Raw genomic sequence first — 144,179 nt, forward strand, 5'->3', positions numbered from 1 at the left:
TAGCAGCCTGTTAATGTCAGAGTTGATTTCCTCCACGTTCTCTGTGACCCAGAAAAGAGCACCACCCTGCCACTTTGCCAGGAACCTTCCTCGGTTTAGTGTTTCTCAACAAACGGCAAATATGCTTCAAAACCAATAAACCTACCCCTGATATTTATTAGGCTGTTATTCAAGTATTCCTTCCCCACCCGGCCAAATGGAGATGCACATGCACGCATACATACACACATGCGAGCAGCCCCACACCTTTCGTCAGCTGCAGACACATTAGTAATTCTAATGAGGAGCAGAAGATTAAAGAGTCGCGTTGTCCTGGGTGTTACAGTACACGTCTAGCTTCACTGTGAGGACCAGGGGTCAAGAAGAGGAGCACTGAGGGAGGAAATTGAGAACATTTCTTGATTAAAGGCCTCTGGAACATCTAACCTTTGACTGCACGCAGACTCTGCAGTGCTCTGACGGCATATGGGTGCTTTCAGCTTGTTAGTTACCTCCAAAAGCACCTGGAAATAAAAGAGAGGAAGGGGAATATTCAGGGAGTCACGTTGCTTGCCCAGACATCTGGGGACAAACTGGTAAATGCAGCAGCCAGCTTGGCATACACAGTTATTGTTTGGCTCATGTAACCTTACTGAAGGACACTGCCATGTAAAGACCATTTTGTTTTTGTATGGAAATAACAGTTGACATTGCACTCTCTTCTACGCTTCCTTGTTGATATACTGTTGTCTCCTTTTAGAAATTTGTAATTTTTGATGGTGGAGGAAATCAGAAATATCCTGAAGAGTACATCAACTGAATCAAAACACTGAATTTAAGTCTAGAAGTCAGTCCTGCTTGAAGCTATACAAGGTGTCAGAAACGAACAATTTCCACCGAAAACAAGTTTACGGGGCGCATCTCCACCTCTTCCTGTCATTCAGTCAAGCCAGTGTTTCCTGACAGCCCCTCACTCCCACCAAGTAGTTCGCCCATCAATCCTCTCTCAGCTCAGTCATCAATCTCCCCTAGAAAATCTTGTTGTTTCTTCCAGTTGTTTCCTCGGCTGCCGGTGTGTTTGCTGAAACCCCGCAACAGCTCCCCCTTTTCCTGCTGACTTGGTTGGAGGCTAATAAAACTGTCTTGGTCAGTCATAAGACACCCCGAGAGAGAGAGAGAAAAAGGGTGGGGTTGGGGGGGTGGGGTGGGGTAGCAGGGTCACAGCCCAGAACAGGCTCAGTACTGTAGGACTTGACTGGCTCAGCCGAGGGGAGGGTCTCGCTCCTGGACCTCCAAACCTGGAGGATGATAAATGGCATTTAAAGGAGACAGTAAAACACAACTATTGCATCAAGTCATCAGTTAAAGTTAATTACAAAATATATGGGGGTTTGATTGAATGGGTCTCTGGGGAGTGATCAGGCAGAGAAGCTGCAGGCGAGCCATTGAAAGTCGTCCGATGAGCGGCAGTGACTCATGCACATTCCTTGAAGTGGGACCTGGTCTGTGTAAAGGACTTCAGTGAGCGGAGATGATTCATCCCAGGCCGACATAAAAGCAAAAGCCATGAACGAATATAGGTAACTAGCATATCTGAGTCTTGATGTTTAACCTGGAAACAACCAGACAATCAGTTGTCATGTTGTAAGAGGGAACTGAGCTCCAGTAACACTACACTTCACAGATACATCTTATATAACTATTTTAAATGCATCTGTACCTCTTGCATCTAACAAGCCTGTTCTCTTTAATTTTTCATGTTGCTTCTAAATTGTCATGGTTGCTGCTACAAGATGTACTTGTATGCGTCAGTCACTTTTATTCTGTTCAGCTATCAGAAGCTTGCAGACGTTTTCATCAACGCAAAGTGGAAAGGTTGATAGACACCTTTTCGAATACCATAACTGCAGTTTGAAGCACATATTTGCATAAATATATTTGCATATTTTGACTAACATATTATGTGTTGACTGCTAACGCAAAACTCTTGTCTACATAATGTGCACTGCTGGACATGTTCTACCCATTGACTGTAAATACTATGGACAAACCCATTGTGACGTCACCCATTGGATTCTGAACATCGAAAATGAAGCCTGAAATGGGTGGAGCCCGCGGTGACCATGTTGGATGAGCTTTACTCTACACTACCTGTTAGCTCAGGCTAACGCTGGCCACTCAGAGCGGGAAATCCCTTAATTATGCAGAATTTTAAACCTTAATAAATAATAAACAAATGAAAATTCACCTCCCGTGCAGTTGTCATGAATACTGAAATAAACGATTGAGACCAAAACTGTTTATTGTACCAGGCTGTAAACATGTTTAATATTGCTGTGAAGTTGGCCTTTTTAACATGGGGTCTATAGGGATTTGCTCCCACAGCCTCAAGTGGCCACTTGATGAACTGCAGTTTTTTGCACTTCGACGTGGGCTTCATCGTTCCTACCTGGAGGTTGCCATTTGGTTCTACCAGACTTTCAGTGTCCTCTTCTACGCTGGACATTGCTGGACAGCAAACGAGATGTTTGAGGCTGGTGGATGTTTCAGGAGCAGTGTTTCTGTGGGAGAGATTAACTCCTTTGGAGTTTGTAGACCTTTTACATGCTCACAAACCCACATTACACAATAAAATATGATGGGAAACACCCAAAATGCATAATATAGCATCTTGGACTGTAAATCTTAAAGCACTGATTCAATGCACATGTTCGTTCTTTTGGAAGATAATTAAAAATGCAAGTGACTCTAGATGCAATATAAATGTCATCAAACTAGATCACATGAGTCTTTGAACAGTAAACCCATGGCAAACCATGAAAATGAAAAGAGAAACATGCTGAGAATGGCATAGAGGTTAGTATGCTAACCATGCATGCTTTATGTATGTGCTCACGTCTGTGTTTGTGTGTAGGTGTGTGAATGTATGTTTAGGGGGATCTGTTACGCTTCAGACAGAGGGCTTTGTTACTGCTTCTGAGTGTTGGGGTGCAGCCGTGCATGCAATCAGTCTGTGTTTCTTTATAATTCTCAATACATCTGTTTTTTTGCCTCCTATAACTCAGCGCCAAGTCGCCAACACAGTCGCACACGCACGCACAGATGCAAAGAAACATACACACACAGAAACTTTTGCACTCTTTTCTGAGGCAAATGATTTAAACCAGTTCCTCATTCAACTTGCAGACGCCATGTGTTTCTTATGTTGCCCTGACAGTCCCTTTTCACGAGGTCTTCATGTTTTATTTCAGAGTAAAAGGGACAGAAAGTCTAATCTCTGTGTATCATGTTAAAAAGTACAAATCACATTGAGGGGAAACGCTAGAAAAGAGAAGAATCAATGGTGTTGGGGGTGGAGGGGGGCGGGGGCATGGTGGTGCTGGTGTATAAATCTTCATGGGGTTTGCAGGGAAGGAAACTCTTATGCTGAGGAACAAGAAGCACATGTAGCGAGCAAGCTACCAGGAAATTGGTATAGTCTTGTATGATTTTATAGGGATCTTGGGCATGCCCTTCACATTAATTAGGATGTGGAGTGCAGAGGTATTTTTTACAGGAAACTAAGTATGGAACCCCTGCTGTCTGCCCGAGGGCTACAGCTCCTGAGTGAAAAAAAAACAAAAAAAAAACTAGAGGACTCTGTAACCAAAGTAAAGCAGGATAATGCAGGTCATATACACACAAACATGCTGACACACACCGAGAGGCTTGAACACACATACGCAGATATGCACGCGTGAGCAGAGCATTGCTCATCGAGGGCAAATTAATGAGGTTACAGTGGCCAATCAAACGCATTCGTCACCAAAAGAAGTTTTATTTTTGCACAGATGCTGTCAAAGAAGATAACCCTAACCCTCCAGATACCGTAATATGGATTTAGTTAGCTTTTATTTTTGCAGTAATTTTCTATTTGGGGTTAAGTCAATGTAAATTTTAACTGCAAAGTGAAATGCCTCAATTCTTAGCTTAGACCTGCAATCATGTTTCAAAGCACTTCTCTATTCTTAGTCTAGTGTGTGTGTGTGTGTGTGTGTGTGTGTGTGTGTGTTGACTGCCCATTTACTCCCTCTGCCCACCCAGGTAGCTCTTCAAAAGTACACAGCAGTAACTTCATCCTCAGTCCACTCAAACATGGCACCACTGAAGCGCCTGCGTTCCTTCGCCACTCCAGACTGAGAGCAGAGGGAACACAAAAACATGTCATCGAAGTGAATTATCAGCGTCGCATGAGCATAAAGTATGTGTTTCGACGCTCCAGAAATCTTTCTATGTTTTTATGAGAGTAACCTAGTTACCCTGTGGTGGCCTCAGACTAAATTCTTATCAAAATGAGTTAGGGCATTTGGATTTCATTATGAGACGTGTTTCAACCAGAGAGAGAGAAAAAATAAAAACTCTGCAGGCAATTAGATAATTAGGTAGTCCTACATAAAATCAGAAACACTTTGCAGTAAACAAATCATCTCCTCCTTTATTTATCTCCAATAAATAAAGCCAAGCGATTTGATTGGCCCAGCAGATCTTTGCATGGGTATAATCAGTTCCCAACGAAGTGACTGCTTCCAGACTATACCCTATACACTCTCATTGAATCTCATGGAATTTTTTGTTGATGAGTCATACGTCACACGTCTGAAATAAAATGTGGCAATAATTTTCTTCGCAGTTAAAATCATTCAACCAAATACACAAGTACAGTTCATTTTCTTTGGGAAAATGAACAAATTGCACATTCGAAACTACGCTGTATTCAGGATGAGGTGCGCACACTTTAAATCAACCAAGGCTTAATTATCAAAAGGTAGAACTTTCACTTTTTTGAAGCAAACGTTATTTCCACTCGCCCCTGATAAATATCACTTTGTTTAACTTTTCCATATTCTCTATTTATTCTCTACCAAGACTGAAAGAGTTCAATGCGCTGCAACATAGAAAACACAAACAGTAGTGTTTCTAGGGAACCTCAAGAAGTCTGAAAATTTTTCTTTTGATGCCATGAGTCAGCAAATTAGTCATTAAACAAAAGGCCAGAGGAATCAGGAACAAAAAGTAATTCACGTTTCAGCCCATTTTCAACACCACTGACGAGTAGCAAAAGGTCAACAACTACAAAAGTCCAAAGCTATGAACAAGCTGCCAAGCCAGGCCCGTCACATTCTGGGGTCTTTGCCATTGTTGTTTGTGTTACTTATTGTTGAGAGTGTTGGCATTGCGTTGTATTCTGCAGTATTTGTGGTGAACGTGTTGCCAAACTGATGAAAACGCTTCCTTTGTTTTTTTGTGCTTTGCCTTATTTGCACGAGATCACCGAAGTTGCACCATTTCTTCCTCTGCCTCCATAAATCTCTTTAATTTCAAGAGTCGTCGCTTGAAAATGATTGAAAACTGTTTATTTCTGCACCGGGAACAGTCTGGGGGTCAAAATAACATAGATAAAATATTACTTGCGCGGCTACAATGGTTGGGACCCATCACCAGTAACCATTGAGGAGTCAAAAGATCAGTTTTCTTGTGACCGGTCGCACTCCCACAGACAGACACACACACGCAGACTTGCGGTAGATCTGGGGTTGCAGAGGAGGAAGACCCATCGGAGAGTGTAGCACAGTGTCAGGACAAGCTGTGTCTAAACGTCTCGATGTATGTTTACACAATCTAATGCACAAGTTCAAAGGTGAAGGGGAAAAGGGCTTTTAATGTTTCCGGGTTTATTTATTCAGCCTAGTGTCTGGCTAAGAACTAACTCCCACCCACGCCTCTCCTCTCCGCCTCCTTCCCTCATCCACCACACAAACCCTCACTTCAGGCCCTCCTTCCAAGGGCTCGCGGCTAAAAATGACACCGCAGGGCCTAGACTACGATTGGTGGGCCTCGTGTAATTGTCTCTACGAGAACAGATCACAAGGTTTAGTGATGAGTTGTTTCGTTTTGAGAGAAGTGACTTCTGAATGACGTGCCGAAGCCCGTGCATCTGTATTGCATGTGTGTAGATTGTGAGTGGATGTTCAGCATAGAGCTAACGCACACACGCACCCATGTACACATGCAATAAAAATTGCTTCAGTTAAGCAGCCACGGTATGCCAAGCTTTAACTGTTGTTCCTGTGAGCAGAGTCAATCATAAACAGTCGAGCCATTTTATTTGGCCAACTCGCTTTTAGTGGATAGCGTTGGCACTCTGGCCACGGGCTCATAAAATTGACATGTCTGTAAATTCATGCATTTATTGACACAAATTAATAGATGCAATTCCTTTCTCCTCTATTTCTTTCGGCGCTTTGCTTCGACCAGCTGGGCCATTTTTGGATGAAGCTCCCAGTCTAAGGGAAATGCTTTTTTCTTTCTTTTCTTTTCTTTTTTTTTTCTATGTAGTTTTTTTTCTCCTTCTTCTTCTTTGTTTCAAAATCTTTTAGTAGAATCCTGCAGCCAGACTAAACACACAACAGAAAAGTTTACTGTGCACAGATGCACTGAAGTTCAGTCTGAGTCCAGGAACCGAAGCCAGAGAGTCATGGCTGACTGTATATTAATGGCTATCAGGGGGGATCTCGTCTTCAGACAAGGACAAACCATTACATTACGCAGCGGAGAGTATATTTTTTTGAGGGGGCAGTTTGAAACTCAGCGCTGGTCCGTCCTGTGTGGAGTCTGTGCGTGTGTGTTTGAGTGGGTTACCCGCAAGCGATCCACTTTCTTCTCACAGTCCAAGGAGCTCAGGTGCACAGGAAACTGAGAAGTTATTGTCTGTTTTCCAGAACTCTGCTCATTGAATCTTCAATTTAAGCAGAAATAAGCAGGTAAAAAATACAAATACGGTCCAAAAAGGAACATAAAATTGTATCACAGTAAAAAAGCCTTCCACAATCCTTTGCCTTATCATATATCCTAACCCTAACCCTAACCCTAACCTTATCATACACCCCTCATCCTGTATACCTCAAAAACCCTAACCCTTTCTCCGCCCCACCATTTAAAACATTTATTAATATAGTTAGCACATTTAATTTCAGTTTCCTGTTTGTAAAAATGAATTTTTAAGCAAATAATACACTTCAGTCTGCTACAAAAAATTATATAATAGGTCTGTCTGGGTTCTCAGAGACCCCTGATTCCAATAGATTTTTACATGCTCATGTGTAGTATTGGTTTTGACAGTATTTTTATGCAAGAGTTTGTTTCAACTGTTTCAAATAACACGCTACACATTTCTTTGCCTTCTTGGCGAACAAAGTAAATGACATTGCCATGCTCTTTTCCCACTCAGGGCTCATACTACACACAGGATTTGAATGAGGTCAGAGGAAAAAAAGAAATCTCTGAGTCATCATTTTTAAGATTTTCACCCATAAACAATGAGCAAATAAAGAAAACACCAACAAAATCAAAAGGACATTTTAAGAGTGATTGTTTGGCTTACTCAGCCATATGAAGTTACACCAACTGGACTGACCTTGCTCTGAATCTGCTTTCTGATCCAACCCGTGATCCCACCCAGCAACAGGAAGCCCTGTACATTACTGGTTAAACGCGCCATGAATTATGGGCTAAGGTTTTACCCCGGAAGAAAGTCCTTTCATGTCGCAAATTGCAGTGAAAGAAGGAATGGCTCTCCTGTGGCTTTAGCTGATGAGTTATGTTGTTAGATGTACTGAAATGATACATTTACGCGGCAAATTAAACCGGAGCAAACAGACAGCAGGCTTGAGAACGAGCTAACTCTGCTTTCTCATTTTTCTCAGTTCTCAGGTCCTCGCTGCTCCCCACGCTCAACAAGATGTGCCAGTCAGTCACAGGACAGGACGCCCTGCCGGGCTCCGGAGATCGTTGCCTCTATGGGACAGATGAGGAGCAGGCTCTCTTTTTTTTTTTTACCGATCAGCCTGGCTGGAAATCAGGAATGCCCTCCTTCCTCCACCTCCTCATCCTCTGCCACTACCTCCTCCTACTCCTCCTCATCCTCCCTCCTTTCCCTAATGGCTCATACCAAACTCACCGGGAGATCTGTGACCACACCGTCCTCAGACCATGAGAAGACTGCCGCCACCAGCTTCCCCAAAGGTGGAGGATTACGAGTGCAAATGCTTTGCATCTGTGCGCCTTCTATCTGTGCATGCCACAGTGCTGCTTCTACGCAATGTAATGGGTGTAATGGAGTCAAAGTTTCCTTCTCGGGGCTTGCACGTCTTTGCCTTGAAAACAGAAAGAGACAATAGACCAATAAATATTAGTCATATTTAACATCACTTCTGAAGCTTTTATTCATGACCCACTGATGAACTGGAGTCGTTTAAATGCCTGTGTAAGCAAGGGAATGGCACTCACAACATCAAAACGCATCCGTCAGTGCCCACGCTTGTCGTGACCTTTTTATTTTAAAATCACAAGAAGATGTTTCACTACTGTTCTGGTATTTTTATCATTTTATTTTTTTACGAGGACATATTTTTTTCCCCCCCCGCTCCCTTTCCGTTGTGTTTCTTTGCCTCAGTTTGTTCTCTTTACTGCCCCTTTCCCTGGAGTTCAGCTGGAAGTGCTCTGTTTTCTCCACAAGAATTTTATGACTCTCCAACACAGTGTTGAGACACAAAACACTTAAGCAGCTCTGGAAAAGACGGCGGGACGGGACTGACAAACAGGGACACAAAGCCTTGGAGGAGCGGGGAGGAGAGAGATGGATGCAGGCAGGAAGAGAGTGTGTATTTGCATGTGCGTGCGTGTCCAACATTATCCAGCAACTCAGTGTGATGACCAAGCATTTCTTTGTTTGTTTTTTTTGTTTTTTTCTTTTCTCAAGTTATTTTTTAATCTCGCGGGAAGGGTGTTCGGCTTCCAAAGGGCATACGCCATCGAGTGTACCTGTTTTGCCCAGTAACGCTCCAGCCTGACGACGATGAGCCAGAGCTCGCACGCTTAACGGTTCACAGCAACTCTATGGCGTCTGTTCAATGTCTTTCTGAGGGTGGATGTGCATTTTTAGGGCCAATAAGTGCACAAGTGACAGGGGTGGACGGAACAGTTCGCCTCAGATTAATCAGATTCGGTGCAATAACCCTGCAATCCTAGAAGTCTGAGGAGAATTCAGACTTTCATTTCCAACCCCTCTGAAGTAGACAAAGAGGTAATTTGGGAAAGCATCTGGATCCGGTGGCAAAGCAGGCCAAGCAGCAGTGTACGTTCCTATTCCCAAAACCCCCTCTCCACCCGGCGCCCCCTTTCCCCTTCCAACCACCACCCTCGTCTGTTTATCATAGGATCTCCAACACACAATCAAACATGAAAGGATGAGTGCTCGCAAGAGCCTTTCTAGATTTTGTGGAAATGTGACATCTCTGGAAACATTTAGCCTGTCATAGCTGCCGCTGCTCTTCAAAGAGTGCCGAGAGGAATAGATTAATGTTGCTTCTGTAACAAACCTTCTTCCTGTCTGTTCCCCTTTCCTACTAAACACGCTGGCTCCCCATATCTACTGTAATCATACACAGAGATTACCGACTGCATAATCATAAATCAGCGAATCATTTTGATATGTGCGCTCGTGCGTCGAGATGAAAAGGAATTTGTACTTGATTTTTATATGGCAAAATGTTTGCTTCTGTATCCCATTATGTAATCTAGATTTCAACCAAGCTATGTGGCATATAGATTGGTTGAAATATGCCTTTGAGTCGCGGCGACCAAATGGGAAAGGCATGTGAACACATAGCTTAAGGTTGTATGTAATAATACCAAAGGGAGGTATAATTTCTGTTACGCTACGCTACGTTTTCAGCTTCAGGAGAGGTCAGTAGGAATTACTGAATGTATGTGAATGCGTCGCCGCGGGGGTTTTAAATGGGATATGTCAACATACGAAATTAGTGTATTGAATGTTGAATATGAGAGCAAATATATACGTTGATGCCTATTTTAAAGTTATTGAAGCGGGTGAACATATAAAAATCTTCAAAACATTTTTAGGTTACCCTTGTGTATGCTGCCCATTGTGGTTCTGGTTGTGCTTGTGTGAAAGAGTAATTAAAACCTGTCAAATTGAAAAATTTAATCCTGCTCCATTTTTATCTCGTGGAATTAAAACAGCTGGTTTAGTTTCTACTTTATTGACCGTTTGCAGCCTTTAATTCCTCTAATATTCTTCTATCATGATTGTTTTCTTTCCTTCTGAGACAATTGATAGTTTGCTTCATTCTTGCAGTTATTCTGTAAATCCTCACATAGGAGCTAATTAAAAGATATAAATGGGCACAGGTACAGTACTTGCAAACTGATTTGTAAACTGCAGAAACTAGTGAAATAGAAATGAGAGGAATAAAAACCCTCAGTGTGTTTGTGAGAGAGAGTTCACGCTTCCACTTCGAGGGACATTACACTCGCCTCCAACTACTACTTTTCCAACATGTGTGCATCCTAAGCCTGTTCCTTACGCAAAGTCTACGTTTTGGAAATGTGTCACAGTGATTTACCTCGTGAGTTTTAAGATGAGCCACACACGCTTAAGTGTCCTGGAGATAGACAATGAAAACCCACCAGCTCCAGAGCAGCCTTCCATAGCTGCTCCTGACCTTTGACCCCTCTGTGAAGAAGGTCAGATAAAACAAGACTTATAGTTACTCTGACATTTTCTGGTATTCTGAGTTAGTCCAATGTAACAATGGTAGATTAGTAGTTGACCGTACTCAAACCCAGCATACGTAATACTTTTTAATTAAAAGAGATACCTTATGTGAGTCAAGATAGACCTACACTACAGGTGAAAACTTTTAGAACACTCCAATATTTCTTTCTTTTTTTATTTATTGAAATGTAGCAGTTTAATGTCTCATTTTACTAAAGAAAGAACAGACCAAATAAACAACTGAAGTAAAAAAAAAAAAAAATCAATTAATATAAAACCCCAAATTTATTATAATATATATATAATGTATATACATTCTTTCTTTCTGAAATGGAAATCAAATATTTTTCAGAGAATTCTTCCCAGTTTTGTTGCAGAAGGTCCCAGAAATGTGTTTCACTCTTCTGGGGTTAAAGGGGCTAAAGTCTAGAGACTAGGCCGCCCACTCCATGATTTCAAGCTTTCTATCTTGTTTTTATCCTGAGGTAGTTCTGGAACAGCTTGGACTAAAGTTTTGGGTCATTATCTTGCTGTAGGATGAAGCCCTGACCAACTATACCAGAGGGTACTGCTCGCTGTTCTAAAACTTTTGACCGGGAGTGTATAGAGAATAACTCTCACCCTAATATGAGGAGAACCACTGTCAAAAAGAGCAGAGAAAACATCCAAAATATAATTCATGCACATGCTCCAAAGACTGATTTTTAATAACATAAGTAAATAGCTGAAACATGCAGGAGCCAGATGGGCAGGGGCGCTGCCAGGAAATTTGGGCCCCACGTAAAAAAGTCACATTGGGCCCCGCTCCCTCATTATAAAGGCGGAAGGGTCGGTCCGTGTACCGTTCGTTAATTTGAATTTCAATTCAGACCAGAAATATCAAGACTTTTTTAATGTTTTTTTGTTTTGTTTGTTTTTTCATGTAGAAAACACTAACACTTCTTCAGTACTCAGCACCAGAGTACCATGAAGTACAATGAGGCCGTTTCAATATAGGCAGTTGAATATTAGAAATAGAGGTTGAAGTTTGACATTGACGGTTTTTCCATTTTATTCATTTTCCAACTGCAATTCAAATGAATGAATGGTGCACGGACCCTAACTAGCCTGTAGCTATTTAGCTTATTTCAATATAACACAGAGGGCACACACCTTTCTTACAGAAGATCTGTATCACATGTTGGCACCCATTTCTTGTCTCTCCTTTTGTTCTTTTCTTAAACCTGGGGCAGTATTGTGACAGATGTAGCTACTATGGACAGGTGCCTGTGCAACCCATGCTAAGGCAGGAACAAACCATTTCATGCAGAATCATGGGGGAGATTGGTCAATATTATTTATCTCATGATTAGCGGACATTTGACTTTTCCTGCCAAAAAGAGCACTCATTTTACTGCTATATTTTATTATTCTGTTACAAATGATATTTTTATGATGATGGTTTAATAATTTTCTCTCTTTTTTTTTATCTATTTACCCTTGGAATTGTCTTAATGTTTCCCCCTATATGGCACCACTGCAGATGGATGATAGATTTCAAATTGTGCATATCGACTTTGGATCAAATTCCAAATTGTAGCCATTTAATAGCAATATGTTTGCCTAAAATATGTTGCCGAGGTCCTTTTATATGTTTTATTATCAAACAAGCTAACTCTGAATGTTGATGGCTCCCAATAGTGACGAAGGAGGAAGAACTGGAAGCCACATTTAATAACCAGAGACACTGCGAGGCCTTTCAAAATGACGGCAAAGAGCCAAGAGCATTATTTCATTTAATATACTTGGAAGTTTTGGTTTCTGACATGCATACACGAGTAAATTGCAAGTCCAAGTCGCCGCAAAGGAGCTCTTCTCCACCGGAGCCTTTTCAGGGCGCTTTATGAGCAAGAGACGAAGACAGAAATACAGGGACAGAGATGGTCAGACAGAGGGAAAGGAATGCTGTTTACTCATTGCACTCATCCATAAGAGGGCTCCCCCTCAGCAGTGAGTCGGCCGGACATTGCCTTGGGTTCAGGACCACATCCAGCGAACGCCCGCCCTCTCCTCCCCCCTAAAATCCTCGACCCTAAACCGCCACCACTTTACCAACACAAAAAGATGCGGCACGGCACTTTCCTTTTCAACCTTGCATGCAACTCACCCCCCTCACTCCTCACCCTCCTCCCGCCAGCCACACCACCCAATACACACTCACTCACACACACACACACACACCCCTGGCCTCCCCTTTTCCCACCTTTGTATCAGCTGAAAGGCATATGGTTACTGCCATCCGATTCCCCCCTTGGCTGAAAGTGCCTTTCACTTTACCGCAGTTCACAAAGAGGTCAGACTACGGCAAACAGAAATATTGTGTGAGAGAGCTCCCTTTTTTTTTTTTTTTTGTTGCCTGAGCTAAGAGATGTGAGAGACACAAGAATAGCAGGGGGAGAGAGAGAGTCTCTGATAAAGTTACATCTGGTCAAACAAACCTCACTCCATTCCTCATGCCAGAGCGGCAGAATTTATGTTGTAGTGAATAAAGAGTGGTATTTGAGAGAACTGACAGAAACTAACCTCAGACATGGTCAGCCATACATCATTCATTCATCTCCACATCCACGCACCACGTTCCTCGGGCCAGGTCGGATTTCCTGGTGGTGCTCGAACAGCTGCGGCTTGAAACGTGCAACAATGGGATTTTCAGTGGAGTCAAATTGAGATAAATCCAGGAATGAGTAGAGAAGGGTGCCCCGCGTGAGGTGACGCTCACAATGAGAAAATCAATCACCTGGCGGGCAGGTGGGGTTGATAGGAACGACGTGTTAGAAATATCACAGTGGCCGGTGTGTGTGTAACACGATGAGGCAAGTGTTTCGGTCACAAACCCCCGTGTCCTCTGGGCTATCTAGTCTCTCCGGCTCTCTTTGTGCTGCTCTAGTAAATGATTAATAATGAGTGTTCCTCTGCTGACCTTGTTTGTTAAGAGACTTGTACCTGATAATTTTCCACAGTTTGCGCACAAAAAAAGGAAAATCATTTCTCCCGGAGCCACTTCTCCCGTTTCAGAACATCTCCCCGCGTCGGTTGAACGACTCATAAAACGAGGCGAGCTCTTTGAACCGTCGCAATCTCTACCCCAGTGTCCCCATTGTTAACCTTAATAATTGTAGCCATGAGTTGCGGGGTAAATTTTCAATCGCAGCCCTGTCATTAGGCTGCCTATAGAGGCACCAATTTATGGCCAATATTTTTCTTGGCATTAAATTGCCTGAGATTTGATTTCTAAATGGGAACTCAGGGGGAACCACACCAAAACAGCCTCTGGAAAGAAACCACACAGCCAAAGAGTCTTCAGCACATCAAACACTTCACTGGAAGCTAAAAGAGATTAATTCTGAAAAGCTGACTGGTGTTTACTTTGCCCTTTATGATGGTTCCTTTTAGTAGGATAACATTTGGTGAGAAAGTGTCAGACTCGGTTTTACTCGAGGCCTGCTGCTTTCCCGCAGACCAGGGACTCTTTGAGGAGGTCTTCCCCTAGCTACCTCCCTCCCGCCCCCCCCCTTCCCGCTTGGGGAACAGACTGACGACCGGCCTGGAAGTGTGCCTTGTTCCACGGGGCCATCAAACATTTATTCATCTCTTAAGCGCTTGCCAATAGCCTCACTCCCAGACCTGGGCACTGCAACCCGCTGGGCATCACAGCTATGACGGCCATATAAAAGATAATGCAGTGGATTTATATAATTTCTGTTCCAGCGTGTGTGTGTGTGTGTGTGTGTGGAAACACAAGCCAAAATGCAAGTGTGTGTATGCGTGTGTGTGCTTATGTATTAGGGAATGCGGTGGTGAGGGTTTTTTTTTTACCCCTGAATGGAAGACTGTCTTGCACCATAAATCTGTCCCTCATTGGGAAGACAAAATGAAAATGGCCCCGTCATAAAACATCTGTAATGGCTCCATCTACCACCAACACATAATGGGGCAATTACCAAGAAGGGGGCTGGGACAGCATGAAGCCTTTAGGTCTCTTTGGTACACCACACAATGCTTTGGTGTATGTGTTTGTGTCTCATGTGCATATGTCTGCGCGTATGCATATGTTTTTGCTTCATTTTAGCTTGGAAACCGCCATGCCAAGACCTTAAATTAGGCACAGAGCAAAAAAAAAAAGAAAAAAAAAGTGCACTTTTGCCTGCTCGTTGACCCCGCATATTGTTCCCCGAGACGACATTCTGCCCATTCAGTGCAGTGACAGACAGGCACATCTAATCTGAGATTGCATTATTGATGCCTGATCTTTTGCGCGGCCCGGCTCGGGCCCTGTGTCTTCCACACCTCGTAATCAAGCATAATTGAGGTTAACTGTACGGCACGACTGAAACGCTAGACAGGTAAGCCGCAGCCTCTCATGATTAATGTAGTGTGTTAGTGTTCTGGGCTCTGACCTTTTGAGATAGGCCAGGCACCATTTTTAAGTGAAAGCTCTGCCTCTGCCAAGTTGTGGAGTTGTCCATCAAGTCCTCCTGCCCCCCCGCCACCTCCCCTTTCCAAAGTCAGATCCTTGTCTTGCTGCCTCATTGCCCCTGACCCATGTTTGTTTGCCTACATGTCTCGTTTTACAATGCAGAACCGAAAACTCTCTCTCTCACTTTTTTTTTTTTTTCACCACGTGGGGACCCTTTTTTAAATTAGGGTATGTCTTATGTAGAGGAGTGAAAAAGTTAATGGACGCTGATAGAGCGTGAATCAGGACAGGAACGAACTGTGACCCCAGACTCTGGGATTGTTCCTCATATTCAAGCCTGAAGTTATTCTGTTTAATTCTTGTCTCCTTACTTGATGAACACGTACTCTAATTGCCCCAGTGTCCAGAGCGGTGAACGCTATTGTCCAGCCCCCACCACCCCCCCATCAGTCAGTGACCCTCCCTCTGCTCTCCACAAGCCTGTGCGGATGTAAATTGGCAGCCAGGTCACGTCCTTGCCTCGTTCCCTAACATGAGCATTGTCAGAGATAACTGTGCAAATTTACTTTTGACTTGACCTCATTCAGACCCTCGCCCAAGCACACAGAGACGCTCTCATGGCCTCGCGGGGAAAACAAAAAGATGGTGGACTGCGAGCATACAAGAAGACAATCTTCCTTTATGCGGAGATTTGCAGGAGAATCTGAAGGTGTACTTGTTAATCAGGGATGGAGAGGACCCGGGTCACCATCTGTAACATAGACCAGGGGCAGTAAATGGATGAGGAGGGGTGAAAGGGCACCCTCAGACATTCCTTTAGAAAATAAACAGAACAAAAACGGGCTTCTCCGGACAGGTATTCCAAGCAGATCTATCAACTTCAGCGTTTGCTGTTTTCTCAGCCTCTAAATGCCTTCAATGTTGCATCTGCAGACTTTCCCAGGTCTGAAAACATAAATTACTTTTTTTTTTTCTGGCACAAACACCGTTTCTACCGCAGTTGAAAGAAGTTACTTTGGCCTCGTCCTCATATTTCAAAAGCCCAGTTGGGAGTGAGTTTAATGCAATTAGCAGGTTATCTGCGGTGAAGTGGAGGTGTCCGCTGTCTTCCTTTTACCGTATGGTCCAACAGGAGGGAGGGACGGCTTTCTGTTGTACCACAGAGGAAGTGGGAGTGGCAAAGACACCCCAGTCTTTTGTTACACTGGGCCTCCTTTGTCCGCAGTTTATTACCTGTCCCTGCTTCTGCAGCATCTGCCAAGTTCAGCAAGAAGTATTTCTGAAGCACCACCAAGCCAATTTACAAAGCACATTTTTTTTTTTGTTTTTCTAAAATGACCACCAGGAACAAAAACAGGGGGGGAAAAAATAAGAAACACGTGACCTCTGGCTTTGAGGCACAAGCAAGTGTATTTAATGTTTGGGGCCGACCCTGCCTTTGTGCTGAAGCCAGTGGTTCAGTGAAAGGCAGCGGTATAGGGGTCACTTCAGGCATCTGCTGCGCCTCTCATCTGCCCATCTGTGAACGCCGCTGCCCTTCTGTCCTCTCACATCCAGGAACACACCCCGTCTGCATAATGTTGCGTGCAAATGCGCACTTATCGCAGACTTGCAAGTCTGTAAGAGTGTTTATATTCTGCATCTGTTTAACAGCATGAGAGGCAGCACCTTGTGCAGCCTTGGCTGGAGAAAGGTGTCAGGCTTTATTACGGGGGGAACTGAGGTATCCGAAAACCGTAACGGCGGGAAGTGGAAGAAACCAGACGAGGAGGGACTCCTCTAGAGGCAGAAAGAAAAACTCAGTGAGGAGAGAAACAGTCACTGAAGAATAAATAACGTGGTTCTTGCTGGGTTTTATCAGTAGCAGTTTAGAAGGCAGGCGTTGGCAGCTTCTTTTTTTGCTCCACTTTCCACGCTCACACCGCGTCCAGTCGACAAATCAACGCAAAAGACCTAAAGTCTCGCAGTAAATTTGCTAATGCGCCTCAGTGCCCGTTTAGCAGAATTTCTGCTTGCCTAGAGTTCCCCGCTGTCTGCGGGATCATCGTGATTTACGCCCTTCCTGTCACTGGTGAGGACATCGCTGATAACAGAGCCGTTAAGTATGAGGAACATTTATGTCTCCGTACGAGCCAAGACGTTTTCTCAAAACTTGGAGGCGCTCCCGGGATTTTCACTTGGAGCAACACCTTGTAGATCTTCACTCATGCGGCCTTCTCCAAAGAGGAGCCTCCACACACAGATGTGGGGTGTCAAGACTATTTGTGTTATACATTCTCCACATTTCTGATGAAAAGGACCCCTCTCTTGGCCAATTTCGGTTTGCTTAGACTAATATATTAAGACCAAGTTTCAAATAAACACAACTCTCTCTCTGTCTTTTTTTTTTTTTTTGCTCTCTCTGCCCCAGTGTGGATGGACGGACAATAAGGCGGCTGTGATGAAAAACTTTATAGGAACATTTAACTTAAGAGTGAGGGATTGAAGCGGGTAAACAAAGCATTCCTTTCCCTTTCATCACCATTTAACTGTTCCCTTAACATTCAGTCTCACCTCCAGGCCAGTGCCCACCAGACCGAGGAACTTGTCAAATAAATATAAATCAAAAGGTAAAGGTTTATTCCGCAAGTTAACATGCGGTTGCTTAGAAATTTAGACTTTAGATCAAGCAGCCTAACGGCATTTCTAATCTTGAATCAGCTGCAAAGCCTTCGTTTCTGGCCCTGAAAAGATTCACGTGGGGGTGGGTGGGGGCAGTGTCTCTCAGGGTGCGCTTGTGAGCGGCGGGGATAGCATGGCTCGCAGCAGCACCCGGCGACGGCGCTCCAGACTCATGGCCTGGAGGGCCATTCGGTTATACTCAGGGGAACGGTCGTTGTGTCAGTCATTTGCAGCGACCGCTAAAGAGTGCACTTAGCATCCTCTGTTTCCCCCTAGCAAACATGTGGGAAGTGACATGATACTGTACAAGAGCCTGGACAACATATAACATTTCAAAGCAATTTCCTAATTGTTTCCAGGCCAAGGTCGACAGCTTATATGGAAGCAATCCCTTCTCTCAGACTTTCTTTCTCTTTTTTTGTTGTTGTTGTTGTTTCCATCCACAGATTGGGAAACATTAAAGTGTTAAGTAAACTTGACCCAGGCAGGGCTAATTCATTGGGAAATAGCTGCGGTTTGTGCATTCAGTGCCATATCAGTAACAGACAGAAAGACAGACAGCGCATTTCCTTCTGCCCGGATGGTCACCATATGCTGATACGGTTTCTGCGGTGCAGTCCTGAGACATCCAGTCACTGAATAATCACATTTGTTGTCTATGATGAGAGCGTGTATACAAAGGGTGAGAGTAGATGTGACCTGAAGGCAAAAGGTATATGTGGTCCAGATGCACTGTTCACGTTTCGGGGGGGGGGGATGAAAAATGTAAGCTCAAACAGACTGTATATCTACATGAAACTGTCTCAAATGCTTTCTTACTCTTCAATGTGACTCCTTTTGAGGTTCTTAGGCCGTGATTAAACTACTGAATCACTCGGTAAGAGGAAAATATTATGATTGCATCAGGTTTTTACAATCAGTGACAGGATAATTTCTCTCAATTTAAGTAATCTGCTGATAAGAACTGAAAACAACTGCTAGGCCTTGTGTTTTTGCTGAAAAAGAAATGTCCTTAATGGATCTTTTGGGGTTTTTTTTGCAAGGGATCTGTTAAAATAACATTAATTTGATGAAATGAAGGGGAAAAAAAAACAACAACATAGAAAAAACGATGGTGTTAATCATCAGAAGTGCCAGACTGTTGGGCTTTGTTTTGAATTTTATTTGTACAGTAATGGTGTGGAATATTATCCAGTAATATATGTATATAAATGATCTTATATATCATTGTAAAAGCTCTTTACACTCTAACTGAATGCACCTCAAAACTCAGATCCTATGCAATGATGAGGTAGACATTAATAATGGTATTTTCCGCCCTCTGCAAAATATCGAATACACCTTAAATTACTCTTATCAACGTAAGAAATATATGATTATCATGAAACTCTGTACATCACAAATAATAAAATAATTATAGAATAGAAATTATACCGATTTGAGTGCATTTTGTATATTTACAGAGAAATGCCGTTTGCTCATCTCTTCATTCGTTGCACTTTGTATAGTTTTCGACTGTACAAATATTTACAGCTCCAAAACAAAAACAAAAAGGAAACTGAACAGCAGTGCATTCAAAGCTAATGTGCATTTAAATATCGTCTCGTTTGAGAGTCCTTTTTCGTTTTTTTTCTTTTCTTTTTTAATATTTTCGTCATCGGAGAAGACAAACTCTCGCTGACCACATGTCCTTGGCGCAGTCAGTTGTGTGGAAGTGCATTTCGTAAAGATGCAGACTTTTGAGCAAAAAAGTTCGCCTCACTTATGTGTGCTTTCTCTCTCTCTCTCGCCACTCTCTCTATTAATATAATTGTTTCTACAACAGGGCCCCGGTTTAGGCAAAAGTCTGATTTTGTGTCCTTTCTGTTCGCAAATGGTCATGATCCGAGCGTCTCTCAGCTGGTCTCCATAAGGCAAAAAAAAAAAAAAAAAAAAAAAAAAAAAAAATCTCTTGAAGGCATGACCGCCGTAATCTTATCTCCTCCCCTTGGACCAGTCGGTGTTTGGTAGATTAAACCTCAGGCCCATTTATTATTATCATTACTTAGATACAGGCACTTGCTCGGGCCTGTAATGACTCCAGAGTGGCAATCGCTGCCTGGATGCATAGACCCAAAAGTTCAGCCCGGTAGCAGAGCTGCAGCGACGCGCTGCTGACAGGCAAAGGCCGCTGTCTTCTGGTCTCGGCGCGAACAGGTGCGCAGTCGGACTCAAAGGTTTCCCATCTCTCCTTCAGTCAGAGCGCACATGGCACCGTGTGAGCCAAACGGAGACGTCTCATTCTCTGGGAAACGAAAGCATGTTTGCTGAGTGATAACTTGCTGCATGGATGACAATTAATGTGCTTAACACTTTAAGGTAGAGAGCGTAAGGTAATGTGACTGTACTGAGTCTGAATAAATAGAAGCCGCCGCCTCGTGTGTGCATCCCTTTTGAATAAAGACAAGGCGCGTCAAGCGCCAAAAGCATTTCAGACCCGTGGGGACTTTATGTCTCCAACGTGGGACCCATGAAGCCTTCTCTTAAAACGTGTCTGTCCTTTAAAGTTATTAGTGAACAATGGCCGCTACCTGCACCCACACTGCTCCACCACCATGTCCTCGTACTGTTTGTACACCACGTTGTTGCCCGAGTCTATGTACAGGATGCTGATGGGGCTGAGTTTGGTGGGGACGCAGCAGCTGGGCGGGGTGCTGTTGGGGTCCATGGAGTTCATGAGCGTCTGTATGATGGCGTGGTTGGTCGGCTCTAGGTGCGACCTCAGGGGGAAGTCGCACACCCCCTCGCAGTGGTACGCCTCGTAATCCAGGGGCGCGATGATCCAATCGTCCCAGCCCAGTTCTTTGAAATTCACGTGTAGCGCCTTTTTGCTGCATCGGGACTTGGATTTCTTTCCGTGCCTCTTCCCGTGCCGGTTGCTCAGCGCCGTCCTCCTCCGCCGCCGGGGCCCTTCTCCCTTGACCCCCTTCGGAGGCGACGTCCCCTCCTCCTCTGTCAGCCTCACCACGGCCTCCACCTCCTTCTCGCCCACCGACCTCCGCGACTTGATCTTCTCCTTCATCTCGTTGAACAGGTTCTCCCTCTTCTTGGAGCGGGTGTAGGCAACCAGGATGGCCTTCTCCTGCTGGGACCGGCCGCTCCTGTCCAGCCCCAGCTGCCTCAGGTCAACCTCGGTGTCTGATTTGCCGAGAGTGACCCTGAGCTGGAAGCAGAGCTGGTTCCCCTGCTGATAGTAATGCTGCTGCTGCTGATGGTGATGATGGGGATGTTGATAATGATGCTGGTGCGCCTTAAACATTTCCCACACGTTCAAAACCTCCCAGCCGGCTTTGGTGGAGTCCAACAGGTCCAGAGACCTGGAGTCCAGCAGCCTGTCTGAGCGGCAGGGGTAGAGCTGGATGTCGTAGAGGCCCGTCGTCTGCAGGGAAGTCTGCAAATCCCCGGGCGCTCTCCTAAAGATCCTTAATTCCGCCCCGACCAGCTCCTCTTTTTCTGAAAGGGTTGAGACATCAAACAGATACTTTTGTCTTCGCAGAGGAGAGTGCAAAAGATCGTCTGCAAGGATAAAAGAAGAAAATAATTGCAGTCAGATTCACTTAGGGTGTACAGTGTTCAGAGAGAGAGGGAGGGAGAGGGGGAGGGAGGGGGGCTGACATTCTCCCACAGAGGCCTTCTCTCTCTTTCTTGTTTTTTCAAATGTCCATCCTGAACATGCTTCAAATAAACCATAACTGACAAGTTACCTCAGTTGAGAGAAGAATGACCGTGATTATATTACTCGAAATAACACATATTATTACTATTATTTCTCCCAAATTAGAATTCTAGTCGCGCTTTTTGCACCTTTATAATCCTAAATGAGGTTAAAGTTTACTAAGTCAAGTTAAGGTTTCCTCTATACACTTAATTTAATTCCTTACCAATGTGTAGGAGACAAGCGTCATGATCTCTTCTCGCTTATTTTGTCCACTTGATATCAGAGCTATACTCAACAAACTTAATTTTTCTAACAATCCAACACGATCTGTCTATATTTGAATTCGACCCAGGTTTGAATCAAACCCAATGTGCCTCTCTCTTTTTTTAATTAAAAATAGCTACCCTTTCATTTCATGTGCTGACAGATTGATTCTTCATTTCTATTTAGAGCTGAAGAAAACTTATCTTTTCCCCCGAAAACTTTAAGAAAAGGAAAGAAAAAATAATAAATAAAAATAAATAATAAATAAACAAACAAGCAGACGAGTAATGCGACGGGCCCTGGGTGCTGCCAGACACAACGGACCGTAGGCGACACACTGTACACTCAACTGAACAATACACAATTAATGCATTATTCCCTGGTGGAGACCCAGGAGGCCTGCAAATATTTCACCAATGCAGAGCAACGAGGGTGGAAGACAACACTGAGACACACGATAAAGGGCTTGAATACGTATTAAATATTAAATATCTGCTTTTAAATACGTGGAGTATTAATTTAAATGCATACACAACTGTGTTAAATTGTAGTTTGGATTGGAGTAAAACATGTCAGATTAAGTTGCACTATACCCCAGTAGAAATAGTTTAATGTTTTTTTCTGTGTGTGTAATTTCCGCTATAAAATACATTTATTTATAGATTAAAAACAGGAATTTTGTATCTATGGATGAAATAATTATCTAATTTCCGGTGTTTTTTTATTATTATTATTTTTTATTATTTCAATATTTGTTCCCAAAACTAACGTCAGTTTGAGTAAAGGATAAAACTTTTATCTAAAAGATTTAATTTAAATTCAAACTAAATTTAACAGAGGGATAGTCTATAACGGATGGAGTATTTTTACGTCTGTCTAAAGAAATCTAGACCTGAAAATTGAATTAATGATTCATGATATGCGATCCTTAATTTTATTTTTTCCCCCCCTTGTTGTTTGTCGTGATTTCTGTCTGTACGCGTTTCTTAATTAAAGTGACACGGCTCCATCTAAACACCACTGTGATATAATTTGTTAAAGTTGCTCCAAAGAGATATTTGAATCTGGCTGTCAGTTTCCCCTCTGTGAACCCTGCCGAGTCGAACAGTAAAAGTAGATTGAAACCTTGTGCTCCTTTCGGTGACTTTGTACGTCTGGTTTGCATTAGTTGTTTTTTTTTCCTCTTCTTTTTTTCTTTTTTTTATAAGACCTCAAACAAATCGAATACAAGTCCGGCAAATAATTAACAGTTCTCAATTCCCATCTTCCTCATTAAAGCACTTCCCCTCTTATATTTCATCTCACCCTGCCAACGACAACATTCCCCTTAAAAGCGCGCCTGCACGGACTGACTGACGGACGGACTGACTGAACAGGCTGTTGGAAATACTGAGAGTTATTTGCGGTGACAGTTTTTAAAAAAATGGACAATTTTCTTAATTTCATTATTATGTAAAAAGCCAATTTTTCCCATTACGGGTAAGATGCTTGACGGTGGATAATTGGGGGAGAATGCGGTGGATTTTATTGCTTGCTCAAAGCCTGCATCCTGTGCACTTTTGTTTGACTTTGATGGTTGTATTTGAACAAATGCAAAACATGTTTTTGTCATCTATGCCTCTGTTTGGAGACACAGAAAGAGAGTGAGCGAGTGAGTGAGTGAGTGAGAGAGGGAGAGAGGGAGAGAGAGAGAGTAGGAGAGAGAGAGAGAGAGGCCGTGCTCCACCATCTGCGCCTTAATGAGTTACCCCAAGTGCCAAAACTAATTTTCAGATTCGGATTATTCTTTTGTGATCTTGCCTTTTTCTGACCTCCAGGAAACACCCCGCCTGGTTTATAAGCAACTTTCATTTACCTACATAAGTGTGGAAGCACAAGAAGCCGTAAATCTTGTGGGTGCAGGCGGTAAAATTTGTTTCTGCGTGCACGATTAATGCGTAAAAAAAAAAAAAAAAAAAAGGCGAAAAGGGGATATTTTACGCGTCAAAAGTTCTCCCGTGGGTAGGCTATATCTTTCTTGGTCGAGGCGATTTAAATAACGACAATTCCCAGCTGAGGTTCATTGTGCAGGTTAATGCAATGCAACACTTTGGGGATGCTGGGAGGAATCCGAGAAGTAACCAAAGGCACTTGAGCTGAAAGAACGGGAAGAAAAATAATTTTCCGTAATTAAAGTGGCGGTCGCAAAGGGAGGTTCCGCAGTAAGAGAAAAAAAAAAAGAAAAAAGAGAGCCACTTCACAGCGGAGGAAGTGCTCTTTCATTTTTTTTCCTCTCTCGTCGTTTTTTGGTGATGTGCCCATCGTGGCCGAGCTAGGTCATTATGGGAGAATAGACAGTGTTTGATATGTTATGACATGAACACTCAATTAGATCACCGAGTTCAAATACTCCAGTCAGCCGTTCGATGCCAAGCATCTCTCAGAGGGTCCAGCTCGGGGTCAGAGCCAGTGACACATCACATCAAAATCACAGGAGAGAGTGAGGCGTTTTTCCTATCAAATCAGCTCACACTGAAAGAAATGGCCACATGGACGAGCCATTTAACTTCAGATTCACTCTTGTGACGTTGTTGTGAATGTGCTCAGCCGCTTGACTGTATAGAAAAACTGAAAAAATAAAAAAAAAATAAAAAAAATAAATAATTTGGAGTGTTAAGTTCGAGTAAAAACAAATAAAAAAAAGCTTCGAATTTTGAAACAAATCCATCTACCTGTTTTTATAATTTCATTGAAATTATGTGGGGGAAAAAGTGGATTTCCACGTGAATAATTTCAGCTGGTCCTCGCCGACTCTGGACTTTAAAAGTTCATCACCATAATGGACATTTTTTACAGCGTCCGAGAGCCGAGGCTCGGAGCGTTTCAGGCAGGATGGAACGCAAACAAAGATAGCTTTTATTTCTCTCTCAAAGATTAACTAGACTTATGTCCCCTTGTGTGTCTTGGATGTGTTTGTGTTTATCAGATTGTGTTTGTTCTCGTAGGCCGGTCAAATCACTTGGTTACACATGTTAACTGACCCAAACACCTGCTTCTCACACCGACCCGCTCTGCCCTTGGCCCCCAGCTCCCTTTGTCAGCACAAGTTGGCCAAACCGGTAACCATAATGGAGACAGATTGAACGTTTTAACAAGAGCCGCGTTTTTACCGATTTGACTCTATTTGTTAAAAGCCAACGAGCACTTGAGGGTGTTTGCAGATTCATGTAAAAATAAAACGAAAATGAAACAACCAACAAGTGTTTAAACTGGAAAATAGTATCCCCTGTATTCACGTGGAGGCTTGGGGGTAGAACAGTTTTTTTTTTTCTGCTGCAGTCTGCACTGACATTGATTTACAGCCTTCATTTAGAAAGCGCCTCAATTAGTGTTTTACTGTCGTGTTACCCTGAGGTTAATTTAAGAGTAATATAACTTAATCCTCGGAAAAAGTTACATGCTTTGGCAACTGAGCGCCAATCGGATCCGAAATTTACCACAAAGCGTAGCACTTTGCGAGGAACAACAAATAAAACTTCAGCTTCCAAATCTTTACTTTGATTCAAGGCTTATTTCTTATGATTTTACGAGATTTTATGGGCGTAAAGTGAGCGCCCGAAAACTCCCCCTGCTTACTTTAAAGCGTGCGTAAAAGTTGTAGTGGTTGGCCGTTTTGCCGTTTTTACGCGTTACTGTCGTTTTGACCATATTTTAGTTCTAACCGGAGAATATTAGAGCGGTCCGATGTAAAAAGCCAGAGCCTCGGAATTAGGCAAACACTGAGCTGACGGAGTTGGCAGTGGATTGTAACCAACCTGTTCCTCTGTCCACAAAACTTGTTATGGTGTTGGCAGATTTAGAAGAGCGGAAAAAGCTGGCGTTTAGTCCGAGCTTCTCTGCAGCCGAGTATGTCCTGTATATAGACAGCATGTATTCGTGCGGAACAATGGCGTCCTTTGGGTCTTCTTTGTGATGTCCCACAATAGGATGCGAAGACGCGAGGATGTCTTTTAAGAATTTGGATGACCTTTGTCCGTTCTGATGAGAGATCCTGGCTCCCCTGTTCCTCCTTGGCGCCGAGGGAGAGATGATAGCAGCAGACTGGAAACACGGTATATTCCCAAGTAAAACAAGGAGGAGGCCCAGATATATCGTAACGACTCGAGATGCGTCCATGGCTGGAAGGGTCACCGGGAGATGTTGAGACACTCTTTTCGTCCCACCTCGCTCAATAAAGTTGGATTTGGGGTGCCGCCGGAGCCGGAGATGGCGTGCGCTTCAGGGTCGGAGAGCTGCAACTTTTGCGCTCTCCGGTCGCACCAGAAGAAGTGCGTTTCTCGCTCTGGACTCCACACAAGAGCGGAGGCTGTTGGGCCGAGAGGAACACGCCCACATGGCGGCTCAGTGCAGGGCTTCCCAAACAATTTCATGTCACAGACTTTCAAACAGACGCGCACTAGAGCCAAAAGACTGCCGGAGGGTACAGAGAAAGCAATCAGTGTTGGAAACTTTATTGTCGGTTTTACAACGCAAAGCATAAGTGTTTTGAGATTCTATGTTTTACTTATTAATAGTACTATTATTATTAGAATTACTGCACGATAAAAACCTTACTTAGGGTCTTTTGTGAATCACATTACATAGAAATTAATTTCGTGTGCATTTCCCTCTATCGTCTATTGTAAACTACCGGTTTAAACTGAAAGCTTCTTTTCAGAAGGATAATGTCTCTGTCATTGACACATTTGCGAAATTGGTCCAAACTGGTTTCAGAAACATTACAACAGAGGGGTAGTTCTTCTTATCACAACGTCTTTGACAGCTTGAAAGCATCCAAGGACGATCACATAAAATTAGATTAGATTAGATTTTACGCACAGATGGGTCGAAGACGCACAGCGTGACCATAAAGTTGTGAAATTTTAAAGAGGAGACAGGAATCTGCCTAAAACGATTAATATTTAGAACTATAGAAGTGAGTACTATGATAGTGAATGAGGACAAAATACTGTCAAAAATAATAATAAAAAATGATAGTTATTAAGAGGTAAATCTATAATGTTTGAATGTATTAACAAGTTAGACTAACTTCAGTCTTAAGAGACGGGGGCGTCACTGAATATCTTGAGTCCTCAAGTCACTTGGGTTTAAATGTAACTTGGAGTGAGGACGGCGTCTGAATGTGGAGTCAGTCAGAGGCCCCTGAAGAGTAATGATAGACTCTAGCGGCCTCTAGTGGTCACTTTGTTCTAATACAAGAGAGGAAACGAATATCTCCCGCAACCGCATAAAGAATCCAGCACAGAAGAAAGCTTAACACTAACACATAAAGTGTGTGTTCTTACAAGGCAACTCAAAGAAAACTGTGATTTTTGTATAGAAATAACCTTGTAGGCCTTCATTAATACAAAAGTCGAGAGGTGACCATTTTATGTTTGTAAGTGCAGTGACCTGCTGTCAGATTCAAGGGGAGCGTTAGTTAGCAATAAAAAAAATTTGTTTAATACTAAATGGTAATTTTTTATTATTATTATTAAAATTCTCATGGTGTGTGTTTTCCTATGCACTGCGGTGTTAAACTGCTCATTTCACATAAAATGAATAGCAAAGTAAGCTTTGTGAGCTTTATGTGTGTCTGCATTGTTGTGTTTTGCATGTTCACTCATTTCTCATTTGTCTTATGTTTCCTAGGATCAGCCTTCACATGTACAACTCTCTGGGACTGAAGGTAACCTGAATGAGAGTCCGCCATGACAAATTTTCCCACCCGATACATTCTTCTGTCCTTATGCACCGTGGTGTTAAAGGGTGGTCTTGTTTCATAAACACAATTTGACTCTTACTTCTTGATGAGCAATGAATGCAACAACTAGTGCGAAGGTTCTCAGTCATCCAGATCATCGTGTGTTGCAAAAAACAACAGCAAAACAATGCTGAAAACTAGATCAACTGGACTTGTAGAGTTTCAGTGAAGATGTTTCGCCACTTGTAGCTTCCTCAGTTCTAAGACACCGGAAGGGATTTGTAATTTGTGGGCATTGCCATTAACACAATCTCATTAAAGTTTGCAAAAATAAAAAATTCAGCCCTTTGAATTCAGAGTCACAATCTGTCAAATAAATGATCAACTATGGTCCAGTGTGGTCACATACATTTCAGCTTTTGTCATTATCTGGAAACCTGGAGCCTAAACCTGCTGTATTTCTGTTCTTGCCTGGTCTCTCTGGATCATGACATCCCAGTACAATGCACGTTGCGCTGATCTTGGTGGAAATCTGCCTTCAGAATTCTGTGGCACACAAGGAAAATTGTGTCCTCCAGCTATATAACACTGAGCGAGAGGCAGTGTTCACACTCAGGAGGTTGGCTAACACAGAGAGGCCATTATTACTCACCTGCAGAGCTACAGTCAATAGAATCACAGGTTAACTTAACCCAAATGTCAGATTGATCTGACTACTATTATGAAGATCTTTAAAAGCATCCAGTGTGAACACATTTCCAGGGTATACATACACTTACTCACTGATTCATTTGAGTTTAACACCATCCCATTCATACACTTACAATTAGCCAGCTGCACTGTTGGTTACCACAGCTGTATAGCTAACAATATAATCAAATCAGGACATGAACAGGCTCTATGAAATCCAGTATTTTCTATTTGTTTTCTTGATTGCTGTGTGCAAAGTCACAAGGACATAAAGTTCTCCAAATACGATGTATGGTTGTGTCCTTCAACCATCAGTAATGTTAGCATTTAATCATGCTTTCTGTCAGATTGGCCTTGAGAATCAGGTCTGTGCGGACAAATATTCAGATGGACAGACTGGACAGAAAGCAAGAAAACTTGTGCAACACTTTAAAAGAGGATTTTAATCACGGTACATAGGCTTACCTCAGTATCTGGTTGTAGTATCTGGTTGTTCCAGCAGAGGGCCTCAGTGAAACAAGTCAGGCTGCTGCTCTGGGGTCACATGATGGCATATTTTCAGTGTCCACGGACTTTCATCAGAATCCCCTTTAAGACACCCAGTTGAAGACAACACACGTTATTTAGACAACATGGGATAAGTACACGAAGCTTTCACGAAGCTTTAAGGCACAATTTCAACGTTAAGGAACTCAGAAGTCTGTCTGGTTTATTCGTGGTTGCTAATCGGGGATAGATATTTGGCTTTTTTTCCCCTTTTTTTTCCAGTTTTTGTTGTTGTGGTTGCAGTTCTTGTTGTTTTTGTGTGCTTGGAATCTGCAAATGTCATTTGCACGAGTGACATTTAAAGCTCGAGTACTGAATTCGCCTCAGCCCCGATTTCAGCACCATGGAGAGCCATCTGATTCTGAGAGCTGTTCAATAGACTCTGTTTTCCTTCATGCAAATCACTGTACACGCGGACCTGTGTTATGCCAGTCCTACATGTTACGGATTTTAGCTGTCATGGTCACAGTGTGAGCTCTGACATGGCCGCGTCAAAATGTGATACTTCAGATATTACAGTAAAACTGGTGGACGAATTGTGTCGCAATCCGTTTAAATATTTCTAAATAGAAACACAGAAATGCACCTGAACGAGTCTAAGATTTATAAATGGCTTCCTCGGATGATGAAACACGACACCACATCACTTACATTTGCTGTCAGTACAACATATAGTTGAATTATTTTCCTATATGTGTGTTGAGGGGCTTCGGCGGTTAAGTAACGCCCCGCGCGTTATGCAACACCCCCCGGGGATGGCAGGCTCACTGTGCGCGCACCGTCAGGTCTCGCTTCTCGTCCAATCGAGTGTGTCATCAGTCTGCACTCGGCTCTCCTCCACCCGACATCCACGGAGCAGATCGGAGACTGGCACCGCCAACAGAGGAACGAGCCCTTTGTGCTTCACCGCCTGACGCGCGTCCTTCTGACAAAAATCATCACCACCACCACCACCATCATCAAGCTTCCAGGCAGGTGTTTGTGCAACAATCTGATTTATACAAAATATCCATATTACTGTTCATTCAATCGCGGGGGTTGGGAGCATAGGCGGGTTGTTTACAAGTTGTTTACAGGCGATTTTATTATTTATCTATGTAGAAATCATCTGCGCAAATGCGCAGGGCGCTGCTGGGGGAACTCAGGCAAGATTGGGGTTGAGAGTTGGATGTTTACGTCGCCACACTTCGCATGTTTTTATTCTGAAGGCACGAAAACAGTCTGTATGGGGGCGTCAAATGGAGATGGGGAATAGATACAACGCAGTGAAAATGTATATTAAGCTGTTCTGATATAGTGATAGTGTGAGGAGTTGCCGTTTTTGTCTAAGGGACAGCAGATCATAAGTCTCTGTATAGTCAAGGAACATGGCTTTAAAGTGTGATGTGGAAAACAAAGGGAGGCATGTAAACATGTGGCAGGGTGTATGGGTTCCCTCACTGGGGCAGTAGTTCTGAGAGATGGCTCAAATAGCTGAGGTTCTTTCAAATTTAAGCCAAAGAGAACCAAATGATCACCACAGTAAGGAATATACGGTGAATTTGGTATTGGCTACAGAAAGCTTGAGGGTGAAAGTGAAAGAGAGCCCTCGGATTATGACATCATGCAATGATGACGCAGTCTGCTGACCTTAAAGATGCTGTTCTGAAGTATAATCTTTCAGTTTTTCCCAGAATAGGTGATAACACAGGCTGGCACACCCTCCACACCTGGATGACGTGTGAGTCTGTGTCTGTCACCTATTCTGAAATTCCCCTGTCTGTGATTTAGAAGTTCATCAGCATTCGCCTTCTGTGGAATTAAACATCTGAACATCTATTAATGATCACATCATCAGTGTAAATGTAAGGGCTGCGTCATGGGGCCCGTGTCCATGATCAGCATTAGAAAGCACATACTCTGGGATGGATTAAGGGAATTATTATCGACGCCCACTTCATGCTGTTTTAAAAAGCAGACCATCTGGATGAGGGACACTGAGCTTGAGTAGAGGCTTAGAGTCTTGTTTACCAGGGTCCCAATGACAGCCTTCGTTTCCTAGTGTTACAAACTAGATCAGTGCCCTGCTCACTAGTTTATGTTTGGATAAATATTTTTGGAGAGATTATGGATCATGTGTGGAGGCATTAGGCAGGGTTGTTTGTTGCTTACGAAAGCCAAAAATCCTGTGTTTGCAACTTCGATCGGGATTAGCCTCTTACTCAGCAGGTGGCCAATCAAATTTGTCTGGAGTCAAGTAGAGAGCCAAATGTATCATTCTGCCTTGCAGATCTTACACAGGGTTTCAGGTTGCGAGCTGATATTTCTGATCAGCATATTCCTTCCAGGCACCAGAACAAACAACGGGAGACGACTCCGCAACAGAATGATTTGGCTTCAGGATGACACGCAGTCTATTAATTCACAACCGTGGTGCTGAAGGAGCCCGGGGGGTAATGATGCTAATATTGTCCATTTAGAAGCAGCTGCAGCTGTGTACGTAGGGCTGGAGTCGATAGGAATGTCATTACCTTTGTAGATATTTAGTCACATTCCATGTATTTGACTTGCATGGAAATCTGTCTTGCAGGTACTGAGAGATTTCCCTCGAATCTGCAAATCTCAACATGACAAATCACTATTTAAAAACCGAGTTTCACAGCAGTTCGGGCAATTTCTGTTGAGATAGTTGAGTCAGTAGCGACTGCCAGCACTGCCCTCCCTAGAGTCACAAGGCTGGCAGGGCTAAAAGCCTAAGCATCCCTCTCTCCTCTCAACCACACCCCGTTTGATGGAATAATCACTTATCTCATCTGCTCAGCTCTTATTTCATTCCATCCACACCATTTACCTTAACCCTGTTTTCCTCACCCATAGTTTGTTTTCTTTGTTTTATAAAATGCTCTGTTTCACAAGTGCCTAGCAGTGGACTGGAATTATACAAAGCAAGGCAGTAGCATTTGGTTTTGCGTATGACTCTCCCTTAACAAAACATGTTCTCAAGGACTGGCTGTTCATTCAGTCTGGGGGAAAAAAAACAAAAGCTGAATGGTAACACCCACGCATCACCTTGGAACATTCTCGATAGGTTTCTCAGAGGGAAAGGATGAGCGGCAGAAGCCCACACTCCGTACAGATTTATTCATAATTGGTTCCATCCAGCTCGAGTCCTTCTTGCATATTTTTCGTCTTTCACCCCCGGTTGCTATGACTGTTGCTAGGGCACGGCTGTGGCTGCTCGGCCTTGCCTGGTGCCTTTAATCTGATTCTGCCATGCTGGCGTGCCAGGCTGCACGCCGCCAGCACGATGATAGCGTGGATGCCCGAAAACAAAAATGAAACTGTAGGAGAGGGGGCACGTCTAATTTTGGGTCAGATAAACGGAGGGTGGAGTCTGAATCCCACGACTCTCTGATCTATTTTAGCAATGCTCCTTGGGCCTTGGTGGTTTGAAAAGGAGGATTTGAAAGTCTGGGGTCCTCATAAATGGATATGAGTCTTAATATTAGGTCAGCAAGTGGTGATATTAGTCTTTTATTTAATGAAAGACTGTTTGGGGAACATGATCAAGGCAGGACTGACAAGACAACAATCTAGATTAAAAAAAAAGAAAGAAAAAAGGTACAGTCAGGATGTGGGAATGGAAGACAGGTTCGGATTCACTGATGCAAGAGCAGCACGGAGGCCTTGGGGTCAGTTACGTCATCTGTAATGCGAAAATAGAAAAAAAAGAACATGTACCCTCTTATGCAATTGACCCCCTTAGGAGAAGACGCTGAGAGGCAATCAACAGGCAAGAGGAAGTGAAGTGACTGCATGCATTTTATTCAAGCATGATAGAAGATCTGTATTATTTATTTAGCTCGAGAAGCATCAATAAAAAATGTTTCTTTCTTGTTTAAGTGTTCCAGTGCAAAAAAGTTCAGTGTCAGGATCATGTTTTTGTTCATAGCTGTACCTACAGCCTCTCAAATCTGCACACTGTACAAATCACAGGTAGTTCTATCACTTAGTTTCAGATTCAAATAACACGATATCTACTTAGTGCGGTAGTTGTCATGATCCCCAGAAGTTGAATCCTAATATTATTATCCCGTGACTTTTCCCTTAGTTACATAAATCTTGACACATATTACGTAGATTGCCGTGAGGACATGGTACAGATAATGAACGAGCCTTGAGGATCAATTTTACTAATCACCTGGATTTTTCTTGTAGTGCCACCACCGCCAGTTTACTATCATACAGACATTTATAGTTCCCAGATGATGCATCATAATACTTTGGTGACTTTTCTCCAACACCGCCAAGTATTTTCCTAATTTAAAAATGTCCATTCCTTGCATTAATTCAGGTTCCCAGGAAGATAATTTGTGAAAAACTTAATCTTCTGGCACTTCATCTAGCCCTATCAAAATTTGTATTTATAGGCAGTAGCTTACCTGTAATCAGCCCTGTCTGCCTTCATCGTTGCCTTACAAATACCAGAATGTGAGCATGGAAAATAGATTTTAAACATATACCTGCTTACATCAGTGCACTAGTGTTACCTCTGTGAGTATGTAAGCATAGGACTGCTAGGACTGAGCTCCACTGTGACCTTGCTGCCAGCATAGCTATAGACTCTCTTTCTATGTAATTTCTCCCTCTTTATTTGCTCTTTAATTTGGTTTGGATTGACATAAATCTGCTTATTTTTAGCATTCTTTCTACTATTATTATTATTATTTTTTTGAGGTCATAAATTCAGTCATTGCCAGCTGCGTGCGTCATGTGCCATCTGTACCAGGCAGGATGTGTGTGTGAGTGTGTGTGAGTGTGTGTGAGTGTGCGTTGTGTGGTATTTAGTGACGCAGCATGAGTTCAGACGGAGTGCTCTTGTCTGTAAACGGTTTCATGTTCAAATGCTCAAAAAACAACAACAAAAACACATGGTTCAGAGGATAAAAAAACTCAACTGTTTGTTTGTTTTTTTTGTCTTATTTTCCACTGATTAGGGCAGAACGTTGTGTGAAGCACAATGGGACCGTTCCAAGAATATGAGGTGAGTCTTAAAATTGGTGCTGGGCACATTTTGGAATGTTGATTTAGATTTTCTTTTGCAACAATATGGCAAAGACAAAAATGGGTCATGTCAATGTTTCATGAATTATAGATTAAAAGAAAGTTTAGGTATATTTTACAGCACTGCATCCCTGCCCCCCTGCTGTGACAAACACTGCTCTGTACAGGAAAAGAAATCACCGGAGAAAGGAAGCCCCCGCAGCCGCATCCCGCGTTTGGTCCTCCATCCGTTCCGGCCGAAGGACAAGGGATCGCCTCTGTCTGATTCCCCCTTTTCAGAGGAGGAGGGCAAGGAGTGTGACATGAGCTCGGACCACTCCAAGAGAACCATCAGCACCAACAGCTTTTGCTCTGGTAAGTCGTTCAGGTCCAATCCAAGAATAGCTGGGTTGAAACGTCACATATGTCCCTCGGATGCTCTGAGCAACCAGCAACAACCAGGCTGTCAGACTTGTGTTATGGTGCCCCTGTTGGCTGGTTGAACAGAAAAGCCATGGTGTATGTGCGATGAATGCCTTTAAATCTTTAATTCAGCAAGTAAGGAAAGATTATGCAAGCCGGGGCAAAACTCCAGCCATGTATATTTTATGTTAGCTGAACAAATAGACTACAGTTCAAAAAGTGCATATGTCTGAACACAAAACACGCAACAAAGCGTTGTGAAAGCCGTTGTGCTATCTAAAAAAAAATAGCAACTAACTCCAAGAGCTGAACCTTGAGCTCTGATTGACTGCTTGTGTTCGCTGCCTGCCCTGCGCTACCTGTTCCCGGCTATTACTGTCTGTGTGCCTGTCTACAATAGATGACACCGGCTGCCCCACTAGTCAGTCTGTGTCCCCCTCCAAAACCCCGTCAGGCTCGGAGCAGAGCGCCCACGGATCGCCCGTCGTCCCCGAGCGCAAGGCCAAAGTGAAGCGGGTGAGGGTGATGGCCGAGTGGAGCGGCGAGACACGAAGCGCGCCGAGGCACAAGAGGGAGCTGAGGTCGGCCTTGAAAGCCAGAGGTAAAGGAGAATACAGAGATAAAAAAAAAAAATACGATCCTGTTTCTCAATGGAACCTAATTTAGGCCTTCACTATTAAGTTCTTATCCCGTGTCTATTGTTGGTGTACATTAAATATGGATGCTTTTCTATACACTGATGTCTATACAGCACATTGTATATACTGCATGTACTTGTGCATTCCCCATAGGCCAAAGTACAATAACAACGTATTTGTCACATGTCAGCAGCTAACAGATTTCCAGACATGAACAAACACTGGCAGGGTCGCAGCTGCTTGCCTAAAAGGGGAATAATAACTGGGGTCCAGTGTCACCTGTGCTCTGCTAACATATTTCAGAAACACTGCACAGTCTTGATCTCCAAATTGAATATCCTCTATTTGAATCAAGGGGAAAGAGGGGGAAAATGCTAGATCCCGAGTCAGAGAGTAAGAAAACTCATTGGCCGAGGGAATGGCCCGGGAGCTTAACCAATTAGGCTGATTAGAAGGAGGCCACTACACTGATTGAATGTGCACAGGCTCTCAGTTGACACACCACGTGGTGGAGGATCACTTATCTTTGAGTCGTTTTATATGTCACAGTCATCACTGGACCCACCGCTATGGTTTTGTTTGATGGAAAAAGATGCTTCTCAGGTACGACTTTAAATGGAGTTCAACAACTGTGGCCGAGGTTGTTCGCAAAGTGTTCGTCTTGCAACATTTAAGCAGATTTTGTAACACAGCATTTGCAAATTGCTGACAGTCAACAGTATTTGTGATCACATGAAGTGGTTTGTCTTCCCATTAGTTGGGGGAGGTCACTCACCCAAAAAGATTGACTGAAATTCTCCTTAAAGAAAGTCCTGCTTGACTCTGCATTTGAAACTCTCCTTGAACAGGATGAGGAATCTTCTTGATGGATGGATGGATCTGTAAAACAGTTCACATTAGTTTCATTTGATGGTTTTTGCATTGATATATTAAACTTTTAACAATGTTCTCATATCGGGAAAATGCTAATTTTCATCAGTTTGAGAATTTGAATTTAGAGATTTTATTAATGTTTAAAGGAAAACGGCTATCTGACTTGGTACCAATTAATAATTAAATCAGCCATTTCTAATGAATACATTCCTGCAAATCTCTAAGATCAAACATTGGACGACTCCTGCTTTTTTTGCATGGCTAACTACATTTAGCAGGATTTGAGCAGTTTTGACTTCATTTAACATTTTTTCGTTATAAAAAAATTAAGTTTTTTTTCATAGCAGCAGACTCCGAAAGCAAGCGGAATGGAACAACGAGCGGGTAACGACAAACTTGTCTATTAAAACCACTAAAACCTTCAACTGCAGTAGTGACATTTGGCACGAAACAGTAGCGCAAGTTGAAAAGACACAAAGTCAGAAGTCTGTCTAAAGTCTGCTGACATCAAAGCTTGCCAACAGACTATATTAGTCACAGTGGGATAGTGGTCAGGCCAAGAAGCAAGAGTGTTTTTATTTCTAGGTTTTTGTTTAAAGAATACTTTTATATCATCTTTTTCAAAAGCTGTGTTTTGAGTCTGGCTAGCATGCCAACACGTTGACGTTTCTGCCCTGCAGGTAGCGAGGCAGACTTCAGCTCCTCCAGCAGCACAGGCAGCCTAAAGACCAGGGAGAGCCACGCTTCCCATTCGGCTGGAAAGAAGGGTCCTTCACGCAGGTACAGTGGTGTTAAACAAAATTTATATAGCACTAAGGTACTGCATTAGAGCACAAATTTGAGGTACTTGAACTTTTCTTTATTGTGTTAATTTTTTCCAGATGCAGCTAAAAAATAAATTAATAAATATCTGACACAAAACTACTCAAAAACGAAATCTATATATTTTTCTTTGAGTAGTACTTTGACAACCCATTGCTTTCCATGGAAGGCAACATTAGCCTAAGCAATGCAGTCGAAGCGTAGAAACCATACAGCGACTAAGTGCAGCAGTCAACCTCAACAATTACTCATATCTAGTTCTTACGAAGCCATTTCATGATGTAGTTGTCCGCTGATTGGCAAATGCAGCACTCTTCTACTCTGCAGAAAGAGGCAGCTCAAAGAGCTGCACCAAACACTGCTTATCATGTGAAGACAGACTAATGACAATACAACAGGCATTTTCCTATTTGCAGAAGGAGAGCACATTCAGCCTTGGGAGGAGTAAATGCACTTCGGTTTTTCAGCATTTCCGAGCATTCCAGTTACTCATAAATGAAGAAGTAAAATAAGAAAGATCTGGAGAAAAAGTTCAAAACCCCAATTTGTGCATCAGAATTTCTCATACTTACTTACATCCAAAGTGTTCATTCAGTGTAGTTTTCCGTGATGACCCCTTCGGTTATTTATTCATATTTTAATTTTCTTTTATCAAGTCGCGGCACTCACATCCGATCACTGCCAGTGTTCAAACCAGCCGGGAGCCCGACAGCCAACCGTGATGCAGAGCTCTACGCTCCCTGCCGGACTCCTCCCAGAGTCGCGTCTTCAACCAACAGCAGCAGCTGCCACTCCAGTCCCACCTCCAGGTACCAAACGCAGATTTTATGCCACGTTTCAAGAATGGTCATCGAGAACAAGGATTGATCTGATCAGCTGACCTCCTGGTCTTATATCTTCATTTCTCCATTTGGGTTTTAATCTGTTTTGAGGGAGTCCAGAATGTAATAAAATTTTAAGGGAAGCAAGTACATTTTTTTGGAGACTAAAAGATTTGGCCTTTAGCTGTGTCAAAACAACCACATATGAGTGGGTGGCTGGATTATGCTCAGACTGTTCCGGTTTATTTCCCCTCTTGCAGCTGGCTGGGATTATATCGGTCATGATTTGGCTGTAGCTGGGATTAATGAGGATTTAATACAGCAAATGTCGGAATATGGAACCCAGACAGTGACCCTGCCGACTGGAGCCAAATCGTAACTCAATTTGAGTGAGTGCACCTCACTTTTCAGGAAAAAAAAAAATGGGGTCCTACATTTTTCAAACGCAACCGAATTGCCTGCAGCGCAGAAGAGACCAGGCTGTGTATTTCTTGGAAGGTTTACCTCAGCTTTATGTCTGTTGGCAGCGCATAAGATTTAACTCCAGCAGTATTTTAAAAAAAAAAAAAAAAAAAAAAAAAAAACGTGCATTCAGTCCTTTGGGCAATAGCTATAATATATGTTGGATATGTACAGCTTCCATAAATGCATTATCATCCTCCATATTTTGTCACTTTAAGACACCCCGCTTTCCTCTGCCTGGCTAAGAGTCATATGGCAGTTATTCCTCTCACATGCCACCTCCTCCTGGGCTGTTTCTATTTCTGGCAGGGAGGCAGAGTGGTCGCTTCAAAGCCTCACGAATCCCAGGTTGCTAGGATATTGTGCTAGTGGAAGAGAGGGGCTTAAATGCTGCTTTGCATATTGCCCAAATCCACCCACTCATTCTCTACATAATAAACAAACGGGAATCCTTTTTATCAATTCTCCGAACGTGATAAAGCTCTGATCACAGGACTTGCAGAGGACATCTGAATGCCAGTGCAGTTGGCTACAGATTCTGGTTTTCCCATAAGGTCATTTCTGTCCTTGCCAACTCTGGTTGTATTCAGATAAACCAGCATTTTGGGTTTTTAAGTCTCTAGCCTGCATGCCAGTAATCCTGTGTCACACAGTAATTCCAGGCTTCGGGGAGCATGTGCTCCGACGGCACACTCTCAGCCAGACTAATTACCTTCTTCAGAAATCGCTTTTGCTTTTAAGCGTCAAATTGGTTTGTTTTCTGCTGTTTGTATCAAAATGTCAAATGGTTGAGGAATGATGGATGATCAGTTCTGAAGGGGAGTTAAGTTGACCTTCCACTGGACTCATCATTGTCTCTGTGCCCAACAGAAGAGCGAGTCTGGGCCGCTACCACTCCTGCGGAGACAACCATGGCATCAGGCCTCCGAATCCCGAGCAGTACCTCACCCCTCTGCAGCAGAAGGAAGTGGCCATTAGACACCTGAAGACCAAACTGATGGAGTCTGAGAACAGAGTTTGTGAAAGGTTAGCAACACAGTAGCTCCTGAGATTGACTCTCCATCTGTTTATGGTTTTAAGACGGGTAGATAATGGTTATATCAGGGGAAAATGTGATACAGCAGTGGCTCTGACGTAATGCCCGCATGCACCAACTCAGCTCAACCGTTAACATCTTGTAAAGTGTAACCCGACTATTATGTAAGGTTTATAAAAAGTACAACACTGAGGATGTTTCTAGCAAGACATTTTCTCATATGACAAATGAGGCATCTTACTTGAAGAGCAAATTGGGACTTGCATGTTAAGTTATGAAGCTACAGCCAGTTAAATCAGCACACAGAGGAATCATTGGCAAACAACTAGTCAAATATCTACTCTGTTCCACAGAATGTGTGTTGGACATGGGTGTCATTACATTTGGGCAGAGCCTAGCAAGTTTTTACTGTTTGTGGTATACTAAAGTCACCAGTTTTGGCTGTAGCTTCATATCAGATCTGTAGACATGAATGTGGCATTTCTTTTCTTTTGACTAAACATGAAACTGAATAAGTGAGTGTTCCGAAACGGTGAACTTTTAAGTAACTCTGGACATTTTCATTCTGATTCATTAGAGAGACGGAGATTGAAGAGCTTAAGGGTCAGCTTAGCAGAATGAGGGAAGACTGGATTGAAGAGGAGTGTCATCGGGTGGAGGCTCAGTTGTCCCTCAAAGAGGCTCGTAAAGAGATCAAACAGCTACGTCAGGTGGTGGAAACCATGAAAAGCAGCCTGATGGAGAAGGATAAAGGGATACAGAAGTACTTCATCGACATAAACATTCAAAACAGGAAGCTGGAGTCCCTGTTGCAAAGCATGGAGCTCGCCCAAAGTGGTGCCAACCTCCAGGAGGAAAACACCTTGGACTTTATCTGCGACAGCCCTGACAGCCATGGAAAAAAGATGGTGGGGGAGGAAGAGGGTGGGATGGAGCTGGGAGACCAAGGAGCGGAGGCAATGGCTGACAGCGGGCTGCTAGCAAACGATGAGATGGCCAACAGTGCGGACATTTTGGAGCAGGTGTTCATGTCCACTGCCGTGGATTTCAGTCAGGACTCAAATGGCAAGCTGAGGGCTGGTGCAGAATCTGGGCTTGGGGTGTCTGCACTGTCAGAGGGACAGCTAATTGATCAGTCTACTGCACTCCCACCATCTTCACCAATCACCGTTCCCACCACCATCACGATCTCACGCACGCCTTCCCAGCAGAGCACAGAAGATAAAGAGATCCAGACCGACATAAGTCCATTGACTCCGGATCTCCAGGCTGTGTTACTTCAGCTGTTAAAGTTCCATGGCGCTACATCAGGGGATGCTTCTCTGTCAGCCCCAAGCAATCTTCTGGTATCCCCAAACATATCCACATGCACGACTACTAGTCAGCCTACCACCTCACTTTCAGATCCCAGCATGCTTCCAGAGAACCCGGACAACTCCGATTCTGGCACATACTGCTCTGAGCCTGTGGAGAGTCGAAGGTTTATGAAGGAGCTGGACTTTGACGTTGGTGAGGAGGAACGTTGCCTGTCCCCGGGACTGGATGTGGTCGGCAAGCGTTATTGGAGCAACAGCTTCCTGGTGGATTTGGTGGCAGTAGCAGCCCCAGTGTTACCCACGGTGGCCTGGCTCTACTCGCGCCACGGTGTGGATGGAAGCTCTCCGGTGTACAATATCGCTGCTCTAATCAGGGGTTGCTGCATCATGGGATTGCACTCTCTTCGTCATGTCGCTCACGCACCTGATGCGTAATGGCTTCCGCATGCAAACACCCAACTCTAAACTAAAAGCACTTAAGCATATTTGTGAGATCTGTTCTTGTTTGACACTTGATATCAATGCAGTTACTTTGGTTCCAACACTGTTGTTTTGCACTGTACAGTTACCATGAGTTGAAGCTAATCAAATGGTGACATGTAAGGGATTATGTGTAACATGGTTTATTTATTTTATTTATCATTTACGTGTATAAGCAGATCATCTGGGTAGATGGTTATGTGTTATCATTGTCTTTTGGTGTCCCTAATTTTTGTGTTTAAAAGATAAAAAAAAAAGTTCTTTATGTTGGGATGAGAGATTGTTCAGAGATGGAGGACTGAATGCTATGTTTCTGTTTGATGGGTTCTGAAATAGTTCAAAAATGAATCTTAAACCTTCAGCCAAAGCTTTAATGTGAGTTCACTGTTTTGTGGAGTGTGTGTATACATATATTTTCCTCCCTGGGATTAGAGCTTTACTTGGTACAGCCTGTGTATTGTTCATAGATGTAAATTAATGCTTCAAAGCAACCAACACTTGTTATGTGCCTGAGCAATGTGCAATACTGGCGGTTTACATCAAATGTCCTTGTATCTTTATTATTAAAGCATGATAATTCTGACCATATGTTTGGACTCTTTATATTGCTGACATGACGGTTTGCTATAAAATTATTTTGCAGGCTTTTGACAACCCGGCTTTATGTAGGGGCTGGTTTAGAAAAGACTGGGAGCGTTTCATTTAAGTTGCTCACGTAACTAAAAGGGAGAAAAAGTCTGAACCCAAGTTCAACCAAGGCTCGCGTTCTCTCATGACGGCTCGTCTTGCGTAAAAGCTTTCTCAGCCAGTGTTTTCAGGCGTCCCTTGGGTTGTGGAGCTGACAATGCAGAGTGCATTAGATCCACTTTACTGGGATCTCTCAGAAGCTGTAAAATGCTGCCTGTGCCCGCATGCAAAGTCTACGACGAAAGCTTCCAATGTCGCCTTAAGACTTTACATAACATCTGCACATATTGAAAGTGAAAATTAAAGAACAAGCTGATTAAGTCTAAATGAACTTCCATTCAGCCTCTTTACTATGACGACTACATTTTCACTTTGCCATATGGTGCTGTCTCTTCAGTTGCATAACCGTGACCCATTACTTCATAATGCATCAGAATGATTCATTGGATGCTGTAATCCCCGCACAAGTCCATGAATGCTAGATGAATTACTGGACAGTCCGAAGACGCACAAGTCTTGTAAACTCGCATGTGATTCCGCAACCACACGGCTTGTTCTCTTTCTGAAGACCGATGACGTGCATGATCCCGTTTGAAAGTGGGTCAGTCTCTTAGAGGTTTTGGCAAGCAGGCAGCGTCCCCAGGCAGATAGAAGCTACATCATTATGATGGGGGTCAAATGAATGATGTCAATCCAGCTTACAATGTGAGGAGGTATATACAGTGCTACTTTTCTGTTTTGAGTCATTTCTGAACAAAACTCAAAACATCAAATTATTATTCCTTGTCTACTTTCAAGACATGGAAGTAGACAAAGAGAATCCATTCAAATAAGTGAAGCAGAAATATACTTGTGCATTGGTTTATTGAAGAAAATTCATCATTTATACATTTCTGTGAGGTGCAAAAGTGACTGAACCCTTGTTTTCAGTATGTGGTGTTACTCCCTTGTGTAGCAATAACTAAACATTTCCAGTAACTGCTGATCAGCTGTTTACAGCAGCATAGAGAAATATTAGTCCATTCCTTAGTACAGAACTGCTTCAGTTCTGAGATGTTGGTGGGTTTCCTTTCATGAACTGCTTGCCTCAGGTCCTCCTACGACATCAGGATTTTGCCATTTCAAAACATTCATGTTGCTCTTCAAGCATACTTTTGTAGAACGACTTGTGTTCTTAGCATCGTTGTCCTGCAGATGTCCTGACATTTGGTATAATTCAGAATTCATTAGTCCATGGCAAGCAGTCTTGGCCCGGATGCATCACAACAGGCCCAAACGAGGACATACAGTACCCACATGTTTTACTGATGGTGTGGGGCTTTGATGCTGAAATGCTGTGTTGTTTCATCTCCAGACATGTCATTTAGACCAAACTGTTCGACTTTGATCTGATCTGTCCTCAAAACATTTCCCAATAGTCTTCAATAGGCTTGTCCACATGATGTTTGGCTGCAGACGGACAGAAAAGCTCTTTTTGGAGAGCAGCGACTTCATCCATGCAATCTGCTGTGCACGCCATGGTTGTTCAGCGTTCTTCTGATGGTGGATTCGTGAACATGAACATTAGCCAGAGAGAGAGAGACCTTTGGTTGCGTAGAAGTTACTCTGGGTTCTCTTGTGACTATTATGTGTCTTGCTTTTGCAGTGATTTGTATTGGTCCACCGCTCCTATAGAGGATAACAATTAAATCTTAAATCTCCTCCATTTGTTCACAATCGTTCTGATTGTGGATCTACAGATTTCAAACTCTTGATGGTTTTATAACATTTAACAGCCTAATGAACAACAACCCTTTTTTTTTTTGACTCTTGTAAGACTTGTGTAAAAATCCACATTTTTTGGTAAAAATGTAGAAAATCTTGTGGGTGCAAAACTTTTCAGCGGCACTGTAAATTAGGGGTTTTGTGAAGGACAGGAGGTTTGGGTTAATGCTTAAGGCAAGGCTAATATAAATATTAGCAGAAATAGGATATACCATATTCACCATGTTTTTAGTATATTAGCATGCAAGGATTTGCACTAGGACAAACACTACACATGATGAAAATGTCATTAGTTTTGCATGTGGGTGGTCATAAAAAAAAACTGGAGGAAGTATTATTACAGTTCTCTATGAATGGGTTGTACAAAATTCCAAGGCAACACATCCAACACCTTGTGTATTAAAAGTAAAGATATATTGGAACCAATGAAGTCAATCTTAAATTCTAAGATGAACACACACTGACTGGCACTACCATCCACTGACCCACACTACTAGCATGGCTTATCAACAAACTATAAGTTGCAACTTGCACCTGTAATGTTGCCTTTACCACAGTGGTTGCAGGTAGTGTTCTACAAATTAGATATCGGGCAGCCAAAAGTTATTCATCTGTAGAGGTATGAATCCAAGCATTTTATTAAAAACCTGTGTGGAACCTGTGGACTATTACAACAGGTACACAATCTGCCAAATCTGGACTGAGCTTGTAGACTCATTACACCATGTACTGTCTTTGTTTGTGCTCAAACATTACAGTGGGGAAAAGGGGAAAAAATCTGGAAAAAGTAAAAAGTGAAGTGAAAAATGAAAAAGAAAACAACAGTAACACCAACAGAACATCAAGCTGTTTTCAGTGAAAAAAAAACTGAGGGAATGAGCACTTCCAAAGAAAACACATCCACAAAGAAAGTTTGCTGAAGAATGAAATTCCCTTGAAATAAACATCTGCTCTCAATTAAACCTGGCCATGCACTAATCAACATCATATTTATCACTTTATCATCAGAGTTTTAACTGAATCAGCACATGGGAGTATATCAATGATTCATTCGAGAAATATTAACCCAGCCATGTCACACTACTTGCAAAGCTTTTCTAATTGTAACACTAAGTACAGAAATTTTCTTCCCTCGACTTGCATCAAATCAGTTTCTCCACCTGCCAAAGTTTCCATGGCAACAGTGACCAGTAACTCCATTTCATAACTCCATTTTAGTCAAAACCATCACCCCCAGCCGTTAGCTTTACGTTTTCAGAAGAGCAAGGTAGCAAAAATGTATTTTTTTTTTTGTTTTTGGTGAGCTGTGTTTTATAGAGGCGGCATCTGTGCAGTGAGCATACTATTTAATAGCAAAGATCAAGACCTCTACCCCAACACTCAAAAAATGAATGAATTGATGACTGGATATTTTCCTCCGATATTAAAAGCTGAAAAAATGAGGACAATGAACGGCGGACCAGTAGCCATGAGATTACCATAGGAACCCACAGCTAGTGTTCATAGTTGGGCAAGATTCTAGTCTATGGTAATTTATCCATACTCGGTTTGAAATACTCCAACCTTTCTTCTAATGCAGATTTCCAGTGTATAAGGGCTGTACAGCACAGGAAGATCACGTAAATATTAAGCAACATTAATTAGAAAAAAAGACCATGAAAAACATAAATATAAAAACACAATAATCGAGCAAACCGAGGGATGTCACTGGCATACAGTGATGCATTAAATAATTTACACTCCTTTGTCCTGTGAGGTCATAAAAAGACAAAGATAAGGAATTGTACTCCCTATTTGAGATTCAAAAGGTAGCACAGGTACCATTTTATTTACAAATGTTCCTGGGGAAAAAATAATAAAACTGAGTATTTTTCTATGCTACCTAACACATTGAATTAGAATGTAAATGGTACTTCACAGCTGCTTCCAACCTTTAACCTAAGATGGACTGGATTGTATGAACTAGTTTGAAGACCAAAAATGATATTGCCACGAGTAGTGAGTATCTGTCCTTGAGTCTGACGCACTGCACACTGCTGTAGCTGGAAATCTGACTAAAATGGCTGCTGGTTGAAACAGAAGGAGAAGGAGGACAGATTGCTAACAGATAAATAGCGTACAGTGATAATCCTGGTTGGTGTGACGACGTTACAGACAGAGTAATGATCGAGCTAGTGTCTTAGTGCCCCCACCTCAATCCCTTCGGCTCAAAACTGAGCATTTCTAAAATGTTACGAGAGCTTCACAGCAATCTTCTGCTCCTTCTTCATCATCCTCTGAGCCTCTTTCTCGATCTTTTTCCTTTGCTGCTCCATGGAACGCTTCTCTCTCTCAGCCATCTTCTGTTGTCTGTTAAAAATGGGCAAGACAAACACATGATTGTAAGCAATGTCACTACAGAGCCTGTCAGCACAAGCTAGGTCAGCTGGGACTGGGGGAGAACATCCTGCTCCTTGTGCCGCTGGTGTTGTAATACTGGTGTACAGCGTCACCTGCTGGCCATGAAGAGAATCAACACTTCTAATGCAGAAATTGCAATCAAAAGGTTACTCAGAGAAAGCAGGTTAAATGTGTAACTATAGAATGCCTACATATGCACTGCTTTTAGGCATTTATGTAGGCATTCTATAAAGCAAACGTCAGTAAGAAAATATCCATCCACCTTGAAAAATAAGTTTCCAAAGTCTGAATTTTAGTCAGTGGAAACCAATGTCTTATCATTTATTTATTCTTTCGTCAAGAATATCTGGACAAAAGGATTTCTTATTTATGTGACACTTAATATTGCCATCAATGAGCCAGTCCTAATGCATTAATGCAAATATTCAGAGATCTCAAAATAATCTGGACTGCTTTATGTGAGCTTGCGTGGTTAAAATGTGTGTTTAGTATTGAGTTTCTCCTGCATTGTCCGTGCAGCAGTCTGATAACTGGTTGGTCCAGCTGATGAACTAAAATGTACTTTATATACTGAAGGCACACAGGCATTCTTACCTGAGCACCTCCTCTGCCTCCCAAGCAGCGTCGGACTCATCCTCCCAGGCGTTTGTGTCTTCCTGCCAGTTGTCCATTTCTCCCAGTTCGGCCTGTTCCAGTGAATGGTTTTGGATTATATCCACAGTCAGTTTTTTTTTTTTTTTACTAAAAGAGCTACACTTCATGAATCAGGACAAAACTGAAGTCATATATTTATATACATTACTATATACTATGACATTTAATTTCACCAGAATTTTGAGTTGGACCAACAGAATAAGTAAAACGGTTTAGATGCAGTTTCCTGAAGGCTCATTCTCTCATCTCGACAGACAATGTGTTCTTAGATTCAAATCTTGCCTCCTGCAGCTTTAAAAAATTCTTTAAACTTAAACAAGTAATACAACAAGTTAGAAACACTCACAGATATTAATATATTTAAAAACAGGTTCAATGTTGCAAGGAATCTATAAACAGTACATAATGAGGAGTCAAATGACAGTACACAATTTAAAACTATATAGTTCAACAGTATTATTTGCTGTATTCCTCTACAGTAGGAAGTCTACCTTATCCAAAACATTTCAGACAACAAAAACTCTGCCTGTCTGACGCTTTAGAGACTACAAATGCAACTCACCGAGGGTGGACTGAATGTCATCATATCCTGAGATGCTGCCAGTCTGCTGGAGAATCCTGCTGAGCCATCAGGCACCAGATAGTTCAAAGGTTCCCTTTTCTTCAGCACAATCTTAAATGTGGAAACCACAGAAAAAGGAGAGGATTTAAACTAAACCTCTTCACGTTGAATTACTGCTTAGCGATTACTAGAACAGACAGTGTGAGGACAAGAGCAGGTCAATCAGTCGGCTGATGTTCATGTAAGGCTGAAGATGTGGTTACTGACATTTTATTTGCGTTTCGTCTAACCTGACACGTTGAAATCTACTCAATCCAGTTCTTTATTTTTAAAAATGTACCAGTACCTACAGAACAGAACCAATACAGAGCACGTCTATGTCAATTCTGACACCTGTTAAGAATTTAATGAAACAAACAATAAAACTACAAGTGTAATGGTTTTAAATTCTTAGGTTATGATTGCGATATTCTTTACTTACATTTTCTTACGTCAGAATGCAATGTGGCTACATTGTTTTAGCAGAGTAAACACAAAGAGTTTTTCCTCATTCACTTTATGCTCCACTATTACAGCCTAAGTATCTTTTGGTTGAAAGGGAGAGCATTTTAATATATTTGGGACCTTGGGACCATAAACTAACTGCACTAATACATACAGTAAATGTATAAAACAAGAGATTAACAGTATTAATTAATACTGAGTGTAATTCAGTGACAAGAATGGGATTTGGTACGATACTTGGTCTTCAACTGATGAATAGTATGTAAATTAGCATTTAATAAATTATGGAGTGTACTTTCCGTGAGCCCTAAATGATGTAGGTCTTTATTTGCATGTAGAACACAGCACTGAGATCTGACCATGAGTCGTCACCCGAGTTGCCTGTGCATCAACCAAGATGCATGGTAACGCCATAATGAAGAAGGCTTCTGTTAAACAGTGCTACTCTAATCTCAGTCAGTGCGTTTACATGCAGAGCTTAATCGAGCTATGCTCAAAATTCGACTTTCTGACTACAGCCCTTGTCTCAGTTTACATGCAGCGCAAGAAAATCGAATAACTGTTCTCCTCCTCCACAATAGGCGGCGATACGTGTCTTTTCAGCGGGGCAATACCACTTTAATACGGCCGATTTCCGGTTGACCTATTACGCGATATAATAAACAAGACTCGTTCATGCGGCAGACCGGCATTTCAAACAACGACCAGACGTACATTTTTTTAATCTCATACGTAATGCTGCGCTACTTCTGGTGCAGGTAAGATCTGCGCCATCTCTCCGACGGTTCTTCTAGCGGCTCCGTTTCTCTTCTTCTTCTTCTGCGATCGCCTTTCTTGGATGTTTTTTTTTCCGGGGTCACACGCCAACGCAGCAGTTGTGGAGCATGTGCACACGCATTGTTCAATGAAAACTCTGATTCACTGTACACATGCCGGAGAAAATCGAATTCCAGTTCGCATTATCTGGGTGTCTCAAACGGATAATGAGAACTTTGACAATTTTAATCAGAGTAACGTGTTTACATGCATTTAAGTTCTCCTGTTATAGTCCGATTAAAGCAATAATTTGTTTTTTTCTCGTGCATGTAAACGTAATGAGTGTCTGAGCAAAGTTAGGACAGGCACATCAAAGGACGTTGTCAATACTGAAATCATTCAACATTTTAATACAGAGAGCTTCACAAATCATTACCATTGCAGACATGTGATGACCACCTTGCTGCATCGGTTGTGGACATACCTTCTGTGTTTTCCTGATAGTGGGAGCCATGTCTTTGAAGTAGTCGGGCTCTTCGTCTACATCATTGGGTGAAGGGGAAACGTTTCCGTTGCCGCCTTCAATCTTAATACTTGTAGGAGCGTCTTCATCCCAAGAACTCCATTCTTCAATTTCTGGTTGTGCGGACTAGACAACAAAATAATGCTTTAACTCAACTATACAGAGTGAAATCTCACAGCAGAGCACAATCAACATTATTACACTACTTATATCTTTAGGGTAGATACTGATGACTGATGTAACACCAACCTGTTTTGGTACTGATGATGAAAAATCCACTGTTGTTGGAAGGGTTATTTGATCACCACTGAGCTTGCGGCCCCTTCCACTTCTGTATTTGGAAAAAAAAAGTCAAAAGGAAGTAATAGATCAGCATAAAAAGCAACAACACACTGGTCCAACACACTATGGTAAGGTCACATGTCTTTCGCGTGCAGGGAATGTACCACCATCCAAGGTTTGAGCATAATATACTTCCACATGTTAGAACATGTTCAGCATAAATGTGAAGAGATCTAATTCTAGAGTGAAATGCTTAAAATAAAGAAAATCACACAGAGGTTCTGTGTGTTAGGTGTTTTTCTACACATATTTGTTGTCTTCCAGAAAAGGAACGGCATGTACATGGGCGAGTGTACACTTTTAATGTAATGTATACATTTGGCCTTACCTGCATATCAACCTCTTGAAGAAAGATAGCAAGCTTGCAAGACATGTGCAGATCTTGAATAGACGAAATTGAGTGATGGCCATGACGAAAATAAGCTGGTGGAAAGCAAAGGGGAGAAGTTATAAATTTCCAAGAGTGAATATAGGTTGTGTTGCTGCACCATGATGTGCAGTAAAGCAACACCATGCTACAGAGAACAGTAAAAATGACATGTCATTAATAAGTGTGCTGGCGTAGATGAATATTATGTAACAACAACTGTTCGGACTATCTATAATCTGGAGATCTGTGACACACACCTCGTATTTTAATATTATGTGCTTTTCGCCACAGAAGAGGAACGAGCTACGGCTAACGTTGGATGACACGAGTTCAAGCAGTATTTCATTAACACAACACAACTAATACCTAAGCCTTCACGCTTGACTTTGCACGAATTAACTATACAAACAATACATGCTCACCTTGCAGGATGTCAAAATACCGTATGCAGGCCAACTGCTTTCTCCGTGAGTGGCAAAAGAACCAAGTTCATTTATTTGCTAACCGTTGCTTGCTAGCTTAGCCTACAGAAATTCATGTTATTTCTGAACCCGTCAATACTCTTTCCGGGACGACACATAGGCAGGTACAAATGTTACCGGTTTCATGTCAAAACCATGCACGTAACAGCTTTACAACCCTATTCGGTTTCATAACAAAACTCCTAAATTTATGTCGTCGCTCGTCTCTGTACCGTGGCTGCCATCTTTGAATTGGGAGGAGCAGGAAGTGCCAACGTGATCCTGCTGCATTCAGGCGCTGTTCGAAAAAGCGCAGTACACTACTGATTTAAATAGTTTGAGCGAAAGTTCAATTCATATATGGCACACAAATATAGCTTGTAAGTACATTTTAGCATACATGTAAAAATATGCTAAGCATTGTGCACTGTATCAACTGTTTCAACGCACGAAAGGTATAGTAACGTGTATCAAAACAACCCCGGTTTGTATATTTAATCTCGGATACAGAGACCCGAAAATAAAAATGATTAAAAAGTAAACATCTTAATATTTTTAAGTCACACATTTACGTAGTGTGAAACATTCTCATCGTGAGTGAAGGGCTGATGCCGTTGTTTGAGTGTACGTGAATGCACTCTGACGTCATCGCGTACTGCCCAATCAATACGCATCTTGAACGGAAGTGGCATATTTGAAAACTGGCAGTTGAAGGCGAGTCTTTTTTCCCTTTCGTTGTGCGTACAGTAATCTGCCGCAAATATCACAAGAAGAGCTTTTTTTCGTGTGCGAGGAATTACAGACGCCACAAACCGTGAGATAATTTTTTTTTTATCGTTACTGGAGATGTTTTACACTTGTTCAGCTTTTCTTGCCGACGTATCGTGAACATTGTTGCACGTAAGCTAACGGAGCTAAATTGTAAACATGAGGATCAAGGCCATTAATCTGTACCGCGCCAGTTAAGTTTTGTTGTTTCCTAGCAAGTATACAAAACGAGTCTTTTATATATATATATATTGCTGGTCTTCGGAGTTGGAAAGAACATCAAAGCAGTATTATATAGGGGTAACACGATTTTAACGTTGTCTTAACGTTAACGTTAGTTGTTGTGATCGCCGCCTACTTGCTGACATGTTAAATGCCTCTAAACCGCAAAATTACTAAGGCTTGCCTGTCACAGACTCTCAACAAATATGTGACATTCATTTGTACACGGGCTTTGGTGTCCTTTCATTTACCGGATGACACAAAGGCTTATATACTGTCTGTTTGTGGTACTCCTAATTATATCTAGGGACATGCAATATTGTAATGGAGCATAGGGTGATAAGTGGGTAGAGTTAATAACTTTATACTTCGTCCTGCTCCTTTTCCAACTGATCTTTGTATCTTCTTTCACTTTCTACCTTTTATTTTAATTTTTGTTCGAAATAAATAAACATTCATTCATTCATTTTCAGATGGAAGAGGAAGAGCATACAGACCGGCAGCAGCAGCTTGCCATGCTTTTTCAAAAGTTTAACAAAATTAAAAAGTATCTCCACGAAGGTAATGGGAATTTTAAGTTGTCGTGTTGGTTATACATCACGTCCATTTGGCTGTTTTCACATCAACATATATACTTTGCCATGCCTTTCTTTTTTAGATGACACAGACAACCAGGTGATCAGCTCAAACTCGCCTGAGTCAATCCTCTCATATTTGAAGGACCTTGAGAGGAAGGGGGACCCTCACCTGGATCGTAACCACCTCACCCGGCTCGTTAACATTTATACCAGAGTGTTCTCCAATATGCCACTGGGATTGCATTGTCAGAATGAGAGCTACGCCAGGATGTTGGTCAGATTTGCAGAGCTGAAAGCGTAAGTAGAAGTTGTTCTTTGGGTAACAAAGGTGTAATCCTGTTTTAGTTTTAAATGTGTGCTCATTGGCAAACCTTTTTTTTTGTTTGTTTTTCTATTAGAATTCAAGATGTCAACGAGGCAGAGGCCAACTTCAACGTGGCAAGATCTCACAGCCAGAATTTTGCTTTTGTCCACATTGCACACGCACAGTTTGAGCATTCTCAAGGTAGAGATATGTGCTTTTTGTTGGCTGCATATGTATGGATTCTCGTGATGATGGACTTCTGGGTATTTCATGTTGTCTTTATTACTTTAACAGGCAACACAAAAAGAGCCATTTACATATTGCAGAATGCTATTGATGTTGGTGCCGAACCAAAGGAGCAGCTGGAGGCTGCCTTACAGAGCATGCAGATGGGAAAAACACAACTCATGTTTTCAGAGGATAAGGAAAATGTACCACGTGAGTATTTATTCACGTGTTAGCTGTTTGTTGGATCTCTTAACCACTCAACCTTTTCTCATCTATGTGTTTCGTTTTCCTTCTGTCAGGATTATCAAACAATAATGTGCACAGTTCTGTCAGAAAAAGTTCAGAATTGCAAAAAGCAAGCAGAATCTCTGATGGAACAGGCGACTTGCAGCTCTCCAGTATTTTTCCTTCAGGGTAATTACAAAAGCAACTTTCAGAGTTTAACAATGTGTTTTATGTTGCTTCTGCTTAGAGGAATTACATCCGACTATTTGTGTTTGTGGGCCTCAGGGTGGAGCCCCTCAGTGGATCGTTGGATGACCAACTACCAGGCTGGAGATCGGGATCTCAACGCAAGAGAACAGTTGGCATGGTGCGTTTCATCCTCCTGCATGAAGCTAATTACCAAAAAGTCCTTGCACGTTTTTTAATTGTGTTCTTGCTTTTTGTCCACAGCCAGGGAGAGTTTCCGTAGTACCTTTCTCAATCCCAGAAAAAGATGATGATGATGACTGCGTTAACGAGAAGCCTTCAAAAAGAAATGATGCATTCATTCCCGCCAGTTTATCCAGGTAGTTTATTTTTTTTTGTATGATGTTCATTTATGTTTGTGTTTAAATTGATTATGCATTAAGAGATAATGTATAACAACATGCCAGATTGATATGATACTGCACATTATACGGCATGCTTATTTAATGAATAGCACACCAAGCACTTGTGTTCGCCTGTGTATTTGTGCATTTGCACAATCATGTGGCGGTCACGTGATGCAGATTAAATCTTCAGTTACTGTGTCATGGTTGATGGTTCCAGGATGGTGTAATTATTTGCAAATGTCCCCTAGTTTTCACCACAACATTCTCTTGAGTTTATTTAAAATGTTGTAAAAAGAAAGAAAGAAAGAAACCTCCAACTTGCACATTAGTGTAGTTACTTTGAGAGGTCAGAAGTGAATAGCTGTAATGGCCGAGACCACATTAGCTAAGCTAAGCAGGAAAAAGCCCCCCTGTCACAAGTCAAGGCTTGTGACATCCTTCTTGTAGTAACTGTATAGCTAATGTGGTCTCGGCCATTAGACCTCATATTAGCTATACAGTTACTGCAAGCAGGATAAAGCCCTCTGTCAAAAGTCATGCCAAATCGTTTTCATGATTGTGTAGTTCAGTTATATCTTCAATCATGGGATTTACGTTTTAGTGCCTTTGAGATACACTCATGTACGCTTTGTGTGTAAATGCTCTTAAATGTTTGTTCTTTTAACTGTATTTCTGTCTCAGGCAAACATCTGGCTCCAATGCCAACTCAATGTTTGGGTTCTCCTCAAAGAAAAACGCACTAGATGGGGATTTAGCCAATCTTCAAGTGAGTACAAGTGATTATTTTTTTGGTTCTGTGCTCGGTCCTGCTAAGCTGTTTATCCTGAGCTGAAGAAACAAGACTCTTATGTTGTCTTATGTGTTCACAGCCCCCAGCTCTCAGCCCAGAACATTTCCCTGGACACGACAATGCAGGTGCACCGTCACACATGATTCACACACCCCTCGAGATCTGACGGTGCTACATTACCAGGTATTTCGTCCCATTTCCTGTCTTGATGACATTTTGCATTTCTCTGGCAGATATAACTCACAATTTCGATCAGGTCGTCGATTCCAACTCTCCCGAGTCGTGCTGGATATATCTGAAGAACCTGGAGAAAAGAGGCAACCCGCACACAGACATCAACCTCCTCAATAAGCTCAAGCACTGTTATTCTAAAATCTTCTCCAGGCTGCCCATCAGGCAGTACAGCAAAAACGCCAGCTATGCAAAAATACTCGTAAGATATGCAGAACTTAAGGGGTGAGTTGGATGAAGCTACTTTCTTAGTTTCAAATCAAATCTTTCTTTAAATGGTTACACATTGCTTTTTCCTTCTGCAGGATTGAAGACTCAGATGAAGCACAGGACCACTTCATAGTGGCACGATCCAACTGCAAAGGTTTTGCCTTTGTCCACATAGCACATGCCCAGTTTGAGGCCTCTCAAGGTATGTACTTTTCCTGAATAGCTTCTAAATACACTTTCTATTGAAATATCTTCTCTTATTTTAATTGACTGGTTTGTCAACAAACATGTTGTGTCCTGGTCTAAGAGGACACAAGGAAGCAATACTTGCATTGCTATTTTTGTTTCCATTTCTGAGCTTTAATGCTGCTGGGGGGGTTGTTTTTTCCTTCAAGATGTAGACTAGCCTGCACCTTACTCCTGGGTGATGGCCAATCACAACAATGTTAGACCTAATTATATTCTGCCTGATAGATATGTATATCTGTTGCGCCATTTAAAACTGTGGCTAGGCGCAGCTAAGTCGAGTGTTGCAGATGCACAACCACAGTGACGGTTGCCACGGTTCCTACGTTGCTATGGTTACTTTCTTTATCATCACTTTTGCCAAGAAATAACTTAAAATCACCAAGCTGAAGAAGAAGAACTTAATTGTGGCTGATCCAATCGTTTTCTGATCTTCCTCTGCTCTTTTCCTTTTGTTCCTTACTATAAACACATCAAAAAAAAAGCTTGTATGAAAATATCTCAAATTTAGCTTTTTATTCAGGTCATGTGACAATAACACATTTATGTATCCAAAAATGTTCAGGTTTCAAAGGCTATAGATCAGTAATGCCTGAAATTTGATTAAATTTCTACCCATATGCTTTTAACTTCCTTCCTTCCTTCCTTCTTTTAGGTAATGTGATGAAGGCAACTTCAATTCTGCATAAGGCCCAGGCATTAAACGCTAAACCAGCTGAGCTCCTGAATATGGCCATTCGTAACCTTAAAGCTGGGGAGAAGCAGCTGGTGCCCGACGAGGACGAGGACCCCACAGGTAAATATCCACAGAATCATTGTGTGCGGCAGAATTTTTTTTGAATGTTACATACATTCAAAAAAATACTTTATTTTTATAACAGAAGTTCCAGTTGTCCAGGAGCTGCAGCCTCCTGCTCGGGTCCCTGTGAACCGCGTGGTGGAACAACCGAAACCTGCCAGCAAAGAGCCCTTGTCACAGTGGAAGATCCCATCTCTGGTCAACCGGCATGTTTCTCCAGAGGTCTGATGGCATCCTCTATTTACAGTTTTGTGCAAGTATTTCTGTGTGCTGCCTGATGTTTTGCAAGTGTGTTGTTGCAGCTGTAGTAGATCAGGAAAACATTCCCTCCATAGCAGTGTCATTGTCATAGTCATTAGTTTGGTCCTTCACAAAGAACAGTATTTAGTTCTTACTCATGTTGTAATTGTATAATTGTAATTCGTGATCTATTTTCGATCTCTTGAAACTGTGGTTTTCTCTCAAGATATTCCCCCTCTCACCAAATAGTTTTCACTCTATAATGTCGCATAGTTTTAAACTATTTACACAGTAAACACTGATTCTGTTTAGGTCTTAAAATCTAACCCTTCTCAATCTGTGAAACTTTTATCTGTTAAACCTTTAAAGGATAAACGGACCACCCCTCCTGACCCCAGACCTGTTCCTCGTCTGGTGGAGTCATTCCCTACTCCGTCCTTCCAGCCTCCATCGAGGCTGAACCCACAAACAGTCTGCCAGACACCCAACAACTACAGGAACCCCAGCGCCAGCAGGTAATATGCTCACCATGAGTTGCAAAGTCTAATGCATTTTCATTGTCATTTATTTTTATATAGTGACTTTAAATGTCTTCCACTTTTATTGTAACCCTACATGAAAAGTCTATTTGAGTTTACAATAACAACTTTCTTCTGAATGGATTTTTAACTCTTCATCTCTCTGTTTCCTTACTCAGCTTTATTACCCCTGTTGTAAAGAGAGTTCCAGAAGTGTCCTCCTCTGCAGTAGCTGCACACAGAGCAGGACCCACTCAGCAGCCATGTCCACCTCTAAACCCACCTGCAGGTTTCCAGACTCCACAGGTTGCCCTACTTTCTTTTATTGTATTTTCGTAGATTCTGTTCATTTTTGAGAATCATTGTTATTGGACAAGCCGCAATTACGTGACAGTGTCAAACAGATGTGATTTCTAATCAGTTGGAGACATTGATAGATATGTTATCTCTAAAAGCATGATGTCAATATTCAAGATTCAAGATCACTTTATTGATCCCCACAGAGAAATTATTTTGTCCAAGAGTTATGGGATAAGAAAGGACCATACATGAGCAAGACATAGACATAAGAATAAAATAGACTAGAATAAGAATGAAGTAGAGGTAAAAATTACAAAAAATGTACAGTAAATAAAATGTTGTAGCTGATGTGTCAATATGTCTTCCTTTGCGTCTCATTTTAGCCTTCCTTAAGTGCACTGTCAAATGAGTCCATTACGATTAAAGGAAAGCAGTTCTTCATCCTCAAGATGATTGGTCGTGGAGGATCAAGCAAGGTAAGACATTCCACAGGAGTTCTTATGATGATGCAGCTTCTTTAGACAGGTGTGTAGTGAGTTAGTGACACCTAGTGGTGGGATTGCAAATTACAACTAGTAGAATCCAAGCGATCCTGTGGTAGCCATCAGGTGAAGTAGCAGTGAGTCAGTGTATGGTGTGTCCGTTTCCATGGAAACATGGTAGTACAACATGGCTGGCTGAGTGGATGATATGAAGGCTCATCATAAACTCATAAAATCACAATTATTCGTGGCTACAGGAGATTATACACCAAGTGATCCGAATTCCACTCCTACCTAAATCTGTTCCTTTTGATGTTGCTTTTAAATGTCACAGTATGGCTTTTCCTTTTTTTTTCCCCCCAGGTCTACCAGGTCCTGGATCACAAGAAGCAGCTGTTTGCTGTGAAATACGTCGACCTCGAGGAGGCTGATGCTCAGACGGTAGAAAGCTACAAAAATGAAATAGAACATCTGAACCACTTGCAGCAGTACAGCGATCAAATTATAAAACTCTATGACTAGTGAGTACCTGCCTGTCGAAAATGAACGTGTTCATCTTATGAGAATGTCGGGGAAATGTAGTTCTCTGACACGTTGTCCTGACAATACATGTGTGTTTGCAGTGAAATAACCAACAGCTACATCTACATGCTGATGGAATGCGGTAACTTGGATCTGAACACTTGGTTGAGAAACCGGAAAACTGTGAACCCCCTCGAGAGAAAGTTCTACTGGAAGAACATGCTGGAAGCAGTTCAGACCATCCACAAACATGGTTCTTACTTTTTCTGGCTCTCATTGTTGTTCCCTCATTGATCCTCTTTGTCATTCACTAAATGGCACAGTAAATGATCTTAATGTCTAACCTCTTCATTGTCTATGTGATCAATGTAGGGATTGTCCACAGTGACCTGAAGCCGGCTAATTTTGTCATTGTGAATGCTTCGCTGAAACTGATCGACTTTGGCATCGCAAACAGAATCCAGCCAGATGTAACGAGCATTATGAAGGATTCACAAGTTAGTAGTTGTTGTTTTTTTAAATTAATTAATTTATAAATGCACAGAAACTCACATGATATATGTCATGGTAACTGGTAGCCCAAGTAATCACATTGCAATGGGGTTGCTGGAAAATTGAATGTGACGTGGGTGTATATACACGTGAGACATGAGTATGTATAAGATCCAACTTGGTTGTATCAGAATAGCCTGCGTACTCTCACTCCCTGAGTGACTGTGCATTTTACTGTGCAACTCCACAGTAAAATGCATATCAACTTTTAATTAATATATTTTCTTTTATTACATTTGATTTCTTTTGTCTACCGTTTTACCAATAATGGCCAGACATCAGCTTTACCAAAATCATACTAACGTGACCCCAAAACTGAGGCAGAAACCTTGGATTTTGTGCACTGATACGCAGGAGAGGCATTGAAAATCAAACATGGCAACGTGGAGAAATGTGAATTTGTCAAATATGAACTCTCAAACGCTCAAAAGCACGTTGGCCAAAAAAATATGAAGTCCCAACTATGTAAGGAAGCGATATGTTGCTAACTGACTGTAGCCAGGTTTAAATACAACTCTGTCGGTAGAAGAGATGCTGGTTAATTCCGAGCAAAAGGCTCAATGCGTTAACCCGTGATTGTTTGTCAAACACAGGTAGGAACCCTGAACTACATGCCCCCTGAAGCCATCAAAGACACTTCATCCCAGGCAGGAAAAGCACGCTCAAAGGTAAATGTTTTAACTTCTACTGATTCAGCAATCATTTAATTAATTTGTTAATACAATGTAATATCTCTTTTTTTGTCCACAGATCAGCCCCAAAGGAGACGTGTGGTCCCTCGGGTGCATCCTGTACTGTATGACTTACGGTAAGACGCCGTTCCAGAGCATCACCAACCAGATCACCAAGCTGCACGCCATCATCGACCCCTCTCATAAGATCGAGTTTCCCGACATCTCCGAGAAGGATTTGCTCGATGTGCTGAAGGTGAGAGGCCACAATTAGACTTAATTAGATGGATCTCAGTTCAGATAATACTAGGGAATAAAGACATGTTTGTCCAGTAACTTCATATTTAAAAACAGTTAATTACACATAGGTGTCGCGTTCTGTGTTGCAACTTTAACTAAAATGTTGATGCTTGATTAACTTGACAGATTATAACAGTGATGAGCTTATATGTGTTAATGAGGCGATGTAAAAAACAAAAAAGAAAACATTGTTTTTGTCTGATTTTAACAGCGGTGCTTGATACGAAACCCCAGAGAGAGAATCTCTATTGCGGAGCTGTTGGAGCATCCGTACCTGCAGCTGAAGCCACAAGCATCACCTGAACCAGGTACACACACACACGTTGTTGTACAAGGTTTCTGTACCTCAATTCCAACTTTCCTGATCACAATCTGATATTGACCTTTACACCATTTCTTTGTTTCAGAACATCCGTCTGACAGAGATCTGAAAAGGATCCTAACAGATCTAGCAGCACTCCAGTCTCCAAACAGCATTGTCAGAGCTGCTAATGTAAGGTTCACTCGGTGCAGTGGAGCTTCTTCTCGAATAATGTGTATCTGAAACACTAACCTTGTTTTCTGCGTCTGACAGAATTTGGCAAAGATGTACAGCAGCGGCAGGAAGCTGGATGTTGCAGAGTGTGCAAAGTCGTCGTCGTCTTAACTGTCCTGGACACAATGTGACGTGAACGTCTCTTCTCTTTCTCTTTCCTTTGCTGCTTACTTGAGTATGTTTCCCGTGACTAATAGTTCATATGATTGTTTCCTTGAAACAAAACCACTAATCTGCTTCATTTTTACGTATGGTAGCTATAATAAATGTAAGCATATACAGTATAATATAGCCAAATAAACATACTGTATCCATAAGGGTTGTTGGCTGATTTATCACACGATTTATCAACTGCTAACTGCCCAGGTGTAACATCCTAACATTATATTTTTGGTACAATAATTTGTAAAAAATTTCATTGTGGACTACTTTTCGTGTGATATTCCTCTTGTGGATTTAGGTACTGAACAACATGATCTCTGAAAACGGTGTGGAAATCTTCTATAAAACCACAGCTGCATTCTGATACCCACACTACCACACTGTTTAGTATGTCAGAAAAATAACTGAGATGTTCAAAGCTGGATGAACTTTCACAACTACAATTGCTTTGTGGTGGAGATTTGGTCTGGGAGGTCTCCATTGGGAGTTGATTATGCTCAAGCAAAGATCTGCCGAGCCAATAAAATCTTTTGGGCAGGTTTTATATGATGGACAGAAGAGGAACTGCAGCCATGGAGTCAAATTTGTTTACTACAAAGTGAGCTGTGAGCTATGGCTACGGCCGTGCACCAGTCCATTAGAGATTGAAAATTGGGGGTGATTAAGGCGTTAATGTCACATACTTTATTGTTGTGACTGTGTCCAACAGAGAAAAACCTTTGTGCAGTTGGTTGCATTTTGCTATATTTTTGCAGCACAATACATTTGCCAGCATTTTTATTTTTATTTTTTTTTTTTGTGTGTGGCTATTTAGAATTGAAATGCACATCAAATCCACTCTGACAATGCTTCACGCTTTTAAACATGGCGATTGTCTGATCTTTAACTCCAATTGCGTTTGATTAGCCTCAAATACGTTATGCAAAGGCACAGGAAGATTATGGTCCAATGTGAATAATGGTAGTTTATCTATTACAGATGATCACTTGAGCCTAGCAAGGAAAATGTTTCATCATCAAAATGTCCCAAATTATCAAAACTGCCTATGAAAACACTTATAGAAAATCTTGTAAATTAGTTCTGTATTATGCTTTCTTGTATGTACAACTGATGATGAGAATCTTCTCCGTGTCACAGCACAAAAGACTGACAAGACATGATCTCTAAGCCGTGTAGATTTTGTAAGAAATCAGTCAATTGCTCTTGTGTCTGAGAACATGTAAATAGTAAAGAACCATCTCTGTCACGTTGGAAAACAAATGCAAAACAATAAAATGTTGTACAACTATGTCAATGGACTCCTACCTTGAAGAAATAGTCACTGGTGTACTACTGATAGCAGTTTGCACACTATTAAAACATGTATTATGAAAGATTGTGTCACATTTAAACCAGTGTTATCATGTGCAAAATAGGACAATATTGTAGACCAATTTAAAGATGACACGTAAATGCATCATATATTTGAACACCTGCATTAGAATGCACACCGGATGTTGTCACGCACACCGCCCTCCTGCTTGACCAATCAGAACGTTTATCCGCTCTCGGATGCTGACAAAGAGGAGAGGCTAACAAGAGGTCTCACTCTGCCACTTTTCAGCGGTACCAAGGTTCCTCTCAGAGCCCTAGACGATTTTTAAGATTAAAAAGCCAAACTATATTTGAACCACTGCTGTAATATCTCTTCAAAAACTTCAACACGACAATATATTATACCACACATTACTCAAAAAGTCATGAGATAGCATCAGCATAGAGCAAAATTGGCATGCATTCCAGTATAAAATAAATTCTATGAAGAATCATATCAATATCATATCAAGGTTCAAGTTATTAGTCATTTAAACTGTATGTTGCACATACAAACAAATTTGTTTCCCGGGCCCAAAAGCATACATACATAATATTCTAATATAAAAAATAGTTCTATAAAAGTTATTTTTTTCAGACTCTAGATACTGTAAATTGAGTTAATTTACATTAGATAGATAGATAGATAGATAGATAGATAGATAGATATCACTAACCTATAACTGTCCACGCCATTTTTTGACTTACTATTACAATATCAATAAAAAATACCAAAGTGCTTGCTAAAATTGTGCTATTAGGCTAACGATATAAAAGATTGTACTGAACCAAATTGAAAAAAAGAGTCCAAATCTAAATGATTAAAGACATTCATACCTACACTATGCAATATTGTTTAATATATATATATATTTAAATATTGTATTTAACGATAATGACTTCTGTGTCACAAATAAAATTAACAAGAAGCCCGGTTGCGGGAGTAAATTACCCGGAAGTGTTTTGCTACGGGCCACATTTTCTCCGGCGATTGACGGCATCTTCGCATCACCAGACGATCTCCACCCTCCGATTCATTTTGCCCTTCCTCCTGGCCCAGTCACAACAACAGAGATGGCGGCTGCTGCACGGTTCTTCATCCGAGGGGCAAACTCCAGACTCTCCCTCTCCGGAGTTGGCAGCGGGGGCCAGGGCTCTCTCGGGGCCGCTGTGCTGAACCTGTCGCCGAGCTGCAACTCTCGGTCCAAAACGCAGCGAAGACACGCAGCTCACTTTACCTTCCAGCCTGACCCCGTCCCGACACAATATGGTGAGCTAGTGGCTACCCGGCCGGCGTTTGCTAAGTTTATTTCATCACCAATAACGCTTTCTTATTTTAATTAAGTAGACTAGAAGCCAATTAGCATCGTGGACGCCTTATGGTTGATATGAAATAGCTGTGCACCAATTTTCTATTCTATTCTCAAGTATGGACAAAGAAACCAATGTCAAAAGTATTTTACCCTGCACAGCTGTGTGCATGCATGCTGATTAGTTTGGTAGTGTAAGTAAACGTAATAGTTTAACCCTTTATAAGGCACTTATTAAATTACTTTGAAACTCTAAATGTCAACCGTGGAGTGTTGTCGTAGGACTTGAGAAAACTGATTTACTTTTGAGTTTTTCCTTCTTTTTTTTTTTTTTAATCTTCATGGAGAAAAACAAGATTAATGAATTTAACACATGTTCTAATGGTCTAATTAAATATAAGTGCTGATTCAGGCACTTACCAACTTATCAAAGCTGAGCGTTCATGCAGAGTTGGACCTTGAAGACCACATTTTAGCTGAGAATTGACCTGCTCTGATTGGCTGAATGAAAACCACATGCTTCTAAACCTCACTGAGAGACGCAGGGACAAAATTTAAAACGTGTGCCGAAGTTAACACAGGAAAATTCATATCTGCCATTATCTATTCTTTCACCTTCATTGAAAAATGCTGTACATTTCAAAAGTTTGAACAGTTAGACCAAAAATGTCCTCCACTTTATCACATCCCATCCCAGTGTTTGGGCCGGGATTGGCTTATAATTGTGCCAAAGTGAGCTTTAAAGGGACAGTTCAGCAGGAGGCGGTGGTCTGCACGTCTCCTGTTTTGGAAGACGGGACAGTAAGAAGTGAACTGCTGTGGACGGGATCGGCAACGAGACACGTTCCAGCCTCCTTGAACAAGGCCCACGGAAAACAATGTATGTCAGCGTACGCTATATTTAGAATATTATCGCCAGTTATAGTTGCTGTCAGCCAGAAGGGCTCAACAGCCAGCTGAGGCCGTTATAATGACCCGATGCTGCTGTTTATTCAGACAGTAATTGTGCCAGGTAGGTTAATTGAAATCGTACTAATAGTGCAGTATGCCACGCTCCCTCAAGCAGGTTAACTAATGATTCCATTGTACGAGTAAATGCATTAATTAGAGATAATTTTGCCCCCCCGATCCAATTCCGATCCCTTAACTTTGCTTACAGGCCGATCCAATCTTAAATTAAAGGCTTTTCTTAACTTGTATTCTCCTAGATCATGTGTGCAGAGTCTGAAGTGTGGTCGTTGTTAATTATTTGACCTTGCTGGGGGCAGTAATACCATAAAAACTAACACGGAACAAATGACTGACAGAATTTGACAAATAACTTTATTTTTCGGCTGCAAAATTTGCTTTAATCCTTTTTAGGGCTCTCATTTGAAATACTTGGATACTCTTGAGTGTTGTCGTAGGACATAAAAATATTTTATTGCATTTGTGACGTTTTTTAATTTTCAGGGAGAATGAATTTAACATATACAGTTCATTGATCTAGAAGGCGTTAAAAGAAACTGGACCTTCGCCACTCATCCCAGTAGCTTCTTCAGTTCTGAGAGACTGGTGCGAAGTTGAGGTTTAAATAGGCAAACTCTGTGGGTAAAACCCATCAGAAACTTGCTTGACTTGTTTCTGTAATAACCAGAAACTGGTGCCAATAATTTCCATTAACGGCTGGTACTTACCTGTCTGATAGTGGTGAAATGTCTTCAAGAAATTCTAGGAGTCCTGTTGCCTTTCTTCAATTACCATGACCTGGATGACTGAGACCCTTCACTGACGCAGTTTATTGATCTTAAGTAGTAAACAAATGTAAACATGTATTTAGACCATTAGAACATAGAACTTAACCCTCAAGCATAAAAAAAAAAGCTTGAGGGTAACAGTTCCTGACAAGTTTATTTAGTAAAACCTTAACACAACCCTGTCCCTGACCACCGTCATGCTGTATGTGTGTGTTATGTTTGTCAGCAGGTCAGCTATAGTATGGCTCTAAGACCGAAGACTTGTCCTGGTCTCAAAGTCTAAAGTCAGTCAAACAGTGAATGAGTTTTGCTGTTTGCCCCACTGTACTTATCATCCGGATGTTGGCACAGAGAAAAACTTCACTACATTCTTAGGAGATCCAGAAAATCCAGAACATACTATTGAGAAATGACTAGTATAATTTGTTGCATTTGTAACAGCGCTCTTTGTGGCTCATTGCTAAAAGGAAGTGAATCAATGCCAAGTTATTTTTTGCACAGTAACTAGTAAGATGAGTTATGTTTCTCTACCACAGTGTGCTGTTGTGCCAGCTAATGAATGAATTTGTGTTATGTCCTTTCTCTTTCTTTTGTTTTTCTACTGATAGGACCCACCCAGAAGATGAACTTGTTCCAGTCAATTACAAGTGCCTTGGACAATACTCTTTCCACTGATCCCACAGCAGGTAGTACACTGAAGAGGAAGTGTAAATTATGCTATCTGTAAAATGTTAAATCTGTTTGACTCTCGTGCTCTTTTTTAAAGTATGAATTTAGGCGTCCAAGCCACCAGTAAATGGAAACCTTGTTAGTTACCAACAGCGTCCTTTTCTGCATTAGGGTGTTACTGCACATATTTATAGCCTGCATAAAACAGTGAAAGTTGTTTTTATGTAATTTGCATGTTCATCGAAGAAATACATAAACATCGATCAACCACAGCATTAAAACCACCAATATGTGATTAACATTGATCTCATTGTAATGTTCTTCCGGAAAACCTGTGTCCTGGCATTTATCAAAATCAGAATCAGCTAAATTGGCCAAGTATGTGTGCATGTAAAAGGAATTTGACGCTGGTCCCTTTGCTCAGTTGGTACATGACAAAGTACTTAAATAAACATAAAAAAAAAAGTTAAAAAAGCATTAAAAAAATGGAAAAACTGTTCAACATAAATTAGACTTTCAGACTAAAACAATGCAGAGAAAGAAAATAAAGGGCAGAAGCAGATCTATACAATGAATTTGAACAGTAAGTTTCCACAGTTAATGAAGAGTATGTGGATCTTGCTTTGATGCGTACCAACATCTGAACCATGTTGCAGAACAACCCCACCCCCAATGCTCTGATTCCCATTGTGGGTTCTTGGAGCATGGACAGGGTCTGCATGGGCACCCAGAGTGGTCTGTGGCTATACGGTCCCATACAAAGTGTACTGTGTTGCACTGTGTGTGTCGACACCTTTTTATCAGAACCAGCTTAAACCTTTTCTGCACTAGATTATCAGTTGGATCGGACCACGCAGTCGCATCAGTCAGCCTTGGTCGCCCATGATCCTGTCACTGGTTCACCGCTTTTCCTCCCTTGGACCGCTGTTAATAGCCTAGCCATCAAAATATGACCCTCAAATTGTTTTCTTGCATCTAACACATGAACTCTGAGGATCCTAGGAAAACACTCACTTGTTGCTTATTATATCCCACCCACTGACAGGTGCCTGATAACCAGATAACTGGTTATTTACTCAGTCGGTGATTAATAGCATAATGGACATAATGTTATGGCTCATCAGTCTTTGTAGTGCATCATGATTCTAATGGGTTGGTGTTACTCCACAGAATGTCAACATTAAAACCACTAACAGGAGAAATAAATAACATTGACCATCTAGTGACAGTTCAATGTTCTGCTGGGAAACTTTTGGACCTGGCATTTTTGCACCAACAACATTGTGTTGCCAGGCGCCACAGGACGCACAAGGAAGGCCCATGTCCATTCTCTGATGAGGCCTGCACAGTATTAGTAGTCATAATGTTATGCCTGTCCAGTGTATGTATCTATGTTTATAGATTTCAGTTTAAATCTTTACTGCGTATATTCTGTCTTCTGTTGACATGTGCTAAACGACCTAAAACTCACACTGCTGATTGCTCTGTCTTGTCCGTCTGCAGTCATCTTTGGGGAAGATGTCGCCTTTGGTGGAGTTTTCCGATGCACAGTGGGTCTGAGAGACAAATATGGTAAGAGACACCTTCAAATAACGTCGTTCAAAAGTCACATTCGCGAAATTTGCAGCATCTAGACAACCTGTTGTCCAGTTTGTGTGTATGTGTGTGTGTGTGACACTGGTTCACCACTAGATGGTAGCAGAACACTGCAGAGACTCTGCATCGCTCCCTGCTCGTGCAGGATCACATTACCACTCAGTGTTCACCTAGAGGACCAAAAGGATCCATTTGCAGTATGTGTCTGTTGTAGTAAGGCAACCTTACAAACCTGAGACAAAGACTTGATATAGAATGACAGTGAGTTTCTTCTTGCAGCTCCCTTTTTATTCTCTGTACTCAAAATTAGAATAGTGCATTCATAGTGCTACAAGGCTTACTAGAGGATCACTCAAGTCATACAAGTGTGATGGAAAGATGTACAGTAATGTAGACGTATTATTGCAGCTGAGACGGTGAGAAACTGTAACTAAGTTTTAGCAGTTTTTATCGTATAAGCAGCTTTACGTTCAGGGCTTAGTAGGACACATTGTTAGTGTTAGTGCTTTGAAGATGTGTACTCTGTTACATACAGTGCATGGCTATACAATGCTATACAAAGCTATACAATATATAGACCTCAATGCTGCTTTTGTGACGCACAGCTTTTACTTAAATTAGCATTTCAGCCTTAAATTTGCAGCAGCTTTAAATTTGAGACTGCTGTTTGTTGTGTGGTTGCATCGGACTGTATTTTGTGGTAAGAACAGTGTGTTCAGTGCTATAACTAATACTTCAGAGCCAGAGTGTTATTGCACATTGTATTGCAGTAAGCTATTTGTTTGTTCTCTGTGATTTAAGGCCTTGAAGGAAGTACCGGCACTAAATCACACTCGACAGAAGTTGCTGCTGCACTGCTTCCTTCAGACCTTTTCCACAGCTGACGTTTTGGCTCATCACAGTAGAAAAAAAAAAACTACAGGTGCTACCAATAATATAAACGTGGCTTTATTCTTTTCAAGTGTCCCATCAGTAATCCGTGATGGAGAGCCAGCAGGCACAAACCAGCCCGGCACACACTATACATTTTTTTATTAATTCATTTAATCTATGTTGTGTCAATTTAAACTAAATGTTTTGTCACCTTGCAATCTTTGTTTTCACATTTTTTACACATGAATTTAAAGAAAACTGCATGCCTTAATGGCACAAAGCAGCACACACACACACACACACAGAGGTGGACAGAATAATTCTCCCTCGTGAATGCGTTGAGGCCTGCCCATTGACAACTGAAGCGAAATTCAAACAAGACGGCTGCATCCTTCACAATGAGAGAAAAAAAGCTCTAAAGGCGATTGTGTTTTTGCGATGGTGCAGAAGCTTTGCAGAATATTGCAAAGCTTGTGGAATGCACAGTGCATAGGTGGACAGTAGATTCCTGTCTGCACAACATGCTCGCTGGTGTTCTTCTTTGCTTTGGTGCTCATGCAAGCACACTTTTCACACAAGCCCCATATCCTCCAACTATGAGGAAAAAACAAGTGATGTGTTGCAAAAAACACTTGTGGTGAGCAGTTTGTGGTTAAAATCGGGCCAGATCCACAAAGAGTGTGTTTCCTTTTTAAACCAAAGAACCAAAAAGGATTTCATTTTATCAGTCGCACCTGGGCATTTCCTCCCGTGGTCACATTTTCATCCAAATGTCGTGCAAATTTTAATCGAATTTCCAGAAAACCATCGGAACACATTACAAATGAATGTGCTTTTCCTTCCAATACTCTTATGTGAATATTAGAAGAAAACAATGGTAACTGGAACTTCTTTAAGACATTTCACCACTTATTAAAGTGGCTTCTACGTGACTGATGGGATGTTTAGAACAAAATCAAGTCCAGTTGCCTTGAAAGACTTAAAGTCTTCAGGCATCAAGAGGTGGCCACACAGCGAACCAGCTGGATGCTATTGTTAAACCACAGCAGAGGAAAGGGATAGTAATTATTAGTAGTCTATTTGTTATGAGAGGGATGATCAAACCTCAAATAGCTGAAAATGGTTACGGAAAACTTGGTGTTTGTTTATTGGCTTGGTTTTGAAAGTTTAGATTTCGGTCCACCCTGACACACAAATAGTCTTAACGTATCGTATCATTCTTCATGTGTTTTAAGATTCTGTCTCTTTACACTGGAAAACACTTAACAACGTGTCTACCTCTTACATGTTTAAATTCAAATGATTCGAGGACGAATTCGATGACAACACTTTGTCCAACTGTCTCACATTCTGAATGTGATCACACCTTCCAGCTGAACAGCTCCCTGTATATTTGGCTAAATTCAGCTGTCCGTGCAGTTGCACGTCTTTTTTTTTTTTTTTTTTTTCATATTTATTTGGTGTAAAAATAATTGGACATCAACATTTTGCCTTCGTCGTTTCGAGAGCGAGAAGTCTCGGCTCCATCCTAGAGAAGCTGGCTTTGCCTTTTGTTTTCATTGACGTCAGAAGTGTTGACCTTTGGAAAGAGATCATTATTTTCCATCTCATCCTTGTGTACAGTGACGAGTGCAAAGCTGTTTTTATCCCTCTCACTACTGAAAGGGATGGTGCACACCTCTGCCACCCGCAGCCATTTCACAGAACAGAGGTTAATGCAGGTTGGACGCTATATGAATGGCTTTTTACGAGGCGGATGCACTCACCACGCTGATCAGCTCTCCAACGCTGGCTGCTTCTGAGTGGCCACCCCCCCTCCACCTCCCAAAAAAAAAAATAAAAAAATACAACCGCTCGCATTGACTCTATGTTCTGATTAGTGTGTATGCTCTCTCTCTCTCTGTGTTTACCCTTTTTCACTCAAAGCACAGTTGATATCAGACAGCTGACTATAAAAGTCACATGTCGTCTATTTAAAGTCGCGTTCTAAACTCATGTGAACGACCGAGGCACATACATCCACACGCCTGTGTTATTTTTACTCGGATGTGTGTTTTTGTCATTAGTTGGCTTACTACTTATTGCTCAGACGACACACAGAAGCACACATGCATGTTATTTACTGTCACTTTCACAGAATGCTGCATTTTTGAGGTCGACTTCAGTCTGAGCAGAAAGGCACTAAATTTTGATCTCTTAATTGTTTGTTCCTCCGAGGGTTTGTGGCGCTGTGGTTGCTAATTGAACTTTTGTGAGTACAAAGGGCACGTAAGGGTAGATTTTGACTGCTGAGAAGCACACTTCCCAGCAAAACACAAAAAGACTGCACTGGCAAATACACAAAGATGAGAGCAAAAATAACATTCTCAGCCCAAATTTAGCTTCCCACTCTTGCGGCTCTTTTTCAGATTATAGGGTGGAGAATGGAAAATAGTTTTTTTCCCCCCCCTTTTTTTTTAAACTTCTGTTTTTATTCAGTGGGGTGTGCGTGCACGTGCGTGCGTGTCTCGCAGGCCTGGATAGCTACAGCTGAGGAGAAGTCATCAGCTTGTCATCATTTATCCTACGACCGCATAGCTTTGTAGCAGAATAATCTTTGGAATCTCATCAGGAAGTGCGAGAAGCAACAGAAAAGTCCCACTATTTCTCACAATTGTGGTCATTCATCCCAAATGAGTAATTAAATTCTTAACGCTTTCAGCAATCCTAGCCTGAATGGCAGTCACCACGCCTTAAACCTTTCAGAGAACTTTTATCATTGTCTTAAATAGCCAATACTTCCAACGTCATCTTATTTTTCTTCTGTTTCCCGACTTTGTCCTCAGGTAAGGACAGAGTCTTCAACACTCCCCTTTGCGAGCAGGGGATTGTGGGATTTGGCATCGGTGCAGCGGTGGCTGGTGCCACAGCCATTGCTGAGATCCAGTTTGCTGACTACATTTATCCTGCTTTTGACCAGGTACGGCACACTCTCCTAACTCGGTGGAACAGTAACGCAAGACAACCAAGCGTCAATGTGAAAACTAGTTGTCAGTGGGACTCAGAAGACATTCACTGGTGCGTCCACGGTGTTTGGTTAAAGAGATGTTGGATTCCTCCCTGAAACCTGCCTTTTACATCAAAACTCCGTCTTCTCAGTGTCACAACTCAGTAAAACCAGGACACGGCCATTATAGTTAATGCTGCGATGGGCACAGTATAGAAGATATTCAAAACCCAAAACATGTGATCACATCTACAGTTATAGAATATAACTGTTTTTTCATCTTTATCTATCAGTGTCTATCAAAAACAAATCTGTGGAAAAAATGAGCCTCAAACAAAGCCTCAGGCAAACTTGATGACCCACTGGCAGCGTTGTACTGTTGCATCATTCAAAGCATTGTGAAGTCCAAACAAATTTTTCATTCATTCATTCATTGTTAGAAATAAGGAATAACAGCAAGAAAGGATTGTGTAGCGTCAGTGCATCCCGCTTTGATTCCTATTTGATTTGATGTAGTTAGTCGTGAGGAAAACACCTTGTGTTTTGTTGAGTTAAAAATGAATGAGTTTATTGCAGCCCTATAATCAGCTTATCATATCTGTTTGAGGCTAGAGGCTGCGGTTACATTACAGCTATTAGAATAGAGTCTTCTATCAGCAAACCCGCTGAGCTGTGTTCTCAGTAACACAGGCCCCTTGAATAATAATAAAAAAGCAAAAAACAAAATCACGTTCTTGTGAAAATATCTGGAATGTTCAGGTTAGATTAAGATGAAAAATGAGTAGATGCCTCTGTGTACACATACTTTTAGTGTCTGACTGTCTTTAGGGTCCAACTAGAACCTCATTGATGGCACGACATTTGCCAACGGCTGCTTGTCGTCTTCAGATTACACCACAATCCCTTAACCTAGCGTCTTCGAAAATATGTCTCAACTGAAGGTCTGATTTATGTGTTATTAGACAATTATAATTTAAAATCACAATATTACTTTTTGATAACTTACATTCTTCCTTGTGTTTTGTGCCGTGATTATGCACTCAATAGTACATACCTCTGTTGTTACGGCATCAACAATCTATGTTCATTATCTTTACTTCTTTTTATCACTTTTATATGTCTTTTCTCGTACAAACATGGTCATTCTCTCTGCAAATTTCGTTTAATTTGCATGGAAATAATGTTGATTCTCAGCTCTACATCCAAAGCCATAAGACATACGGAGAGCAAGACAAAGAACCCCTTTCTGTCTTGCTTTCCAAATGGGCCGTCTTTCTCATTTGTTTAACATATTCCTCGTAACAGACCCTGAATGTCTGTTGTTTCATATACTGCAACCCTACTCAAAGCCGCTGAACAAAGGAAGCCCTTACTACAGCCTCCTTCTTTGGTCCTTCCCTGAGGAAGATTAATGTGACATTGACAAGCCGAGCAGGACGGTGGGCAGTGCTGCCGTTTCACCGTGCATACATGTTGACATTAGTGTCATTCTGTGTATTCTTGCCCTCCACAAGACAAATGTGAGTACCCACTGCTAAGTCAAGGCAACATAAAACAGAATATGTGATAATGGAGTTTCCAAGAGCCTCCTGTTGCGATTCAGAGAAACAGATGATTGAACGTGGTGTCGTACCTTGAGTGGGCTCCCTCTCTCCTTCTGTGCTCTCACTTAAAACGATGCGGTCCAAACTGACCTGAGAGACACATAAAACCTGAAATAACAACCCACCTGAGTTTCAGGGAGGAAGACTTAGGACGCCTTATTGGAAGAAGCCCAGTACCAGAAACTGTAGAAGCAAGTTAGTAAGTGAAATCGGAGACAGCTGGAGTGATAGTGCTCGTTAAAAATAAAGAAGCGTTTTAGTATCTCTAAGAGGAAAAGCAGAGAGAATGGGAAGCCAGACACAATGTCCACTGGTGTGGTCTCTGTTTAGCCGAGCAGAGAAAACTCTGTTTTTATAACATTTTGGGAAATTGATTCGTTTATATTTACATAACAATCTCATGCTTGTCATTCTCACATAAAAATATGTCCCAGAAATAGATTAATTTTTCACTTTTTTTCCCCCTAATAATCTGTGGTCATATTCGCCTCTTTCCAGATTGTCAATGAAGCAGCCAAGTACCGCTACCGCTCTGGCAACTTGTTTGACTGTGGGAACCTCACCATCCGTGCTCCGTGGGGCTGCGTCGGCCACGGATCTCTTTACCACTCTCAAAGCCCTGAAGCCTTCTTCGCCCACTGCCCCGGTATCAAGGTTAGCCCTGAATTCTGTCTACTACAGATTCTCATTTGTATTTTTCCCCAGCTTCTATTTTTTATTTTCTGAAAATCCAGTTTTGAAATATTATCCGATTGGTGCTGCTCTGATCTCATCTCATCTTCTACTGCCGCTTATCCTCACTGGGGTTGCAAAGGTTGTGCTGCTTAGATGTTTTCAATTATTAATTGTTCATGCAAATGCAGCCAGAATACTGCAAGTCATGTTTTTTATTATTATTATTATTATATTATACCACTGAAGGTAACACAAGGGTGCTTTGCTATGTGTCGTGAATTCATTTTGCAGGTTAATACAGAAAAATGAGGTTTATTTTCATACCCATAGTAATATGAACCCATTACAAAAACTTGTCTGAAATAGAATAACCATTCAGTATGCGAACTATCCGACGAAGGACCTACTACCATCAGAGGAGCTGTGTCATTTTATTAGTGAGCACAGCCAACAGGATTACTGGGGGATGAGAGAATAGCTAGGAAAATGTACTTACCCTTCAGATTTGTTTACTTCAGTCACATCGTCATCACCCTACTGAACTGTCATCGAGGATTTTCTCCATATTGTGCAAGAGAAGGAAAAGTTGAGAGCAATTCACCTTACTGCTCTCTTAACCAGTCACACTTTTTATTGTCCGCTCTATAAACAAAGGGAACAGATGTTTTATTTCGCGTCTCAATTAGGTGAAAGTACTTCAGCACAGTGAAAGGAAAGGTTCCTCATACGAGTCATCCTCCGAGGGCCTGCCGCTGCGACTCTGTACCTGTGACCTATGGAATGAAACTATTAATCTCTGCCCATTAGTATTATGAGGCTGTGTTCAGTAAGCTCTGAGCGCTGATGGTGTCACTGCGGTGGAATTAACAGCATGTGTTCAAAGTAAACAAGTTCATGTTAAAATGGCAGATGCAACATCCCTCTCTGAGCCTCTTTTTAGCTGACCGTACATGCGGTCATTGTGGAAATTTCTAACATGCTTTATACTGAGATGGGCCGAGCAGTTTCCGGATACAGTTCATCTGCTTTGAGTAACCAGCGCACAGAGCAATAAACGTGTTGTCTCTCTGCAAAGGTCAAACTGATAAATTCTCATCTTTTCGCCTGATATCCGCTCTGTTCGCTACATTTGAGGGTTTAGCCCCAACGCACCCTGACAGCCTCGGTTAACCCTTTAAGACTTTAAGAAAAGCTTGTGGGATATGAAATACCGTAACTCACAGATGAACACAATTCAAACCGCTGCTGTCGGCTGCAGGTTGGGGAGCGACGAAAGACCAGGGAGCCCCAGGAAGAGGGAGTTGTTTGGATGAATTTATTGATAAAACAAAGTTAGTTATACCCTTGAAATGTCACAAAGGTCTTCCAGACAAAAACACAACTCCCCAGTGTTCAGACACACTTTGAATATTGTCAATAGAGCAAATACCCCATCCTTTAAAGGGTTAAGCTCTATTGTCATATTTAGATTTTATGTATTTTTATTCTATTAAACTAGTGATTAGAAGAGAAAAAAAAATAAGATTACACTTCCATTAAGCATATTTCTTGTCTTTCCATTTTGTGATTGAGATGCAGCTCTTCATGCAACATCTCACTGTGACTACTGCTCCTTATTCTATCACTCCCTGAAGTATTTCACTGAACTGCCTCTGAACCTCTGAACCCATCTGACGACTAGTTAACCCTCTGCATTCATATCCACATAATGTAAATGCAGTTACTTAATACAGCATTTTCCCCAGGATTGTCACCATATGTCATAATAATATATATAAAATAAATAACAACTGCAATACATTGATCAATGAGCCTTTTTACATCATGTACAGATATATAGTGACTCAATGGATACCTGTTTAACTGAACATTTACATGATTAACACATTAAAGTGGACTGTGAATCTGCTTTACTTAGCCTAATCAATGTCATGTGTTCCTCAGATTGTAATACCTCGCAGTCCGGTTCAGGCCAAAGGGCTGCTCCTCTCCTGCATTGCTGACAAGAACCCATGCATATTCTTTGAGCCCAAGATCCTGTACAGAGCAGCAGGTAAGATGGTTTGTGTGTAAATATAAACATGTAGTCAGTGTGAACCTGAAGCCCTGTTTATTTTTGTTGAACTTCCTCCAGCAACGTGCCGTCCTTGGCCCTCTATCTATTTGCCTTGATTCTTTATTGGAAGCAAATGCTGTGCCTTTTACAAGCTGGGGAAAGACAAGCAAACAATATTCCTGACTGCAAACAATGTGAGTGAGGTCAACAGTGCCACGAGTGTGAAGCAGACAGTCTAAATGGACTGTGAAGTGCCGAGCTGAAACCTCTCCCCCTCCCATACTTGTGTGGAGGGAACATCAGTGTCCAAGGATAATTGTAAGGCCAGCATGGCTTTGGGCAGGCTGCCATGCACAAAGGTGTCCAGCAATACTGTAATAAACTCTTTACAGTCGTTGGCAGCTCTTGCAAAACAGTTGGCTACATGATAATGGTTTGATATCCATGATTTAAGGAAGCAATGGAAGGCTCATTAATCTCATGAAAGACTCAAGTGGAACCCATTGGCACCACCATCCACAAAAAAAAGCCTCTGATGTTTTGTTAGTTTTTTTTTTTTTTTAGTTTGTTTTTTTAAGTTTCCTTCTTTAATAATGGCCAAATAGAGTTCTTAAACTGTTTCTGCAAACCATGTTTCTTTGTTGGAACAGGTTATACTCTAACATAAGAGATTGGTTAAGACTTGATGCGGCAACAAAAATAACATGATACTTACTTCTACTTTTTTGGATTATCCAGCTCAGTGTTCCCTCAGGGATCTGTTCTTGTCTGGACAGTGATAGATGGTGCAAATTCATGCGTTGTCGTATTAAATCTTGATGTGAACAGGTTGATAATGATATTACGTGCAATTTGCATCTAAGTTCATGCTCCTTCGTTGACATAAAACTCAGTCACGCTGTCTGACTGTCCAACTTTATCACTGACGCCCATTGCAAATACAGTAAACTATTTTCTGGAATAGTCTGTAGTGCGTAGGCAGAACAGAAAATCAGAGAGAGAGAGAGAGAAAGTACCAGGACATGCAGCACAGGATTCTGGGCTGAAAATTAGTTGTCAGTATTGCAGCTGTGCACTTTGTGACTTTGCACCTGTGTACCCAAGGTTAGACTGCAAACAGGAACTGCTAACAGCTAATATGACATACTGTGTTATTTGACCACAATATAAACCCATGCAGCTAACTAACTTACTGACTTTCAGACAATGTTCGATCCCTTGTTTACATTCCCACGTTGCCCTCACAAGCCCTCACATTACTGTAACTGCGTTTTAATTATTAAAATGTAAGAGGGAAGAGTTGTTGATGGTGGTGTCATCTCATATTTGTCTGAGTGAGGGGGAGGCACAATGACATTGTGCCTGCTCTACCTTAATAGACATTAAATCACTTACTAAATGCTTATTAGTTCTTATTACATGTCTTGCCTGTTTCCATAGTTATGAAACACGTAGAATATATGGCAAAAGATAAAAGCAGGTACATAGTGTAAACTCGCTCTCATCATTATTGATGTCTTTAATATACCACAACTGTGACCATATACTGTAATAGTCATACGTATGTAGGAGCCAGTGGCTGTGAAAGAATTAGTCAACAGGGGATGTGATAATGTAATACAAGCATTATTTTTCACGTTAATGGGCATCAACGGAGCAGCTCGGAGCCGCTGTCTGAGTTGGTTGTTGTTTGCAGTGTTCCTACAGTGACTTTATTGGCCTCTTGTGGAGTGATGACATATATACAGACAGAAATGTGCTGTTTCTGAATGATGTCTGGGATCAAGTAGCAGCTTCACTTTGGTTTTCTTGCCTGTTCTTGTCTGCATCTCTTAAGACTATTCAAAATGATACAGATATGTTACCAGGTCTGATCTTGTAGCATTGCCCCTGTGGCTTTCACGAAAAAGGTGTTTTAATTAAGACATGAGATCAGCGTGTTAAACTGTCCTCTGAAAGGGGCTTTTACATTTTCACAAATCACTCATTTGCTCCTCACTGAAGGCTAGTGGTAGCATGTTAAGTTGTTTGGATTTCCAAAAGGGGCAGAGCCAAGCAGCTCTCGTGCCATGTGCCTATAATGATCTCTGCCTGGATCGTGAAGTCATGTTTTTAATTGCAGCGGCCTCTACTTTTTTTTTTGTGAGGAGAGGACCAAAACCGCACATTTGTCCCATTGAGGCTGTTTTGTGGGGCCTGAGATTCCACTTATTAAACCATAACCTAGTTTTCATAATTTAATTTTAACATTCTGAAAAATACCATTATTCCACTGAATTGGCCAATTTTCTGTCTCGCCTAGAAGCCTAAACCAGGAGTTACATATGCTTCACCAGAGCACTTGATGTTGTTTTAACATGGCAACTCGTCTGGATGGACAATTTTTCTTTCCTTTATGGCTTTTCGAATGGTCAAAAGGTTCATGAAAGCTGTTCAAGGTTTCCAGAAAGGTCTCTCAAGAGTGTAATTAGTATGACTAATTGTAATAATTTTGCCTTGGAACAGATACTTTAGTTGTTCGCTTCCTCCAAAGTCCACTCACACTTCCTGCACTCTGCAAATTTTGGAACCAAAATCCATTGATGACGGTGAACTGTGTTAAATAATGCATTTTAAGATGACTGTTGTGTCTGTGTAGTATAAATACTGCTAATACACTGCTTATTAAAAAGCAATGGCGGTTTGAGTTTAGAAGCTTTTGCATTGTAATAAATTCCATGACTGTGCTTAAGTTTTCCAAGACATTGACAACTATTATTTAAACCATACACTTAGTTGCTTTTTATCTTGGGCTTAAGTTCAAAGAGAGGCCGTCTGTGGGGCTCCCCCTTTTGGACTGATATTCTGTTTATGTGGCCCCTTTTCTGATTGATACACTATCCCACCAATGTTTTGCTGTCAAGATTAATCACAGCTGAAGGACCCTAGTTGGCAGAAGATGTCGTTAGATCATGCATCTGATTGTGCTGATAAAAGCACACTGCCTCTGATGAGCGATGAGGTTGTGGAAAAAGCACGAAGAAGCTTTTGTAATGGGCCAGATAAAAAGTTCTAGAGTAGGAATTTGTGTTTTCGACAGCTCGTTTTTTCTATTTATTTTTTTATTACCAGATTGTCATCTAGTCTGTCATTTAGAGGTACGGTTTAAGATTGGCGTATTTTACATGAAAGCCACAGACTGCATAGCGGAATGATGAATGACTGTGTTTGAGTTTGACCCTCAGTTATTTTTCATGTCCGCTTGCATATAAATGTGTGTGTGTTTCCTCAGTGGAGCAGGTTCCCGTGGAGCCCTACACCATCCCGCTCTCTCAGGCTGAGATCCTACAGGAAGGAAGCGATGTCACTCTGGTTGCCTGGGGGACGCAGGTAGGCAATTCCACTTATCTTTGAGGAGACTCTCAGCTCTCAGCAAGTTATCATGTGTCTCAGGCTCATTTTCCATGGCCACAGGAAGAAAGAAGGCAAATCTCATCTCCACTAAATGACGTTTAAAGCCACAGAGGCTAGCAGTGGATTAATTTTAAGACTATCACAAGCCCCATATGTCCCAGCAAGGCCTCTCAACCAGCAGCCTGAGACTGTATCTGCCCAGACATCTCCACAACATCAAGGCCGTTCTTAGCTCTCCGTGTGTTAACACTACACGTCAGCTGCACACTTTCCATTGTTGCCTTGTTCTTTTCATCCGAGAGGTTTTATTTTCTGCAGCTTGGTATAAATGTGCCTGTAACTCACCAGGAGTCATCTCCGTCTTCGATTGTACCCAGACACTTTAACAGGCTTATCCAGGGCGTAATGTACCTGTGGCATGGCAGGGGGGTCGGAGGGCATTGAAGGAAAACGTCTCCATCAAAGCCAGTATTGTTGTTGAAGGGTGGACTGAAAAAGAGGATCCAGTAAAGTCGTGGAAAGCATAACACCCTTTTTGAAATTACTTTTTTTTTTCTTCCCCACCTCATTACTCCCCTCGACCGTCAGGCTCGTGCAGATGAAAATAAAGAAAACAACATGTACAGACTGAAGTATGAGGAGCAATGTCCAATCTTAACAACAAGTGTCTGATCATCCAAATAAAAACATCTTTTCTGCAAATAAGATGATGTGTATAAGGTTGATGTTTTTTGGCTGTTCCTTATGAAAGCAGGCAAAGACGTCTAAAATGCTGAATTATTGAATCCTAATTCAATTGTTTTTGTTTTTAAATTGCTATTGTTAGCCTTCTGTTTATAATGCAGTCCTATACTGGATGCTGTGCACCTTTAGCGTTCCACAACGTAACAATAAACTTTACTTTTGTGCATCCAATGCTTATTTATGTTGTTTTATTAACTGAAAATGTAAAAAAAAAAAAATATGTGATTTGTACTATTGTAGGTAATGTTAGAATATTTTTACAGTATATACCTACTAGATGTTTTTAGATTAGATTTTTTTTTTTTTTTTGCTACATGTGAAAATAAATGCACTAAATCTTGTCTTTGTTAAGTTAATGGTATCTGGCTTTAGCCTCAAATATCTGAGAGAGCTGTTGAACTGTGTTTTCATGCTGGAGGCTGTGCTTTGCAGTGCTGCATGTTTCTGTTATTGTGGCAACTTTGTTTTGGTCATTAAGCTAGATAACAGAAACAGTTTTAATGTATTTAAATCCGTCCAGTTTAACAGCACCACAAATGACATCGTCCACATCCAAAGTGATCATACATTTGATTTATCGCCCTTCTGATGCTGTTTCCACATAAACTGAACTCAAGAGCACTCACATTTTAGTGCAGGGCCATTACAAAAGAATGCATTTGTTTTTCACCAGTATACCTAATGTTTTGTCAAGTGAGTATATGCCATTGTAATTGTAAATGTAAGGCACTATCAGTACTGTGGCATGAACATTTCGAGCAAATTTTGCCAGTGATGCATATGCACTATTTGATATTCCACAACTTGCATAATTATTTGTTTAGCTTAATGGGTGTTTTGCAGGAGCTTTGAAATTGTATTCACGTCAAAACAGAACAACTCTGTTTGGGTTATAATAAACATTGAACCATGTGGCATCTGGACATAATGTAAAAAATGTGTTTATTGTCACTCACGTTAGATGTTTTTATGTAAGCCTGTTGGAATTGAAAACCCACAAATCTAAGGCAGCATTTATGGAGTTGCAGGCACCGAACTGCATTATCACATTTAATTAGAAGGCTTTCTTCCTTTTCTTCTTTCACTTAGATCCATGTCATGAGGGAGGTGGCCAACATGGCCCAAGAGAAACTAGGTGTATCCTGTGAGGTCATTGATTTACAGACAATCCTGCCCTGGGACACTGAAACTGTTTGCAAGGTAACAAACACACACACACACAACACCACAAACTTGACACCCTGAACAAAAATGCATTTGATGCCAAACACATGCATTTCATATGCAGAGCACCGGTTTGAGTATTTAGGGAAGAGCAGTGTCCACATTCTGTATTCCCAAGTGATAACTTTGACTCTTCTTTGGATTTAGATTTGATATAAACTGTGCTGTACATTGGGATAATCTTCCTTCTGGATTTGTGTTTGTTGTGGTACGATATGAGGCAATGTTCCTCTGGACTGTGTGGTTCTCTTTGGTGCTTGATAAACAGGATTCCTTCCACTGCTGGTGAGGCTCCACTACTAGTTTATGTTGCCTCAGCCTTACCCAGGCTACAGCGCTCACCAAAACAAAATATTTTATTTGGGAGGGCTTTGAGAAAGGAGGTTGCTTTCCAGACAGTGTTCCATCTTTATTTACTTTGAAGTGGGGTAAGGAGCATGACACAAGACAGCTTGGGGAACAGCGGCACAGAAAGATTCTTTCCTGCTCACCAGAGACGAGTGTCGGTAGACTAAACCACCAAGAGACCAGCTGGAGAAAGCCAGATTTTCAGAGCTCCTTGAAAAAGCCAAAGGTGTGTGTTGAGGTAGACCTCTAGGGGCTTTATAACCATAAACTTTCATTATGCATGCCCTCCACACTCAGGATGCTGCCTTTTAAATCTCTCTTGAATAAATCACAAGCTGTCTGTCTGTGTCAACATGGCTGCCTTTTATAGTTGAATAACCACATATAATTTTGCATATTTATCATCCAAGTTTCATTCTCCTGCAACGTACGACTTTGTCATTGGGCACCGTGCTGCTCCTGCTGCCAAGCAAATCTTATAACCAACGGTTAAAGCACAGGATGAAACTGTGGTCGCAGGGTAGTAATTTAATAGGGAGTCAATTGGAACTGATGGCAGAAACTGTAATATTGTGCTCGCCCTGAAATACTTGGAAAAAGAAGTGAGCAGTAGTCAGTTACTGATTGTTTCTTCAAAGGGGGCTTTTCGAGTCTATGTCCCATTAAAACAACAGCCATGAAATTGAATAGTTAATTTATGTACTGCTTCTCAACATCTCTCTGTCATCACCAAATACCTGTTAACTATCTGTCAAATCCATACTGTTTTTCCCACAACCCTTAAACACATACAAACCGGTGTTTCTGTGTTTGTTAGGATGTACCATTAACATAATGCATTCTAAATTTCCTAACCCTAACTGTCTCAACTAAGTGCCTAATCCTAACCTTTACCCACTATAACCATCATCTCATTGTAACGGTCAAATCCATCCATCCATCCATCTATTCATCGTAATTGCCCCTCGGGCATAAATAAAGTTTTTTCTGATTCCATCCATCCTCCCATCCTTGTTGGCTTATGTGAGGTCGGGTCGCAGTGGCATCAGACTGGAGGAATTCCAGACATCGCTCTCCCTAGCAACACATTCCAGTCCCTACTGGGATCCCAGACGATATATAATCCCTCAGGCAAATTCTGCGCCTACCCTGGGGTCTCCTCCCAGCTGGCCATGTCTGGTAAACCTCCAAAAGGAGATTCCCACAGGAAATCCTAACCAGATGCCCGAACAACCTTGACTAGCCCCATTCAAGGCAAAGGATCAGCAGTTCTACTCCAGGCTGCCTCTTGATGTTCTAGATCCTCACCTTATCTCTAAGGCTGGGTTCAGCCACCCTACACGGGAACCTTGTATCCATTCTTTCAGTTACTACCCATTAATGACCATAAGCACAGGTTGAAACATAGATTGGCGGGTAATTAGAAAGCTTTACCAATGAATTCCTGCCCCAAGAGAAGGAGTTCAAGTGTCTTGCTGTGATGATTAAGATCGGTGTTACAGTGGAGCCAAGTATAACCCTTAAACCAAGTCTGCACAGGTTTATCCCCTAAATAAATGGGTAAGTGAAATGGCCCACACCAACAAAATGGCCACACAATGTTGGTATTCCACAAGAAATTCACCACCGCAGCTTAATAAAAAGCAAAACACAATCACAAACAGACCTCGTTCCTTCTTTCATATTCTCCAGTGAAGTTGCTGTTGCACTAGAACATACACTAATATCCCTAGTCAGTGTATGTTATTTTCTAGTCTCTGAGCAGTCGGCCTTTAATCAAACTATTATCAGATTCCAGCAAAGGCGCCAAATTAATTTCAGTCTAAATCATGATTGTTATCACCAGGACTAATGCATAGGAATACACATTAAGATTTGTCATTTGTATCTTTTAATTAATCTGAAGCTCACAGACGAATACCCAGGAATGTAGCATACAGAATGAAAACAAATGTGAGCAGGTTACATAAGACTTGTCACTACAAATAAAAGGTGGTAGAACCTTTGCTGGTGAGACACGCAGATGCAATATCTTGTTCCTTTGATGCCTAAAAGGAACTGAAGACATGACGCTGAGATGACCTTTAGTTGTTTATTGTTTATTTGTAATGCTTGGCGTGAGTCTTGCTTGTATCGGTGCTTCCTCTGTAGATTTAATCTGCAAATGTTACAGATGTCTACATTTAGCCTACATTACATGTACTTAGAGGGGCTGGAGGTGAACCAGAAGTCAATGCATTGGCCAATTTATTAGTTAAATAATATGTTTTATAATGTGTGGATATTATTATTTTTTTAAGAAATGTTGCAGAAGTTTTTTTGCGTTCAGTTTTTTGAGTTAGAGGAATTTTCTTTGTTTTCAATCACTAATTCATTAATTATGTAATTTTTACCTTACCGTTGAGAAGATTGACAAGTGAAACAATACACTATTCAGCCATAACATTATGACCATTCATATTTTGTGCCAGTCTCCCAAACAGCAGTGACCCATCTGTGCACAGACTATGCACAGATCTGTTAAGTCCTGAAAGTTGCTTTCTGCCACAGCCAGCATAAACTTTTTCATCAGTTTTGACTATGCTACTCTTCCTACTTTCATCAATGAATCCTGGTAGCTGATTAACTGCTTTTCTTTCACTGATGTTCCTTCCTTGGCCTTCATTTGACTGAGATGACTGCAGAGTGAGAAGACCACAAATGAGCTGTAGTTCTGGAGATGCTCTGAGCCAGTAGTGGCGATCACAATCATAATTTTGCTGTTGTCAAAGTCGCTCAATTCCTTCCACTACAGTTTCCCTCCTTCTCACACATACATTGACGACAAATGTTTTGTCTTGCTGCCTAATATATCACGCCCACTGAAAGGTGCTATGATAAGTGTATGTCACTTCACTTGTCATACATTTGTGGTTGAATGGCTAGGTCGGTCATTGACAGAATAAACAGACCGATCGTTAAGTCTCTTAAAATCAATGGGACAAAAACACCAAAGCTTATTGGTCATTTTTCTGTACCAATGAGAGTTGACATAAATGCTTAAAATGAGAAACAGGGCCCTGTGTGTCCTCAGTAACCCTGCACTGTGGTGCCCTAACTACTGGGTGCTGCACAGCTGCTCTGGACTGGCATGACTTTAAATGCAGCCACATGACCATCAGCCACAGGACCATCTCAAAGTTTTGCCACACTGTAACACACTCATGCAAGTTTTACGCTAGTTTTAAATATCTATATTCAGCTACAGCTAGTGATTAGTCATTACCAGTCAATCTGTGGACTGATTTTATCATGAATTAATTTATTGCCCTGCCCAAATGTCACAGAGATAAAACATACAGTTATTTTAAACAGAAAAGCAACAAATGAAAAGTTAAGAAAAGGCATTGGTTGGGTATATTGGTATCACTTTTTTTTTCCTGTATTGGGAAGTTGTGTCAGTCTTGTAGTACTAAGTGCCAGGCTTAGTCATCCCACAGAGACGAAATGTAGTTCATTGGTCAAAATATCATCCCCTTATTATTAAATGTAAAATGATCCTCAAAATATCCCGTAAGGTCATTATTATTTTCACAAGCCGTTCATTTAATCATGGCAGCAACATCCTTCAGAAACGCCTGCATGGTACACTGCACTAATAACACATCTTCAAAGTAGATGTACTCTAGGAGATCCATTGAACAAAACAACCACTCTTATAATTTCTCTGATCTGACTATATATCAGCAGGATATTTGGTTATATTTTACTGCATTTTATCACATCCTTGTGTAGTCCTGAGGCATTTTCTGTTCTAAAAAACAGAATAGTTTTCTGCTCAGAAAATGGTTAGCAACTTGAGGAGCCTTTTGAAAAGGCTCTGATGAATAGATTTTTTTTTTGGTACCAATGCTATTCTTAGGTTTAGAGAGGGAGTAGCCAAGACATTGTATCAACTCCTTAATTCAAAAGATTGTGCACCTGGTGTCCAGCTTTTCCGACATGCACACGTCTCTGTAAGGCTGGTCCTTTGTACTTCTTATTAAATGCACGTCAGATGCGCGGAGCGTGCAGACAGTGAGATAGGCCGTGGACACGCATCCGGCTGCTGACAGCCAATTAAAATTTTTCATGTCCTGTGACTCACATTTACCTTGCATATCTTTCAGCCAAGGATGCGTGTACTTGTGTGTGTGTTCGGTGGCAAGCTGATTTGTATGTAGAGTGTGAGTTGTTTTTTTAACGTGAACATATAAAATAAATGAAGAATGATGTCTTCCTGAATGAGAGATCATTAAGGCTGCACTATGGAGGGACATGGCATCTTTCTTTTCCTGAGGGTTCCATTCTGGCAGCCACCAACTATACTTGGATCTAAATATATTCAACCCTCTTGTTGACAAAGGGAATCATGGGCAGGAATTGCTGTAAAAGTACAGGAAAACGGAGTGTTTCTTTATTTTGTTCCTCTGTCTAGAGCGGTCCAGTAAATGTAATAGTCCTTCTTTAAGGGATAAACGAAATGGACGGTTTACCTCTGCCAGACCCACGGCTCAGATGATATGCTGTGGATAGACTTCCTGTCGTGCTTGGGCAGAGTATGTGTGGAGTTATGTAAAGATGCTCATGAAAGGAGCACATCCTACATAAGAGCTTTTCGATTCCTCACTGAGTGGGGTGCTTTACTCCCCACAGTTTAATGGCTTTTGTTGTTGTTGTTCGGATGGGCGTTTAGCCAGCATTTCCATCCGTTGTTACACAAATCCACAATTGTTTAACTTGGCTTTGACGTGGCCAGTAGGGAGTATGAAAAGTTCTCTGTTGCTTTCATTATTCTGTTGGACTGTTGCTGGCGATTCTGTCTCATCCTCAGGTTTTCCAGACTCCAAATCCAGCAGGTGAAGAATCCTCGTGCCTGCCAGGGCCATTTGTAACTCAGTCACCGGTTCATTAACTGTGATTGAACACAGTGCTTCCTTCAGTACCACACATTTTGCAGCAGCTTCTGCACCTGACACAACAAATATTTTTTTGTGTGTGTTGTTTTTAATTGTCGGACTGCAGTGTCGAGTATTAAATGTCCACACTAACGAGGCCTTTCTTTCTGAAGGATGTTGCTGCCATGACCTGCTGGTATCAAATGGTTGATGTGGCCAGAATTAAGTTGTGTTAAGTGGGAAAGCCCCGTAGATGGACTCCAACATACTTGACCATTCACCACTAATAAAAAGCTCAAAAGTCATGTGAAAGTATGAATATTATACTTTACCAAGCTCCTGGGACAGATTGGATCATTTCCCTCTTTTCTCCTACAACATCAGTGGTTTACAGTGTTCATCTTCCTCTTTTCTGTTGATGCTCTATATTGCCAGATAAGCACTTTACAAAAAGTTGCACAAGATGCAGTGGGTCAAAATACAGTCAGTGTCTCATATCTTTTGGGATATTTTTATAGCCAGTGTTGTGTTGATGTCTCTTAGTTACTTGGTAAGCACAAAGCTCAGTATAACGTCTGTCTTTATCTCATTTGCTTCTTTCATTGATATTAGACTACTGAGTTTTTTTTTTTCTTTTTCTTCCAATGATGGGGAGTATGTTAATCTGCACATGTCTTAGCAAGTGTGTGCAAGCTTCTAAGGGTACAAGTCCCATCAGCTTATAAAACCCCTAAAAAGCAAAGGCTACGTCCTGGTCAAATCAAATCCGTTTGCAGAGTAATCCAATGTCAATAATTCTTTATAGCTGGTAGTCTCAAAAATGTATCAACACATGTCAAATCCCTCCTCCAACATGACATTCATAATTCTCTTCTGTCAGCCCATAAGATGTCAATCAGACTTCCAGTGAGCGTCAATACAGCAAACACAAAGCAAAACCCATGTTGTACAAATCCATAATTATTTGCTTAGTCCTCAAGCTTCCCATTTGGCGCTCTGACCGTTCTTTAATGGGTAACTACAGGATTTTTAGATTGAATAATCCCCTGATTCAAGCCTCAAGACAATTAGAGCAGAAATCTGGGCCAGACCTCGCTTGGTACAGAGGTTTGGCCCAGAGTATTTGTTAATGTGAGGGGTTGACAGATCTGGTCTTAAACAACCGAACCACCCACAGACTTATTGTGATGGCTTGTTTGACATTTCAGATTTAAAATCTGGGTGATTAAGTCAATACTTTAACAAATGCTGGGTCTCGTTTATGATGTACCTTGCCTCTCACCCAATTTTAGCTCGTCTACAGGTTTTGGAATAATGGTTCAGTTTCCTGAGATGTACAGTTAGCACTTGCTGAGGTGAATGCTTATGTTGCCATAATTTTAAGATACACTAATTAGCCACAACATTAAAAACACTGGCAGTATAAGGAAATAACATTCATTATCATGTGACATACTAATGTTCTGCTGGGAACCTTTGGACCTGGCATTCATGTAGATGTTACTTAGACATGTACCACCCACCTAGACCAGACCAGGCACCCCCCACCCCATAGCAATGACGCCCCTTGATGGCAGCAGCCAACCCCAGCAGGATGCAGCCTGACACACACACAAAAACAGTTTACCAACAACTCAAAAAAATGAAAAACAGCACAAAGTGTTGGCCTGGCCTCCAAATTCTCTAGATTTCAAACTGATTAAGTATCTGTGGGATGCACTGGAAAAAGCCTGTTCCACATAGGCCCCTCCTCTCAACCCATTGGACCCAAAGACCTCCACTAACAACATCCTGTTGCCAGACATCACAGGACACCCTCAGAAGGCTCATGTCCATTCTCTGTTGACTCTGCTGCTTTGGAGGAGGCATAAGGGAGATTTAAACAATATTTAGAAGGCGGTCATAATGTTATGCCCGCATCACCAAGCAACAGTAGCCGTTTCACCTGTGAGTTGTTGCTGTTGTTCAAACCTCTAAGGATTGTGACATGGCAACGCAACCACACCAGACAAGTTGTTTAAAGTAATGCCAGAATACTTGTCATTATATTCGCATTAGTACTTGATTTGCTGGACCAACTACAGTGTAGGAACGTTGCAAAGCAATACAGACTCTGTACTTGAGCTGGCTGGTGGGTCTCTGGTGTGTCTGTTGAGATTTCTCCAGCGCATCTTCTTCTCTTAAATGTGAGGAAACTCTCCCTCTTAAAAGATGTGTCTTGGCTGGCGCTTCAGTTTAAGTCTTTGCGACTGCAACGCTGCCTGGATCACAGCCCTCGAAGTGATGCAACCAACCAGTTTGGCTGAACCTGTTAAACCCCCAAAACACATGCACAAGAAGTCACCTAAGGACATCAATATCTCAAGTCTTAAGCAAGAACATAAATAAAATTATCTTGGGAATCCCAAACAAAGGCAAAATTTACTGGATGGGTAATAGAGGATGAGGAGTATTGTAGGGAGGAGCGCTTAGGGAGGAATGTGCATCAGCATCTGTTGTGAGTCTTGGAAGTGATGCAGGTTATGTTTTGTGTTCCGAGTGCTCTGGGATTGTTGACTCACTGTACAGATAAGACGTCCTTATCAAGGCCCTGCTCACCCCCTCATTCTCACTTAATGGCTTCAAGCTGTAATGTGCGTACGGAGTCAAAGACAGCAGGTAAACACAGCATATGGAAGCAGCCAGGAGCCAGGCAGGATACAATGTACTGAGATATGTTTGTTTGTCATTCCCTCAGGTGGAAAGTGACATGAAGGCAAATGGAGTCATGGACCCACTAGTGTTTTCTGCTCAGCATCAATTTAACCTCGTCTTGACTTGTTGTTATTTTTAATTCCACCTACCGTAATTATATGGGGTGAATATTTTGTTATTTAAAGTTTGCTTTAAAGTAACATTAGCAGAGCAGTGCACAATAGGATTGATGGAACGTCCTCCAAAACTGCAACCACACATTAAAGGCATATAACTTGAAAACACTTGAATGAAGAAAAAAAAAAAAGATCCTGGCCTCCTCAAGTGGAAACAGTCTCCTGATAATGCATGAAAGCAGACTCACAAGCAGTTTGAACCATAACTTTACTATTTATGACTAATAAAACTGGCTGTTGCTTTCACTGGGAGACCCAAACAAGCAATATTTAGGTGATGATTTTTTTTTTTTTTTTACCCCCATCCCCTCTCTTCTTCTCAATATGTTGTGGAAAATTCGATCTTATAACTAAATGTTTGATTGCTCCAATTATTGTGGTTAAGTGATCCCTTTAATTGTATGATCAGTTTGACTTATGGCAACAATCCGACAGACGTTTTTCCATATCCTCAGTTTTGACACAAGGTTGTTAGGACATATCTGGCAGCAGCATTTTTAATAACTGCATAATAAACATCAAGAGGTTTTTCCATTTTAAAGATATTCTTAGGTCACTTATAGGAAAAAAAAACACGATGATGATGTCACCTTATTAATGAACCCACAACTCACAAGCATTTATGTTTGTCAAGTAGTCTATGAAAAAAAATGCATTCGATTTTTAAATAATTTGTATTGAGACTAAACCAAAGAAAACTGACAAATGTATATTGTGCAGACTACACACATTTCCTGTCCAACCATCGAATAAGTCTGCTTTGATATCTGTCCCTCATAGCACTCTCATTGTCCTTTGGCTTTTGCGAAACTCGTGTTGAATTATGAAAATGAGTGGAGTCCATCCAGAGAAGTCATCCTCTGATTGACCACATGGAAATTTGTTGGAGTAAATCAGCTGGCAAAGGCCGGTTCACATTACTCGTACTCGGTCCTAATTTGCCCATCGCCTGTGTTTTATTTAAACTGTCACAACACTGATGTCACTGAAACCCCCATTTGAGACATGCTAATTCATTCAAAGTTAATAAAGTCACAATCTGAACTCGGAGGCATCGCTTTTAATTTGACGTAATTTGACATTGTTGTGTGGCCTTGTTCCATTAGCACCCCGGTGACTCCTACGCGCTTTGCATTTCCATCTAACTTAAAGTAGAAATGATGACCCGTCCGCTTTGCTTCGTTTCCCACTTTGAAATATGAACTTCAAGCTCATAATAATCCGCTCAAGGCTCATTATGATAATTGTATACAACTGCAAATAGTGGCTACCAACAGGTGGGCTCCAGATGGTGGAAGAGGGCCAGTCTGTTTTTTGTGTGTTTAGATCTGGTGTTAGTCGTAACAAGAGGTGTTTCTACTCTATTTTAGACTAGTATTTCACAAATTGTAAACTACAGTTCAGCAGAAATATTAAAGTGGTAGCAAGTGATTTTTCATCGCATCTGAGAGGATGTGGATACACGCAATGCACAAAATGTATTTTTTTGTTGTTTTTAAATGCTGGACCTTGTTTGATTATCTTGTAGAGAGATATGTGTACTCTGTTGGTGTAGAAATTTAAAAAGATACAGAAGTAGGACACCTATTTACAATTATCATGTTGAATAACATTTTTTTCTTTCTTATTTTTTTTTCTTAATCTAAAATGTAACACAATTCATAATTCACCAGAACAAATGTACAACCTAAATCCAAATTCCTTCTGTTTATTCTCACAATTAGTGTTTTTGTTAAAAATACAATTAATTAATCAAACTAACATAATAAATTGAATTGATCAATTAATATTTTAACTAATTTTAGCACCTTTATACCAAATGGAAAAGATGAGTGAATAAAAGATCCCCTAGACTCCATTGTGGGTATTATCAAGATAATGAAAACTTAATTAAATAAGAGGCATTAATACAGAGACTCTTGGATCAGATATAATTATCCAAATGTACCAGATTTCATGTGTTTTAGGCTATGATGTATTAACATCTAGCAAAAACTCTTACAAACATTTGGCAAACTGGCACATCGGCAAACTGTTGACTTCAGAAAGTGAGATTTGCGCAAAGGGAACATTGTTCATCTGTAGATATTAGGATTTTGCAGGAAAATCAGTTTTTGGAAAGACGGGAATCCCCTGTTGTGTGTTGATCACAACTGCAGGACTAAATCCTCTGAACTGGCTGTACATAGCTCCGTTTCCCTTCCGCCTTCAGACTGGTCTCAGCCAGTATACGCTCACTGGCCCACCACAGCACCCCTAATATCTTTGGCCTGCTGTCACCCACACACACGCACGCTGGAAACAATCAAAGTAGAAAGAAAAAAAAGAAAATGGCACTGGAAGAAAGTGGCCAGAGGTTTGGGCCCAATATTCTTATTAATGCAACCCATGTCTATGAGTTGTATTCGGGGAGGGGGGGTCTCGCCGTGGTTCGGTGACTATATCAGTGGAAAATTACTCATAATAGTTTTTTCGTTGATGGATCCAGCTCCTCTTTTTCTCTCCTGGGGTTGCTGGTGAAAAGCATTGCGTAATGCATCACAAAAGAAGCAACCCTCGACCAGCGCTTCGCATTACTGCATTTAGGTAATTTATCTTGATTAAATATATACATCACAAAATATTACTTTAATGGCACCCATTTGTGGTTTGGGGAGACGTTTTCAAGGTATGATAATCCCTCCTCCTTGTCTCCTCCAACTCCTCCACTTGCCTCCGACGGCTATTGACCGCTTTTCCATTCTTCTTCCTGGCGTTAGCTACTGCTCACATTCCACAGCTAGGCACTGGAGATTTCTCAAATTCTTCCCAGTGTCACTCAGTGGAGAAATGTGGCCTTTGAATTTGGCAAATCCACACGTTGAGGCATTGAAAAATCATATACGCTCACAGACGCTGAGACACATTTTTAGCATTAGCCATGGTTATTCTGTAGCCAGCGAGCGCTACGGATCACAGGGCTATGTCTCTTACCCCAGACTGGCTCCTATACACTTTACTATAGCATACCCCCGAGGTTAATTACCACAGAGCTTTGACAGTAGATGCAAAAATCTAAATGAGACCTGGGAAATTACACATTTCCACAGTGATTGGCGACAAATTGCTAAATGTGGCACCAGATGATGAAGGCAATGGCATTTTTTATTATTTAAAACAGCCCCTCTAAAAGCAAACGGCACATTGAATTGGAAGGACTGTTGGTTCTCTGAGCCAGGTTGTCCGTTTTCCACCAGAGAGAACAGTTTAGCTCAAGAGCCTTGGCCAGAAGTGCGGGCAGATTGAGATCATCGAGGTCAACCCGTCCGATAACGGGACCAAGCGGAAAACGCATAGCGTCTGAAGTCACAAAGACGGGAGACGCATCCAAGAGGTCTGCTCAGATACAATACACACCACCAGATAGTCTGCTGCCCAGGGATTTTCCTGGCTCCTTTATAAGTCGGTTATAAATCATCAAGTCAGTTACATAAACTGAAACCAAACCAATATGTAATAATAATTTTTCATCCGCATTGTTTTCCTTTTGAACTCGGCTATAATATTTAGCCTTAACTTTTCAGACACACTTCAGAAATGGTAACAGATATTTAAACTTTTAAATATATTCATGTTTTTCTCAGACACTCTAAACTTGGCTGTTCACTTTTCAAGTCTCCACTACTTTTTTTTTTCAATGCACTCTCTCTTTCGTACTGCCATCAGAGTTCCCATCTGTCATATTTTCTGATAAGTGATTGTGTGTTTAACCTCTGTGCTGTGCCAAAAAGTAATGTGGGGGTGCTTTCAAAAACAGTGCACTTAGTAGTTATCAGTGACCTTCATATAAAGTGCAGTAGATAAAAACAAAAGAGCTCCCATATAACAGCACCGGGTTTCTTGGTTTGTGTCTAGCGTCTTGGAGAACTTGGTTCTGTTCTTCTGTGGATTGAATCTCTCTGCATGTCTTATTTTTCTTAATGTAATCTCAGACCATACCATCTGTTGTAAGACTCCTTGTTCTTCTCTGCCTGTCTGTCAGTAGGTTTCAGCTACAATTAGCTGTCAACATCTTAAACTGAGACTGGTCAGATGCCTCCTTAGTATCAACACCTGAAGAATTTAAAACTATAGAGAATATGTTCAGTCCGACTTAAACCTGCACTCTGTTTGTGGATTCTAAAAGTGCTAAATGGAAAAATATAGTATCTGAAGACAGGAGAGCTCTAACATGGATTGAGTGTAATCTATTGAACCATTTAAATTCTGCAAATTGGTTATGTTAAGTCACATACTACCTAACTAAAACAGACAGTTTTTGTAAATGAGACAATGGATCAAGGACAATATTTTTTTTAAAAACAAAAACTCCTTTTGTAGTGTATTGATAGGAGCCAGATGTAGTGGCCTCTGCGAGGTAGGAATGTCTCAGGCACTGGGACACATTAAACCAGTTTCCTGTGTGGAGGTTTGAAGTTCTGCAGCAGGGGTTCTTTTTCATATTTTCCTCTTATTGTTTTGTAGCTCGTGGTGACATTTAATTGTGTGTAATGAATGTTTGGTGAAATTCTTTTATGGTGCAGCTACTGACACCAAGCGCCACTGTTTGCACAGTATTTCCTGTTGATTATTATTAGTATTATATACCCTATACCCTAGGATATTATACAGTCACAATGTAGTGAAGCTGTTCATTTCATTATCCAGCACTGATTTGTTTTTTTATGTTTGAGTTACAATGTAAAGTAAATGTAATGTAGGAATCATCAAATGCAACTCCTGGTAAATCATATCAGTTTATTACATTCTACATTATGAGATAGGCTCTTTGTCATGTTAGGTTTTACTTCTTCAACAGTAAATGGAATATTAAACAGAAAAAAAAAGCCAACTATGGCCAAATGGTTGGGGCCTAACAATACTCTAGTGGTGGTTAGTAATTTTTATATAAATGATACTGTATGTGTAAAGACCATCATTTGGTCAAAAAAGTAATTTTGAGTAATTTACAGGGCCCGAGGTAATGTCTTTATAAGATTTTTTTCATTCAGCAGTTCAAACCCATTTTAAAATGATGATAAAACCAAGAAATGCACCAATTTGTCTTAGAAAATTGAAATTAATAATACAGTTCATGGATTAATTTTCATTTATTCAGTTTCATTCAGTCTAATAGTCTCATTTCTCTGTGAACAGAGATCTTTTTAGGCTGTGGCGTTGGATTGCAGTGTGACTGCATGTTACAAGTTATTCTGTCCAGTGTCTGTAGTATCCCTCTCAGTCATAATAAAAAAACAACTTGCATGCTCAAATCAAAAAGTTCCCTGTAGATTACAATGTTGCCTTTCCAGCTCCTGGTGCGATGCATTGCCATGGTTTCCAACCCAAGTCAAAACTCCCAGTCTTTAGTTACTTAAAACAACTATATAATTTTACAATATACGGGTTATCCTGCTGAGAGAAAGTCCTACTAACATGACATAGCGAGGAGGTTGCGTCCATAGAAACCACCCCTATAATATAGTATACATGACTTTATGGAGCCTTTAAAAATGTTGATTGATTTTTACTACCTTTCTGTCTACTCATACATGGCGCAGTGTGTGGGACGCTCACAAGGAGTGTGCTCTGTCACGTGCATGTGTATAGGCACTGATTTGCAGGGTACAGTGTGGTTTTAGGGCAGAAAGGTAGTGTGTGTGAGTGTGTGCGTGTGTTTGTGCAACAGGGAGTAATTGAGTCGAATTGGTTTTAATGGGTCTTTATGGGATGTTTGGAGTTATTTCTGTCTGAGGTCTCCTCTGGCGTGCTGGCTCCTCCGGAGGATGGCTTGGCCCTCTGCCCAGCGCCGAGGCTGTTCTACACTTTCTCGTCTTCTCTTTCATTCTAGTGCTTTCTCACCCGCTCTCTCTGGTTCTCACTTTCCTCCCTCATTGTCACGAGAGAGGGAGTGATTGCATGGCACTGAAAGAGTGAATGTTTGTGTTTCCTCCCAGCGCTGTGATTTAACAGGGCCTCCGGTTTGCCGAGCAGTCACCCCTCTCCGCTAATCGCAGAGCGCCACTTTAAAGGCCCGAACAAGTACTCAGGCCTCGTCTCGACTCTCATTTGTCACGGAGATCACATGGTGGCGCATGAGTTAGGACCCTGTGGTGGCTTCTCAATTACAGGGTCGGCAGAACGGTGCACAGCCAGAGGATCCAGTGGCAAAGACGACTCCTCAGTGGCGGCACAGAACTAAACTCTCTGCTCCTGTCGCATTTTGATGGACGGCCTGAGGGAAGAGGAGGCACATTGTATGGGAAGACAGGGAGTCACTTTTACAGTCTTCTGTGTATGTGTGTGTAGGCATACAGTATAAAGGCCCAGCCGATTTTGTTTTTTGTCACCGCTACTATTTTTATATTGCTCTCAACCTATTTAGTGGTGTAAAAATAAAGATCTGACAAATAAGTGTTGGCAGCGTCTTCTGGACAGATCTCCGCATGTGTTTCAAAAACCTTTAAAGCACATTATAAGATTGTGCACCAGTCAAATCGCATCCTACTTTTTCTCCAAGAATTGACTGGTCTTGTTCACTTCTGTCTGCACACTGTCCTTTTAGAATGAGTTAGTGCTGCGTGATAACCATATACTGTTTCTGTCCTTTCAAGACCCATTTCCCTATATTCTTGTCAGAGTCGTAGATCAGTCGATTCCGATTAAGCGGTGTGCGTCTGCATGTGCGCAAACAACGTACCGATGCATATGTGGTTGCGTTGCGTGTGTGTGAATGGGTTTATATGTCATGGGAGAGTGACATTTCTGACCTTAGCCTCTGAGGCCATGCCAGGTCGTTGGCTGCCAGCCTCTGAGCGTATAGTCTGCATACCGGGGTCAGTGCTTTGACTGAGAGTCACAGTTTTCATGAAAACAGAGTGGGGTAAATGGATAGTGGGAGGAGACGAACCGCAGCACGGAGGAACAACATAGCCAGGAAGGAGCCTGAAGGAGGAAGAGACAGATCCAAGTTGTATGGATGGAGCAAATCCTGAAGACGAGCTCCACGCTGCTCATTAGGTTTGGGTGTGTATGGGAATGGCACTAAACATGACATTTCTCCTGCAGCCAGCGGAACGACTTTGGCATCAAATAACAGCCCTGCAGCACAATGAATAGTAAACCCGTAGCCACGAAAACTGTCGTCCAGCCCAGCTACTACCAGCCGCCACCAACCAGGAGCCCTCAATTTGAGTTGGAGTCAGCACTGGGGCAGGGAGCAGGATGTACCAGACTAGCATCTTGCAGTAGCGAGGTTCTGGTATCATAAATTCCAACAATGAGCACAGCTATCCCCAAATACTAAAAGACAAAACTGGATCTCTCAACCAATTGGCAAATGTTGTTGTGAAAATACTGCTTAAAGTCATATTCTATGTGTAGCTGAAAAGTTTCCGCCCTCCTCTGAAATGAAACTGCGGAGGTGATGCCACAGTGTCCTAGCTGGCACTTAAATCAAGCACGGCTCAGGGCGTGTATCCTTGTTTTGTCATGTAATTATTGTCTGCAAAAATTCTCAGGGCAAATGACTGATTTATAGCTGAACTTTCTTAGAGATGGTTGCTTTATTTTTTCAGAAGCTAGCCAGTGTTAAAAAAGAGTCCAAACGAATGCTTGACTAAGTGGAGTCAATGAAAGATCTGAATTTGAAAAATTGAATTAATTCAGTGTGACACTGGAACTCAGCTTCCCATTTATTGTTGGGTGGCACAAGGCAATCTCTCATTATGTATAATATTATCTGCCAGTTTCCCTGTTCCACTCTTTTCATTAATTTCCAATCATAATCCTGTTCTTTTTCTATCAAATTTAGGGTAGTTTTGGAAATTGCAAAATCATCTCTCACAAACTCGGCCTACTTAAAGCACCTGATCAGCTTTACCCCCCCAAAAAACTCTGTGTTTATCTTTAACTTACCTCATTTGTGTGCTTGCTTTGGTGTCCATTTTTATCAAAATTCAAGTGCCATTGCTCTTATTTTGGAAAGACGACTGTTTTGGATTTGCAGGGCTACTCAGTAATAAACCCATCAAGCACGTGTCCATAATGTAACCATAACAAAGAGATCTCCTTGCCAGCATGTCTTCCTGAGGTTGTATTGAAAGATTCATGGCGTGTTTAACCATCCTTTCCTCACTAAAGGCATATCATTTCTTCCCGACCTTGGATGCGTCTAACCGATCATCTTCTTACAATGTCCAATGTACTTCCTCTGGCTCCAGTGCTGTCTGAGAAGTAGCAGCGTTGCCCCCGGTTTTAGTTCCAACATGAAAGGTTACTGTCATGGGCAAATAAGAGGACTGGGTGGCTTTGGAGAAAAAGGTCAAACCACATGATGAGCGCGGGTGGTTCTGTCTCTTGAAAACCCTTCCAGCAACCGGAAGCAACTGGGTTAAATGCTACAGCCACAATTACTATGTAGACGTTGGAGTGCTGTCACAGTCTCCTGTCAGAGATGTAAAAACAGCGGCGTCTGTGTGTGTCTCTTAAATGCCTCTTGAAATTGTGTGTAATTGAACCCAAGGCGATGAGGTGAGTTAAATGAGTTGGACAGCTGGGGTATAAGGCCGGCCATGGATAGGTTGTAATTTCATGACAGAAGCCATCGCTTTTGCCCTTCTGTAGAGACGGTGACTGTGGTGCTTTGAAGCAGGTAGAGAAATGTGTAGCCATAAGCGTCTTTGAGATTAATGTAAAACTCTTGTGTTTTTATCTTTCACATTAATTGATTTCACCCATTCTGATAGTGTCGCTCAAGCTATGGCAGTGCTTATCTCACTGAAATCACTTGGTGAGTCCATGACTTTTAATATACCTCTTAATATGCATTAGGGTTGTCCCGGTTGATATTGGGTAGTTGGTATCCTGGTCCAATCCAGGCTATTTTAAAATGATCAGATTGGTACAGCTTAAGCCAAGGCAGATGTTTTGTATTTATTTATTTAAGGTCCCCATAAATCTAAAGCCCGTCCCTGTTGCATCAAAACCTCTTCCTCCTCTTGTGTTTCAAGGCGGCTGCCTTGCGGGTCCGTCATAAACTTAAACCACGTCCCTGTTGTGTCAAAACCACTTCTTCCTCTTGTGTTTCAAGGCGGGTGGCTTGCATCACAGCTGCCTAAAATTTACCAATATCAAACATGAGGTCAGTCAGGGCAATGTGCATGTTTAGCGAGATGGTTGTATTGGATCGTTTGGTACAACCAACTTTATATGCCAAAGGGATACTTCAAGTATGCTCAGACAAAGTCTACAGCGAAACAACAACAAATACTGAACACTATTTAAAAGAGGAGAAAAGTTTATTCCAGACAGTATTCAGGTGAAAAGTATTTCAGAGAGAATGTACTGAATGGTGTTGGATGACCAGCACAATTCTGTAACAGAGAACGTAAGGTTTTCTGGAGACATGGTGTGAACTTCCCTCTCCTCTCTACATTAGCATTGACGGTTCTACTTATTGGGCTTGATCCAGATACACAGTGCAAAAAACCTCTGAGAAATGTCAAATATATATGGTGAGTGATGGTTTACTGTGAAATCTTCTACAGATGTTTATGTTTTCCACTGGACGAATGCTACTGAAATTTGCAAGTCAATTGCGATTTGCCTTTTCCTCTACTGACATCAAAGTCTTCTAACATCTTATTAATTTTGGTAGCCAAATGATGAGATCATTTTTCCACCCTGAATTGAATTTATTACCAGATATTTATGATATGTGTTCCCATACAAGTTTTTGAGGTTAGATGACACACACACACCAAACACATGCATCTGTTTCACAGTAAGTCATCAGAGTGAACATGATATATCCAGATTTTATAAGTCGTTATTTTAAGATAAGAAGGAATTTTGCCAGATTTCTTGGGATATATATACCCTAAGTATGGTATGAAATGTATAACATCTTACATAGCAGTAGTCCAGCAACAAAATGCTGAATATTTGTTTTTTTCTTTCTTCCTCTGTGACTGAAATGCAGTGACTTCAGCTCATCTTATGAACTACACTACCAGTCCTAGACAATGCCACATTCTGCCATTTTTATTTATTTTTTTTTCTATATTTTTTGGTTCCACACTGCCATGTATTTTTGTAGTGGGTTGAACATGCTTAGTTGGTGGATACTTAATAGGAGTCGCTTGTGTTTACCTGGATTGCTTTGGTCTGATGAGTCCATTAAATGGTTTGTGAGTTCCCTCCATCGCTCTGTGTCTCACATTCTCGTCCCAAGATATTGTAAAAACAGTGGCAGACTCCCATTGTGTCACAAGCATTTCAGGAATGCACTCCTGAAGCAGCGAGTATGCTGTGATGGATGCTCCCTGAGAGAGTTGACCAACGGGGATATCAGGGCGATGCTGGTGTCGCAGTGTAAATTGGAAGCTATGTTAACACTGCCATTGTATATGCGTTTGCGTAAGATGAGCAATGGGTTCAGCATCAGGGCGGGGTAGATGATTGGGCAGCAGCTCTGTTTATTCACCAAACCTGTATGAGTCACCGCGCTGAGGCAAACCTCACAGCAACATGTCATATCAAGACATCGCCCAACTCTCAGCCCCTCGCTTGATTCCTCCCCACTGTGCAGATTGCCAACTGTTGTTATTGTCTTGCACTGTTGTTATTAACTTTCAAATTCCTGAAGATAGTGTCATATAATGCGTTAATTTTGCACCCTGAACTCATTTGCCTCAGCTGGTTAAGGATCGTTAAATATGCAGCCTCAGAAAATTGACGCAAGCCTTGAATTTTGACTCTTAATCGTGGCTTTCATCCATATAGCTCAGCTTACAATACAATGTTTCCAGTGTGTTTTGAGGCATGTTGGCATTAGTGACGCAGCGCTGACTCAGTTATCCTCCAGTCCTAGTGAATGATAGTGGCACAGTTAGCCACAGATATTTAGTGCTTCACAGCCAAGCCAGGGACCTCAGCAATGTAAACATTCGGCTGTTTAGCATCAGCTAGAAGACCCAGAATGCATGTTTGTGTAGATGTCAGGCTTAATTTACTGTGCCATATGGACATGCGATGCTTATTTTCAGCAGGTTATTTAGTTACGATGGCAGTTGGGTTTGGTTAGTGGCTTTGAGGGATGGAGAGGTATGTTATGTCCACCCAGCTGTGCTTAAATGAAGACCATATTGTGCAACACTGTGGAAAATCCATGCACATTCTTAAATTAAAATTCTCCATAAATTCCACTCGCATACAGTACTATTAACAAATTTCTTTTAAATCCTGTTGAATGTTGTGTATCTTGAATATTAAAACATACAATAGTAGAATAATTTCTGTTGATCATGTCAGAGAGGTTGGTCCTATTAATTGCTGAAATAAAAGGGAGCACAAGTGAATAGGGAACAGTTTGCTGAAGTTGCAAAGAACAGACATAGCTTTGGTCTGGACCAGTGGCAAGTGGATAAGATTATAGCATAGTATTGGTTTTATGCTGTGGTAGATAACGGGTGGAGCAGAGGCATCCTTCTGCAGTAATGTCAGGTTACAGAAAACCCAAATGCAATGCCTGGGATGCTGAGACTTCTAATGTCCATGATTGTCCCGTTGGCCCGGTGTACCAGCCTAAATCAGCCCTCCAGCTCATACTGTTGTGTCCTATCCATTTTATGCAAGCGCTCACAGACACACACAGCGGAACACAGCCAGACACATGCAGCCTGAGGGAAGATATAGCATACCACAGAAGGCAATCTCAGTTGGTAACACCCATCTGCTGTCCCACATACTGCCTCGAGAGTGGCACGTTCAGTCGTTAAGCTCTCACCTCTATATCCATAATTACGCACGAACTGGCACAGATATTTCTGTGTAAGCACAAATGTCAGACCGAGCAGTGACGACTTGTATTACCAGATGTTGTAACTTGTAACCGTTAAATGTAATTGTCACACTGCCTTAGTCAAATTAAATCTGTGATAATAATAGTAATTATTGTTATTATTTTTGCCGAAATTTGTTTTTAAAATGTTGAAAACTCGTATTTCAACATCTCTCACTGCGTCATCTGGTCAAGATTATCGTAAGGTTTTTGAGTTTGGAGACCTGTAACCAATTTTTAAATCTGTTTGTTTTTCAGTCGGTGGTGAAAACAGGACGTTTGCTCATCAGTCACGAGGCTCCAGTAACCGGAGGCTTTGCAGCTGAAATCAGTGCTACAGTACAGGTGAGAGTCTGTGAATCTGCGTGTATGTCCATGTATCTGCTGGGTAATGTATGTACTGTATTTCACTGAGTGGGAACAAACTACATTTGATGAGGTTTTCGGGGATCTTTCACCCCTAGGGGTTTGAGGGTGGGTTAAATGGTGCAAAAACGTAATGGTTTTGTCATAAAGTTGCACACTTTGCAACCAGACCAGAGCAGTGAGGGCGTGCCTTCCAGGGGGCATGGGAGAGTTGAAGGGAGGAACAGCGGAGATGGGAGACGAAGATGATGTGTAAGATGAAAGGGAAGGCGTGTGCCAGCTGGCTGCTCACCAACAGCTGTTGCTGTGACAGTTCACTGAGGGAATCCAATAACCTGCTTTAAAAATATTTAGTGCTCCGTTGCCACACAACGAATAATTTTCCTTCTTTGTGTCAATTATGGTGACATTATTTAACTCACTGCAATGTGACTGCAACTTCTTCCATAATAATAAACCTAAATGACCTTGAACTAACCACTGCAAATTCATGTCCATAGATTTACTTAGAAAGCATGAAAGTATATTTGTTATTTTAGAATTTTATTCTTCTTATACATGTGACACAAAATGAGTTTTATATATATATTATATATATTTTATATATATATATACACACCACAATAGGATGATGATCTATTCATCCATGCTACACTTGAAACGGGAACTGTTACTTAATAGCCATTTGTGCATTTGTATAGTAGTAGTGGAGATTCGCAATGAATTTCTCAGAAGAGTTCACATATAACGTACATTGGCATTATCTCTATGCATTGTCTATACAGAGATCATACAGTATTTGTGCTCATTTGGAACAGTACTTCAGTATCATAAATCATTCAGGTCCTTAATCAGATTTTATACTGCATATTTTTTCGAAATACTGGCTAAAGGCGATGCATTGCTAGTCTGACTCACCAGATATACTGCACACAGCTGGAGTAAAGCCTGCCATTGGCTGTCAGTTTCGTGCAATCTTGCTAGCATACTCTGGGAACGACAGCTTCCCATGGGCATTTGGATATTGCAATAACGTAAACGATCCACATTGAATATGTCTACAAGATTTGCTGTCTAACAGGGACATTCCTGCACACATTATCTGACACCGATCCTCAGCAGAAGTTGATTTGCCACATTTATTACTCATGCGGTAAAATGCATGAGATGCGTTGACTTAACGAATTTCTGCAACAGCCGCATCCAGATACCAAATAATATGTGGATTTAATAAATCCAGTAAGCTCCCCCAGAGCTGAAGTATAGGCAGACTTCATCTCTACGTCGCTGATCATCAAATTATGTTTGTCTTTCTTATCAGCAGAAGTTATCACACAGTCAACATGCTGTGTGTCTTTTACTAGTTTATGACATTTGCTTATGTGGTGTATTAGCCATTTTTATGACACAAACACTCCCCTTTCTCGTTTAATGGAGCACCTCCACAGCATCCAGGATTCTCCAGTGCAGACACAGATCCGTGTAGATAGGTCTGGCTATAGTAAACTATTTATAGTAAGTATAGTATTTATAGTTTATAGTAAACTAATTACTTGCATGTGCCGTAGCTTTTATTGAGTGATAGTAACTTTGCCAGTTGATTGTAAACATAAATAAACCTAAGGGTCAAGGAATTACAGAGCAGGTAAATATAGAAGAGCAGTGGGTCCGGTAATACAAAAGCCCGACATGCCAGAGACCGCCAATATCCAAGTCAGAGCTAAGTGCGATGAATGACAAAATGGAAAGTTCTCCTCCATCACATCATCCTAATTGCATCTACTTCTGTGTGGTGAGGTAATTATCTTCAGTAGTGGGGTGTTTTTACCCTGCGAACTTCTCACTAAAGCAAAGAGTACCACCCTCCTCAGGGAATAAATTTATTGAACAATGTCTGCTCACCCCTTTATACCTGGTTCCTCAAAATTCGGCAGACTAATTGTATGCAGGACACTTCACGTGTTACCTGCGGCAATTTCCTTGATGATGTGCATGAGTTGGAGCTGTCAAATCAATGAATTGATCCTCTCCTCATTAGCGGTCTGTCAGATGTTGCTTTCTCCCTGTCTGTTAGGGCTTAAGTGGGTAGTGAATCATCCCCCTCATTTCCATGCTTCCACGTTTTCATATTGTGTACGGGTGATGTAAGTTGTTGGTGTTTTCACTGCATTGCATTGACGTGCAGAGTTCACATGGCCTCAGGCGATTTGGATGATTCTGGCTGCTGGAAAGAAACCTTTAGAAGTGTAGCTAGTTGTGTTTTAACAAGGTTCAGTCTGACCTACAAGGGCTCAGAGCACCTTTTCCAACTGGACCTGACACCAAGAACTTGCTTGTATCTTTCCTGAATGGTTCAGGCGCTGAACTGAAGTTGTGTATTCAGCCTCATTTTGGCAGAAAGTACATACACCGATATATACCAAGCATATTGATGACTAGGCATTGCTCTGTGAGTGGTTTTAGAGCATTAGTGGCAGTTTTGGCAATTTTTTGGTTGTGAGCGCTGCAATCTGAGCAACAGAGTTACCACATTTTGGAAAGCTAATCAAGACTCCCCCCCAAAGATGACTGTTAGTGGCATTTTTGCTTTAATTTGGTAATCCACACTTGCGTCATAGGAGGCAAACTTAGGGAGAGAATGACATGCACTGTGAGTGAAACAACAGAGTGTCCATGTGGTATGCACGCTAACCGTTTAGCCGTGAGGTCGCTCTGATTTTCTTTGAATCTTTATTTCATATTGTTCCTCTTCTCTTTGGTGCAGCTTGTGCTGAAGTCATTGGTGCCTGGTTTGCTGCAATTTACATTGCTAACTCAATTGCAGAAGAAATGTTGAATAGTAGATTGGTTTGAGGCAAAAAATAACATGGGATTTTTAATGTTATTGCGCAGTCCCACTCAGCTTTGATAATGGGTTGATAACCTTCTAAAAATACAGCTTTCGAGGGGATTGTGAGTCACAGGTCCCCATCAACAATAACATCCTGGGTTTCAGGATATTGCAGTCTGACAGTCTGATTAACAGTAGTGTTGAAGTTTCAGGCCCTATGTTGTACCCTAACCTAACTCCTTGTTTATTGGTGGGTATTCGTACCCATGTGGACTAAATCAGAGGACAAGAAGAAAATCTGGTTGTCAGTGAAGCATGTATAATCTGCACTCTGTTGTCCGGAAGCACTGTTTAATTTGAGCATGTCTTCAGCTACAACCTATCTACCTCTAGTCTTCTTGGGCCTAAATGAAAGAACCATTTATGGGTTTGTTTTTCTCTTTTGTATTAAAAACAGAGGAAGGTTTGGTAGGGCTGCTTGGCAAATGTTTTTATCAGGCTTTGGCTGCAACCTTCCTTATTTAATATTGTGTCATTGGCTGGCCCCTTTTTCTGAGTGTGTGACTTATGACTGGATAGGATAGAGTAGGGTAGAAATAGACTGTGCTTTTGTGGGCCTCAGGGATGCACAGACAGAAATGGTGAATCACCTTCTATGTCTTAACTCTTTAAACCACTACAGACATGACTAAAGTAGATTCAGATTCCAGTAATTTGTGCAGACCTTGAATTGCCTGCTAGTCCCAGTGGTGGTGCTTTCATTATACTTGTGTTATTTGAACTAACACAATCTGACATCCAGCCCTGTGCTCCCCGTTGAGTTGTGGTACTGAACTAGGGCATGGTTCAAAGACTTCAGTCTGCACTCAGGCCCAGTTTGTGTTAGCTAAGGATGTACGCCCTCCACATCCTCTGATATGTATGCCTTTTAAATTTTAATCAGATTGCTGATCATGCTTGTCTGAATGATAGGCAGGACACAGCCTGGGGCGTTGCACCCTACTGTAAAAGTCATTGTAGCCCCAACATATCCCTCTGCGTCAGGGGGTGCACTAAATTGCTTTCAGAACCTAATGTTTTTACAAGAGGCCTCGTTGTGCAGATTTGAGAATCAGATCCAAACACACAACACAAATTCACGGCCCTTTATCTGTTGAGTTCAAAGTACATTTTCGTTCCAAGTCTTTTGACATATAGACACGGTTCTGCACAAATAGCCTTGGGATGCATTTGAATGTGAATCAAAACATCTCCCTGACAACCCAGTGCTAAACACAAAAGCCTATTGAATAGTGGAGAAATGGACTGAATTCATTTTTATATATCAATTTGAATTGGCTTTGGTCCTGCCACAGTATTTGTACGTATGCATGTAATTACCTCTCCATAGTAGTTTTCATCATCAGAGCCATTATCTGCCATAGCCACATTTCAAATGGTCCTCACATTCACAAGAGATTCTCAGGACACAATGCACATAGCAGTGTGATGATACTTCAGTAAGATGTTTTTTTTTTATTTGAAACACTTAAAATAATTAGGAATAATACAGTAATTATTAGCTAATTGGGTGGACATTTCCACAGTTTTAATTTCAACAGTACTTGTGTTACGATATGGAGTAGCTAAGCAAACACGAGTAATATAGGAGCTGTTGTATTTAAGCTGCTTTCACACCTATATTTAATTCCAGTTCTGAGACCGTTAAATACAATATGTTCACAACGATGGATTGTACTGTGAGGAGCACATCCTTCCAAAGACGTAAAGTACTTGCTTATCTAATTATAGGGTTGTCATTTTGGTCCATGGAGAGCGGTAAACGAGCCAACCTGATAGAAAATGCCCCCTATTTTAGGAACAACAACCTAGATGTGAAAGCACCACTTAGATCCACTGATAGCGAATCCAGATCCACTGATAGCGAATCCATGTTTTAAGCTTGTCAACATATTTGTAAATCAGGATGAACAGAAAAAAGTCTTCACGCTACAACTGTTAATTTGTCACACTTGATCAGTCATCACTTATTTATCAATCTTGATTTAAACTGGTTGCAAATGTGGGAGTCATTGAATTTTAAAGTGATATAGACTACTGTAATTTTATGAGTAATAAAACTTGTAGCTTTTCGTTAACTACATACTGACAGATTTGTTGGTTGCTGTAAGATAATATATCTCTGGGACATGAAGGGCAGGCGACTATCCTGTTATCACCTGCATGAAACTACCCCCGGGCTATGGCATCCTGTGTGTATTTCATTTTATTTCATTGCAGTAGGATTTAGGATAGTGCAGACTTGTCAGTGTTGCATCTATGCAGTCGTACTCAGCTCTTTATTTTCAGTCACGTAACTTCAAAGACAAGCCATTTAAATCATTTGAACACATAATATAGACATTAAATCCATAACCTGCATGCACAGGCTGTACTTTACATCACAGGCTATAGTGATGATGAGTGATTCTTCTTTAACCTGAACATCACTGAGAAACACGTTGAGAACTCAAAACCACTTTCAGCCTGTTTCCAGCTGAAAAGGGTTTGGCCTGCCATTGTCTTCACTGATATAGCATGTGATATTGGCACTGCAACCCACAATCTGCGGGTGTTTCTGACAATCTCTGATTTCTGTCTGACAGGAGACACAATATCATCACTGTGAAGTATTTTTAAATCGTGCTCCACTGCAGGACACACGCTCTTTGGTACTGCCATGTTGACGTATTTTTATTCTGACATTCAAGTATATTCCATATAATGATGCACTGCCCAAAAGATAAACACCGATTTGAATGAAATCTGAGTTGTGTGGCCATCTCTTGTCCGGCTGTGGTGGCAGGCAGTCAGACTACTGCACTTTTCTCCAACTTCCAGAAAATGTATTTAGAGGAGATTACAGATCTGACCCAGACAAAGGAGCAAACTCCCTGGTACTGTCTGTCTGTCTGGTTGTCTGAAGTGGGGCAGAGAATAGATCTCAGGGATGCGATCTCGCTGGACATGGATAATCACACTGTCACTAATACACTGAGATGAAAAGGAAGCACCTTGTGGAGACTGATCATATTAGTAGGTTTCTTTTCCATCTTCAGTCTCTCTTCTGCAGAAAATCACTGTTTTATAAATACATTGAACAAAGGTTCATTTACTAAACATCGTGTTGCCTCATGAATCCTGAGCTTTTCAGGTCAAGTCTACACAGAGGTAAATTTGCATGAAGGTTTTAAGGCATGATGAAACCAAGAGCTTGGTTCCAAGCTCACTTTATTCAAGTACACTCATGTTCACTGCTGACATTTGCGAACTTTGCCCAAGAAAACACCACTTACCTTTGTAAGCCATGTTTTGGCTATGGCATTTGAACACATGAATGACGTTCAAACGGTCTGAATAATCAATATTGCAATGTATATCCAGTTCTGAAGATATCCCAATCCAAATATAGCAGTCTGCTGCCGGCTGAGCAGATGTAGCACCACTGCTGCTCAGTGAGAACTTCACAGAGCGAGGTTTTCTCTACTGAGATTGAATAGCCTTGATAGACCCTAAGGCTATGGACAGTTGTCAGAACATGAAAGTAATGTGCTTAGGAAAACTTAAAGGGAAAAGTAATGGAAAATACCAAGATTATCCTCTCACTTCTCCATAGTACAGGGGTTGTTGTCAGGATCTGCCACAGCCTGTTGAAGAGAATCACTCTCAGGTTACACTGAGGTCCACATGGAAGGAGGAAACAGAGTAGTGAAGAGGAAAAGGAGGGATTGTTGAGCTAGTTGTCTTCATTCAGTGTACATTCATTAAAGCTAATGACTGTTCATTAGCTGGGCAAAGCAGACGGCCTGTTGTATGGCGCCAGGTCCAGCTGCCAGGCCAACACTTTCTCTACTGGTTCACGAATCATAATGAATGGTTTTAGCACACCAGATGGCTGGCCCTTGTAGTCATATCAGGCTGGATAATTCAACTACTGCATCATTTCAACACATTACATTTTAAGATGTAAAATCAACCAACCAAACACTCAACCAAATTCAGTTCCCGCAGGTAGTACAAAAACACTACAAAAAATATGTCTCCATCAGTGGTGTTGGAAAATGATGTTAAGGAAGAGTTTTGTTGTTCTTCTTCGTTTTGTAAATAAGCCAATAATCTGGTATTGCTTCCTAGTACTTAGAAAATAGCTTCAAGTTGTTTTCCATGTATTTTGCTCTTTCAGTGTTGCGGATCCTGCCTTTGCTGCCTTCTCGTCTGGAGTGCGAAAAAAAACCTCAAAACAAAAAAAACCTAGACGTTTGGAATGTGACATATTCCTGAGTTAATGTGCTGGCAGGGTTTTCTTTGAAAGGGCATTTGGATTCAATCATTCAGGAATTGCACTGGATCGCTATGCTGTACAGATCAGCAGCTGGCCTTCACCCACAACCCCTTCACCTGTGTAGTTAGATGAGGAAAAGTATAACTGGGGGAAACATTTGTCATTGAAACACACGTATCCAGCAATGAAACTGCCGCTAAATTACAGATGTTTGAACGTATTTACGTGTGCCTGAGTGCAGGGTGACTCATGAGAGGTTAATGACAAGAAGCAAGAGAAGGAATTTGATGTATAAATGTAAGTGCTTTTTCTGTGTGTGCATTACTGTGTAGTACAAGTGTTCGTAGATACTTCAGTGTTCCCCCACAATCAAAAGCATGGATTTATTGGTGTGATATTTTTACTGTTACAAGGGTTGCTTCTTACGTCCCATCTTGATAATTCTGGATTTGCCTTCCTATTTGGCAATCTGATATCTGGACTGGAAAGCTCCCTCTGCACCGTGAGGGCTCCACAGACGCAGAGAGAGAGAGAGAGCTGCAAGTTCCTGCTGCATTTTTCTCTCTGCCTCTTTCAATTTCTCTTGTTGTGTTGTATTTTTACAAGCCATAAAAGCGCTCAAGCACAAAAGACCTCCCAATCAAGTCTGACATTCTCCTGTGCTCGGCCAAATGTTTTATAAGAAATGAAAAACATAGTGTGAAACATACAAGACCTGCCCTGCCAAATTTGCAAATTGCTCCATGGCAGCCAGTCGATGGGTTCATAATGTGGAATTACACGGATGGCTGAGTTTGTGATGCTGTCAGTGTCACAGAAACGGGTCAAAGTACGCTCTGTGTCAGAGACGGCGAGCAGCTCCATGGCAGTCAACCAGTGGGGTTTTTTTTTTTTTTGCTTCGGTTGCTCGACTTGCTCACAGATGAGCTTTTACGTGAAAAGGGGCCTTTCTGGTCCATTTTCCGCATATCTGTGTGCATGTGTGTTAATTTAACTCATCGGGTGGTTTGTCCCATTTGGAGTGTTTTGACCAACTTCATTCGGCTTTGTCTCCATGGGAAGAGGTCAAAAGCTAATATAGAGACACGAGTCGTGCCTTGTTTTGCACTCCAGCCAGATTAAGCTCTTTTATGGCCTGTAAAAATACAACCAACAATCAGACTAAATAGACTGCAATCTTCAAAATACTCAGCAGGAACGTCTTTTTGATTTGGACAGTTTTTAAATAGTGGTTGTATTATTGTACAGGATAAAATTATTCACGACTCTCAAGTACCAGGATTTAGACACTGTGACGCATCAACATACTAATTTACACTATTAATGACATCTACAAGTTGTTGCAGTTACTAATCCTAACCTTTTTAATGTAGGCAGATCATAAAAAACTAAATACCAGCAGTGACATTACATGTGTGCACAAGGCTACTACATCTGTCTGATTTAGACAAGACAGTGACTGATTTACCAGGATTTTGAGTTGAAGCTGATCTTTATCATACAGCACTGAGGGATCACAGTGTGAACTTATCTGCCTTATCTTTGCTGCCCGAAAGAACGATGTTGGACAGCGTACTTTTTGTCCTGATCTGTTCGTTTTTGTTTGTTGTGTTTTGTTTACTTGCAGGAGGAGTGCTTCCTTAACCTGGAGGCTCCCATCAGCAGGGTGTGTGGTTATGACACCCCCTTCCCTCATATCTTTGAGCCCTTCTACATCCCAGACAAGTGGAAGTGCTTTGATGCAATCAAGAGGATGATCAACTACTAAATCCCTGTCAGGTAGGACAGCTTAGACAACTTCTTTTGGAGCAAATTTATGATGGAAAGTAATTCATTTTCAAACCCTCCACGTACATATTAAAGCCTGCCAACAACCCTGTACTCTACCCTGCAATCTGCATCATTTACTCTGGTAATATAGTTCTGCCCTTTTTCTCTACGCCCTCTTATTGTTTCATATATCCCACCTTCTCAAATGGATAATTTACAAATTCCAAACTCCTTCTGTCATCACATCATTAGAAATCTGTCACTGCCTCACAGGACTGCGTTTTATTCTCCAGCTCAAGTTGCTTTTTGTCTCTCAGTTGGTGCCAATGCCAAAAGAAAATATTACACATTTGCAGTGAGGTTTTCAGTGACAGTTTTAAGCGCAGAAAACCATTTGGTGGCTTTAAAATGAAGTTTACAAATTGAGGATGCCAATGCTACCTCTGCTATTACTAACTCTGACATTCCAACTGGCAACATGCAATCAATAATGAAAAAACAGTTCCTGGGAATTATGCATGATATTTTTTATAAGCCAACACCAAGGGCTTAAGAACACCATTAAGGGATTTATTTAAGATGGAAAAAAAAATCTTGTACAGTTATAAAAGTAAGCAAAACATTAGAGCATCAAAAAACAAAGGGATAGTTGCATTGCCCTGGCATTGCAGAGGACATTTTAACTGCAATTAATGTCTTACTTGAGTCCATGCCGGATACTTAATGGGGCACTCCAGCAATTAAATATTGTTCTGCAATAAAGTTAATGGACTTCAGATGAGGGAAAAATTACAATATACCAGCTTTTCATCCCCACTCTGAGTCAAGCTTCAAAGATACAGAGGCTTTATTTCACATGATGCAACTTTGCAGCATCTGTTGTCGAGGCTCTGTGGCTGTAAAAGACCAAGATTTCAAATCACTCCAGCTCCAGTTTGTAACTGACATCATCATCATCACTGAAATTCTTTAATTACATTAAAGCTTCGATCTTAAAATCTTTCCGTCTCGGCTTCTGCACAGCATAATTACCTTGGTTATCGTGCAATCTAGATGCAAGACATCAGAAATGTTACCTGAATACCTTCCTCAGGTGTGACTAGACAGTTAAAATGAAGTGTGTGGTTGTGTGGTGCACTCAGCTGTTGAGAGCAACTTATAGTAAGGTTTGACAGAGGCACTGCTGTATAAAAAAAAATGAAAGAATCACACATTTAAATTATATTTTTTTTAAAGAGAACTGGTCATGTCATTCAGTAGCAAATACCAGACATATAAAATGATGGACAGATTTTTCCTTGACAATGTAAACCTGTGTCTGTGTCAGGATGTGTGCAGTATCAGTAGGAATTTCTTGAACGTGTGTTTCTCATCACTGGCAGACCTACAGTTTAAGTGATGCACATATTGCTCCTATGTGCATACAATATGTGCACATGCCTTTCCGACGCTCAAGTCTCCTGCTGTGACGCTGGACGGTGTTGAGGAATATGTAGCATCTGTTTTGGGAGCATTCACACCTGCATCTAGACCTGCCGACCTGTAATCAGACCACCCAAGGCTGATTGTAGTGCCAAGTGTTAACAAGACAGACATGTCGTGGATATGCCCACGGAGTTGCTTAACCTCACACTTTTTATCCTGTGGCATAGACGATTGTGTTTCATTGTTTGCAGAAGCATATAATAATTCTTCGAGATGGGACAGTCAGTCTGCCAAACGCTTTCATAATTCCTTTTTAATTGTCAGCGTCATCTTAAATCATAGCATTAAAATGTTGGCCTATGTGGGATAAGGAGCCATTTATTGAATTCGTAATTGAATCCAACACATTTCACTTCTCATCCTCACTGTCATCCAGCTCTACTTTTCCTCCTCATCTGCCATCTAATGTGGATCGTTATTCATTTACTGAACCTTTCTCCTTTTCCAGAGCCAACTTCTGGTAGCCCTGAACTCCTTCCTTCTTCATACAACCACTCAGTGGAGAGCAGCCAGGAAAAGACACTTTGTTGACCATCCAGTCATAAAGCAGTATCCAGATGGGCTTCATGTCCTTGTGTGTCTTCAAGCTGAAAGACTGTTACCATATCTGATGCAACGAAAAGTGACTTGATCTACTACACAATGAACACTATGTTTTCTTCAGCCTTCAACATACCGCTCATATAATTTGATTTCCTCTAAAACAAAGGTTGGATACTCTGGGGGGATATGGTATTTGGTTAAGTTTGTAATTGTCTGTCTCTGTGTGGTGTTACTTTTGAGAGAATTGGTCACTCTGTTCTAAACTTTCTCTAGCTTGACACAAACTGAACCTTCTAATATAACAGATCTGTGGTTTTTAACAAAAATAAAAATGTTCAGAATTGGTGAAAACATTTTGTTTGGTGGTTTTTCTGGCTCTTTTTGGAGACTCAACCAGTCCACACTGGTTTGATAAAACCTCAGAATAAATCTGGGAACATATTTTACCCATGAATTTTATAACTTGTTGAAAGTATTTAATGGCATTTATTACATTTGCTTTAGATCTTTCAGCCAGCCTGTTCTTCCTGTTATCCCATCAGGGAAAACCTAAATAGATGTTTTCCAATAACAGTAGCACTTTGATTTAAACATATCTGAATTGAACTGCAGAAAATGTCAGAATTTTATGTCATGGGCAAAGCTGAAACTGCTGGGAATTTAGGACCTTTTCCTTTTGCCAGTCCTTCCATCACAAAATTGTCTTTCCTTGTTAAACTCCTTGTCCATCTCTTTCCATTTTAGATATTGTTATGAAGAGTATTGAAATGAAATCAAGACCGCTGTTGGAACCCTGCACTCTTTCACTGGGTAAACTATTACCTAAACGACAATGAAAACTTTAGGCAGTTTAGGATTTGGAGTTCTGCCCATGCTTCCATTAGGAGACGTCGGCGAGAAACAGTGGAGTCTTCAACCCGTCACGCTTAGAGCCCGTATCCATAGTGTGTGTTTGTAACGTATGTGCACGTCATTGTATTTTAGCCATTTTTACATTCGGATTAGATATGTAAAGTTCAACAAGTCATTACAGAACAGGTCAGGAAATCAACAGAACTATGAATGTGCTCAGCAAATGAATTGGCAGGTGTGTTAAAATAAATGCTGGAGGGCGTGACTTTAGGGTGATTCAAATATCAGCTGATTTCATCCCACTTGGATTTTGATCAATTCCAGCTGCCTTTGAGATAAGTAGGGCATGCATTAATATGAATTTGGACTGATCACCAAACTGGTAGCCTGGAAACCACAGCAACATCTCTCTGTTTGGGACTGATCTCAGGAAAAGCTGTGTTTTGCCCAGACTACCGTACTGGACCAAGATCTTCAGGGAACAGGGAAGACGAAAAGTCTACCATGCACCAATAGACATTTAGTTATCTTATCAGTTTTGCTTGAAGCTCATGCAAGTAAACCTCAAAGCTTTGTAGAACTACTTTTCATTCAGTCATTTAACTTCCTGCAGATATGAAGGAGTATATTTTCACTCCTTAGTTGCTACAAATCAATCACTGTTGCTATTACATATATAATGTGTGAATGCTTATGAATCCAGGGGACATATGGGCTTCAATACAGGTTTAATGTGGCTGAATTGGCATCAGATATCCACGTAATTGTACTCTATTTGGATACCAGGGTTTGTTCTGTGACTACCAGGTCGTATCACTGTGTCCCAGATCACTGTCTATGAAGCAGCTGTGACTCTGGATCACATCACAGATACAGACTGTCCTAATTAAAGAAAGACAAAATATCAATTTGACAAACTGAATGAAGATGTACAATTGAAATTGTTCCAAAAAAAAAAAAAAAAAACACACACACACACTTCACTTCTTGGTATGTTTTTTTTTCTCTTTTTTAATTAGCATCAAAATTCTTCCTGTACATTCAACTTTTCCCTATACACAAACCTTCAGGCACATACGGACACTTCAGACGACACGCAGGTGAGCCACTTTCTGGAGGGCACCCTTGACAAGGGACATCCTGCTACTCTGGTAATACACCACAAGCTAATTTATGATGGTAATGTTAAGCTTCACCGTTTATTAATTCGCTACTTAAATTATTTGAATCTGGATGGACAGATATGTAAAATGCCACTGGGGGGCAGGGCTTCCGATAATATTTGTGTCATTTTTGTTCCCTTCTCATTATTCAGAGCTCTCCTACGTGGTTTTCGACACTGCACTGGCTACATACAAGAAAGCATAAATTGCTGTCCAATGAGCTGCTGCACCATACCATACATGTTCCATTTCCCCCACATATGCTTGGTTTACAGTTCGGAAACAAACATGCCAGTCATTGATGCGGCGGTCTAATTGCTCGCCCTCACAGTACACCACAACACTGCTGCTGTATAGTCATTTGCTCCTCATGCTGAAGCAAAGAAATAATCAGCCTGCTAATGGAACATGTACAGTGGAGGCGTAGAGCGGACCAGATGGCCCCGTGCCTCAAGGTCTTGCTTTTAATTTGTGCCTTAAATGCTGAACTCAGCCCATCAGCGGAGTTTAGGGGAAAGGTGAGAACGACATCAAAGTGTGACCAACAGATTAATAGAGTCATGTTTTCCCTGTGGCACTGACTGCGGTTTTTAAAGGAAGGGGAACGTTGTGCAAATGTCTTGACAGGCTGGCCTGGAGTCAAATCAGCACATCAGAGAAAGTCCCATGGTTTTAAAGTAGAAGAGCCATCTGGATGTTACTCACTTTGCATGTTTGTTCCGTTCTTTGGATTATTTGGAAATATCTTTTGGAGTATAGAGATCAAGACGTTCGCACTAGAGCTCTGCACTTGACCATTTTTGGAGCATTTGCTTACAATGTGTCACTAAACAATTTGTGAAAGTGATTGGAATGGCTTTGTAGGCTGTACAAGAAAACTGCATCACTGATGTTTTCTGAGTTTCTAAGAATTACACTTTGCTGCTAAATAAAAACCAGTTGGCAGCCTGTAATGCAGATTGTTGCAAAAATAAATACAGTTGGAGTTGCTGTGATATGGTATCTGCAATGCATTCTCAGCCCATCCACATCTGGACTTTCAAACGTGGACAAGGATTTTTTGCACATTTTCAAAGCTGTAATGTAATCACTACTTTCCTCTGCACCATAATATTAGAGTTATGCCGGACTCCTTCCTGTCCTACCACAGTGACAACTAGCAGATGAGAGCAAAGACTCAGATAGTTTATCAAATGAAAGAAGGACGGGGAAATGAAACAATTCCACTAATGAGCGAGTATCAACTAAATCCTTGTGAAATTTCGGATAGGATTCTCAGCACTTTCCACCACAAACCCTGGTCAAAATGTAAAGATAAAATCATGTATGTCATTTTGGTCTGGGTGAAAGCAGTGCCTTTAACCACGGTGGTGAAGCGGCCCCTCCTTTGGGCGGGGTGGCAAAGATGACCTCTGCTTGGTAGGAAGGCCATAATAGCATCTGTGCTCTGACAGTGTGTTATTACACACTATATTTACATGAAACGCAAAAACCAGGGGTGGTAGGTTCACGTCGTGAAGCTATGGGGGGTGAAGATGCTCTGGTGCATGCCGAACCATACAACTAGAGATTACTGGAGATTATAGAACCACTCAGTCTGTAATGTGGCCTGCAGGGCAGTTTAATGGTTGCACTGGGATGTCATACAGCATCATTACACATTCATGGGATTGCAATGATTGAATATACCCAACTTTCATTTTCTATCTCATTTTCATAGTTAATTATAATATGAACAGCCTGTGATTGTTTGTCCTTTGGTTAATGTGGAAAATTAAGATGTTGGGAAAACAAATTTGGTGTTTTTGATAGAAAAAAAGAGTAGGATTTTAAAGCAGTTCATTTCAGTTCTGCATGACTAAAGTGTGTTATGCACTTTCATACACTGTTGAATAAATTCTATAGGGGAATCAAATTATTAAACATTGGTCTCTGCTACAATTGAATCATGAACCCATTCCTCAGAAACATGTCTATTTTAACTGATAAGAAAAGAACATGGTTTTTATTTAAAAAATAAAAAGCCAATGAGCACCACACTTTGTTATGACAGTTCATATCTACATGACCACATTTATGTTGAACATACCTGCAGTAATGACGGCTGGTAATGCCTCTGCCAGTCAAATCAAAACTCTCCCAGCATTAGGTTTTTGGAAACATCCACCAGTCCAACAACCAACAATCCACAAGTATTATACTCATCAAAAATGAATACATACCTTTTCTCAACACAGGGCCACAACATTAAAACCTGCCTGCCTAATATTGCGTGGGTCTCCCTTGTGCTTCCAACTACAAATCAGCGAATGGACAAGGGCCTTCTGAGGGTGTTCTGTGGTGTCTGGCAACATAATATTGTTAGTGGGGGTCTTTGGGTCCTATGGGTTGAGGAGACGGAGCTCTGATTCTCTCAGCCAAAATCGTCTAAGCTGTCAGCTGTGACATGATGAAATAGCTTTCTGCATTCGTATCCAGATATCCCTTTACAGAGGTTACTTTATCCCTAACTGGGTGAGTGATTCATCAAATAGAACAAACATATCAACATTGGAACACTTTAATCATTGGGACATGTTCACAAACATTAAGGTCAGTGGTTTCCTGTTCAGCTGATAACTTGTTATTAGGCGGCCCTGTCTATCAACTTCTTTTTGGAGACTTTACACACAAACTTAGTAACAGTTTTATACCTAGTGCGCTGTGAAGTAAGTTTAAATGCTATTGGTACAGCATTTATAAGCTTGTCTGTTTAGTTCAGTTCTCAGTGTTATATTAACCTGTATTGTTGTTGTGGTTGTATAGCCTGTTTTTTTTTCCCTTGATGTCAGTGAATGCACCATGTGAGAGACAGAAGTTAAGGTGAGAGTTTGCCAAGCAAGAGCCTCATACTTGAAGTGTGAGACTGGTGGTGTTTATGGTGTTGGCGTGGGCTTCTAGTAGTCTGTATTCAAGCTTCAATAAACTTGCAGAAAAGCTTACGTAGCTTAGTTTGTGGAAGATGCAACATTATTTTTTCAGGTCAAGAATCGAGATTTCATTGTTGCAAACCATTGCTTTCTGCGTCAATAGGCGACTAGCGATCAGTCAACGCGACTTTCACCACATGTAGTTGTTGACTTTAAAAAATCTGAAGTTGTTCAATTCCTATCCCCTAGCAGCTGAGATTGGAACACATCACTCACTTCTGGTGGTTCATGGAATACAGATTTTATATGCTTTGCATTAGCATGTCAGTATATTTTATTACTTCCTGGATACTGGGAGATATAATATGAGTCCTTGCTCGACCTCAGTAAAGAAGCATTTGTCTTTAGTTTCTGATACTGCTTCCAATTCTCTGCTTGACTGAAGAAAATCAGGAGGGAAACAGATGATACTGTTTCTACCCTTAGAACTGAACCTCTCTGTACCCCTAAAGATTATATCATGTTAAGCAATCTGTCAAACGTTCAATTTGCTGTCAACAAATACTTTGATATGTGTATTTGCCATTTAAGAACGGAGACTGTAGTGTTTGCCTACTAGAATCACAAGGGACTGATGGAGAACACCGGTTGTTTTTGTTCCATTTATCCAAAGCTTCATTACCCCATCAAACATTTACCTGAAAACAGCTTGCTCTCACGAGTTCATGCACACATATAAAGCATGTACTGTACATTAGTTCACAGATGCCATGCAACTGAAAGAGTGCACTGCAGCGCGTATACTGTTTTGTTTCCTAAGCTGTGGTCCATTGCCTCTATAAAACCAAACAGAGATCTCACAGCAGCACTGAAACACAAAACATATGCACATCTGCCCATATGACAGTCAGACTTTCTCACACAAATGAGCTGGATGTTGTAATTTTTTTTTTCTCTACCCGGATGGTTTTATTTCTGGCTGTTTGGTCTGATGAATGGTTGCTATGGCGAGACCAAACACTCCTGGTGCAAGGGAGGTAATTTTGCCTTGCTGTTCGCTCGACAGCGCGTTTCATGTACTGGTGACATCCTGTTAGACACACAGGGTCGTTCAGTTTCATCTGACGTAAGTGGTGCTAATTTGTGTGGCAAATAAATCATTTCCAGCCCTGATTGAAGGAGTTTTGCTTGTCAGACTTGCACGCTTACACTGTCCATGGCAAACAGGGATTAGGTTTCTAAATCCTTCCCCACTCACCATGATCAGAAACGCCACACTCATGCCTGTTGGGAATAACCGTTATTTGTGTGAAAGTTGATGTGACACAAATGCCTTCCATCTGCCCAAGTTTGACTGTTAAGAACACCATGATCATAAAACTTTGCCTTGAAGTTGACTCTAACAGACCCCAAATGCTTTTGGTGATGGAAACATTGAAACTATTGGTGAGTTTATGTCACCATAACTTTGATCGCTGTGGAAGCAGATTCAGTCCTTTGTTTGGACTTGTTTGGTTCTTAAGGACAGACAACATCAATTTTAGCACTATTTTATATGTTGTCTTTAGGCAAAACAGTAATCTGAATTTTTCTCACTTTAGACTAATTTAATTAAGCTTATACAGTATATGTAGCAGGCTGGCGTCCTGTCCAGGGTGCACCCCGCCTCTTGCCCAATGCCAGCTGGGATAGGCTCCAGCAACCCCCGTGACCCTAGTGAAGGATTAAGCGGTATGGAAGATGAGATGAGTATATGTAGCTGTAATTTGAACCTGGTTAACAAGCAGCATTGACACTATATGTCCCTTTCCAGAGTTGGATATCAGCTTGCTGTGGTGTACATGGTAATTTATAAGGTTGCTTCATGCATTACTGATAGATAAAAGAGTCAGCATACACAAGAAGGATTCATTTGAGGAACTGGATTAACAGCTTTTGTTTGTGTCAGTAAATGTTATGTGGCAATAAAATGTCAGCAGACGACATTAAGGGCAATAACTTAATGTAGTGCAAAACAGCGACTTGAAAAGTAGTTGGATAAGGTTTGGCCGTTCAGGCATAACATTATGGCCACCTTCTTAATGCTGTGTGATCTCCCTTGTGTTGTCCAGAACAGTTGTGACTCATCAGAGAATGAACATGGTCCTTCTGTGGTGTCTGGCAACAGAATGTTGTTAGTGGGGAGCTTTTGGGTCCTATCAGTTGAGGGGAGGGGCCTCTGTGAATGTTTTCCAGTGCATGTCACTGATACTTGATCAGTTTGGGATGTAGTAAATTTTGGAGACCAGGTCAACACCTTGTGCTGTTTTTCATGTTGTTTTTTTTTTGTTTTGTTTTGTTTTTTTAGTTACTGTCTTCCTAAACTGTCTTCATGTTACCGTGTCAGGTTGCATTGTACATCCTGCTGGGGATGGCTGCTGCCATCAGGTAGTGTAATCACTTTGTGGTGGGGGTGTCTGATCTGGTCAATGTGAGTGGCACATGTCTAAGTAACATCCACATGAATGCCAGATGTTTTCTAGCAGAACATTGCATTATCACAAGATGGTCAATGCTATTTACTTTTTCTGCCATTGGTTTTACAGTTGTGCTTGATTGGTGTAAAAAGAACCAACAACAACAAGTTAGCTTACTTACCGTGATAGAGACTGCATAAATTCCACAGTGATGCACCTTCAAATGCCGTATTCGTCCCAGCTAATTCATAGTCACAGGGTTTGTGGCAGTTTGCTAGTTTTCGTAGAATACCACCGACTGCCTGAGATTAGATGCCTTATCCAATCTAATGACAGGGGTGCATGTTTTGGTTGGTTCACTCAAGAGAAGAGGTAAAATCTCTGACTAATGTCCAAGTTTGTTCCAAGTCCATGTAGAGAAAAAGTACTTTTAACAAGGATACATCTGTGAAGGTTCTCAGTTTAAAATGCCTTTGGTATTTAACAAGGAACTGAAGAAACAAACTTGCCAAGGCTCACATGCAGTTGGGGAACTACGCTTAAAACTAATTAAATGAAATGAAATGAAATTAAAAGCGACTCCTGAATTGGCATTTAGGGATTGAGGTAAGACGTAGCATGAACAGCAAATTTAGCAAAGTTACAGAAATGGCCTCTGTCTGTGTCTGTACAGAAGGTATTCAGGTACCTCGCTGACCAGCTAAACATAACACATTAATGTAGTTGTGTGTTTCACGTCACAGCCATGCGCTTCTATTGCAAGGAAAATGGCACAAAGCTGATTAGGCGGCTGTACTGACTAAAAACGAAACTTTCATTTCCGCCAAACACTGATACGCCTTCACTGTGGACACATAATTATTCTTCTCACAGGTGCAAACGATGAGATTGTTCTAAAGTTAATCCCTAACAATAATGGCATTTCATTCACCGTGATAGTCAGCTTTTCACCACACTCCTGCCTTCACACTGTTAGAGGACATTCACGCATAACCCAGCTTTTACTCTGGTTTAGGGCCAGTGAGAATTTTTACACAGGACTCATTCTGTCACATTTTCCACTGCAAAGCATAGCTTTAACTGCCTACAGAAGTCAGCTCATATGGAGCTCAATATTCATTACCTATTACTGATTAAATATTCATGCTTCTCAGTTTTAGCCTGATCTTCTCATCACTTTAATCATTCCTTTGTCACTGAAAGAAGACAGTAAGCAGTATGTAATTAATGAATTAATACAAGAATAATTAAAAGTAAGTAGGCAGATTACTTGTGTTATTTAATTAAGTTTTCAGCATATTTTGTCCTACTATCCCAAGGTATAGGTTAAGTCATGGTGGATGAGGATTTGGATTTTTTTGTTTGTTTGTTTGTTTCAAGCTGGACCCACACACGTTGAAGTAATTCTACCATGTTGGCCGCCTCCTGCTGTTTAAAGTCATCTTTCAACACATCCAGACGGATTTTGTTTGACAGAAAAATGAGACACTCCAGTGGCCTATTCATATCCTAGCCTCAGTCCTCTGATCTTTTTTTTTCTTTTTTTTCATTATGCTAACTTTGGACAGAACCGGAGTTCGAATTTTTCACATTCAACGCATTCTGGCTTCAAATGTGAAACTGCTGGTGACTTCTTCTGTTTTTAATGGACGCATAATGGTTCCACCACAACAAACGCAGCAGACTTTTACCCCATTCACTTTGAGTGATTGATGAGCTACAATTCAAGGATAGAATGATAAAATCTCAGCCTTTGTGAACAAACAATCAGAGCTGGTTTATGCTTTGCCTTTTTGGAGGTCAGGGAGCGTGCGTATTTTATCTTTTATTTAGAGTATTTGTCGTGTGTGATCAGCAGGGGCCTTCACCTCAGCGGCTGGCCGTAGATGAGTCCAAGAGAAGGTAAAATAGGGGGTGCTCAGTCAACTGCATCTACAATGTTTCATCTCCGTCCAACACTTTGATTTGTGTCTACACTGAAACTTTCACTAAAAAGTGCAGATCACTTGTATCGCTCACCCAAGATTTATTATCAGGCACCTCAGCTGACAGGTACCGTTTAACCTTGTTCAACCACAAACTTGTTGCTGGTGTGATTGTCACGAGTACAAAAGCCCCATCTTTGTGCATGCCATCCGAAAACTAGCTGTCTTACTTTGCACCAGTTATCTCCTGCCATGCCTCTGCAGTTGTATTTGCTAATTAGTTTGCCATGATCGCAGCCAGCCAAGACTGTGAAACCGAAGCTGCACCATACCATTAAGAAAGTCTGCTATGGACATGACTAATAATTTCTGCTCTTCACATATTTCCTCAGTTTGAACATGCCAGCGTTCGCATCAAGCTCATAAATATGCTGTTAAGTTTTTGGACTTCTGCTGGTCACACATTTCCACAGATTGAACATGACAGTCGAGGCTTGCGGTATCGCTTCCATTCTTCGGCCCATGACGCACTGTCCCCTTTCAAAAAAAAAAAAAAAAAACACTTGCAGACACAGAGCAGTTAATCCACCCTTGCTTCCCAGATGTGTCAGATGTGCTGTTGAGCAGCGGTGCTGAAGGATCGCAAGGAACGCTTATTTTGCAGGGAGGGAAGAAAGGAGTCATTTGTGATCAGAGACGGGGAGCAGGGTGGGGGTGGGAGGGGGGGGAATGTGTGAGCAGTAAAACGTTTCACCTTCCTAGTGGCTGAGTCAGAGCATTTCTCTCTGAGCTGGAAGTGAGGCAACAGCGAGGGGGACCCTTCTGCAGTGTGAAAAGTTGAGGAAACACTGCAGAGCGACCGACTGTCACGGCTGTTTGAGATGCCGCAGTTATTACTGTAATTTTAGGTGTTGCAGAGGATGGATGAGAAGACATCCTTACAGCATAATATGTCTGGAGAGATTGTAGAAGCTTGAAACATGCAGACGGACTGAAATTCCCACAGGTAATGTGTCGGTTTGGAGAACATTTTTCGTTTTCTTATAGACCCCGACTTTGGTTTGTTTCTGGTAAAACATCAGCAACGTCTCTCCTCAGACATACAGCATGTCTTCATTTGTGTGTGAAATTTGTAGACACACTTTTCCCCATACTTAACTTATGCAATAATTTTCCGTGTGTATATTTCCGTTTATAAGCCTGTTAACATCAATTGGCCTTTAAAGCCACATGAATCAGTGTATCCACATCGGATCACAAATTCAATGGGAAACTTTCACACCACTCTGCAGCTCTGGTATTTTTTGTTCACCCTCATCAACTCACTTGGAGCAGTTTTTAAGCTGAAAGTATACTGTAATGAATGAATTTAGCAACTAGTTCATTGAGAGGAACAGCTAGTGGCTAGGGCGTCCCCCTCAGGAGCGGGTGCAGACCAAGCGTGAGCAAAAAGTATATAATGGACTTACCGGGTTTCCAGAAATGTGCCTCCAAATCAAGACGAATGTTAGTCAATGGCAGATAGTTAGATGATAATACTGCGTAAACAGCTTGTTAATGTCCCCATGTATGGAAAACACAATAAGAAAATAACCATTATAAAGGATTAAATAATTACACTTGTTGCCACCAATACTGAACCCTTTAAGCAAATGGTATTAAAGGTCACCATGCGAAATGGGACCAGGCTGCATTTTTGCAGGGCGGCTAAACTCTGAAGGAGGCCATCTAAATTGAGCCACTGTAAAACAGGGGGAATGACTGCTTCTCGGGCGTAATTTCTCCAAACTGCCTCAGCGCGGCCTTCCTTGCCTTTTAAAATCGCTGATAGCCAGCTCCGGCTCCAGCTCCAGGGTCACATTACCGAAGCGTGTGACCACACCGCCGACTTCTGTCACTTCTGCGCTTCCCCATGAAAAACAAACACACACAAAAAGTCACCTTACCAGTTATATTTTTGATTTCGTCCATGACTTTCTGTCTAAATGTTTATAATTTTCCGTTTGGAAGCTTTGTTTTTGTTTTGGTATATTTAGCCGTCCCTCATCCTGGGCTCAGTGCCCGCGTGACAGTCTCTAATTAGCACGGCAGAAATACATATTTAGAGACTTGTGGCTTCGGAGACTCTCTTTATTTAAGTCACCAGGGAGAACAATGGAGGAAACAATGGCTGCTTGCAGCAGGCAAGGTCTCTGCAGTCGCTGTAGATCTTTTCAGCGTGACAGTCCGGTTCAAATTGAGATACTGTAACGCACTCACTGCAGGAACTAAAAGCTAGTTTATTTTCTCCAGTGACAGGGAGTTGATTGTTGCGCTGTGAGTTTTTACACACTGCATGAATAGCTGTGGTACCAAGTCTGGTAAGGATTTAGTTTGTTTTTGGCACATTCGTTCCACAAATAATCATGAATCACAGCATAAATTATGAATATTGTGGCTGCTTGTAATTAAGACAAGGGTTTGTTCCTCCTAATCACGGGTGACACGAGTGATTTAAGACATAATAACAAGACATTTGGGGAACAAAGTGTTTAAAGCTCCCTGCGGCTGTGTTGATAAGAGGAAGCCGTGTCCTAATACTGATAACTCTTTTGCTTTTGGGTTTGTGTCGTCCGCGGGCGCAGGCTCGAACAGGAAGCGTGGGTGAGTTCCGGCAGACGTTTCCCCCTCGTCACCCCCTCTGAGACTTCTTTAAAAGTGAATTTTGAATCAAAGCCTCTACACATTCACTCGTCTGCGGTTCACAAATGAGTAAGCAGCTGGGGGACTCCACTCCGAGCGCACTGTAATTTAGGCAGAATTAATTCACATCCATTTTAATTTTTTCTAAAAAGTGTGCGGGGGCTGCACAGTAGACGATAGCCCGGGGCAAGAAATTACATTTCACCCTAAAATAAAATAACGGCAATTTGTGGAGTTGGCTGTGGGGTAATGCAGTTCTTCGCTGAGATCTCCATGGGATTTTTCCCGGCTTTGGCATAACACGCTCAAAATTTACCACCAGATATAACTCATTATTCATTTTTCTGTTCAGTTTTGCTGCTAAAAGAATTAGTTGTATGCAAAATGGCTCAATTAATATGTGCTGAAAGACAGAAAAACAAACAATAACTGCTAAGTTTAATTTATGTCCACAATTTAAAAGTGCGCATTCTGAAAAGATACTGCATGAGAGATGCTAATCAAGGTCTGCAGCTCTGTAGCTAATATGAGGTTTAACCTTCAGTGTGATAGCGTACATTTATTGATTCCACAGGGCTGCTATTAAGAGATCCGGTCTCAAAAGCCACCCTGCGTTAGACAGACCTAATCTGAACAGCGGCGACTATAACCAAATGACCTTTCATTTTCGACAAGAACAGAAACGTTTTACAACAACCGCTATGCCATTTCTGTGATAAATTACTGAACTTTATCTACTCTATATCTCTCAGTCATTCAGCGGGTGGCGACATGGCCCCAGTCGTGTAGGTGTAAACATGCCGGTAATTAGGCCACAAGTCGTCTGATCTCCCTTCAAAGGCCCTGACTGGTGCACACACACCCTCTCTATCCATATCCCAAAGCCACTGGCCGTCCCTACACCCAAGGCAAATATTTGGGGAAAATGGCAATAAAAACCCGTGTTATAAACAGACAAACACACACACTGGCATTTGTACTACAACACTCCATCGTCCAAATATGATCCCTTAAGTTGTGATCTGCGAAGCCGTCAGTTGTATATAATAGTGTATGTGTAATGAGACAAATTATAATAAACTGCGCGCAGCTTGACATTTGGAACACACTCACGATTCCCTGAACATGCTTGGGCAAGCACACATACTGTATGTTTGCACTGAGCTAAATGCACAGCTGAGCGTGAGGTGTAGCTGAGGGAGAACAGATGACTTCAAATATGTGAGAGCAACATGGTGCCAGCCCCAAAACTAGGATTCTGTCTTGTCCCTCTGGGGTTATTGAAGTTAGTTGTATTCTTTATTTTTTCTCCCGCAGTTTTTCTACCAGCGGTTCGAAACATAAGACCAATACCAAAAAGCCTATAAATGAACTCAGCTGGACGCATGCTTGTGGGAGGGAAAATAATAACGAGCAAGATTCACCAAATTACCATCGGAGAACATCGCCAGTGCACAATTCATGTCCTTACAGCAGATTCCAGCTGTCTAATGGAAAATAATGACGAAAATTGGACACGTGAGGGGTAAAAACACAATGGCTGATTAATGTGGAGCAACATTTAAAGGTACAGACACACAAAATATCAAAGAACTACCGACAATGAAGGTCGGACTAGTAATAGTTTGTCCTGAAGAGCTGAAAAGGTAGGCAGCTGGGAAGTGATACAAACTGTGGTATAAAGCTGTTCTCTCCTGAATTAGACTGATCTACAGTTTATTTATTCTAGATGATCATGATCATCATTATGTTGACAGACACCACGGGACAGGCCTGATTGGTGTACGTGCATGCTGCGTTCATGTCACATCAGTTGTTGTTGCTGCTTGTGAAAAGCATCCATGCATCCAAGTGATAGTGGCTACTGGGTACTGGGAAAGTTGAGTTTCTTGGAGTTTGGTGCTAAATGGATGTCGATGGACGAGCCGCTGATTCATGACATCAGGGCATTTCAACCTCTGGAAACTGAGCACAACACCTGGAAAATTTAGGGCCACAGAGGCTCACACACACAGCCCAAGTATCATGGTCTTAACAGCTTGCTCTTTGGTCTTTGCTTGCTTGCTTTTGGACTTTAGTAAAATGTAGCACCAAACCTGACGTACTGGGACTTTCCAAGTTTAACTTTCCCAGTGGTAACTATGACTTGGATGTCCACATCATGAATGCTATTCACAAGAGTCATCTCTGATGCGTCATGAACACAGCCTGAACTGAGTACCTTACATATTTTTCTTTTGGACTGCAGCTAGCATGTTTCATATCCAAACATCATAAAAGGCTACGCTTTAGCTTTACATTAGCATGTTAAATAATCACTTTTTTTTTTTTCACTGCTCATAAATGTTTCTCATCTTCCAGCCCCACTACGTTGAGAATTAGTGATGTTGGAGTGATTTACAGCCCACACTAAGTGGAGCTTGGCCATTCAAAGTGGTGAAAGAATAGAACAAGGTACACATGTGAAAGCCTAAATGTGAACTTGAGTGAGTCAAACCAGGGACCGTGTTTTGCAGATTCTGGACAGTCTATTTATTTTGCCCACTAACTATGTGATAACAACTTGGTCTTGATACCTAACAGAACCCTGCTGGTACTGTTTCCTCCAGTGGTAAAGACATCACGTTATCGTCAACACACCCGCTGAACAAAATAATCCAGCAGAATCCTGACAGCGGCGTGGATGCACACAGCACAATCAAGTTCAGCTCATTTGTAAAAAATTATTATTTTTTATTTGTTTTTCCCATAGCCTTCCAGAATTCAAACTCTAGCTTTTGTGGAGAGTTACCTCTATTGGAATTGTTGGCTGGACAGACATAGATCTCGGACTCCTCCACATGTTTTTTTAATGAATAAATAAGCATCCTGCGGCACGTACGTTTGACAGGTTCAACAGAGTCTCAAGTGAGCAGACAACGTTGCGCCTTTTATTCTTTATTGCGGTATTTGTGTGTCATGAATCAGTATGACACATGAATGTTTGACTTGACATGAAGTTTGTTAGTTCTGCTAAATACTGAATATTGTTCCCGGACGATAATCAGCTGTTGCACGTGAAGGAATGTGCCCAGTATTTGCCAGATAGTGAGTTACTACAATATGTAGTAATCAGTGATTCTGTTTGAATTGGTGGAGACAAATAGAAAGGGAGAGCATAGACCAAATAAGATCATTTAGTTAATACATAGTGCACAATAGTAAAGATAGTAAAGGGCAAGGAGCCTTCCACTTCTGACACTGTTGATGGCGAATGACTAAGGACTGAAGATCTGGATCAGATCAATATCAACTAATTACCAGTAACTAAATCCAACTTTCTCATATGTGTGTGTACTCCTATTTTCCCGGAAGCCATCTAAACTACCAGGAAAGGTTATTGCCTCAGTCTCAGCCTGGCCCAGATGTGCGACTGCTCTACAAAAACAAGCACAGTGTCAAGTCATGTTTTAAAAAGAAAGTGCATACCCATAGTTGTTCATTCCACAGATATCATTTCGTCAGTCGTAATCATTAATGACAGCACAGGATGTTGTTTTAAATCACCGGAATGAAATGCTGTGATCTTTTCCAACCAGAGAAACTGAGAGTCTTCTTTAACTCAGCCTGTCTATGCCTGGCTACACATTGGCACTAGACATATTCTTGTTTTGTACACCCACAATGACGTCAGTTTCATTTCACACCTGACAAGACACTTCATGTTGGGCATATTTCAGAATAGTTGACCTTCTATACATGAGCTCCTTCCTTCAAGCAGTACGACTGCAAATTCCTGATTAGCCATCTCCTTCTAATTGTTGGCTTTGTTGCCTTTATTATTGGTTTGCTCAGCCACCAACCAGGGGACTCCTACTCTCTCTTGTAAAGTCTACAAAAAGACTTCATGTGTTACTCTTGCTGGGTTAAACACGTGAAGAGCCCAGCGGGTAGTTGTAGCAAAGCGGTGCACCAGCTGTGTGTAAGTGCCTCACCAAGGATGAAGCCCATCCTACCGTGACATGCAGAATATGTAAGTCAGTCCTGAAATACAACAAAATTACTACTGCAATGCACACTCATCTGAAAAGGCATCTGCTAACCCTAGCCGCTAACGCTAGCCAAATCCTCTCAGCTGCAAATCATCAACAGTTTGATGGTCGGTGTCATTACAATAACATTGAAATTTAATGATTTCCATTAGATTTCCATGTATGAAATCCAGTTGTAATGTTTCAGGTCTGGGCCCTGACTGGACCCGAAATTGATCAAGAGCTGGCTAACAATTGTTATTTACTGTATGATTTTGTTTCATAACCCCAAAAGACAATCAGAAATACAAATGCCACCTCGCTACCTGTCTTTGATGGGTAGTCAACAGTAGCCTAATGTTCCTGCTTCGCCCGAAACTCAAATTCTCAACTCCAGACTTAAGTGGAAAGGCTTGCAACCATGTCAATAACTTGGTCTTACCGCTGCAAGTCTTTACGTGTTTATCCGTCCTCTCACCACAGTTACTCACACTGAAGGCTGTTTCTCGTCTCTACATACCCTGTTTGACACATTGCTAAATACAACTGCGCCACTCTGCATATTAAACCAGTTCTTTGTTTCCGTCCGTTCTTGTCTTGAGACCTCCTCTGAGGGTATATGTCATCTCTCGGGACTGACAATCAACGGAAAAACAAATCGATAGAAATTAAAAGCTTTGCGGGTTCCTTGAAATTTGAATGCTGTTTATAACACACTGTACATAAACAGGGACCACACACGCACACATGTTGGTTTTCCCATCAATAGTCTAGAGCCTCTTCACACCAACTGACATGCCAAACTTTATTTATTAAACTAGGGAAATGAAGTACAGTTTTCAGAAATGATCTCTCCTATTCCCCAGTAATGTGAAAATATCTTTCATTTATTTACATTTTTTTGGACGGACGTGAACTTCCCATATTTTTATGTGTCTACTTCCTTTCCTGAATACTCTCCAAATTTCCACTCATTGATTCTCATCACATTGCAGTGAACTACATATCAAGGTGGAGAGCTGATTAAGGACACAGGTAAGAGCCAGGGAATAATCCAGAGGTGCATTTGTAAGAATTTGCGGTTTGATTTGGCTCGGGGCACAGATTCTTCCAGCAAGAGCTGCAGAGGAGAGAACATTATCAGCTCAAGAAACACTTGCCCACAGTTCAAAAAAAAAATATAAAAATCTTGGCAAGGAGATTAGCCGGAGGTCACTGATTAGAAACAGATATTGGGGAAAATATGACACCACAGGTGCCAAACTTCTGACTTATATTTTGGTGCTGTTATTATGAAATTCACACAGCTGCATTCATAAATTGACCATGTTTGATGATCTTATGGAACCATGCCTTAAAACCCAAACCACATTTTTGAACCCGGAGCGTATTTTGTGGCATTAACACAGACAAAAGGAGCTAATACAATTGCAGCAAAAATCTTGACTATGCTATTCCTTCATTGTGCATTGTGCCCTGAGATCGATTGAAGAATGATATGAAGACAATATTTCATATTGTTTGGTTTTTACTGGATCTGTAGCCCCAGGTTGTTAATTCGCAGATGTTCAGAGATGAATGCCAGCCATTACCTCCACACAGCTTCTGCCTGTGGACTCATCCTTGTCAAATTATTGTGTTTCCAGTCACAGGACCTTGAATAACACCAAGCTGTGCTATAGAGTACATGTCCTCATGTGACCTCAGCATTACTGGGCTATATGGTGTCAAAGCTCATGGCTCTCATATAATTACACATCTGTTGTTTTTCTATTCATTTTTAATTTTTTATTTTTTTTGTGTGTGTGTGTGTGTGTGTGTGTGTGAGGACACTGACCTACACTCATCTTGCTGCGCCACAAACCCCTGAAGCAGTGATTTTACCGCCGCAGAATGAGCACAGATACGTTTGAGGGTCGTTTTTGAAGTTTTGCTGTAATCTTGCTTCCTCCGTAGAGATGTGCACCCTGTCATTTAACCCTATTCCCAAGGTCCACTCAATGATATCATATGAAACCATGTATGTCTGTCTTTCCTGTTTTGCATTGCACCATAGGTAACAACTACGTGCTACATCCTCTGTATATTATACTTGTGATACGAAGCATGTAGGACTAACTACTCTATGCCCTTTGCCGTTTAACGTAATAACACACTCTAAACTGACCTGAACGAGCCCTAAAGTAGCTTTTCCCACACATGCAATTGTGTGGACCTCAATGGTCCGCCCTGACCTTCTCATGTGCCACAGCGCCCTGTGTGTTCCATGTTTCATCCATGACGGCCCATCTGACCTGGACTGACAGCAGCGCCTTTGATTTTTTTTTTCTGTGATTTAAACCTCAGAATTCAACCATAAATTGAGTTCACATGTGAAGGGAAAAAAACATTTGCCCTGGGCTTGTGTAACCCCTTATTAGAGCTGATGTTTTTTCCATGGATCCTGACCGAAGTGTTGCACTTAATAGATGGACAATATGTGGAGTGTAATGACAATTTTCATCACCGCACATGTATTCTAATTTTCTGATGGTACTTTCAGGACTAAATGCAGTCGTAGAAGATGATATCATTCTGACTGGTGGGTACATTCGATCCTGATCAAGACTGTGTTCAGACTGTCTGTATTACCACCCAGAATGTGGTCTGGACCAATTACCTCAGAGTAATTACAAAATTAAGCTGTCAAATGTCTCAGTTTGGAAAAGTAGTGATGTATAATGCATGCCCCAGCAATTCTGCATTTAACTCATGCTTTCATTTTAAAGGTGCACTAATCAAAATAAAATTTATTCACAGAGTGATGGCGACTAATTGCTGAACACAGTCCATTTAAAGGAGTTTGATATTTGTCTCAAGTGGAGAAATCACACATTCATCAGTTGACCATAAAACTCTGCTTTAAATAAACACATATGGCCATTAAATACAACTCTAAATACAACTTTAACAACAAGAAAATTTCAACTTTATATGTCAGCTCATTCTGCTAGTTTCATGTCGCACAAGAGCAGTCACTGTGTGAGTTCTTTTTGTCAAAAATACTTGTGGGCCATAGAGTATTAAACACAAAGTTAGTCTGGATGACCCTAATGCCACTTTATACCCTTTCACGCAAAGATCAAGCTGTAATTGATTATTAGTTCATTCAAAGTTGGCTTGATTCTGCCCCAGTGTTGCTTTTGGATAGCATGTCTGTGTCCCAAAATCGGAGGCGAGGTGTGTCACACCACAATGGCTGTGTCTAGCGTGGCGTGACTGACCGTGGCAGCTCTTCGCTTCACACAGGCTTTGATTTGACTCTGACTGCCTCGCCTTCTCGAATTAATAAAGCAAGAGCAAGGGCCTCCTCATTCCACCTCTGTGCCTTTCATACCTTGGAATAAAGACTCTCATACCCCCAAAAACTTAGAGCAAACTAGGGCAACTGGACTTTTCTTTTTCTTATTTTTGAAAACGTTTCATCATTTATGCAGCGTCTGGAACTGAGACAAACATTCATTATTACACAGGATAAGTGTGTGATTTCAAAACACAATTAGTAGCCCAGTCCAACTGAAAAAATGACCAGCAGGCTAACAGTCAGCTACCAACTGGCAACCAACAAGAAGCTAACTTGCCTAGCCAACAGCAGTAGGCCCACGTAATCACGTAATCCCGTCCACCAGCAGAGTGACAGTAGGGGGGATTTCCGGTAAGAAGTGACTGGATATGCATCTACATGTCAACCAACACTTCTCCCTTGTGCCAACATTCAGCACATGACAAATTTTGAAGCCTTGTCCAACTGAAAAAAACAAAACAAAACAGCAGGCTAGCCGTCAGCTGCTAACAAGCCTAGCCAACAGCAGTAGGCAGTACTACATCATTGGGGTTTTCAAGTGGGCACCTCCCTTCTTTTACCAATGTTTCATCAAGTTAGGCCCACGTCTCCTCAAGAAGACTTAACAGTGAGTTCCAGTGTCCTGGAGTCACTCCCCTCCGTGCTGCCACCACACCGTGCTGTGACTTTCAACCGAGAGATTAGCTTAGTCCTGCTACTAACTACTAAAACCACTCATCTAACCTTACCTTTCGCATGCTCATCAGCTAGCCTGTTTCCTCCTAAGTCACACCCACTCACTTGCTTGCTCTGCTGCCACGGTCATGTTGTTTTCTCCCTGTCTGTTTTCCCCCGTGAATGCCCGGCTGGCACATGAGAGCAATTTATGCAGCTTCTGGAACTGAGACAAACAGAAAGGGTGAACGATGGTGGAATGTTTTGCGACAGGACTTTTACATTTAACACTTGTGTTTGTAAATTATGTCTCAATCCACCTACACTGTTCAGAGAGGGGTTTATCTTTCTCTTCAGATCTCCCACCTATTGCCTTTAACCTAACAACATCTTACTTCTACCCCAGTCGCTCGATGGATTCAAACTGAGAACACTGGGCCATGTGGCTCAGACAGCATTTTGAGAACTCTAATAATACGTCTCATTCTCTCCCTTTTCCTCTGTTGCAGCTTCAATTACTTTAAAATTCCTACGAGCTTTGCCTCTTGCATGTTTGCTTGCGGGTCTGTTCTCCTCATGTTCCGAGAGATGAAAAGCATTTCACACTGTACAGTAGCGCATATTCTAGTGTACGATATGCTGTGATTCATGCACACAAACAGACGTCACAAGAGCGGATCTCTGGCTGACGTTCTTGACCCATGATCCTCTCGTCTCCTGGTACGAGCCAGAACATATTAATTCCTCTCTCTCGACCTTTGACTCCACGAGTGACGCCCTGTGTCTTCAGCAGTGCCCCGGTGTTGACTGATGTCCCTGGTGAGTCACAGGCACGGGGACGCCGAGCCACTTGTGACGCGCAAAGGAGAGCCCTGTGGGTTTAGAGACAAACGGATGCTGATCTGCTAAAGCTAAAAATCCTTATTCCTTATTCATATTATGATTAAAGTTGATTGATGCTGAATGGCTTTTAGATTGTTTCTGCTTTTTTCATTTGACATCTTGAGCTTACGCTCAAGAGGAAAGCCGACTGTTACTCTACGTTTTAATCAGGGCCGCCTTATCTTCAGCCTTTTCCTGTCATTTATTTTTAGTACATGCAATTTCCTCAATATTATCCATTAAATGTAGAAGCACAAGGAGATTATTCTCTGATTATAACATGACGTTGCCCTGTTGTTTGACTGAGAAAAACATTACATTTTCCACTTCCACGATCCATACTCTTTCACATGGTCTTGGTTTGGCCCACATGGATCTCGTAGTGCAGACTAAATGAAACAATCCTCTAATCCGCACAGCCCTCTGTTGTTGTAACCACTTCACCTTGTTCCATAGCAGAAATGTTCAATGTGATGTCCTAAGCCTTCGAGATAAGACCATGTTTTTCACAGTCGCTGTCTAATCAAACTCTGTATGAAGTACACCAGACAAGACTTCAATATCACACTCATCCAGCTGGTTTTTAAAATTGCATTTGATGGCTGCAATAACAGTAAAATACATGTAATATTTTATCATTCATACTCCTAATGACCCCTTTTGAGTCACTGCAGCACTTAATCACAAGTAACTAACTCTGATGCTGTAGTGGAACAAAGTGCGGCTGCAGCAGAGATGAAACATCCAGCCAGGGAGTGTGACACACATGTGAGAGGGACGGCATCCAAACAAAATAATGATGTGCTGGCCAGGGCAGAGGCGACGGAAAGCAGCTTGTTCTGGTTAGATGTTGACCGGCGTGTGTCCCCCATTGAAGCCACAGGCGCGAAGAGCCGACAACAGTTGTGCTGCTCGCAGTACAACTATAAAATTGTTCATCTATTCACTTCAGATTGAATCTAAAGTGATTATCAAGTTCAGAGGGGCAGCAATAAATGCAGCAACTTTACAACAGAAATCAACTGAGCTGAATGGCAAACAACGGCGTAACCTAAAGAGCCTGGTGTTGACACATTCTTGATTGATTGATTCTATGTGCTTCCTTTAGTCTGATGTATGCATCCATGACAAGAGTTTGTTTATCTTGTTTCTCCTGCTCATCTTTTCTTTTTTTTCTGTTTCTACCCGGCTGACCTTAGGCAGAAGGGCCCCTCCATATGAGCTGGGTTCTGCTCAAGGTTTCTTCCTGTTAAAAGGGAGCTTTTCCTCGCCACCGTCGCTTCAGGCTTGATCTGGAGGTTTCAGGTCAGTTTTTGTAAAGCATCTTGAGACAATTTGTATTGTTTTTCCGCCCTAACCCTGGTCTGTCCGTTGTGTTCTTGGGCAAGACACTTAACCGCCTTGCTCCCGGTGTGAAATCAATTGGCGCGGATTGGCAGCCACGTTTCCGTCAGTCTGCCCCAGTAGTATAAGCGAATAAATAATGCATTCAATTCTAAGCGCTTTGAGCATCTAATGGAAAAGTGCTCTATAAAACCAATGCATCATTATTATTATTTGTATTGACATTATATATATAAAATTTAATTGAATTCAATTAAATTGGCACAAGACACTGTGGATCAGAAACAGCAACTATAGGATGTGATAGGAGCAGCATGTTTTTCTGTATGTCTGAACGTCTGACACGATTTAACTTAAAGCAGAGCAGGCCTTTCACCATATGGACCACATATCGTTCGAGTCAAGGCTAAAAACCGCAATCAAATTCTCTTTTGAGCCCAGATGCAAATCCCAGTCGACTGATTCGAGACATTAACTATATACAGCCTTTCAAAACCAGAAACCACATTGAATTTTCCCAAAACATGCATGTAAATGTCTTTCTGTCTGTCCAGCTACTTGTAGCATTATAGTGCAGAATGCCTCTAAAGTGTTACAGATTTTATAGCTGTATCAGATTAAATTTAGATCATTCAGAGATTTTACTGAAGCAAGAAGCTGACATCACACCAACAAAATACTGGTTTATTTTATTATCAAGGAAAAAAAAAAGGTCAGACAGGGTGAGCATCTGCAGCCAAAGAGTGGAGCTGTCTTCATGGGTCTTTTTCCAGCCAAGACATATATCCACAGCAGGTGTGGCTCATTACAGTGAACGCACCAAAGGACAGTGGTAGGGGGGTCGAATGCAGACATATTAATGACTGTATTATGTAAAGGCAACAAGTTAACAAGATGAAACAGATGGTGGGTCAAAGTGGTCGAGCTGAACGGTGGCTTGAAAATTCTCCACTCGCCAGAGCCAAAGTGCCTTAGAAAAATAACCCCACTTCTCACTTGACTCATTTCCTGAGTACCTTAAATTACTTTAAATTGCAGGATCCACCTTTAGGCCGTGGATACCTTGTGAGCTTTTCATCTCAGAACTTCCACTAATGATTGTTATTACAACTTTTACTCACCTAATAATTTCGCTGGCCAAAATTTGCATTTTGCATTTTGCAAATGCATTTTGCAAACCAATCTACCTAGCACAGTACTTGGCCCCTCTGGGTTGGTAAAGCAGAAAACAGAACCTCACAAAGTATGTTGATACGTCCATTTACATGATACAGTTTATAATACAAGTAGATGACACGTTTGAAAAGGTTTTAATCTGCGGAAACAGTGCCAGCACCCCTCCTGCAAAGATCCTCAATATCTCCATTGCATTCGTCACCAACTGCAGATCAGTCACTTCCAGACGTGTGGTTTGACACATGTGATCTAAGAAGAAGCAGACCAGACTTTTCACCATATGGACCACATGTTGTTTGAAAAATATCTCACTTGTCAAAGCCCCTCAGAGAGATGGGCTTTTGGATCAGCTCATAGCGGCTGCATCCAAAGTGTCCTCAGAGTTGGGGTTCAGCATGATCAACAAGTCAGGGTCCTGCTCCCGGACTGAATATGAAGGACTCGTTCAGATGAAAATATGACTTTTATGGTCCTTTAAGAGTGCACAAAAATGAAAAGAAATGTCTAAATCCAGAGGATTAGATGTTACAGAAAATCAATGAATGAATGAATATGTGTTTGACATGGTGAAAGACTTGATGTATACAAAATACAAATGGAACAGACTTAATGAATAAACAGTGCAATCTAAAAATACAGAATAAAATCTGCATTAATAACTAATTAAGAGAACCTTGGAGAAGAGCACCATGCAAAATATATTTGTAATAAATGTATGATTATGACTTTATGAGTTTATCACAACATGTTAAATAGTTATCTGTTCTACCCACTTGAGTCACCATACCCTTGTTCTGACTACAGTAGCAGATGTGCCAGTCTATAAAACCTCCACAGGAGTAGAATTCAGGATGCCTGCATGGCCGAGTAATTGGACAATAAAGTTGTCAGACTCTTGTTTGTCCTGTGGCGATGTGGTGCACTTCTAGTAGTGTGATTGAATTTAGAGTAGATGCGCAACACCGAAACCAACAAACAAACAGGGCCGCGTCCGGCTGACGCAAGCAGCCATCGCGCATGTTATATAACCTAAGGTCTGGTGTGTGGTTAACTGGACAGAGGGAGGTGGAGATGGGGACACAAGCTTCCTTCTGGCAGGTAAAACTGCATGTCCGTACAAAATATTCCTCCACACATTTCCTGGCAAATATACTTTAATAATAATTATTAATAAATAATTCTATCTGTTAAGACCTGGGGTCAGTGGGAGAGTCCTTGATACCAATCAGTAGTGTGGAAGTGATGTGAACACCAAGGATATAACAGCACCCAGAGGATTTCAGCAGAAAGAGCTCTCAATACGATTAAGGGAATTTACAAACTGCAATTAAGTGTCACTTAAAATAAGTGATTGTGTTATTGTGTGTTATGTGGCAGTGAAATACAGGAAATCACCAAAGTGAATGTTTTCATGCACAATTCTTAACACATACGGTTTCTAAGCAGAATTTAGCAAACTGAAAACCATTAAACCTTTAACTGCACCCTTTGACTTTATCTCGACACAAAACCACTTTCCAAACACCAATAAGTGCAAATCAATTTGTTATGCATTTTTAAAAGAAAAATCTATTTGGAATACAGGAGAGAACAAACTAAAAGCCAAAGATTAGAGTTATACCAGAATGATGTTATGACTTGGCAAAATATCTCTCGAGAGATAAAAAGCAGAAACACATCCTAACCAAGTACAGGCTCCAGGACCACAAGCTGGCAATTAAATAAAAGGAAGACACAGAAGTCATGAAAAACAAAAGGAAACAAAACATGTGGTCTCAGATTGACAGGGGGAGGCTGGGATGGAGATACACTTCCTCCTACAACACAACACATCCACTGAAATAAATGTTGTTGTTTAACTCGAATTCTTGAATTTCAGAGTTCAAAGAGCACAATAAACCCTCAAAATTAAGAATATAGAACCCGCTGCAAGCACACAAGCATCGTGCATGTGACAGACTTTCCATGTAAATTAATATATGAATCTTATGTTCATGGATTTAACAGCCAAATAAAAAATTCTTATGATGACTTTTATGTTTATTAATGATAAAAATACAATTTAGAATCCCATTGCTAATCCGTGTCTACGTGCCATCGATGGTTTCCAGCCCAACATTGGTTCAAAGATCACCAAAACTGCCCCAAAATATTACACTGTTATATAGATATTTTATTTAAATGTCAGAAATTGTCTCCAAAGATGCATGAACTGGCCAGAACTACATTAAATTGTCAGTTGTTTTATTTAGTTAGAAGTTTTGTCTTGTTTATCATAACTTTAACGATGGAAAAAGTTACTTAAAATGTTAGAGAGGTCAAAAAGTAATTGGACAATTGGATACTACTCCAATAAGCTACCATGATGACCACCTTACTAATATTGCGTAGGTCTTCCTTGTTGCCTCTTAAAACAGTTCAACCTTTGGTTGGGGTGCCTGGTCTGGTCTAGGTATATGGTATAAGAATAAAGTGTGGAACCACACAGAGCCAGCTCATGAGCCGGAGCCGAACGCGTTGACATTTCTGTAATGGCTGATGGCTGATCACTTCACTTTCCAAGCCTGAGAAAGCCACAAGGTTCATGAGAGGGTGTGACACTGAACCAAAACCGTGAGCTAAAAGATGCTGAACAACACTGGAGAGCTAAGGAGGGCACAGTTCCCGCCTTGCTTCACATCTAATATATATCCATGGCTTACAAGTGCAGCTTAATCTTATAAGGTTATCACCAGTTACCTACAGATTTGAGATCACAGCACAAAGATATCAATAGGAATAATGCATAGGGCGCAAAGGGGTTGATAACAGAGCAAGCCAAATCTAAGAGCACGGTCACGGTCAACAGCTGACATCATATGACATGTTTACACACTGTGTGTCCTGGCCAGAGCCAGAGCTTGCTTCTGGACTCTGTGCTTGAAGTTAAACACTGGTGCTGTTGTCCATATCGATACAAACCATGAAACTCCCACCACAAACATAGCAGCACATCAGCGTAGCGTGAAACCACGCATTTCGTGTAGGTGATTTCACTGAGAGGAAACTTTCTTTTTTTCCTCATTTTTTGGCATGGAATTCGGGAATATTTGTAACTCTTGTACCCCATCAGAATGCCGCTGCCTCGGGGGCTCTGCTGCCAAGGAGTTTGAAATACAAGTCATTACTGCCTCGGGGCGCACGTTATGTCAGGTTTTTAGATTTGAACACTGTAAAAGAGTTCCAATACCCATTTTCACGTGTTCTACCTTTCAACTGCTACCAGTTCCCTGCGGCTATTATTCTGAAGCGTTTCTGACTGTGATATCATATCTCATAACCACGACAGTTCCAGTGCTACGACCAGCCTTGTTGAACTGCAGGGCCATCTCAACATTCTGCACTCAACAGATATTTCATTAAACGTCGCCTTAGGGCAGACACTGATGGACTGTTGCCCAAGCTCGCAGAGAAGCATGTGGGACTGAAACTGATTTAGTTCCCTGTCCTCAAGGGCAGCCCCACCGCAGGTGTGTGGTGAGGTCAGTCTGACCCTTGAGTTGACACATGCCATCTATGAAATAATAGCCCAAAGTGATACGGCTGGATAATATGACGGCCGTACAAAAGGTGGAACCTCACAGTTTCATGGGGAACACAAAGGATGAAATGTAAAATGAAATATGTTTTATATTATTAATTTTAAAATTAAAACCACAACTCTTCCCCAATTTGTTTGAGCTCTGCGGTAATTATTTAGTCCACTGTCATGTTACAGTTATGCAATGCTCTAGTCAGGTGCAGAGGAGCTTTTTAGCTAAATAAAACACTGCTGACACCAGCATGTTACTGTATCATGCTCAGAGTTATACTGTGCAGCATGTAACGTTGCACACCATAGTCCACTTAGTTTAGCATGTTAATATCAGGTGGTGCAGCTGATGTTGGTGGTAATGTAACTAGTTCTGCAGATATTTGGTAGCTTGGAGTTACTAGACTGAATTCTTATGAGAGTATGAGTTATATGAGCGCGTGTCTCAACCCATACAGAGAATAAAAAAAAAAATGTGTCTGTAGGCAACCAGATAGTGCTAAAGAGCCTTTTAGTTAATTGCAAACAAATTCAATACATCTGGACTAAGAATGACATACATGATTATTTTTCTGTTCAAATGATTTGTTTGACCTGGTAGAGCTTATTTTGCACGACCATAATGAGTTTTAACAGACCAACATTCAACCCACAAACATTTTGTGCATGGGGGAAGTTCAGACAGTATTTGGTGCAAAACCAAGTTTTTGGGTGAAACTTTGACCTGGTATTACATCTAGTGGAAATCATGAAAATCTGTACCAAGTTTTACAACAATCCCTCAAATAATTGCAGCGTTTTAGTCTGGACCAAATTAAAGGTCTGACCAATTGACAGTACGGCACTGGAGCCAGTTCTCGTTTCCAGGGCGTCAGATACTGCTGTTTTGTCAAAGTCGCTGCCATTGCTGAGATAAGCATTGAGCTTTTTGGCATTGGAGCCATGACTCACTCTGACTGACTCCAGCGTTAATCCAACGGCTGCGATATTGAGAGGCCGTAGCCAAATGTTCTGTGTTGCTCTCATCGCTGTCCTTTGAGAAGTTCCCTTCTGATATGTGCTCTGTTACACCAAACCCCGATCTTTTTAGAGACCCAACCAGGCACCGAGTGAAAGCAAAACTCAGTGCATAAATAATGGATGAAAGGTCTCTGACTTATTCCTTCACCATCCATCAAAACTTTTCTAAGAACTTGGCTATTCCAAACTGGAAATATGTCATGTTGCTGGAGCATTCACTTACGGTGTCTGATATTGATACTGATACATTTGGTTTATGAAGGCTTTCGAGACAATGCACATCTTTCTTATGTCCACTATTAAAACAGCTGTATTTGATTCCCTGACAATGAAAACACATTGGGCATTGTCATCCGCCATCTGCACCTAGTGTGACTTATAATCAAGACACGCACACACGCACACACACACACACACACACACACACACACACACACACACACACACACACACACACACACACACACACACACAAAGTTCAAACCTAAACATGAAAAGAAACAAATTATGCCTTTTGTGTTGTTACACTAGACCAGGGGTTCTCAGTGTTTTTCAGGACAAGGACCCCCAAACTGATGGTCTATACTAAACTTGACCTTGTGCTATTTATAAATATACATTATTAACATTTTGCATATTAAGCTGTTCAAATAATACACAGGTTCATATTTTTTTTTTTATTTTTCAAACATGTGCAACAGTATGGTTACTGTGCAACTGCCGTAAACATAAACATAACTATATATCAACTGCTATCAGGTGGTTCTCCGCCAGTGGTTTGTGAGGTGGAGGGTATCACTCCTGTGTTTGTGGCCTTTTTTGTTCTAGTGACAAAGTGATCCATTTTGACCTCAGTGGTTGGCTGATGGGAGCGAGCTGCACTGTTAGCTTCTCTTTAAAATATAAAAAATGCCTAATCAGCCAGAGATTTTGCGACCCCCCTGCAGTACCCCTGCGGACCTCCTAAAGGTTGCGGACCCCCTGTTGAAGACCTATGCACTACAGTGTATGTTCTCCAGGAGGCAACTGGACTTGTAGAGTTTCTTGGAGACATTTTGTCACTCATCTGAGTAGCTTCTTCAGTTCTGAGAACCTGGTGAGATGGCAGCCGTTAATGGGAATTGGTGGCACCAGTTTCTGGTTGTTACAGAAACAAGTCGAGCAAGTTTGTGATGGGTTTTACCCACGAAGTTTCCTATTTAAACCTCACCTTCTCATCAGTCTCTTCTGATGAGCGGCGAAACATCTTTAAGAAACTCTACAAGTCCAGTTGCCTTTTATTAAAAGCCTTTCAAATTACCATGACCCCGATGACTGAGAATCTTCACAGACATTGACTGAACATTATGTTTTTAAAAATTGGAAAGGCAGTAAGGAACAACGAGCGCACAGTGACAGCTGAAATTAAGCAGGATCCACATCTTTGATTCCAGACTAGCAGCGTTCCAGTGTACTTTAAAATTCAATCAGTCACCGACCAACATCAGCAAAGCGTTGTCTGCGCGCACACACAGATATTTACTCAACAACTTCCCATTTCTGGGAGTCTGGTTTCCATTCCCCCCGCTGACCTGCCAGCCCTCGTCCCGTACAGGAACCACCTTTTCGGCTTTGACAGACAGTGTAATTATGCCGAGGATGCCTCTAAAACATTTGTAGCCAAAGTACACATTAGTGTCCACACCTTGCAACATTCACACACATGCTCACACACTCACATAAAGTTTACGGGGGGAAAAAAAACATAAACTCCTCCTTTAGCCCCTGCTAAACCTGCATCCTGCCATCCTATCCCCGACGCAGGCGGGCTCAAACATACTTGGGAACGTGAGTCCGATGTTCCACGCGGCATTCCCTGGATTCTGGCTTTATGGGATTGTTTGATGTGTGGGTCCCAAGGAGCAATCTGTTAACCCCTACACCTAAATACAGAGACCCAACTGTTTCTCTTAAACCAAAATGTTAGTTTATCTGCGAGTGTGTGTATACAAGAGCATGTGAGAGACTACGCACACCTGCTCTCCGGAGTGCATGTGTTTATTGTGAGAAGAATTTTCCACATATTCACAGAAGGGGGGGGGGGGGGGGTGATATATTCACTTAGCATGTTCAAGGGCCATGGGGTAAACATTTTGTAGGTTCTGGGCAGTGTGCGTTTCCTGTGCAGTACATGTGAGACCCTGAGATGGACCTCATTCATGGCTGAGGGCGAGCCTCCCTCCTCTGTCTTTACGAAACTTGGTTCACAGCTGCGCTTCAAAGGGTGACAAGCTGCGCTGGGTATAAACTAAGCAGAACATGCATTCAGTTTTGGCAAATGGGCCCTGTTAATCTATTCAAAACACTATGGAGAGAGGTCTCCCTCTGATCCACGTGTAGCAGCTCTAGTAATGGAAAATGCAAATTAAAGTCTCATTAAAGATTCAAAATATGAATCTAATTAGGAGGGGAAAAAAACATCCAAATTGAGCAATATATATTGGTTTGTGACCTGTACAGTACATCCATCTGAAGTCACTAATAGAAGGGCTGGAGAATTTCTGTTTTAATTTCCCCCTAAGCCACGTGGCATTGATAGAAAATGAGATGATGGTCAGCTGATCATATTTTATAAAAGGTCCTAACAACAACATCTGACTCTCGCCTCTCCCTGCATATGGGACGCTGCTTTGTGTTGCTTTGTTTTCATTGGCACGGCCGACAGTCAAAGCGGCTTTTCAGCAGCTGTCCTCACATCCCAGCGCGCCGAAGAATTCATTTGTCTCCCAGGATTTGATTTTTTTTCTTCCTGCGCAGCCAGCACACAGCAGCAAGAGGCCAGCGTCGTAAAAACCCCTCAAGGTTCCGCGGATGCCTCGTGACGTCCAAGATCCTCGCCGAGCGTCAGCAAGTGGCCGTGAGAGAGCGGCGGCCTGAACGTTCTCTGCTCGGGAGCTGCGTTACACGACGCCGCCCAGGTGCATCACTTTCTCCACCTGAGATTCCACGCTGGAAACCGCAATGACTCCGGCTCTCCTGCCGGGTGGAGAGGCTGTAATACAGTGCAGAACATGTCAAATGTTGTCTCCGCTTACATTTTCGCTCCCTGCTACCCTGAAAAATCAGAGCACTGCTGCCCTCAAATCAGTAAAGGAAAAAATAAATAAATAAAATAAAACCGTGTTCACATGGAAACAGTTTGTAAGTGATTTAGCATGTGTCTGCTTACATCCTGGGTGTCTGCATTTTACTCACAAGATTAGGAACCGACAGATTCCATGAAAAGTGTGTAATTATTTTAGTTTTTCATAAATGAGACATTCAAAACAAACTCAGCAGAAGCCAGTGAGATATATAAAGGTTTTTATGATCCTTGTCCTCGGCGTGAGCAGCAGAGCGGTCATACCATACAACCAGTCTCTTCACTTCAAAACAAAACATCTGGGAAGGATTTCTGCAGCCTCAGCATCTTGTTTTGCTTTTGGGATGAGGGAATCGTAGGAAAGCTGGGGTCTTGTTTCTAACCATTTTATTTGGTAAAGGCCAGTGGAAGAAATGTTTGCGTCTCGATGGGTTGGATGCTGCCCGATCTGATCAGAGCTCTCAGCGGGGATGTAAAAGTGACACCAGTGAGCAGTGGGGATCACGGTCTAGCTCGCTCAACGGCGTGCCATTTTATTAGGGTTGTGACAAAGAGAGATCCGCGCTTTGATTGAGGTGACGATTGAGGTGATGACCTCATCTCTGACGTGGTGAAACAGGTATATCCCGAGTAAAGGAAGCTCTCCAGAATCTTGACGCCACAAGCCGGCGATTTGCTGCCCGACTTGTGTTGCTGAATGCAGAGCAGGGAGCCAGGGTGAATCAGTGGACACGGATGCCACACAGATGAATGCTGCGATGAAATGGCTGCAGCAGCACAGCCACTTCATCTGGTTCCCATGTTTTTTGGAGAGACAGTAAAGAAACAAGTTTGTCAGCAAGCACAATGACTTTGAACCGTTTCCACCAATTACTTCCCTGGACTCGGATGATGTTATTTGTCCTTAAAATGCTATTTTTATATATAACCACTTTGCATTTTTTCCACACAATATCAGTCGCCTGGTAAACTGACAGACCACAGGAAGAAGCTCACCATTACCGAGAAAACACTCAACGATCCTGCTGCAACGATCGCTTGCGGAACATCTTACGGGGTCTGAAAATGATTAAGATGCTCCGTCTGCAATCTTTAAAGTTTTATTTATCGGCAGAGTAAAGATCGCTAAGAGGTTTGGTCTCGATCCAGCAGTGTCAGAAGATTTCCGAGCAGAGATTTTCATACGTTCGGAGGACAGGATGGTGACGCCGTTTGTTATGCAAAACTGGTGAGCAGATGATGGCGATCTCTGGGAGTCAGTTGATAGGAAACAATTACAGCTTTCACTAGTGTTCATCATCACTGTCACTTTATAAAGAATGTCTACAGTCGCATACAGGCTACTTTTCTACACATGGCAAAACTACACTACATGATGTGTTTGTGCTCGCTGTAAACTCAACAGCTCCTGTGGAGAGCTCCTGCTGTTGTATGTGGATGTCTGCGTGTAAGAATGCACCTCGTGGAGGACTTATATAGTCCTTATATAGTTATAAGTGCACTCTGCCATCAATATACTGTATGAAAGACTGTTTCAGAAAAATGATCAAACACTTCTCTTGCAAATCTCCCCCTCTCCACTCAAAGACTTTCAGGGGCAGATTTGCACTTACTGGATATTGTTCTGTGAGATATTACCAGATTTGAAATGGTTTGCAGAGCCAGATCTCTTGGGCCCAACTGGGTCAGTCTAGACTGACACAGTTTCACTGTCACTGACCATCTGACCATCTTCATCATCACTGTCACTGACCATCTCGTGACAGTGCAAAGTTCTGGTGGGAAACTTTGGGACCTGGCATTTGTTCATGTGGATGTTACTTAGACATGTACCACTCACCTAGACCAGACCAGCAATGACACTGTGGATGCAGCACACACATAAAAACAGAAATATATGTCAACCTGGCCGGCAAATTTCATAGATTCCCTAAACTGATCAAGATGTCCTGGGACAAACCTGATCCACAGAGGTCCCTCCCTCAACCCACAGGACCCAAAGGCCCCTCTAACAACATTCTGTTCCCAGACACCACAGGACACCCTCAGAGGGCCCGTGTCCATTCTCATCACAGCTGTTTTTGAGACCTACACAATATTAGGGAGGTGGTCATAATGTTTTGCCCCACCAGTCTATTTCGGCCACTGTGGATGTGAGTCTGGCAAAGCTCTCATTCATAAACTTTGAAAGCCACCTTGCAAGTCTGCACAGGGCGTAGTTTTCCCGGCACCCTAGAGTTATAATCCTGAGGATGCCGCTCCTCAGGATGTTGAGCTGTTTGATTTGGCAACACCTGGGGCTGCAGTTATTATAATGTCAAAAGATATTTGGTAAACGGCGTTGGAGATTTTTGTTTAAAAAGGAACGCACATCAAGCGCCAGGCACTGGTCGCATGTTATCAGCGGCTTCTCCCCGAGAAATGCAGCTGTAGACTTAGCTCGGAGACAAAATGGCTACTCCTGGATGATCAGTGTCAGCTGTGCAAGCTGTGTCATAAGGTCCCGTGAACCGCACCAGCA

General features: G+C 41.5%; 5 protein-coding genes across 10 annotated transcripts; 3 read left to right on the forward strand and 2 right to left on the reverse strand.

The window, feature by feature from the left end:
* Positions 1–18,811: 18,811 nt before the first annotated feature.
* gdf6a (growth differentiation factor 6a) lies at positions 18,812–26,010 on the reverse strand. Its single transcript, XM_047597779.1, has 2 exons — positions 25,467–26,010; positions 18,812–21,266 (listed from the first exon to the last, which is right to left on the reverse strand). Exons 1-2 carry the CDS (start codon positions 25,825–25,827, stop codon positions 20,278–20,280), a joined length of 1,350 nt encoding a protein of 449 aa, XP_047453735.1. The 5' UTR covers positions 25,828–26,010; the 3' UTR covers positions 18,812–20,277.
* Positions 26,011–29,443: 3,433 nt separating this feature from the next.
* On the forward strand, positions 29,444–41,106 carry sybu (syntabulin (syntaxin-interacting)). Of its 6 annotated transcripts, none has more exons than XM_047599129.1 (8): positions 29,444–29,605; positions 33,607–33,653; positions 33,841–34,027; positions 34,476–34,676; positions 36,267–36,366; positions 37,065–37,217; positions 38,562–38,717; positions 39,305–41,106. In XM_047599129.1, exons 2-8 carry the CDS (start codon positions 33,630–33,632, stop codon positions 40,476–40,478), a joined length of 1,995 nt encoding a protein of 664 aa, XP_047455085.1. In that variant the 5' UTR covers positions 29,444–29,605; positions 33,607–33,629; the 3' UTR covers positions 40,479–41,106. The 6 variants fall into 6 exon arrangements, with proteins under 6 accessions (XP_047455085.1, XP_047455084.1, XP_047455087.1 ...); XM_047599128.1 differs by having other exon boundaries at positions 29,458–29,601; XM_047599131.1 differs by having other exon boundaries at positions 29,458–29,601; positions 34,530–34,676.
* Positions 41,107–43,588: 2,482 nt separating this feature from the next.
* On the reverse strand, positions 43,589–49,827 carry ebag9 (estrogen receptor binding site associated antigen 9). Its single transcript, XM_047598466.1, has 7 exons — positions 49,508–49,827; positions 49,044–49,138; positions 48,623–48,704; positions 48,335–48,499; positions 46,591–46,701; positions 45,969–46,060; positions 43,589–45,323 (listed from the first exon to the last, which is right to left on the reverse strand). The coding sequence occupies exons 2-7, from the start codon at positions 49,124–49,126 to the stop codon at positions 45,206–45,208; spliced, it is 651 nt and encodes a 216-aa protein (XP_047454422.1). The 5' UTR covers positions 49,127–49,138; positions 49,508–49,827; the 3' UTR covers positions 43,589–45,205.
* Positions 49,828–50,224: 397 nt separating this feature from the next.
* Positions 50,225–59,177, forward strand: ttk (ttk protein kinase). The gene is given in 24 exon segments (XM_047598464.1): positions 50,225–50,360; positions 51,010–51,097; positions 51,195–51,411; positions 51,513–51,619; positions 51,713–51,856; positions 51,946–52,060; positions 52,157–52,238; positions 52,322–52,437; positions 53,146–53,230; positions 53,334–53,710; positions 53,791–53,897; positions 54,597–54,737; positions 54,823–54,962; positions 55,350–55,495; positions 55,678–55,804; positions 56,182–56,274; positions 56,644–56,801; positions 56,904–57,055; positions 57,175–57,299; positions 57,948–58,022; positions 58,105–58,281; positions 58,537–58,633; positions 58,733–58,818; positions 58,900–59,177. Coding segments are annotated over 23 exon segments (3,027 nt in total). The 5' UTR covers positions 50,225–50,360; the 3' UTR covers positions 58,972–59,177.
* Positions 59,178–61,401: 2,224 nt separating this feature from the next.
* On the forward strand, positions 61,402–110,903 carry bckdhb (branched chain keto acid dehydrogenase E1 subunit beta). Its single transcript, XM_047599288.1, has 11 exons — positions 61,402–61,645; positions 64,030–64,107; positions 65,594–65,662; positions 69,385–69,518; positions 71,648–71,803; positions 73,769–73,877; positions 77,152–77,249; positions 79,107–79,217; positions 99,494–99,580; positions 108,380–108,531; positions 110,456–110,903. Exons 1-10 carry the CDS (start codon positions 61,450–61,452, stop codon positions 108,518–108,520), a joined length of 1,179 nt encoding a protein of 392 aa, XP_047455244.1. The 5' UTR covers positions 61,402–61,449; the 3' UTR covers positions 108,521–108,531; positions 110,456–110,903.
* The last annotated feature ends 33,276 nt before the right edge of the window (positions 110,904–144,179 follow it).

This window comes from Mugil cephalus, chromosome 11 (genome assembly GCF_022458985.1).
Source record: "Mugil cephalus isolate CIBA_MC_2020 chromosome 11, CIBA_Mcephalus_1.1, whole genome shotgun sequence".
Classification (NCBI taxonomy): domain Eukaryota; kingdom Metazoa; phylum Chordata; class Actinopteri; order Mugiliformes; family Mugilidae; genus Mugil; species Mugil cephalus.

What these genes read in the sequence shown, in the direction of transcription:
- gdf6a (XM_047597779.1), bottom strand. Translation starts at nt 25,827, where the DNA reads ATGGACGCATCTCGAGTCGTTACGATATATCTGGGCCTCCTCCTTGTT. An exon ending in TTTTGTGGACAGAGGAACAG is followed by an intron (nt 21,267 to 25,466) that starts GTTGGTTACAAT and finishes TTATCCTTGCAG; the next exon opens with ACGATCTTTTGCACTCTCCT.
- sybu (XM_047599129.1), top strand. Translation starts at nt 33,630, where the DNA reads ATGGGACCGTTCCAAGAATATGAG. An exon ending in GTCGGCCTTGAAAGCCAGAG is followed by an intron (nt 34,677 to 36,266) that starts GTAAAGGAGAAT and finishes TCTGCCCTGCAG; the next exon opens with GTAGCGAGGCAGACTTCAGC. An exon ending in CACTCCAGTCCCACCTCCAG is followed by an intron (nt 37,218 to 38,561) that starts GTACCAAACGCA and finishes TGTGCCCAACAG; the next exon opens with AAGAGCGAGTCTGGGCCGCT.
- bckdhb (XM_047599288.1), top strand. Translation starts at nt 61,450, where the DNA reads ATGGCGGCTGCTGCACGGTTCTTCATCCGAGGGGCAAACTCCAGACTC. An exon ending in TTCCACTGATCCCACAGCAG is followed by an intron (nt 64,108 to 65,593) that starts GTAGTACACTGA and finishes GTCCGTCTGCAG; the next exon opens with TCATCTTTGGGGAAGATGTC. An exon ending in TGGTTGCCTGGGGGACGCAG is followed by an intron (nt 77,250 to 79,106) that starts GTAGGCAATTCC and finishes TCTTTCACTTAG; the next exon opens with ATCCATGTCATGAGGGAGGT.
- ebag9 (XM_047598466.1), bottom strand. Translation starts at nt 49,126, where the DNA reads ATGGCCATCACTCAATTTCGTCTATTCAAGATCTGCACATGTCTTGCA. An exon ending in TGACATTCAGTCCACCCTCG is followed by an intron (nt 46,061 to 46,590) that starts GTGAGTTGCATT and finishes TCACTGGAACAG; the next exon opens with GCCGAACTGGGAGAAATGGA. An exon ending in GAGGCAGAGGAGGTGCTCAG is followed by an intron (nt 45,324 to 45,968) that starts GTAAGAATGCCT and finishes CATTTTTAACAG; the next exon opens with ACAACAGAAGATGGCTGAGA.